At 46.0% G+C, this 144,179-nt stretch overlaps 1 protein-coding gene across 1 annotated transcript; it reads right to left on the bottom strand.

Annotated features, from left to right (window-relative positions):
- Positions 1-57,035: 57,035 nt before the first annotated feature.
- uimc1 (ubiquitin interaction motif containing 1) lies at positions 57,036-135,345 on the bottom strand. Its single transcript, XM_063054884.1, has 7 exons — positions 134,722-135,345; positions 126,423-126,475; positions 108,311-108,399; positions 97,335-97,411; positions 90,086-90,257; positions 67,856-67,931; positions 57,036-57,192 (listed from the first exon to the last, which is right to left on the bottom strand). The coding sequence occupies exons 1-7, from the start codon at positions 135,343-135,345 to the stop codon at positions 57,189-57,191; spliced, it is 1,095 nt and encodes a 364-aa protein (XP_062910954.1). The 3' UTR covers positions 57,036-57,188.
- Positions 135,346-144,179: the final 8,834 nt, after the last annotated feature.

Here is a 144,179-nt window from a genome sequence, read left to right as displayed (position 1 = left end):
CGCCTACCTCTCCGATCACTCTCCCTCTCTCTCACTGGCATTGCCCACATCGCCTACCTCTCCGATCACTCTCCCTCTCTCTCACTGGCATTGCCCACATTGCCTACCTCTCCGATCACTCTCCCTCTCTCTCACTGGCATTGCTCACATCGCCTACCTCTCCGATCACTCTCCCTCTCACTGGCATTGCCCACATCGCCTACCTCTCCGATCACTCTCCCTCTCTCTCACTGGCATTGCTCACATCGCCTACCGCTCCGATCACTCTCCCTCTCTCTCACTGGCATTGCCCACATCGCCTACCTCTCCGATCACTCTCCCTCTCTCTCACTGGCATTGCCCACATCGCCTACCTCTCCGATCACTCTCCCTCTCTCACTGGCATTGCTCACATCGCCTACCTCTCCGATCACTCTCCCTCTCTCTCACTGGCATTGCCCACATCGCCTACCTCTCCGATCACTCTCCCTCTCTCTCACTGGCATTGCCCACATCGCCTACCTCTCCGATCACTCTCCCTCTCACTGGCATTGCCCACATCGCCTACCTCTCCGATCACTCTCCCTCTCTCTCACTGGCATTGCTCACATCGCCTACCTCTCCGATCACTCTCCCTCTCTCTCACTGGCATTGCCCACATCGCCTACCTCTCCGATCACTCTCCCTCTCTCTCACTGGCATTGCCCACATCGCCTACCTCTCCGATCACTCTCCCTCTCTCTCACTGGCATTGCCCACATCGCCTACCTCTCCGATCACTCTCCCTCTCTCTCACTGGCATTGCCCACATCGCCTACCTCTCCGATCACTCTCCCTCTCACTGGCATTGCCCACATCGCCTACCTCTCCGATCACTCTCCCTCTCTCTCACTGGCATTGCTCACATCGCCTACCTCTCCGATCACTCTCCCTCTCTCTCACTGGCATTGCCCACATCGCCTACCTCTCCGATCACTCTCCCTCTCTCTCACTGGCATTGCTCACATCGCCTACCTCTCCGATCACTCTCCCTCTCTCTCACTGGCATTGCCCACATCGCCTACCTCTCCGATCACTCTCCCTCTCTCTTGCTCTATCTCTCTCCCTCTCTGGCTCAGGCTCTCTCTCTCTCTCTCTCTCTCTCTCTCTCTCTCTCTCACTGGCATTGCCCACATCGCCTTCCTATCCTATCTCTCTCTCTCTCTCTCTCTCTCTGTGACTCTCTCTTTCTTGCTCACTTTAGCTCTCTGTCTCTCTTGCTCTCCTTCTCCCTCTCTCTCCCTCTCCTGCTCCCTTTCTTCCTGACTCCCACTATCCCCTCTCTGCCTCTCTCCCAGGCATTTCCCACATTACCTACCCCTCCTATCTCTCCCACTCTCTCGCCTCACTCTCTCTGGCGCACTGTATCCCTCGGCTATATCCAGCGGCTGCTGGAAAAAGCCGATCTTACCTTAAGTTCGGCGATTGAGCTGGCCGACATGCTGGAGGCCACTCTGCATAACTCTGAGGCTCTCCAGGCACGCGATCCCCCGATGGCCTCGTGGGCGCCGCAGACCCTGCAACCCGCCGGCGAATCGACCTCGGCTACCGCCAGTCGTGAGTCCTCGAAGTGCTACTTCTGCGGACTGGAGAAGCACCCCCGGAAACGCTGCCCAGTCCAAGAAGCTACCTGCTCCAGCTGCGGAAAGAAGAGCCACTTCGCCAAGGTCTGTAAGTCAAAACCGCGAGCAGGATCGAGCAGCGCCGTGTGCGAGACGTGGGGGTCGCCATCTTGCCTGCCGCCATCTTCCCTGCACGCCGCCACCACGTGCGAGACATGGGGCCTGCCATCTTCCCTGCACGCCGCCACCACGTGCGAGACATGGGGCCCGCCATCTTCCCTGCATGCTGCCATCACGTGCGAGACATGGGGGCGGCCATCTTGGTCGGCGCCACCTCCCACCACCTATGACCAACGGGTGCTCACGGGGCACCCCACCGTGCCAGACCAAGACAGCGACCCCCACCCTGGCTTCCGTGACCCTCAACCAAAGCGCTCCCCACCAGCTTGCAAAGGCAATGATGGATATCCTGGTGGAGAGGCGCAGGACAAGCTGCCTGTTTGACACGGGCAGCACGGAGAGTTTTATCCACCCGGCCACGGTGCAGCATTGTGGACTCATGATACGGCCAGTAAGTCAGAGGGTCACCATGGCCTCCGGGTCACATACAACAGACATCTGGGGGGGTTGTGTAGCGACACTAGTGGTGCAGGGCACAGAATATCGAGACTTTACATTACTGGTCTTGCCTCAACTGTGTGACCCTGTGCTATTGGGGTTGGACTTTCAGAGCCACCTGAAAAGCGTGACAATGAAGTATGATGGGCCCCTCCCACCAACTACTGTCATAAATCCCCAGTTTTGTAGGGGTATGTTGCATACCCGACTACTGACCACACACACACACCGACCCGCACATCCCACCCAACACCATGCCAACAGCCACACTATGGACACCACTTGTGGCGTATCCACCCTCAAGATCCCTCCCCCACCGCTGTTCACCAACCTGACCCCCGACTGTAAACCTGTGGCAACTAAAAGCAGGAGGTACAGCGCGGGGGACAGAGCCTTCATTAAGTCGGAGGTGCAGCGGCTGCTTAGGGAGGGGGTCATTGAGTCAAGCACAAGTCCTTGGAGGGCGCAGGTGGTCGTTGTTTGGAACAGGGAGAAGAATAGGATGGTCGTGGACTATAGCCAGACCATCAATAGGTTCACACAGCTCGACGTGTACTCTGTACCCCGCATCGCGGATATGGTCAATCAGCTAGCACAGTACGAGGTGTACTCGACCATAGACCTAAAATCCGCTTACCATCAGCTCCCCATCCGCCGGGAGGACTGCCCTTACACTGCCTTCGAGGCGGACGGCAGGCTTTATCAATTCCTGCGCGTCCCCTTTGGTGTCACGAATGGTGTATCTGTCTTCCAGAGGGCGATGGACCGGATGGTGGACCAGTGCCAACTGAAGGCCACGTTCCCATATCTGGATAACATCACCATCAGCAGTCACAACCCGCAGGATCACGACAACAACCTCCAAAAATTTCTCCAAGCTGCCAAAGCTTTCAACCTCACCTATAACAAGGACAAGTGTGTATTCGGGACCACCCGACTTCCTATCCTCGGGTGTGTCGTGGAGAATGGAGTCATTGGCCCTGACCCTGACCGTATGCACCCCCTGTTGGAACTCCCTCTTCCCAACACCCTCAGAGCCCTCAAAAGGTGCCTGGGCTTCTTTTCATATTACGCCCAATGGGTCTCTAACTACGCAGACAAGGCCCACCCCCTGGTCAAGTCCACCACATTCCCCCTCTCAGCCGAGGCCTGCGTGGCCTTCAGCTGCATAAAAGGGGACATTGCCAAAGCAACAATGCATGCAGTGGACGAGGCCGTTCCCTTCCAAGTAGAGAGTGACGCCTCCGACTTCGTGCTGGCTGCTACCCTCAACCAGGCAGGAAGACCAGTGGCGTTCTTCTCCCGTACCCTTCAAGGCCCTGAAATTCGGCACTCTGCGGTAGAGAAAGAGGCCCAGGCCATAGTGGAAGCTATTAGGCACTGGAGGCACTATCTTGCTGGCAAAAGGTTCACCCTGCTAACTGACCAGTGCTCAGTCGCATTCATGTTTAATAATCAGCAGCGGAGCAAAATCAAAAATGATAAAATTCTGAGGTGGAGAATCGAACTCTCCATCTACAACTATGACAACATGTACAGGCCTGGGAAGCTCAACAAGCCCTCTGATGCCCTATCCTGGGGAACGTGCGCCAGCGCACAGATCGACCGGCTATACGCCCTACGTGTAGACCTTTGCCACCCGGGAGTCACCTGGCTTTTTCACTTCGTGAAAGCCCGGAACCTACCTTACTCCCTTGAGGAGATCAGGATGATGACTAGGGACTGCCAAGTCTGCGCAGAGTGCAAACCACACTTCTACCGACCCAAAAAGGCACAACTCATCAAGGCCACCCGCCCCTTTGAGCGACTGAGTGTTGATTTTAAGGGCCCCCTTCCCTCCACCAACCACAATGTGTATTTTCTTAACGTTACCGACGAGGACTCGCGGTTCCCCTTCACCATCCTCTGCCCCGATACCACGACCACGTCAGTCATAAAAGCCCTGCGCAAGCTCTTCACTCTGTTCGGATACCCATGCTATATCCACAGTGACAGAGGGTCCTAGTTTATGAGTGACGAGCTGCGCCAATATCTACTGGCTAGGGGAATTGCAACTAGTAGGACTATGAGCTATAATCCCCGGGGGAATGGACAGGTAGAGAAGGAGAATGGCACTGTGTGGAAAGCCACACTCTTAGCCCTCAGGTCAAAGGGACTGTCGGTCTCCCTCTGGCAGGAGGTCCTTCCCGAGGCACTCCACTCCATCCGCTCCTTGTTATGCACGGCGACCAATGCCACCCCTCATGAGCGGCTCTTTTCTTTTCCCAGAAAGTCGACCAATGGAACCACCCTACCGACCTGTCTGACGTTCCCGGGGCAGTGCTGCTCCGGAAACATGTGAGGAGCAATAAATACACCCCGATGGTCGAGAGGGTTCACTTACTTCATGTGAACCCTCAGTATGCCTATGTGGTTTTACCTGATGGGTGGGAGGACACGGTCTCCATCCGCGACCTGGCGCCCGCAGGAGCTCCGGGCCCCTACCCTGAACACTCCGTGGTGACTATTGACCCCGTACCCACCGATGTATGTACCTACGAGACACCGTGCACCCCAAACCCTATACAGACACCACACGACACTCCCATACCGGGTGTGACGCACACGCATGAGGGATTAACAACGCCTAACGTGCTGGCACCTGAAGTCAGGCCAGAGCCAGCACAACCGCCATCGCCGGTGCAATCACCGCCGGTGCTACGTAGATCACAGCGACGGACTCGACCGCCTGATAGACTTAACCTGTAAATATACTTCTTGTAAATATTGTCAGTCACTTCACTCCGCGGGGCTCTTTTTAAATAAAAGGTGGGGTGAATGTGGTAAACCATGTATATATGTTGTAACTCGGTTACCTGTCTGGACACACCCCTCTGCTGACTGGCCCTGTGGCTCCTCCCACAGAGTCCTGTATAAAGGTGTTCGCCTTGCCCCTCCCCCTCAGTCCGGGGGCAGACACTCACTGTGGAGGTCGTATTGTACAGTGAATAAAAGCCTTTCAGTATTTTACCTAACCTCAGTCTTTTGGAGTAATTGAAGGAGCTTCACTCTCTCTCGCCTCACTCTCTCTCGCTCTCACCCACTCTCCTTCTCACCCTCACTGTCTCTCTCTCCCCGTCTCTCACTTGGGCTCAGTCTTCTCCCCAACATTGCCAACCTCCCCCCACTCTCTCTGCCTCACTTTCCCCGCTCTCTTACTCTCTACTACTCTTTCCCGCTGTCTCTCCCGCTCTTGCGCTCTCTCTCTCACTCTCTCTCCCCTACCCTCTTTATATCTCTGCCTCACTCTCTTCCGCTCTCTCTCGCTCACTCCTGCTCTTTCCTGCTGTGTCTCCCACTCTCGTGTTCTCTCTCTCTTCCTCACTCTCTCTCACTCCCTCTCACTCCCACCCTCACTCTCTCTCTAGCATTGCCCACATTGCCTACTTCTCTATCTCTCTCACTCTCTCGTGTTCTCTCTCGTGATCTCTCTCGCTCTCTCTCTCTGGCTCACCCTGTCTCCCTCCTTCTCTCACTCCCTCTCTCTAACCCATCCTCCCCCTCTCTCTTCCTCTCAACCACCACCCCTCTCTCTCTGTGGTGCACTCTCTCTCTCTCTTTCTCTCTCTCTCTCTCTCTCTCCCCTCCTCTCAGCCTGTCTCTCCTGCACTCTCAAGCTCTCTCACTGTCTCGTTCCCTCTCACTCTGGCTCATGATCTCTCTCTGCCTTTCGCCCCTTCTCCCTCTCCTCCTCTCCCCCACTCCCTCAATCCCTTTCTTCCCACATTCCTCTCTTGCACTCTCTCGCTTACTCTCTGTCTCTCTATTTCTCATTCCTCCCTCTCCCCTTCTCTCCTTCTCAACTCTCTTTCTGTCTCTCTATCTTGAGCTCACTATCTCCCTAGCATTGCCCACCTCCGTCTCTCTCTGCCTCAATCTTTCTTCATCTTTCTCTCGTTCTCTCCTGCTCTCCCTCGCTGCCTCTCACTGCCTCGCTCTCTCTCTCCCTGGCATTACCCATACTCACTCTCTCTCTTGCTCGCTCTCTCTCGTTCTCTCTCTCCCTTTCTCTCACTGTCTCTCTCTCCCTGGCATTGCCCACATTGCCCATGTCTCTTTTTATCTCTCTCCCGCTCTCCCTCTCTCCCCTCTCGACTTTCCCCCTCTCCCCCTCCCCCAATTCTCCCACACCCCACTCCCCTACTCCCCACACCCCCTCTCCCCCCATCCCCTCTACCCCACTCCCCCACATTCCTCTCTTGCACTCTCTCGCTCTCTCCCTCTCCCCTCCTCTCAACTCTATCTCTCCCCCACTCTTCCTCTCTCGCTCCCTCTCACTCTGGCTCTCTCTTTCTCTCTCTCTCACCCTCTCCCTCCCTTCCCCTCTCTTCCCCTTCCCTCTCCCCACTCCCACACCCCCGCTACCCTCTCCTCCCTCTCCCCCTCCCCCACTCTTTTTCTCCCACGTTGCTGTCTTACTCTCTCCCACATTCCTCTCTTGCACTCTCTCCCTCTCTCTCCATTTCTCTCTCCCTCCCTCTCTCCCTCTCAACTCTCCCTCCTCCCCTTCTCCACTTTCCCCCCTCCCCAATTCTCCCACACACCCCTCCCCCACTTCCCCTCACCCCTCATCCCCTCTCCCGCCCCCACATTCCTGTCACACTTTCTTGCTCTCTCCCTCTCCCTCTGTCTGTCCCTCACTCTCCCTCTCTGTCTGTCCCTCACTCTCCCTCTCTTTCCCTCCATCTCTTTCTCCCTCCTCCTCTCCCTCACTCCCTCTCAACTCTCTCTGTCTCTCTATCTTGAGCTCACTACCTACCTAGCATTGCCCACCTCTCTCTCTCTGCCTCAATCGAGAACATGAGCCAGAGTAAGAGGGAACGAGACAGTGAGAGAGCTTGAGAGTGCAGGAGAGACAGGCTGAGAGAAGGGGAGAGAGAGAGAGAGAGAGAGAAAGAGAGAGAGAAGGAGGGACAGAGAGAGGGAGGGAGAGAGTGAGAAAGAGCGAGATAGTGCAAGAGAGGAATGTAGGTCATAGTGAGTGTGTGAGGGAGTGGGGGGAGGGGGAGTGGGGGAAAGTGGAGAAGGGGAGAAAGGGGGAGAGAGATGTGAGCCAGAGTGAGAGAGAGAGAGAAAGAGGGAAAGAGAGAGCAAAAGAAGGAGCAAGAGAGAGCAAGAGAAAGAGCGAGAGAGAGCGTGAGTGACCGGGAGAGAGTGCAAGAGCGAGAATGAGCGGGACAAACAGGAGAGAGCAGGAGAGAGGGTGAAAAAGGGACAGAGGGGACAGAGAGGGGAGAGAGAGGGTGAGAGAGCAAGAAAGAGAGAGCGAGTGGGAGAAATGCGATGAGGTGGAGGATAAATACGTGGCTGAGGGATTGGAGCAGGAGGCAGGGATTCAAGTTTTTGGATCATTGGGACCTCTTTTGGCGCAGGCGTGACCTGTACAAAAAGGACGGGTTACACTTGAATCCTAGGGGGACCAATATCCTGGCAGGGAGATTAGCGAGGGCTACTGAGGTGACTTTAAACTAGAATGGTTGGGGGGTGGGAATCAAATTAAAGAGGCTAGGCGAGAGGAGGTTAGTTCACAACAGGGGGATGGGAACCAGTGCAGAGAGACAGAGGGGTGTAAAGTGAGGGTGTAAAGTGGAAGACTTCAATCTACATGTAGATTGGGTGAACCAAATTGGTAAAGGTGCTGAGGAAGAGGATTTCTTGGAATGTCTACGGGATGGTTTTTTGAACCAACATGTCGAGGAACCAACTAGAGAGCAGGCTATTCTAGACTGGGTTTTGAGCAATGAGGAAGGGTTAATTAGCAATCTTGTCGTGAGAGGCCCCTTGGGTAAGAGTGACCATAATATGGTGGAATTCTTCATTAAGCTGGAGAGTGACATAGTTAATTCAGAAACAAAGGTTCTGAACTTAAAGAGGGGTAACTTTGAAGGTATGAGACATGAATTAGCTAAGATAGACTGGCAAATGACACTTAAAGGATTGACGGTGGATATGCAACGGCAAGCATTTAAAGGTTGCATGGATGAACTACAACAATTGTTCATCCCAGTTTGGCAAAAGAATAAATCAAGGAAGGTAGTGCACCCGTGGCTGACAAGAGAAATTAGGGATAGTATCAATTCCAAAGAAGAAGCATACAAATTAGCCAGAAAAAGTGCCTCACCTGAGGACTGGGAGAAATTCAGAGTTCAGCAGAGGAGGACAAAGGGCTTAATTAGGAAGGGGAAAAAAGATTATGAGAGAAAACTGGCAGGGAACATAAAAACTGACTGTAAAAGCTTTTATAGATATATAAAAAGGAAAAGACTGGTAAAGACAAATGTAGGTCCCCTACAGACAGAAACAGGTGAATTGATTATGGGGAGCAAGGACATGGCAGACCAATTGAATAATTACTTTGGTTCTGTCTTCACTAAGGAGGACATAAATAATCTTCCAGAAATAGTAGGGGACAGAGGGTCCAGTGAGATGGAGGAACTGAGTGAAATACATGTTAGTAGGGCAGTGGTGTTAGGTAAATTGAGGGGATTAAAGGCAGATAAATCCTTGGGGCCAGATGGTCTGCATCCCAGAGTGCTTAAGGAAGTAGCCCAAGAAATAGTGGATGCATTAGTGATAATTTGTCAAAACTTGTTAGATTCCGGACTAGTTCCTAAGGATTGGAGGGTGGCTAATGTAACCCCACTTTTTAAAAAAGGAGGGAGAGAGAAACCGGGGTATTATAGACCGGTTAGCCTAACGTCGGTGGTGGGGAAACTGCTGGAGTCAGTTATCAAAGATGTGATAACAGCACACTTGGAAAGCGGTGAAATCATTGGACAAAGTCAGCATGGATTTGTGAAAGGAAAATCATGTCTGACGAATCTCATAGAATTTTTTGAGGATGTAACTAGTAGAGTGGATAGGGGAGAACCAGTGGATGTGGTATATTTGGATTTTCAAAAGGCTTTTGACAAGGTCCCACACAGGAGATTAGTGTGCAAACTTAAAGCACACGGTATTGGGGGTAAGGTATTGGTGTGGATAGAGAATTGGTTAGCAGACAGGAAGCAAAGAGTGGGAATAAATAGGACCTTTTCAGAATGGCAGGCAGTGACTAGTGGGGTACCCCAAGGCTCAGTGCTGGGACCCCAGTTGTTTATAATATATATATATATGACTTGGATGAGGGAATTAAATGCAGCATCTCCAAGTTTGCGGATGACACAAAGCTGGGCGGCAGTGTTAGCTGTGAGGAGGATGCTGAGAGGATGCAGGGTGACTTGGATAGGTTGGGTGAGTGGGCAAATTCATGGCAGATGCAATTTAATGTGGATAAACGTGAAGTTATCCACTTTGGTGGCAAAAATAGGAAAACAGATTATTATCTGAATGGTGGCCGATTAGGAAAAGGGGAGGTGCAATGAGACCTGGGTGTCATTATACACCAGTCATTGAAAGTGGGCATGCAGGTACAGCAGGCGGTGAAAAAGGCGAATGGTATGCTGGCATTTATAGCGAGAGGATTCGAGTACAAGAGCAGGGAGGTACTACTGCAGTTGTACAAGGCCTTGGTGAGACCACACCTGGAGTATTGTGTGCAGTTTTGGTCCCCTAATCTGAGGAAAGACATCCTTGCCATAGAGGGAGTACAAAGAAGGTTCACCAGATTGATTCCTGGGATAGCAGGACTTTCATATGAAGAAAGACTGGATGAACTAGGCTTATACTCATTGGAATTTAGAAGATTGAGGGGGGATCTGATTGAAACGTATAAAATCCTAAAGGGATTGGATAGGCTAGATGCAGGAAGACTGTTCCCGATGTTGGGGAAGTCCAGAACGAGGGGTCACAGTTTGAGGATAAAGGGGAAGCCTTTTAGGACTGAGATTAGGAAAAACTTCTTCACACAGAGAGTGGTGAATCTGTGGAATTCTCTGCCACAGGAAACAGTTGAGGCCAGTTCATTGGCTATATTTAAGAGGGAGTTAGATATGGCCCTTGTGGCTACGGGGATCAGTGGGTATGGAGGGAAGGCTGGTGCAGGGTTCTGAGTTGGATGATCAGCCATGATCATAATAAATGGCGGTGCAGGCTCGAAGGGCCGAATGCCTACTCCTGCACCTATTTTCTATCTTTCTATGTTTCAATCTTTCTTCCTCTTTCTCTCACTCTTCTCCACTGTCTCTCGCGCTTTCTCTCTCTCCCTCCCTGGCATTGCCCACATTGCCTAATTCTACTTTTACCTGTCTCTCTCTCGGTCTCTCTCCCCCTCCCTCTCTCTATCCCATCACCCTCTCTCCTTCTCTCTCCCTGGCATTGCCCACATTACCTACCTCACTTTTTATCTGTCTCTCTCATTCACTCTCTCTCTCTCTCTCAATCTCTCCCTTGCTCTACCTCTCACTCTCTCTCTCCCTCACTCTCTCTTTCCCATCCTCCCTCTCTCCCTCTCTCTCTGTCTGTCTATCTCTCTCTCTCTCACGAGGATTGCCCACCTCTCTCTATCTCTGGTTCATTCTCTCCCCAGAATTGCCCACCCCTCCCCCGCCGCCTAACTCTCTCCTTCTCTCCCACTGTCCCGCTTTCTATCTCTCTGACATTGCCCACATTGACTAGCTCTCTTTTTATCTGTCTCTCTCTCTTGACCTCTCTCTCTTGCTCTCTCTTGCTCCTTCTCTCATTCTCTTTCTCCCTCTCTCTCCCTCTCTACCCTGCACTCTCTCCTGTTCTGTCTCCTCTCTCTCCCTCACTTCATCTCTTCCTCTCTCCGTGGTATTGCCCACATTGCCAACGTCCTTTTTCTCTCTGTTTCTCACCCTCTCTCTGTCCCATCCTTCCTCTCTCCCTCCCAATCTCTCTCTGGCTCTCTCTTTCTCCCAAGGATTGATCAGCTCTCTCCCTCTCGCTCTCTCTACCCTACTCTCTCCTCCGCTCTCTCCCACTCTCTCACCCTATCTCTCTGGCATTGCCCAGATTGCCTACCTCTTTGTCTCTCTCTTCCTCTTTCTGTCTCTCGCTTGCTCTCTCACTTTCATCCTCTCGCCCTCTCTCTCCATCTCTCTCCCCCTCCCGCCCTCTGTCCCTCTCTCTCTCTCTCTCCCTCTTTCTCCTGCTGACTCACGCTCTCTCGCTCTCGTTCTCTCACTCGCACTGCCTGTCGCTCTCTCTCTTCCCCTCTCCCCCACTCCCAAACTCCCTCAAACCCTCACTTTCTCTCTCCCACATTGCCTCCCTCTTTTTCTCTCTCGCTCTCCCTCTCCCCTCCCTCTTCCCCGGGGCATCACTGCTCAATACAAGAGGACATGGCTTTAAGGTAAGGGGTGGGAAGTTCAAGGGGGATATTAGAGGAAGGGTTTTTTACTCAGAGAGTGGTTGGTCCGTGGAATGCACTGCCTGAGTCAGTGGTGGAGGCAGATACACTAGTGAAGTTTAAGAGACTGCTAGACAGGTGTATGGAGGAATATAAGGTGGGGGGTTATATGCGAGGCAGGGTTTGAGGGTCAGCACAACATTGTGGGCCGGTTGTCCCACTCTCTCGCTTTCTCCTGCTCTCTCTCACCCTCTCCATTGCTCTCTCTCACCCTCCTTCCCTCACTCTCTCACTCTGGTTCATGCTGTCTCTCACTCCCCATCTCCCCCTCTCCCCCAAGCCCATAATCCCTCTCTCCCACATTCCTCTCTCATTCTCTCTATCCCTCCCTCTCTCTCTCTCTCTCCCTGGCATTGCCCACATTGCCTACCTCTGTTTATCTGTCTCTCTCTTGCTGTTTCTGTCTTGCTCTCTCTTTCCTTCTCTCTCCCTCCCTCGCTCTATCACATCCTCCCTCCTCTCTCTCTTTCATCCCCCCCTCTCTTTGGTTTAATCTCTCTCCCAACTGCCCACCTCTCTCTCTCTCTGCTCACTCTCTCTCCCTCTCTATGGTTCACTCGTGTTCTCTCTCTCTCTCACTATCTCTCTAGCTCTCTCTCGCCCACAGTGTCTCTCTCTCTCCCTGACATTGCCCACATTGCCCACCTCTCTTTTTAACTGTCTCTCTCTTGCTCTCTCTCGCTCTCACTCTTGTTCTCTCTCCCCCTCCCTCTATTCCATTCTCCCTCTCTCCCTCTCCTTCACTCCCCCTCTCCCTCACTCCCACATTCCTCTCTTGCACTCCCTCGCTCTCCCTCCCTCTCTATCTCTGGCTCACTCTCTCCCTAGCATTGCCCACCTCTCTCTATCTCCACCTCTCAGTCTCTCTCTCGCTGTTCCCCGCTCTTTCCCACTGTCCCTTGCTCTCTCCCGCTCTCTCTCTCACTCTCCCTGGCTCTCATTCATTTTCTCTCTCTCTCGATCTCATTCTTGCTCCCTCGCTCTCAGCCTCTCTTTATCTCCTCTCTCTCTCGCTCACTGTCTCACTCTCGCCCTCTCTCTCTCTCTCTCACAGTCTGCCCCTCTCTCCCCCTCACCCCCTCATCATCTTCCCCTCACTCCTTCTCTCCCTCTCAGTGCCCACATTGCTTACCTCTCTTCTGCTCTCTCTCCCTCTCTCTCTGATGCACCTTCAATTATTCCAAAAGACTGAAGTAGGGTAAATACTGAAAGGCTTTTATTCTCAGTAAAATGTGACCTCCATGCTGAGTGTCTGCCCCTGGTCTGAGGGAGAGGGGCAAGGCGAAACACCTTTATACAGGACTCTGTGGGAGGAGCCACAGGGGCAGTCAGCAGCGGGGCGTGTCCAGACAGCTCACCCAGTTACAACATATATATATATATATATATATATGATTTACCACACTCCCTCCTTTCCGCTCTCTATCCTTCTCTCTCTCCCTCTCAAATTTCTCTCACACTCGCTCTGGTGCACTCTCTCTGGCTCACACTCTCTTCCTAGCATTGCCCACTTCTCTCTCTCCCCCCCCTCATTCTCTCTCTCTCTCGCTCTCTCCCACTTTCCTGCTCTCCCTCTCCACCGCTCTCTCCCGCTTCTCTTGCTCTCTCCTGCTCTCCCTCTCACTCCCTATCTCAACCTCCCTCTCTCTCCCCCTCCCCCCACTCTCTCTCTCCCTCTCTCTCACACTCTCCCGCTCTCCACCTGATCTCTCGACCTCTCCCTCCCTCTCTCCCAGTCTCTCCCACTCTCTCTCCAGCTCTCTCCCACTCAATCACGCCCTCTCTCTCTCTCTCTCTCACTCTCTCTGGCATTGCCCACATTGCCTACCTCTGTATCTCTCTCCCTCTCTCTCGCTCTCTTTCTTGCTCTCACCCACTCTCCCTCTATCGCTCTCCCCTCTCTCTCCCTCCCTCTGCCCTCCCGCTGACTCTCGTTCTGTCTCGCTCTCTCTCTCTCGCACTGTCTCTCTCACTCTCCCTCGATCTCTTCCTCACTCTCTCGCCCTCTCTCTGTTTCTCTCACTCTCCCTCGATCTCTTCCTCACTCTCTCGCCCTCTGTCTCTCTCATACTCTTCCCCTCCCCATCTTCCCCTCCCTCACAACCTCCCTCTCTCTCTCCATGTCATTGCCAACATTGCTTACCTCTCTTTCTCTCCCTCTCTTTCTGTCACTCGCTCTCTCTCCTTAGCATTGCCCATATCTCTCTGTCTCTGCCTCACTTTCTCTCCCTTTCTCACTCTCTCCCTCTTTCCCACTCTCTCGCTGTCTCCTGCTCTCTCTCTCGCTCTCTCTCTGGCTCTCACCCTTCATCTCTCTCTCTCCCCCCTCTTTCACTTTCTCTCCCTCTTGCTCTTTCCCAGTCTCTCGCTATCTTCTGCTCACTCGCTCCCTCCCACGCTCTCTCTCACTCTCTCTCCCTGACAGTGCCCACATTATCTACTGCTCTTTTTATCTCTCTCTCTCTCTCACTTGCCATCTTTCTCGCTCCCTTGCTCTCACTCTCTCTCTTTCACTCTGCATCACACTGTTTCTCTCTCTCTCTGGCTCACACTGTCTCTCTGGCACTCTACCCCTCTCTCACCCTCTCCGCCGTCATCCTCCCCATCTTCCCCTTACTCACTCTCTCCCTCACTCCCTCTCTCCCTGGCATTTCCCACATTGCCTACCTCTCTCTCACTCTCTCCCTCCCTCTCCCTCTCTCCTCTGAACGATATTCTCCTTTTCTCCCACACTCTCTCTGGCATTGCCCACATTGCCTACTTCTCTTTCTATCTCTCTGTCTCTCGTGATCTCTCTCACTCTCTCTCTCTGGCTGTCTATCTCACTCTACCTCTCTCTCTTTCCCAAGGATTGACCAGCTCTCTCTCTGCCTCAATCTCCGTCCCTCTCTCTCCCGCTCTCACTCGCTCTCTCTCCCCCGCTCTCCCTCTGCTCTCTCTTTCTCTTGCTCTCTATCGATCTCTCTCTGCTCTCTCTCTCTCCCGCTCTCTTCCCCGCTCTCTCCTGTCCTCATTCCCTCTCTCTCTTGCTCTCTCTGGCATTGCCTACCTCTGTACCCCTCTCTCTCTCTTCTCTCTCTCTGTCTCACACCCCCTCTCTCGCCCCTCTCTCCCCGGTCTCTCCTGCTCTCTTCCCCACTCGCTCTCCCGCTCTCTCCCTCTCTCACTCCCTCTCTCGCTCTCTGGCATTGCCCACATTGCCTACCTCTGTATCTCTTTCCCTCTCCCTCTTGCACCCCTCTGTCTCTCGCTCTCTTTCTCATTCTAACCCTCTATCGCTCTCCCCCTCTCCCTCTCTCTCCCGCTGTCTCACAATGACTCTCGTTCTGTCTCGCTCTCTCACTCTCTCTCAATCTCTTCCTCACTCTCTCACTCACTGTCTCGCTCTCACGCTCACACGCGTGCTCTCTCTCTGGCTCCCTCTCTGCCTCACATACTCTCCCCCTCACCCCATGTCCCTCTCCGCATCTTTCCCTCACTACGTCTCTCCTGCTCTCCCTCACTCTCTCCGTGTCATTGCCAACATTGCTTACCTCTCTTTCTCTGCCTCTCTCTCTCTCCCTCTCAACTCTCTCTCTTTCTGGCTCACTCTCTCTCCCTAGCATTGCCCATCTCTTTCTCTTTCTCCCTGTCTCTACCTCACTTTCTCTCCCTCTCTCCCTCTTTCCTGCTCTCTCGTTGTCTCCCGCTCTCCCACTCTCTCCTGCTCTCTCTCGCTCTCACTCGTTCTCACTCTCGCACCCTCCCTACACCTCTCTCATCCTCTCTCACTCTCCCCCACTCTCCCTTCATCTCTTTCTACCCCTCTTTCACTTTCTCTGCCTCACTCTCTCGCTCTCACTTGCTCTCTCCTGCTGTCTCTCACTCTCTCCCCCTGTCATCCTCCCCATCTTCCCCTTACTCACTCTCTCCCTCACTCCTTCTCTCCCTGGCATTTCCCACATTGCCTACCTCTCTTTCTCTCCCTCTCTCTCTCTCGCTCCTCCCTCTTTCTCTCATTCTCCCTCCCTCTCCTTCTCTCCTCTGAATGACTTTCTCCTTCTCTCCCACACTCTGTCCCGCTGTCCATCTCCCGCTCACTCTCTATCGCTCTCCCTCTGCTCTCTCTCTCTCTCGCCCTCATTCTGTCTCTCTCTCCTGGTCTCTCCCACTCTCTCCCGTCCTCACTCCCTCACACTCTCTCTCTCTCTCTCTCTCTCTCTCTCACTCTCTCTGCCATTATCCACATTGCCTACCTCTGTATCTCTCTCCTTCTCTCCCTGTCTCTCACTCCCCCTCTCTCCCACTCGCTCTCACCCACTCTCCCCCTTTCTCCTTCCCTCTCCCGCTGCCTCATGCTTTCCCTGGCTCTCGCTCTGTCTCTCTCTCTGTCTGTCTGTCTGTCTCTCTCTCTCTCACTGCCTCACTCTCTCTCTCACTGCCTCATTCTCTCTAGCCCTCTTCCTGTGGCTCATGTGCTCTCTCTCTCTGGCTCTCTCTCACACTCTCCCCCTCACCATCTTCCCCTCGCTCCCTCCTTCCCTCTCAGTGCCCACATTGCTTACCTCTCTTCGCTCTCTCCCTCTCTAACCTGCCCTCTTTCTCTCCTTTCTGCTCTCTATCCTTCTTTCTCTCCCTCTCTCCTTCACAACTTTCTCTCTCACTCACTCTGGCACACTTTCTCTCTCTGGCTCACTCTCTCTTCCTAGCATTGCCTACCTCTCTTTCCCCCTTTCTCTCTCGCTCTCTCCAGCTCTCTTGCTCCCTTTCTCTCCCTACCTCTCTCTCTTCTTCTCTCTCTCTCTCTCTCTCTCCCTCTCAACTCTCTCTCTGGCTCAATCTTTCTCCCTAGCATTGCCCATCTCTCTCGGCCTCACTCTCTTTCCCACTCTCTCGCTGTCTCCCACTCTACACCACTCTATCCCTCACTCTCACTCCCTCTCTACACCTCTCTCGCCATCTCAAGCCTTCTCCCGCTCTCTATCTCCCACTTGCTCTCTATCGCTCTCCCTCTGCTCTCTCTCGCTCGCTCTCTCGTTCTCTCTTGCTCTTTATCTCAGTCTCTTGCTCTCTCTTACTCTGGCTCACGCTCTGTCTCTCCCCCGCTCTCTCACTCTCTCTGGCATTGCCCACATTGCCTACCTCTGTATCTCACTCTGTCTCTCTGTCTCTCACTCCCCCTCTCTCTCTCTCACTGTCCCTCTATCGTTCTCCCCCTCTCTCCCGCTCACACTCTCTCTCTCTCTCGATCTCATCCTCATTCTCTACCTCTCCCTAACTCTTCTCTCGCTCTCTCTCGCTCACTGTCTTGCTCTCACTCACCCTCTCTCTCTGGCTCACTCTCACACTCTCCCCCTCACCCCCGTCTCCCTCATCATCTTTCCCTCACTCCCTCCGTCAGTGCCCACATTGCTTACCTCTCTTCCTCTCTCTCCCACTTTCTCTCTCAGTTCCGCTCTCTATCCTTCTCTGTCTCTTCCTAGCATTGCCCACCTCTCTCTCTCTCTGGCTCACGCGCTCTCTCTCTCACTCTCTCCCTCTCTCCACCTCTCCTCCTCTCCACTCCCACTCTCCCTCACTCCCTCTTTTCCACATTGCCTACCTCTCTTTCTCTTTCTCGCCCTCTCCCACCCTCTCTCTCCCTTCCCTCTCTCTCTCCATGTCTCCCTCTCTCACCCTCTCAACTCTCTCTCTCTACCTCACTCTCTCTCCCTCTTTCCTGCTCTCTCACTGTTTCCCGCTCTCCACCTCTCTCACTCTCCCTCGTTCTCACTCTCTCACCCTCTCTACACCTCTCTCATCCTCTCTCACCTTCTCTCGCACTCTCCCGTTATCTCTCTCTCTCTGGCACACACTCACTCTCTCTCTCTCTCCCTTCATCTCTCTCTCCTTCTCTGCCTCACTCTCTCTCCCTCTCTCTCTTGCTCTTTCCCACTGTCTCTTGCTGTCTTCCACTCACTCGCTCCCTCCCACGCTCTCTCTCCCTGACAGTGCCCACATCGTCTACCGCCCTTTTTATCTATATCTCTCTCTCGCTCTCTCTCACTCGCCATCTTTCTTGCTCCCTTGCTCTCACTCTCTCTCTTCTGCTCTGGCTCACGCTCTCTCTCTCTCGCACTCTACCCATCTCTCACCCTCTCCCTCTGTCATCTTCCCCTTACTCACTCTCTCTCTCATTCCCTCTCTCCCTGGCACTTCCCACATTGCCTACCTCTCTTTCTCTCTCTCTCTCTCGCTCTCTCCTGCCCTTTCCTTTGCTCCTCCTTCGCTCGTTCTCCCTCCCTCTCCCTCTCTCCTCTGAATAACATTCTCCTTCTGTTCCACTGTCTCACTCTCTCTCTCTGGCATTGCCCACATTACCTACTTCTCTTTCGATCTCTCTCTCTCGCTGACTATCTCGCTCTCTCTCATGATCTCTCTCACTCCCACTCTCTCTCTGGCTCACTCTATCTCCTTCTATCTCTATCCCACCCTCCCTCCCTCTATCTCCCTCTAGGTGAGTGGGCAAATTCATGGCAGTTGCAATTTAATGTGGATAAATGTGAAGTTATCCACTTTGGTGGCAAAAATAGGAAAACAGATTATTATCTGAATGTGGCCGATTAGGAAAAGGGGAGGTGCAACGAGACCTGGGTGTCATTATACACCAGTCATTGAAAGTGGGCATGCAGGTACAGCAGGCGGTGAAAAAGGCGAATGGTATGCTGGCATTTATAGCGAGAGGATTCGAGTACAGGAGCAGGGAGGTACTACTGCAGTTGTACAAGGCCTTGGTGAGACCACACCTGGAGTATTGTGTGCAGTTTTGGTCCCCTAATCTGAGGAAAGACATCTTTGCCATAGAGGGAGTACAAAGAAGGTTCACCAGATTGATTCCTGGGGTGGCAGGACTTTCATATGAAGAAAGACTGGATGAACTAGGCTTGTACTCGTTGGAATTTAGAAGATTGAGGGGGGATCTGATTGAAACGTATAAAATCCTAAAGGGATTGGACAGGCTAGATGCAGGAAGATTGCTCCCGATGTTGGGGAAGTCCAGAATGAGGGGTCACAGTTTGAGGATAAAGGGGAAGCCTTTTAGGACCGAGATGAGGAAAAACTTCTTCACACAGAGAGTGGTGAATCTGTGGAATTCTCTGCCACAGGAAACAGTTGAGGCCAGTTCATTGGCTATATTTAAGAGGGAGTTAGATATGGCCCTTGTGGCTATGGGGATCAGGGGGTATGGAGGGAAGGCTGGTGCAGGGTTCTGAGTTGGATGATCAGCCATGATCATAATAAATGGCGGTGCAGGCTCGAAGGGCCGAATGGCCTACTCCTGCACCTATTTTCTATGTTTCTATCCCACCCTCCCTCTCTCCCTCTCAATACCCCCTCTCTCTTTCCCAAAGATTGACCACTCTCTCTCTGCCTCACTCTATCCCTCACTCTCCTGTTCTCACTGGCTCTCTCCCGTTCTCTCTCCTGATCTCTCTCCTGCTTGCTCTCTCGCTCTCCCTCTTCTCTCTCTCTCACTCTCTATTGCTCTCCTTCTGCTCGCTCTCTCTTGCTCTTTCTTTCTCTCTCACTCTGTCTCTCTCTCCTCTCTCTCCCACTCTCTCCCGTCCTCACTCCCTCACTCTCTCTGGCATTGCCACATTGCCTACCTCTGTATTTCTCTCCCTCTCTCTCTCACTCTCTTTCTCATTCTCATCCACTCTCCCTCTATCACTCTCCCCTCTTTCTCCCCCTCTCTGCCTCTCTCCCGCTGTCTCACACTGACTCTCATTCTCGTTCTGTCTCTCTCTCTCTCAATCACTTCCTTACTCTCTCGCTCTTTCTCTCACTGTCTGGCTCACACGCTCTCTCTCTCTGGCTCACGCTCCCCCTCTCTCCCCCTCACCCCATGTTTCCCTCTCCATCTTCCCCTCACTCCGTCTCTCCCGCTCTCCCTCACTCTCTCCCAATCTCTCTCCGTGTCATTGCCAACATTGCTTACCTCTCTTTTTCTCTCTCCCCCCTCTCTCTCTCTCTCTCTCCCAACTCTCTCTCTCTCTCTGGCTCACTTTCTCTCTCCCTAGAATTGCCCATCTCTCTCTCTCTGTCTCTACCTCACTCTCTCTCCCTCTTTCCTGTGCTCTCCCCCGCTCGCTCTCCAGCTGTCTAATTGAATCAACCTGATCAAAAAACTTTTCAGTTAAAAAATAGGAATATTTTGAAATACATATAAAAATTTTCGTATTTTAACTCTATGAATTCGGCCAGCTAATGAAGGTGTAAGTGGATTCCATCTACAAAATAATTGCTTCATAAAATCCACTAAGGGAACCAAATTAGCTCTATAAAGGTCTCTATAATTTTTAGTGATGATAATACCTAAATATTTAAAAGAGTCTGTAACTTCAAAAGGAATGTCATCATATATAGAAGCAGAACCATTTGGAGGAAATAATTCACTTTTATAAAGGTTTAGGTTATATCCCAAAAACTTTCCAAATTCATTTAATAATTTCAATAAACTAGGAATGGATTCTTCAGGATTCGAAACATAAACTAAGAGATCATCAGCATAAAGGGAGATCTTATGAATAGTCCCATTTATTGAAATTCCTTGAATACCTTTAGCTTCACGAAGTGCAATAGCCAAAGGTTCCAACACCAATTTAAATAACAGGGGACTTAACGGACATCCTTGTCTCGTACCCCGCGAAAGTCGAAAAAAGGAGATCTGCAGTTATTAGTAATAACAGCAGCAATACGGCTTTTATATATCATTCTAATCCACCTATTAAAACCAGTACCAAAGTTGAATTTCTGTAAAACGTTAAATAAGTATTTCCATTCAACTCTATCAAATGCCTTTTCAGCATCAAGAGAAACAACACATTGGGGAGTCTTAGAAAGGGATGAGTATATAACATTTAACAGTCTCCGAGTATTAGAAAATGAACAACGGCCTTTTATAAAACCTGTCTGGTCCTGAGAAATAATTCTCCAGTTGATTAGCCATTATTTTTGAAAGAATTTTAGCATCCACATTTAATAATGAAATAGGTCTATATGAAGTGCAGTCTTTATCTTTCTTATGAATTAAAGAAATAGAAGCTTCATAAAATCTGGGAGGTAACTCTGCTAACAAAAAAGAATCTTTAAACGTTTGCAACATGTTTGGAGAAAGCAATTTTTCAATTTTTTATAAAATCCTACAGAAGAGGCTTTACCAGATTGCATTGAAAGAATAGCTTTCTGAATTGTTTTTTCAGTAATGGCAGTATCAAGAGTTTGTTGATCTTCAGCTGATATTCTAGGAAAATCAATCTTTTGTAAAAAGGCATCCATTTTAGAATGATCAGCTGGAAACTGAGATTTATAAAGTTCACTGTAAAAGTCTTGAAAGATTTTATTAATATCTTCATAATTACATGCTAAACTACCGGCTCCCTTACGAATTTTTAAAATTTGTCTTCTAGCTCTAGCTGCCTTTAACTGGGATGCTAATAGCTTATTATTTTTATCTCCAAACACATAAAATTGACTTTTCAATTTAAGCAAATTTCTTTCAATAGGATAAGTTAATAATAAATTATATTGTGATTGAAGTTCAACCCTTTGTTTAAATAAATCAATGTTAGGAGAGACTGCATAACTATTATCCAAGTATTAATTTGTTTTGAAATTTTACCTAACTCTATTTTTGTCTGTTTCTTAAGTTTAGCCAAATAGGAGATTATCTGACCTCGCAAATATGCTTTAAATGTATCCCATATAATCAATTTCGACACATCTCCCATATTGTTAAAAAGAAAAAAATCTTTTATCTGAGTCTCAATAAATTTGACAAAGTCTGAACTTTGTAATAAATTTTCTGGAAAACGCCAAGGCAAGTTTGCAATACCGACATCATTCAATTCAAAAGTTAAGCTTAAAGGCGGATGATCCGAAACAACGATAGCATCATATTCACATTTCTGGACTTTGGACAAAAATCGGAAATCAGCTATAAAATAATCAATTCTCGAATATTTTTTATGAACATGTGAATAAAAGGAATAATCTCTATCATTAGGATGTAGATTTCTCCAGATTTCTATCTCTCTCTCTGTCTCTCGCTCCCCCTCTCTCTCACTCCCTCTCCCGCTGTCACACGCTTTCCCTGGCTCTCGCTCTGTCTGTCTTTCTCTCACTCTCTACCTCCCTTTAACTCTTCTCTCGCTCACTGTCTCGCTCTCTCTCGCCCTGGCTCACGCGCTCGCTCTCTCTCTCTCTGGTTCACTCCCTCTCGCACTCTCCCCCTCACCATCTTTCCCTCACTCCCTCCCTCCCTCTCTCCCTGTCAGTGCCCACATTGCTTACCTCTCTTCCTCTTTTTCTTTCCACTCTCTGTCCTTCTCCCTCTCCCTCACAACTTTCTCTCTCACTCACTCCGGCGCACTCTCTCTTCCTAGCGTTGCCCACCTCTCTCTCTCTCTCTCCCGCTTTCCTGCTCTCTCCCTCTCTACAGCTTTCTTGCTCCTTATCTCAACCTTCCTCTCTCTCTCTCTGGCTCACTCTTTCTCCCTCTCTCTCACTATCTCTAGCTCTCTCCCTCTCTTTCCCACTCTCTCGCTGTCTCCCGCTCTCCACCACTCTCTCCCTCGCTCACACTCTCACCCTCTCAAGCCTTCTCCCACTCTTCATCTTCCACCCGCTCTCCATCTGCTCTCTCTCTCGCTCTTTATCTCAGTCTCTCGCTCTCTCTCACTCTGGCTCACGCTCTGCCTCTCTCCCCCCTCTCCCTGTCTCTCGCTCTCACCCGCTCTCACTCTATCATTCTCCCCCTCTATCTCCCTGTCTCTTGATCTCTTCCGCTGTCTCACGCTCTCTCTCGCTCTCATCCTTGCTCTGGCTCACTCTCTCACTCTCCCCCACACCCTGTCCCCCTCATCATTCTTCCCCTCTCTCCCTCACTCCCTCCCGCTCTCTCCCTGTCAGTGCCCACATTGCTTACCTCTCTTCCTCTCTCTCTCATTTCCACTCTCCATCCTTCTCTCTCCCTCTCAACTTTCTCTTTCTCTCTTTTCCTAGCATTGCCCACCTCTCTCTCCCCCTCAATCTCTCTCTCTCTCTGGCTCATGCGCTATCTCTCTCACCTTCTCTCCCTCTCTCCACCTCTCCACTCCCACTCTCCCTTTCTCCCTCACACATTGCCTACCTCTCTTTCTCTCTCTCCCACCCTCTCTCCCTTCCCTCTATCTTCTCTCTCTCTCAATCTCCCTCTCAACTCTCTCTCCCTAGCATTACCCATCTCTCAGTCACTCTGTCTCTCTCCCCCTCCCTTTCCTGCTGTCTCTTTCTCTCTTCCGTTCTCTTGCTGTCTCCCGCTATCCCGCTCTCTTGCACGCGCTGTCTCACTCTCCCGCTTTCCTGCTCTCTCCCTCTTTACTGCTTGCTCTCTCTCTCGCTCCCTATCTCAACCCCCTCTCTCTCTCTCCCTCCCTCTCCCTCCCAACTCTCTCTCTCTCACTATCTCTCGGTGTCTCCCTCTTTCCCGCTCTCCATCACTCTCTCCCTTGCTGTCCCTCACCCTCCCTCGTCCTCTCTCACTCTCTCAAGCTCTCTCCCGCTCCATCCCTCGCTATTTCTCTGGCTCTCTCTCTCTCTTTCTGGCTCACTTTCTCCCTAGCATTTCTCACCTCACTCTCTCTCTCTGCCACACTCTCTGTCCCTCTCTCTCTCTCGCTGTTTCCCACTGCCTCTCGCTCCCTCCCACGCTCTCTCTCTCCCTTGCAGTGTCCACATTGCCCACCTCTCTCACTCCCCCTCACCCTCTCACTCTGTCCCGCTCTCACTCCCTCTCTCGCTCTCTCTGGCATTGCCCACATAGACTACCTCTGTATCCCTCCCTCTCTCTCTTGCTCTCACACTCTCTCTGCCCTCTCTCCATCTCTCTCTCGCGCTCGTTCTGTCTGTCTCTTGCTCTCTCCCCCTCACCCCATCACCCTCACCATCTTCCCCTCACTCCCACCCTCCCTCTCTCCGTCAGTGCCCAGATTGCTTACCTCTCTTCCTCTCTCACTCCCTCTCTCCTGCCCTTTCCTTTCCGCTCTCTATCCTTCTCTCTCTCTCAAATTTCTCTCACACTCACACTGGTGCACTCTCTCGCTCTCTGGCTTACTCTCTCTTCCTAGCATTGCTCACTTCTCTCTCTCCCCCTCATTCTCTCCCTCTCTCTAGCTCTGTCCCGCACTCTCCCACCCTCTTGCTCTCGCGCCATCACTCGCGCTTTCTCTTGCTGTCTCCGTCTGTCTCTCTCTGCCTCATGCGCTCTCTATGTCTCCATCGCTCTCTCTCCACCTCTCCTCTCCCTTCCCTCTCTCCCTTTCTCCCTCACTTCATCTCTCCCTCTTTCCCCACATTGCCCGCATTGCCTACCTGTCTTTCTCTCTCCCACCCTCTCTCTCCTACTCTCTCATCACTCCCTCTCTCTCCCTCTCAACTCTTTCTCCCTAGCATTGCCCACCTTACTGTCTGCCTCATTCTTTCTCCATCTCTCTCGCTCTTTCCCGCTGTCTCTCATCCTCTCTCGCTCCCTCTCTCTCCCAGGCAGTGCCCACATTGCCTACCGCACTTTTTCTCTCTCTCTCGCCCTCTCTCGCGCTCTGGCTCACTCTCTCTACCCCTCTCTCACCCTCTTCCACGTCCTCCTCCCCATCTTCCCCTCAGTCACTCTCTCCCACTCTCCCTGGCATTTCCCACATTCCCTACCTCTCTCTCGCTCTCTCTCACTTGCTCATTCTCCTTCCCTCCCTCTCTCCTCTGAATGACTTTCTTCCTCTCTCCCGCTGTCTCTCTCTCTTTCTCTGGCATTGCCCACACTGCCTCCTTCTCTTTCTCTCTCTCGCTGTTTATCTCATGATCTCTCTCGCTCACTCACTTGCTCTTTATCTCCCTCTCTCGCTTTCTTTCTCTCGATCACTCTCTCTCTCTCCCATATCTCTCTCCCCTCTCTCCTGCTCGCTTTCTCCCCTTCTCTACCCTCCCCTCTCTCCCCCACTCTCTCACTCCCTCGCTCCCACATTGCTCTCTCTCTCTCCCTCTCTCACCCTCCCTCTTTCCCTCTCAACTCTCTTTCTCTCTCTCTCTGTCTCTCTATCTCTGGCTCATTCTCTCTTCGTAGCATTGCCCACCTCTCTCCCTCACTGCGCCACTCTCTCACTGCCGCTCTTTCCTGTCTCTTGCTCGCTCTTTCCCTCTCGCGCTCTCTCTCTCCTCTGCACGTTTTTCTCCCTCTCTCCCACTGTCTTCTGCTCTCGCTTGCTGTTCTCTTGCTCTCCCTGGCATTGCTCTCATTGCCTACTTCTCTTTCTATCTCTCTCTCACGTTCTGTATTTTGCTCGCTCTCTCACCCTCTCTCTCCCCCTCCCTCTCTCTATCCTACTCTCCCTCTCTCTTCCTCTCCTTCTCAACTTCTCTCTCTCTCTCCCTGCCTCCTGGCTCACTCTCCCTGCCATGGATTGCCCACCTCTCACCCTCTGTCATGCACTCTCACTCTCTCTCCCTCTTGCGCTCTATCGCTCTCTCAGTCTCTCTCATTCGCTCCCTCTCCTTCACTCTCCTCTCTCCCTCCCATCTGTCCTTCTTTCTCCCGCTCTCTCTCGGTCTCACTCTCTCATGCTCTCTCCCTTGCTTGCTCTCTCGATCTCTTTCACACTCTCCCCCTCAGCCCCATCCCCCTCATCACCTTCCCCTCACTCCCTCCCTCCCTCTCTCTCTCTCTCCTTTCTGCTCCCTATCCTTCTCTCTCTCTCCCTGGCTCACTCTCTCTTTCTAGCATTGTTCAACTCACTCTATCTCCCCCTCACATTCTCTCTCTCTCATTCTGTCCCGCACTCTCCCGCTCTTTCAATCTCTCGCCCCTCACTCGCTCTACCTCTCCCTCTCTTTCTCTCTCTGGCTCATGCACTCTCTATCTCTCTCGCTCTCTCTCCACCTCTCCCCTCCCACTCACCCTTTCTTCCTCACTCCCTCTCCTACCCTTTCTCGCTCTCTCTCGCTTTCTCCCTCCCTTCCCCACTGTCTCTTGCTCTCTCCCACTCTGGCTGTCTCCCGCTATCCCGCTCTCTCTCTCTCCTGCTCTCTGCCTCGCTCTTTCTCTTTCGCCCACTCCCACTTTCCTGCTGTCTCCCTCTTTATCGCTGTCCCGCTTCTCTCGCTCTCTATTTCGACCTCCTCTCTCTCCCCCTCTCAACTGACTCTCTCTCTCTCTCTCATTCTGCCTCACTCTCTCTCCCGCTCTCCATCTTCCGCTCGCTCTCTATCGCTCTTCCTCTGCTCTGTCTCTCTCCCGGTCTCTTCCCCGCTCTTTCTCCAGCTCTCTCACTCCCTCTCTCGCTCTCCCTGACATTGCCCACATTGCTTACCTCTGTATCTCTCTCGCTCTCTCTCTCACTCCCCCTCTCCCTCTCTTGCTCTCACCCATCCTCCTCTATCGCTCTCCCTTCTCTGTCTCCCTCCCTCTCTCACTCTGTCTCACGCTCTCTCTTGCTCTCATTCTCTCTCTCACTCTCTCGATCTCATCCTCGCTCTCTACCTCTATCTAACTCTTCTCTCCCTCTCTCTCATTCATTGTCTCGCTCTCTCTAGCCCTCTTGCTCTGGCTCACGCGCTCTTTCTCTGTCTCTCTCTCGCACTCTCCCCGTCTCTCCCCCACACCCTGTGCCCCTCATCATCTTCCCCTCTTTCCCTCACTCCCTCCCTCCGTCAGTGCCCACATTGCTTCCCTCTCTTCCTCTCTCTCTCTCCCACCATCTCTCTCTCCCTCACAACTTTCTCACTCACTCTGGTGCACTTTCTGTCTCTGGCTCACTCTCTCTTCCTAGCATTGCCTACCTCTCTCTCTCCCTCTCTCACACTCTCTCTTGCTCTCCCCTGTTCTCGCTCTCTCTCGCTCTTCCCCCCACCCCTCGCTCTCTGGCTCATGCGCTATCTATCCCGATTTCTCTCCCTTTCTCCACCTCTCCCCTCCCACACTCCCTTTCTCCCTCACTCCCTCTTTCCCACATTGCCTACCTCTTTCTCTCTCTCCCACCCTCTCTCCCTCTCTCAACTCTCTTTGCCTAGCAATACCCACCTCTCAGTAACTCTCTCTCGCGCTCTCTCCCTCCCTCCCTTTCCCGCTGTCTCTTGCTCTCTCCCATTTACTCGCTGTCTCCCGCTATCCCACTCTCTCTCTCGCTCTTTCTCTCTCCCTCTATACCGCTCTCTCTCACTCCCTATCTCAACCTCCCTCCCCTCCCCCTCTCTCTCCCTCGCATTGCCTATCTCTATCTCTGTCTCCTGCTCTCTCTCTCGCTCTTCCTCTCTCCCTCTATACCGCTCTTTCTCACTCCCCATCTCAACCTCCCTCCCTCTCTCTCCTCTCTCTCTCACTCGCATTGCCCATCTCTCTTTCTGTCTCACTCTCTCTCTCCCGCTCTCCCTCGCTCTCACTCTCTCTACAGCTCTCTCACCCTCTCCCGCTCCTTCCCTCGCTCTCTCTCACTCTGTGGCTCTCTCTCTCCCCCCTGCTTCATCTGGCTCACTCTTTCTCCCTAGCATTGCTCACCTCACTTTCTCTCTCTGCCTCACTCTCTGTCCCTCTCACTCTTTCCCACTGCCTCTCGCTCTGTCCCACGCTCTCTCTCTCTCTCTCCCTGGCAGTGCCCACATTGCACATCTCTCTCTCCCCCCCTCACTCTCTCGCTATGTCCTGCACTCTCCCACTCTCACTCCCTCTCTCGCTCTCTCAAGCATTGCCCACATCGCCTACCTCTGTATCTCTCTCCCTCTCTCGCTCTCACCCTCCCTCCCTCTTTCTCCCGATATCTCCTGTTGTCTCACGCTCTCTCTCACTCTCGTTGTCTGTCTCTCTCTTACTCTCATCCTCTCTCGCACTCTCCCCCTCACCCCGTCACCCTCCCACTCTCCCTCACTCCCACCCTCCCTGTCAGTGCCCACATTGCTTACCTCTCTTCCTCTCTCTCTCCCGCCCTTTCCCTCCTTTCCGCTCTCTATCTTCTCTCTCTCACACTCTGGTGCACTCTCTCTCTCTCTCTCTCTGGCTCACTCTCTCTCTCTAGTTCTGTCCCACACTCTCCTGCTCTCGCCCCCTCACTCACTGCCTCTTGCTCTTTCTCTCGCCTTCCCTCTACCTCTCTCAATCTCTCTGTCTCTGGCTGATGCGCTCTCTATCTCTCTTGCTCTCTCTCCACCTCTCCTCCTCTCCCTGCCCTCTCTCCCTCTTTCCCACATTGCCTGCATTGCCTACCTCTCTTTCTCTCTCTCCCTCCCTCTCCCACCCTCTCTTCCCTCCCTTTTTCTATCTCTCCCTAGCATTGCCCACCTCTCTGTCTCTCTCTCCCTCTCTTTCTCACTCTCTCCCTCTCTTTCCCGCTGTCTCTCGCTCTCTCACTGTCTCCCACTATCCCGCTCTCTTGGTCGCCCATTCTCTCCTGCTCTCTCCTTCGTTTCCCTCTCTTATCCTCACTTGCTCCCTCTCGCCCTCTCCAGCTCTCACTCACTGTCTCCCGCTATCTCCCACTCTCTATCGCTCTCTCCCTTGCTCTTTCTCTCTCTCTCTCCCTGTCTCTTTCTCTGGCTCACTCTCTCTCCCTAGAATTGTCCACCTTACTCTCCCTCTCTGCCTCACTCTTTCCCTCTCTCTCTCTCTCTCTCTCCCTGGCAGTGCCCACGTTGCCTACCGCTCCTTTTATCTATCTCTCTCTCTGGCTCACGTGCTCTCTCTCTCTCGCATTCTACCCCTCTCTCACCCTCTCCTCCTCCCCATCTTCCCCTCACTCCCTCTCTCCCTGGCATTTCCCACATCGCATACCTCTCTCTCTCTCTCGCTCGTTCTCCCTCCCTCCTCTGAACGACTTTCTCCCTCTCTCCCGCTGTCTCTCGTTCACTCACTTGCTCTTTATCTCTGTCTCTCACTTTCTTTCTCTTGCTCTCTCTCCCTCTCCCATATCTCTCTCCCCTCTGTCCCTCTTTCTCGCTTTCTCTTGCTCTCGATCTCTCTCCCCTCTCCCCCACTCCATCGCTCCCACATTGCTCTCTTGCTCCCTCCCTCACTCTCTCCACCCTCACCCTCCCTCTCAACTCAATCTCTCTCTTTCTCTGTCTCTCTCTCTGGTTCATTCTCTCTCACTCTCTCCCTGCTGCTCTTTCCCGTCTCTTGCTCTCTCCTGCTCTCTGTCTCGCTCTCTCTCTCCCCGGCATTGCCCCTATCGCCTACGCCCCTTTTTATCTGTCTCTCCCTCGCTCTTTCCTTCTCTCTGCCCCCTCTCTCTTTCGCTCACTGTCGCGTTCCCTCTAGCTCCCTCCCTCTCTCCTCTGCACGTCTTTCTCCCGCTGTCTCTTGCTGTTCTCTCGCACTCTCTCTGGCATTGCCCTCATTACCTATTTTTCTTTCTATCTCTCTCTCTCGTTCTGTATTTCACTCGCTCTCTCACCCTCTCTCTCTGGCTCACTCTCTCTCCCTCCCTCTCACCTCTCTTTCTTTCTCCCCCCACCGGCTCACTCTCCCATGGATTGCCCACCTCTCTCCCTCTGTCACACACTTTCTCACCCTCTCTCTCCCCGCTCCCTCTCCCTCCCACTCTCTTCATCTCTATCTCACTCTATCGCTCTTTCTTTTGCTCTCTCGTTCTCTCTCATTTGTTCCCTCTCCCTCACTCTCTCTCTCCTGTCTGTCCATCTTTCTCCCCTTTCTCTCTCTCGCTCTCTCTCCTGCTCTCTTGCTCTTTTTCTCTCTCTCAATCTTGCTCACCCTCTCTCCTCCTCTCTGTCCCTCTCCCCTCTATCCCTGTCAGCATCTCCCCCTCCCCCCCTGTCTCTCTGCCTCACTCTCTGCCGCTTTTTCCCGCGTCTGTCACTCTCTCACGCTCTCTCTCTCTGACTCCTTCTGTCGCTCTCTCCCTTTCTCTCACTGTTTCGCTCTCTCTCTCCCTGCCATTGCCCACATTACCTACCTCTGTTTTTATCCGTCTCACTCTCGCTCTCTCTCCCCTCTCACTCTCCCACTCCCCATCTCAACTCACCCGTCCCCCTCTCCCACACTACCCCTCCCTCCTGTCCTGCTTTCCCTCTATCCCTCTCTACCTCACTCCTTCTCTTCCACTTAGCCAACCTCCCTTTCTCTCTCATTCTCTCCCTTTCAACTCTCTCTCTCTCGTCTCCCTCTCCCTGGTATTTCCCACCTCTCTCCCTCTGTGTCTCTCTGCCTCACTCTCTCCCACTGTCTGTTGCGCTCTCACACTCCCTTGCTGTCTCTCTAGCTCCTTCTGTCTCGCTCGCTCTCTCTCTCTCCCTGGCAATGTCCGCATTGCCTACCTGCCTTTTTATCTGTCTCTATCGCGCTTTCTCTGCCTCTCTCTCGCTCTCTCCTTCGCTCTTTCTTGCACTCTCTATCTGTCCCCTCTCTTTCTCTGGCTCATACTCTCTCGCTCTCTCTCTCTCCCTTGCTGTCTCTCGTTTTCTCTCATTTTCTCTCTCCCTCTCTCTCTCTCACTCTGGCTCACACTCTCTCTCTCCCCCCTCTTCCTTCTTTCCTACCTGTCCCCCACCCATCACTCATACCCTCACTCCCTTGCTCCCATATTGACCACATTGCTTAGCTCTATTTCTCTCTCTCCATCTCCCCGCTCACTCTCTCGCTCATTCTTTCACTCTCTTTCTCCCTCCCTCTCCCCTCTGTCCCTCTTTCTGCCTCTCTCCTGCTCTCTCTCTCTTTCGGTCTTCTCTCATTCTCTCTCTTACCCTGTCTCTGGCATTGCCCGCATTGACTACTACTCTTTCTCTCTCTCTCGCTCGCTCTCTCTCATCTCGCTCACCCTCTCTCTCTGGCTCACTCTCTTTCTCTCTGGCTCATTGCCTACTTCACTTTCTATCTCTCTTTTGTGCTCTCTCTTTTTCTCACGCTCTCCCCCCTCTTCTCCACTCCCCCTCTCTCTGTGACATTGCCCACATTGCCAACCCGTCTCTCCCTCTTCCTTCCATAACTCTCTCTATCCCACTTTCCCTCTCCCCACCCTCTCAACCCCTCTCTCTCTCGCTTACTGTCTCTCCCAAGGATTGCCACCTCTCTCTCCCGCTATCTCTCCCTCTCTCTCACTCACTCAGTCTTTCTCACTCTCTCGATCTCTCTCCCTCCCTCTCCCATCTCTCCCTCTTTCTCCCTCTCTCCCACTCTGTCTCAGTATCTGTCTTGCACACTCTCCCCTTCGCTAACCCTCTCACCCCTCTCCCCCACTCCATCACTCCCTCACCCCCTCGCTCCCATATTGCTCTCTTGCTCCTTTTCTCCCTCTCAACTCTCTCTCTCTCTCCCCCTCTGTCTCTCTATCTCAGGCTTATTCTCTCTCTGTAGCATTGACCACCTCTTTCTTCCTCTTTCTCTCACTCTCTCTCTCTGCTGCTCTTTCCCAGTCTCTCTCTCGCTCCCTAGCATTGCCCACATTGCCTACCTCCCTATTTATCTGGCTCTCTCTTGCTCTCTGTAGCTCTATCTCTTGCTCTTTATCTCCCTCTTGAGCTCTTTCTTTCACTCTCATGGTCTCTCTGATTCGCTCTCTCTCTCACGTCTGTCCCTCTTTCTTCCTCTCTCCCTTGCTCGCTCTCTCGCTCTTTCTCTCGAACTCTCTGCAACTCTCCTCCTCTGTTCCTCTTCTCCCTCCGCTTTATCCCTGTCCCCTCCCCCCTTTCTCCCAGATTGCCCACTTCTTTTTCTCTCCCTCCCTATCCCTCTAAACTCTCTCTCTGTCTCTCTCTCCCTCTAGCAATTCCCACCACTCTATCTCTCTGCCTTGCTCTCTCTTCCTGTCTCTCTCGCTCTCTCTCCCTTGCTCTTTTTCTCACTCCCTCTGTCGCTCTGTCTCTCTGTCTCCCTCTCACCGTTTGACCCTCTCTTTCTCCCTGGCATTGTCCACATTGCCTACCTCCTTTTTATCTGTCTCTCTCTCTCTTGTTCTCCCTCTCCCTCTCTCTGACTCTCTCTCCCTCTTGCTGTCTCCCTGGCAATGCCACAATTCCCTACCTTTGTTTTTATCTGTCTCTCTCTCATTCTCTCCTGCTCTCTCTCGCTGTTTCTCTGTCTCTTTCTCCCTCTTTCTCTCTCTCTTTCTCCCTCTCTCTCACTCACTCTGGCTCACTCTCCCCCTCTCCCACTCTCATCCTCGCTCCTGCTCTCCCCTGCCCCACCCTCACCCTTCTCCCTCTCCCTCATTGACTCTCTATAGCTCTCCCTCCCACCCTCTCGTCCCTGTCTCCTCTGTCCCTCTTTCTTCCACTCCACTGCTCTCTCCTCTCTCTCCCCCTCTCCCTAAGTCCCTCACTTCCTCTCTCCCACATGGCTATCTCGCTTTCTCTCTTGCTTCAACTCTCACTCTCCATCCATCTCTCCCTCCCCTGCCTCCCTCTCTCACGCCTTCTAATCTCTTTCTCTCTGTCTCTCCCTAGCGTTTCCCACCTCCCTGTGTCTCGCTGCCTTACTCTCTCTTCCTGTCTCTCTCACTCTTTCCTGTTCTTTCCCGCTGTCTCTTACTATCTGACACTCTCACTCTTTCTGTCGCCCTCTCTTTCACTGTCTCGCTCTCTCCCTGCATTGCCCACATTACCTACCTCTGTTTTTGTCTCCCTGTTGCTCTCTCTCTCCCCTTCGCTCTCTCTCAATTGGCTCACGCTCTCTCTCCCTCTCTCAACCCTCTATTCCACTCTCCCTCTCCCCCACTGCCCCACTCCCTCTCTCCCACATTGACCACTTTTCTCTCTCTCTCTCTCTCTCACACACACTGTTTCTCTCGCTCTCTCTCACTCTGGCTCACGCTTTCTTCCCCTCTCCCTCAGCCCCTCTCTCCCACATTGACCACATTGCACACCTTTCTCTCTATAGCTCTCTCGCTTTCTCTCTACCTCTCCCTCGCTCTGTCTCTTTCTCCCTCCCTCTCTCGTCTCTGTCTCCCCTGTCCCACTTCCTCCCTCCCCACCGCTCTCTCTTCCCTGTCCCCCACTCTCCCCATCTCCCTCAGTCTCTCCCACATTGCCCAGCTCTCCTCTCTCTCGCTTTCCCTCTCTCCCCCTCCATCTCTCTCCCTCTAAACTCTCTCTTTCCTCCCTAGCATTTCCCACCTCTCTGACTCACCCTCTTCTCTCGCTCTCTCCCATTCTTTCCCGCTGTCTCTCACTCTCACTCTCTCTCCCTATATTGTCCACATTGCCTACCTCTGTTTTTATCTGTCTCCCCCCGCTCTCACTCCCTCACTTGGCTCATGTTCTCTCTCTGCCCCTGCCTCCCTCACTCTCTGACTCATGCTATCTCTCTTGTTCACTCTCGCTCTCTCTCTCCCCCTTTCCCGCTCCCACTCACGACTTCCACTCGCCTCCTCTCTCTCTCTCTCTCTCTCGCCCACTAACTATGCCTCACACATTTTCTTCCCAGCTCAAGTTCTATCTCTTGCTTTCTCACTCACTCGACCTGACACTCTCTCTGGCTGCCTCTTGCTCTCTCTCTATCTATCTCTGCCTCTACCTCTATCTGGCTCACTCTTTCTCTCCCTCTCTGCCTCACACTCTCTCCCTGGTGCTTGTTCTCTCTCTCTTTGTATTTCTCTGCCTATCTCTCTCTCCCTCCCCCATCTCTGCCTCTCTTTCTCTGGCTCACTCTATCTCTCTTCTCTTCCCCCCTCTCTCTCTGCCTTTGGCTCTCTGTGCCTCTCTCTCTGGCACTCGCGCTCTCGCTCTCTCTCTCTGTGTCACACACTCTCTCAATCCGTCTACTCCCTGGCATCGTTCATTGCCTACCCTCCCCCCTTCTATCTCTCCCACTCACTCTCTCTCTCGATGTCCCTCTTGCTTTCCTTCTCGCGCTGCCTGCCTCTGTCTCTCTCTATCTGGCTCTATATCTCTGCCTCAGACTATCTCTATCTCTCACTCTAGATCTCCGTCGCTCTTTCTCTCTCTCCACCCTGGCATTGCCCACATTGCCTACTTCCCCTTCTATCTCTGTATCTTGCTTTCTCTCTCCCTCTCGATTTCATACTCTCTCTCTCTCTCTCCCTGCCTCACGCTATCTCTCACTTGCTCTCCCTCTTGCCCACTATCTACACCTCACACTTCTTCTCTCTGGCTCACGTTCTATCCCTCGCTCTCTCAACCTGACGCTCTCTCTAGCTGTCTGTCTCTCCCTGTCACTCATGCTCGCTCTCTCTCCCACTCTCCAGCTCCCTCTCTCTCTCTATCTGGCTCACTCTCTCACTCCCTGGTGCTTGTTCTTGCTTTCTCTCCCCCCCCCACCCTTTCTCTCTCTGTCTCTGGCTCACTCGCTCTCTCCCTCCCACCCCCCGACTCACTCTCTCTCTCTGTCTCTTTCCGGCTCTCACACACACACTCTCTCTCTCCTTCCTGGCATTGCATATATTGCCCACCTCTCCTACCTCTCTCTCTGGATCATGCTCTCTCCCACGCACTCGCTCTCTCTCTTGCTCAAAAACTCTCTGGCTCCCTCTTCATCTCTCTCGCTCACTCGCTCTCTCTCCCCTTCCCCCTCTCTCGTTCCTACTCACACCCACTCCCACTTCCCCCTCTCCGCCTCTCTCCCTGGCATTGCCCACATTGCCTGCCTCTCATCCTATCTCTCTTTCTCCCTCCCCCCCCCCCGCTGATGCTCTCTCCCTCTTTTGCTTTTGGTCTCCCTCTCGAGGCTCGCACTCACCCCCACTGCCACTTTTCCCCACTCTGCCTCTCTCCCTGGCATTGCCCACATAGGCTACCTCTTCTGTCTCTCTCTCTCTGGCCCACTATGTATGCCTCACACTTTCTCCCTCACTCTGACACTCTCTGTCAGTCACGCTCGTTCTCTCTCCGACTCTCTCTCACACTGTCACTCTTTCTCTCTCCCACTCTGCCTCACACTCTGTCTTTGTCTCCCTTTCCCACTCTCCTAAACATTGTCCACCTCCCTCTCTCTCTCTCTGGTGCACACTCTGCCTCTCCCTCTCTGGCTCACTCCCTCTCTATATATCTCTAGCTCATGTTCTCTCTCTCGCTCTCTTTCTTGCTTTCATCCTCTCTCTCTCGCTGTATTGTTCTCTCTCACTCTCTCTGGCTCACGCTTTCACGCTCACTCTCTCCCACTCTCTGGCCTACCTTTTCTTCTCTCTCTCTCGCTCTCTCTCACTGGCTCACTCTCTCTCCCTAGAATTACCCAACTTGCCCTCTCTCTCCTCTCTGCCTCACACTTTCTGTATCTCTCACTCTGGATCTCTTTATCTCTCTCTCTCTCTGGCTCACACTTCCTCTCACTCGCTGTCACTCTCTCTCTGGTGCACTCTGTTTCACTCTCTCCCTAGCATTGCCTACCCCCTCTCTTTCGTTCTCTCCCTCTCTCTCTGTCTCAGGCTCAATCTCTCTCTCTCGCTCCCTCTTCTCACTGGCATTGCTCACAATGTCTACCTCTTCTTCTTTTCTCTCTCTGGCTCAGTCTCTCTCCCCCACTCTCTCTCCATCTCTCACTCCAGATCCCCTCTGTCTCTCTCTTCCTGGCTCACACACATACTCTCGCTTTCTCTGGCTCACACACATACTCTCGCTTTCTCTGGCTCACACGCTCTCTCGCTCTCACACTCTCTGGATCACGCTCTTGTTCTGTCTCTCGCTCAAAAACTCTCTGACTCCTTCGGCTCACTCACTCTCTCTCTCCCCCCTCCCACTTCTACTCACTCCCACTCCCACATCCCTCTCTCCGCCTCTCTCCTTGGCATTGCCCACATTGCCTACCTCTCATCCTATCTCTCTCTCTGGCTCACTCTCTCCCTCCCTTTCTCTCTCTCTCTGGCTCACACACACACTCTCTCTCCCCCTCTCTTTATCTCTCCATCTCTGTCTCACCCTCTTCCCCTTCCTCTTTCTCCCTCTGGCATACTCTCGCCCTATCATTGCCTACCACTCTCTCCCTCTCTCTCATTGCCTCACGCTCTCTTATTTTCTCTCTCTGGCTCACTCTTTCGCTAGCATTGCCCAGTCTCTCTGCATCTTCCTCTGTGTCTCTCTATCTTGCTCTCTCTCTCTGACTCTCCCTCTCTCTAGTATTGTCCACTCTGTCTCTCTCTGTTTCTCACTCTCTCCCTCTCGCTCTCTCTCTCCCTTTCTCATTGGTATTGCCCACATTGCCTACCTCTCTTTCTATCTCTCTCTCGATCTCCCCCCTCCCAATCTCTCCCACTCTCAACATCTCTCCATCTCCCCTCACTCTCTCTGGCATTGCCAACATTGCCTACCTCACCTGCTCTCCTCCACTTTCACACCATCTCCGCCTCTCCTCTCCCCCTACCTACCTCCACCCTCCCACCATCCCCCTCTTCCCCTCACTCTCTCCCTGGCATTGCCTACCTCTCTCTCTCTTCCCTCATTCTCTCTCTCCCACTCTCCTTCACACCCTCTCCCACTTTCCTTGGCATTGCTCATATTGCCTACTCTCTGTCTCCCTCCCTCTCACTCTGCCTCATGCTGTCTCTCTAGCATTGCCCACTCACTCTGACTCTCTCTATCTCGCCCTCTCCAGCTCGCTCCCTCTGCCTCACTTCCTCTCCCTACCATTGCCCACTCTCTCTCTCCCTTTTTTCCCTGGTATTGCCCAAATTGCTTACCTCTCTCCCTCGCTCACTTTCTGTATCTCACCCTCTCCCTGTCTCCCACTCTCCCCGTCACTCTCACTCTCTCCTTGGCATTGCCAACATTGCCTACCACTCTGTTCTCTCTTTCCCTCTGCCCCTCTCTCTCCCCTCAGCCTCCCTCTCTCTATCTGGCGAACTATCCCTACCACTCTGCCTCTCTCTCTCTCTCTCTCTCCCTTTTTCCTTGGTATTGCCCACATTACCCCTCTGTCTGTCTCTCTCCCTAGCATTGCCCACTCTGTCTGTCTGTCTCTCTCTCTCCCTATCTCCCTGGTATTTGCCCACATTTCCTACCTCTGTATCTCTCTGTGGGGCACTCACTCCCTACCATTGCAACCGCTCTGCCTCTCCTTCTCTCACTCTGCCTCACGCTCTCTCATTCCCTAGTGCTCTCTCTCTCTCCCTCTCCCCCTAGCATTGGCAACACTCTCTCTCTCTGCCTCCCTGTCTCCAGCTCTCCCCCTTTCCCACACTCCATTTTGTGCTTCTCTCACTCTCTCCCTACCTCCCTGGCATTGCCCACATTGCCTACCTCTTCTTCTCTCTCTCTCTCTCTCTCACTCCACTCCCTCTCTCTGGCTCACTGTATCTCTGACTGTGCATCATGCAGTTTCTCCTTCTCTCTCGCTCTCGATCTCTCTGTGTCTCTCTCACTCTCTCCCTCAATCTCTCTTGCTCTCTCCCCCTCTCTCTGGGTTACTGTCTCACTCTCTCTCTCTGGCTCCCGCTCTCCCTAGCACTGCCCACCTTTCCCTCTCTCTCTCTCTCTCTCTCTCTGCCTGTCTTTCTCCTCTCTCTGCCAGAGAGGTTGAGAGAGATGGTGAGTGTGTGTGGGTGGGATGGAGAGGGAGAGGGGCAGGGGGGGAGGGAAAGAGATAGCAAGAGAGGTAGCAATGTTGGCAATGGCAGGGAGAGAGCGAGAGAGAGAGAGCAACAGAGAGATGCAGAGTAGCAATGCTAGGGAGAGAGAGTGAGTGAGCGGGAGAGAGAGCAAGGGATGTAGACAATGTTGGCAATACCAGGGAGGGAGGGAGAGAGAGAGAGAGAGAGGCAGAGAGCGAGAGAGGGGGAGGGGGAGGGAGGGAGAGAGAGAGAAAAAAATGAGGGCAATACCAAGGAGAATGGGAGAGAGAGGCAGAGATAGAGAGACAGAGTGGGCAATGCTAAGGAGAGAGAGAGAGCGCGAGGGAGAGAGCTGGAGAGAGAGCGAGATAGAGACAGACAGTGAGAGACAGAGAGAGAGTGTGACCAATGCTAGGGAGAGAGAGTGAGCTCGGGAAAAAGAATGAGAGAGTGTGAGGCAGAGTGAGAGAGAAGGACAGGCAGAGTGGCAGGCAATGGTAGGGAGAGAGTGCACCAGAGAGAGAGAGGGAGAGAGTGAGGGGGGAGGGGAGAGAGGGAGGGATTGTGAGGGGGAGAGAGAGAGATACAAAGAGAAGTAGGCAATATGGGCAATACCAGGGAGAAAGGGGAGAGAGAGAGAGAGGGGGGGGGGGAGACAGACAGAGTGGGAAAGCTAGGAAGGCAGAGTGAGCGAGAGAGAGAGAGAGAGAATGAATGAGGGTGATACCAAGGTGAAAGGGGAGGGGGAGAGGAGAGAGAGAGAGAGAGAATGAATGAGGGTGATACCAAGGTGAAAGGGGAGGGGGAGAGGAGAGAGAGAGGGAGAGAGAGAGAGAGAGAGAGGCAGAGTGGTAGGCAATTGTAGGGAGAGAATGCACCAAAGAGAGAGAGAAGAGGTTGAGAGGGAGAGATAGAGTGAGAGAGAGCAAGAGAGAGGCGATGTTGGCAATGCCAGGGAGAGAGGGGGAGGGGCAGAGGGGTGGAATGGGGAGTGGCAGTGGGGAGGGGAAGGAGGGGGAGAGCGAGATTGAGAGTGTGGGCCAGAGAGAGAGAGAGAGAGTGGAACAGAGAGAGAGAGAGAGAGGTAGCGAGAGAGAGAGCAAATGAGAGAGCAGAGGAGCGTGAGAGAGAGAGGGGAGAGTGAGAGAGGTAGGCAATGTGGGAAGTGAGGGAGAGAGGGACAGTGAGGTTGTGAGGGAGAGAGGGACAGTGAGGTTGTGAGGGAGAGAGAGAGAGGGAGAAGGAGAGGGAGAGAGAGAGAAAGGGGGAGTGAGAGGCAGAGATAAAGAGAGAGAGAGAGTGCACAATGTTAGGGAGAGAGACTGAGCCACAGAGAGAGGGGGTGGGGGAGAGAGCTGGACAGAGAGAGGGAGAGAGCGGAGAGAGAGAGTGTGAGTGTGAGTGACAGAGTGTGTGAGTGTGTCTGTGTGGGCAATGCTAGGAGAGAGTGAGCCAGAGGTAGGGAATGAGGGAGCGTGAGGCAGTGAGAGAGAGGGAGACGGTTAGTGGTAGGCGTAAGGAGAGAGTGTGCCAGAGAGAGAGACAGAGAGGTTGAGAAAACAGGAGGGAGAGAGAGGTAAGCAATGTGCGCAATGCCAGGGTGACAGGGAGAGATGGAAAGGTGGAGTGAGGGGGAAAGTTCTAGAGGGGCAGGGGGAAGAGGGAGAGAGGGGGAAGGTAGAGAGAGAGAGAGAGGGGAGAGAGAGAGAGCAAGATATAGAGAGGCAGAGAGAGAGAGAGAGAGTGGGCAATGCTAGGGAGAGCAATCCAGAGAGAGAATGAGAGAGCGTGAAGAAGAGTGAGAGAGAAGGAGAAAGAGTGGTAGGCAGTAGTAGGGAGAGTGTGTGCCAGAGAGAGAGAGAGGGGGAGCGAGGTTGAGAGGGGAGAGGGAGAGAGAGGGGGAGAGGGAGTGAGGGAGAGAGAGTGTGGGCTAGAGAGAGAGTGAGAAGGAGAGTACGAAAGGGAGAGAGCAAGGGAGAGCAGGAGAGAGAGAGAGAGGTAGGCAATTTGGGCAATTCCAGGGAGATAGGGAGAGAGGGAAAGTTTAGAGAGGCAGGGGGAGAGGTGGAGAGAGAGCAAGATAGAGAGAGACAGAAAGAGGCAGAGCGATGGAGTAGCAATGCTAGAGAAAAAGAATCAGAGCGTGAGAGAGAAGGAGAGGCAGAGTGGTAGGCAATGGTAGGGACAGAGTGTGCCAGGGAGAGACAGAGAGAGGTTCTGTGGGAGGGAGAGGGGGAGAGGGAGGGAGGGAGTGAGGGGGAGAGAGCAAGAGAGGTAGGCAATGCCAGGGAGAGAGGGAGTGAGGGTGGAGGGGGAGTGAGGTGGGGAGAGAGGCAGTGAGGCGTGTCGGCCAGAGACAGAGAGTGAGAAAGTGGGAGAGAAAGAGAGAACATGAGCGAGAGGGAGAGCGAGCGAGGGTGTGAGCAAGGGAGAGAGGGGGAGAGGGAGAAAGTCATCATCGTAGCTTGTCACACCAGACAGCCAGCCACTCTAGTGTTGTTTGGTTGATGTTGAGCAGGTCAGTGTCAGCTAAATCAGGTGAGAGTGGGCAGTTGTGCAGAATGTGTTCAATGTTCTGCACCCTTTCGCCACACTCACAGGATTCGCTGGTCTTTAAACCCCACTTCACCATATTGTCTCCTGTCCTACAAACTCCGCTCTCACTCTGTCAAGCAGTGCCCCGTCTTGCACTGTATTGCTTGGTGGGGTTCTGGCTTCTGTTTGTTGCCAGAGGTCAATCCTGTATGTTTGGGGGGATGTTCCGTGCAGTAGTTCCTCCTCTGTAGCAAAACTTTGGCACATGATGATGTAGTGGATGCCGTGGATCCAAGTTCTGTTTACCTTTTTCAATTTTTGTTGTAGTGTGACTTCGGATCTCTGGGGCAGCAATGCCTGCAAGTCTGTAAATGATGTTATTGGGTGTGGGACGCAGTTGCCCGTGATTATTCGGCAGGCTTCATTAAGCAACGGGTCTATTTTCTTCACATGGCTGATCTGCCCCACACAGTATCCTGCAGGTGCTTAGCAGAGTGCTAGAGCAGTTGATCTAAGTGTGTGAGCATTAGCTCCCCATTTTGTGCCTGCTAATTTTTTCAAGAGAAAGAGTGAGAGAGAGTGAGCAAGAGATACAAAGAGAGGTAAGCAATGTGGGCAATACCGGGGGAGGGGAGAGTGGGGGAGAGGGGAAGAGAGCGTGAGAGAAAGTGCAAGAGAGGGAGAGAGAGAGAGAGGGAGAGGGAGAGGGAGAATGTGAGCCAGAGAGAGAGAGAGAGAGGAAGAACATGAGCTAGAGGCAGCAAGAGAGAGAGCAAGAGAGAGCAGGAGAGAGAGAAAGAGAGACAGAGAGAGAGGGCGAGAGGGAGCAAGAGGGAGGGGAGGGAGAGACAGAGGGAGGGAGAGAGAGAGCTAGAGAGTGTTAGAGAGAGCGAGAGCAAGAGAGGGAGTGAGCAGGAGAGAGTGACGGAGTGAGAGAGAGCAAGAGGGGTGGGCAATTTGTGCAAGAGAGAGAAAAGTGGACAATGCAAGAGCGGGAAAGAGGAGAGAGTGAGAGAGAGAGAGAGATCGTGAGCCAGAGAGAGACCGTGGATGAGAGGGGGAGAGAGGGAGCGCGAGGGAGGGAGGGAGACAGAGCACGCGACGGAGTGGGCAATGCTAGGGAGAGAGAGTGAGCGAGAGAGAGCATGAGAAAGAAGAAGAGGCAGAGTGGTAGGCAATAGTAGGGAGAGAGTGCGCCAGAGAGTGGGAGAGAGGTTGAGAGGGAAGGAGGGAGAGGGAGAGGGCATGGGGGGAGTGGGGAGAGGGGGGAGGGAGATGGAGAAGTAGGAGGGGGAGAGAGGCAGTGAGTGAGAGAGCGAGACATTGGGGGAGAGAGTGAGAGGGAGAAAGTGCGAGGGTGTGAGCAAGGGAGAGAGGGGGAGAGCGTGAGAGAGAGAGAGAGAGAGAGAGAGAGAGAGAGAGAGAGAGAGAGAGAGAGCCAGAGAGAGAATCAGAGAGTCACAGACAGACTGAGAGGGACAGACACCAAGCCAGAGATAGGATGAGAGAGCATGAAGCACACAGCAAGAGTGAGAGTGAGATAGTGGGATCGTGAGATAGTCGCAGAGGGAGAGAGGGATAGTAGATAGATAGAGAGACAGGTAGGCAATGTGGGTGATGCGAGGGGAGAGGGAGAGATGGGGAGAGGGAAAGAGGGGGAGAGGGAGAGATGGGGAGAGGGAAAGATGGGGAGAGGGAAAGAGGGGGAGAGGGAGAGAGGGGGAAAGATGGGAGTGGGCATGGTGGACAGGAAAAGTGTGTGAGAGAGGTGAGAAGGCGAGGGGGGAGGGGGAGGGGGAGAGAGAAAGAGTGAGAGTGAGAGAGAGAGAGAGGGAGAGGGGGGTAGCGGAGAGTGAAAGCGTGTGAGAGAGAGAGAGAGCAGAGTGAGCTAGAGGCAGCAAGAGAGTGAGAGAGAGGGAGCAAGGAGTGAGACAGAGGGAGAGAGAGAGCAAGAGAGAATGAGAGAACGAGTGAGAGAGAGGAAGCAAGAGAGAGAGGGAGAGAGCAAGATGGAGTGAGAGAGAGCAAGGGAGGTAGGCTATTCGTGCGCGAGAAAGGTGGGCAATGCCAGACAGAGAGTGAGAGAGAGAGAGAGAGAGAGAGAGAGAGAGAGAGAGAGAGAGAGAGAGACAGACAGACAGTGTGAGCCAGAGAGACCGTGAATAGGAGAGGGGGGAGGGGGAGAGGGGGAGAGAGAGGGGAAGAGAGAGAGAGGGGGGAGAGACTGAATGTGTATCTTGTAGGCCTACATCTTTGCTGAATGTGGATTCTAAGACTTTTTCTAAAATATTGGCAATGAGATTGGAGAATGTATTACCTCAAATTATTTCTGCTGATCAGACTGGATTTATTAAAAATCGTTACTCTTCTTTTAATATTAGGAGATTAATGAATATTGTTTATACGCCTTCACCCAAAATTCCAGAATGTGTTATTTCATTGGATGCTGAGAAAGCTTTTGACATATCTATTTAACACCCTTGAGAAATTTAATTTTAGTTCGATATTTATATCTTGGATTAAACTGATATATCTCACCCTTTTGGCTTCGGTATTTACTAATAATCAAAGATCCCCTCTTTTTCAACTATTCTGTGGTACTAGGCAGGGCTGTCCTCTTAGTCCACTACTATTTGATATTGCTTTGGAACAGCTAGCTATTGCTATTCATGACTCCCCTAATATATTTGGCATTACCCGTGGAAATGAGACTCATAAATTATCACTATATGCAGATGATTTACTATTATATATTTCTAACCCAGGGCAATCTATTCCGGCAGTATTAACTTTGCTTGCTCAGTTTAGTAGTTTCTCTGGTTATAAATTGAACCTAAGTAAGAGTGAACTTTTTCCATTAAATATGCAGGATCCCATTTATAGAAATTCTCCATTTAGAGTGACTACTAACTATTTTACTTATCTAGGAGTTAAAATTACTAAGAGACATAAGGATCTATTCAATTTTAACCTTTTACCATTAATTAATCAGGTTAAAAAACTGATTACAGGTGTCCCCCACTTTTCGAACGTTCACTTTACAAAATCTCACTGTTACGAAAGACCTACATTAGTACCCTGTTTTCGCTTTCAGAAGGTGTTTTCACTGTTACGAAAAAAAAGCAGCGTGCAATAAAAGGCAGCGCGCGCCCCGAGCAGCCACTCTCCCCGGATTCGGAACTGCATTGCTTAAACACATGCCTGTGAGCAGTCATTTGCAAGATGAGTTCTATGGTATTGGAAAAGCCTAAAAGAGCTCGTAAGGGTGTTACACTTAGCGTAAAACTAGACATAATTAAGTGTTTCGATCGTGGTGAACGAAGGAAGGACAAAGTGAGTTTGGCTTGTGGAAGTTGACGAAGGTGATGTTGAAGAGGTTTTGGCATCCCATGACCAAGAACTGATAGATGAAGAGCTGATGCAATTGGAAGAAAAAAAGCATAACAATCGAAACCGAATGCAGTAGCGAACTGAATGTGAAGCAACTGCGTGAGATTTTCACTGCAATGATAAAGTATGACTTTAATTTTGAAAGGGTACGTAGGTTTAGGGAATATTTGCAAGATGGTTTGAGTCCTTACAAAGAACTGTGTGATAGAAAAATGCACGAGGCTCAGCAGTCAAGCAAGCCTTCCACATCAGCTACAGCAGACAACGAACCTCAACCTTCGACATCAAGGCGGGCAGAGATAGAAGATGACCTGCCTGCCCTAATGGAAACAGACAATGACGAGATGACACCCTAATGTCCCACCACCCCAACCCCCAGGCCACGGACAGATACCAGTTCGTGGAGAATGCAGTGGTAGCTGGGAGGCACACAGCACATCTTTAAGAAAAAAGCCGAAATAAACATGCTAATTAATTAGGTGCCGCCCAACACATAATTGTCGGCCCAGATCAGAGACGACGCAATCGGAAATCAGCACTGATCTGGGCTGACAATTACGTGCCGGGTGGCACCTAATTAATTAGCATGTTTGTTTTGGCTTTTTTCTTAAAGATGTGCTGTGTGCCTCCCGGCTACCGCTGCACCCCTGCATGCTTTGCAGATCGGCATCGGTTGGTGGCCTGGAGGGTCAATTCAGCCTAACACACCATCATTAGTGTGCTCGGCGCTGTCCTGATTCCGGTAAGTGATACTACACTGTACATACATTATTTCTACTTTATATCGGCTGTGTATTTTTACGTGTTATTCGGTATGATTTGGCAGCTTCATAGCTTAAAGGTTACTGGAGAGTGCTTGCGCCGGATTTTTGCCAACAGCGCTTGCGTGAGATTTTTGCTACGGAGAACAGTGCAGTAATGATTGTAGAAAAGTATTTCTACTTTATATAGGCTGTGTATTTATCATACCATTCCTGTTTTTACTATATGTTACTGTTATTGTAGGTTTTATGTGTTATTTGGCATGATTTGGTAGGTTATTTTTGGGTCTGCGAACGCTCACAAAATTTTCCCATAAAAGTAAATGGTAATTGCTTCTTCACTTTACAACATTTTGGCTTACGAACCGTTTCATAGTCATACTTTATTGATCCTGGGGGAAATTAGTTTTTGTTACAGTTGCACCATAAATAATTAAATAGTAATAAAACTATAAATAATTAAATAGTAATATGTAGATTACGCCAGGAAATAAGTCCAGGACCAGCCTATTGGTGCAGGGTGTCTGACCCTCCAAGGGAGGAGTTGTAAAGTTTGATGGCCACAGGCAGGAATGACTTCCTATGACGCTCTGTGTTGCATCTCGGTGAAATGACTCTCTGGCTGAATGTACTCCTGTGCCCAACCAGTACATTATGTAGTGGATGGGAGACATTGTCCAAGATGGCATGCAACTTGGACAACATCCTCTTTTCAGACACCACCGTGAGAGAGTCCAGTTCCATCCCAACAACATCACTGGCCTTACGAATGAGTTTGTTGATTCTGTTGGTGTCTGCTACCCTCAGCCTGCTGAGCCTATGAAGGTAGAGCCTTCATAGGAACGCTCTACCTTCGGATGGCAGGGGAAACCTGTACTAAGTGGTCCCCATTGTCTCTATCATTGATTGGCCGAATCAATGCTATTAAAATGATTATTTTACCTAAATTTTTATATTTATTTCAAACGATACCAATTTTTATTCCTAAATCCTTTTTTGATACGATTGATTCTAAAATTTCCTCTTATATGGCAAAATAAAAATCCCAGATTAAGTAAAAAATACAGAAATCCAAGAAAGAGGGTGGTTTGGCATTGCCTAACCTATGATTTTATTATTGGGCAATTAATATTTGATATTTAATATTTTGGACGCAAGATTGGAATATAACTCCAAGCCCATATTGAGTAAACCTTGAAGGCCACTCTGTACAGGAGTTTTCTTTAGCTTCCATTTTAAGAACTTCACTTCCTTGTGTACTATCTAAATTGAATAAACAAATGTTTAACCCTATAGTTAGACATACATTGTGAATATGGTTTCAATTTCGTAAATTTTTTGGCCTGAATGAATTTATGTTATCAAGTCCTATTGTATCTAATTTCTTTTTTCAACCCTCAGTAATGGACCAAGCCTTTTTGATATGGAAAACGAAAGGTATATGTTTTCATGATTTATTTCTAGATAACTGTTTTATGTCTTTTAAGCAGTTATCTAAGAAATTTGATTTGCCTCGATCCCATTTTTTTAGATACTTACAATTTTTTAAATACTACGTTGCCTACCTTTCGGACTTCAAATCCTACTGATATTATTGATAAAATTTTAGGTTTAAATCCTTTTCAGAAGGAATTAATAGCAATTATCTATGATATAATTATGAAACTACAGCCAGGTATATCTGATAAAATTAAAAATGAATGGGAAAGGGAACTTCAACTTTGTTTACCTATAGAGAAATGGGATAAAATTTTTCAATTAGTTAGTACTTCTATATGTGCTAAACATACATTAATGTAGTTTAAAGTAGTACATAGAGCCCATATGTCCAAAGATAAATTAGCCTGTTTTTATTCCCATATAAACCCTACTTGTGATAGATGTCACTCTGAGGTGGCTTCTTTAACTCATATGTTTTGGTCCTGTCCTCTTTTGGAAAAATATTGGAGAGATATTTTTGATATTATTTCAACAGTTCTATGTTTTGATTTAAAACCCCATCCCATTACGGCAATTTTTGGATTGCCAATGGTAGAACATAGATCTTTGTCTTCTTCAGCCTGTCAGATAATAGCATTTGTTACTTTAATGGCTAGAAGATCTATTTTGTTGAACTGGAAGGAACCCAATCCTCCTACTACATTCCAATGGTTTTCTCAAACTATATTAAGTTTAAATTTAGAAAAAATTAGAAGTGATATTTTTGATCCTTCGGTTAAATTTGAAGAAACTTGGAAACCTTTTATGCAACATTTTCATATGACGTAATTTGACCATTCCGAATTTTTTTTTAAACTTAAATTATATGAATAGAGGAGCGGAGTTGACGACATTACTGAACGTGTCTGGTTCAAGATATTGGTCTAGCCCTGTTTTGTTCTGTTCTTTTTGGGTTTTTTTTTTCTTTTTCTTTTGGGGGTTTTTCTTTGTTTATATTTTTTTTTCTTTTTATCTCTTTTTTTTCTTTATGACTAATTTCATCATGAATTTGGAAGTCTATTACAGGGGTCCCCCACCTTTTTCGCACTGCGGACCGGTTTAATATTGACAATATTCTTGCAGACCGGCTGACCGGGGGGGCGGGGGGGTAGGGTTGCCAATGGACAAGAGCAGCAGTCAAGTAAGTTGAGTTTACCCCGAAAAAGACTATAATGACCATGAAGCCTTGTGCGGGCACCAGTGTGCATGCGTAACCTGCCGATATTTATTCCTCCTTCTACAAATCGTTTTTGGCGATTCTGTTCGGGGGGCGGGGTTAATCACCACCGGAATATAGGTGATAAGTAGCTAATACCCTCAATTTCGTTTCTAAAAGGGTTTATCTAACGAATTTAATATTAAACACACAGCGCATATTTTCCACGCATGAATATAGTGATAAGTCAATTATCAGGGAAGGACAGAGGAGCTTCAAGTAAGTGTTGAATGAACTTCCAGTAGAAGAGACAGAAGCAGGTTCGATATTATCATTTAAAGAAAAATTGGATGGGTATATGGACAGGAAAGGAATGGAGGGTTATGGGCTGAGTGCAGGTCGGTGGGACTAGGTGAGAGTAGCGTTCGGCATAGACTAGAAGGGCAGAGATGGCCTGTTTCCATGCTGTAATTATTATATGGTTCCTGAGGATTGGAGGGTGGCTAATGTAACCCCACTTTTTAAAAAAGGAGGGAGAGAGAAACCGGGGAATTATAGGCCGGTTAGCCTAACGTCGGTGGTGGGGAAACTGCTGGAGTCAGTTATCAAGGATGTGATAACAGCACATTTGGAAAGCGGTGAAATGATCGGACAAAGTCAGCATGGATTTGTGAAAGGAAAATCATGTCTGACGAATCTCATAGAATTTTTTGAGGATGTAACTAGTAGAGTGGATAGGGGAGAACCAGTGGATGTGGTATATTTGGATTTTCAAAAGGCTTTTGACAAGGTCCCACATAGGAGATTAGTGTGCAAACTTGAATTGGTTAGCAGACAGGAAGCAAAGAGTGGGAATAAACGGGACCTTTTCAGAATGGCAGGCGGTGACTAGTGGGGTACCGCAAGGCTCAGTGCTGGGACCCCAGTTGTTTACAATATATATTAATGACTTGGATGAGGGAATTAAATGCAGCATCTCCAAGTTTGCGGATGACACGAAGCTGGGTGGCAGTGTTAGCAGTGAGGAGGATGCTAAGAGGATGCAGGGTGACTTGGATAGGTTGGGTGAGTGGGCAAACTCATGGCAGATGCAATTTAATGTGGATAAATGTGAAGTTATCCACTTTGGTGGCAAAAATAGGAAAACAGATTATTATCTGAATGGTGGCCGATTAGGAAAAGGGGAGGTGCAACGAGACCTGGGTGTCATTATACACCAGTCATTGAAAGTGGGCATGCAGGTACAGCAGGCGGTGAAAAAGGCGAACGGTATGCTGGCATTTATAGCGAGAGGATTCGAGTACAGGAGCAGGGAGGTACTACTGCAGTTGTACAAGGCCTTGGTGAGACCACACCTGGAGTATTGTGTGCAGTTTTGGTCCCCTAATCTGAGGAAAGACATCTTTGCCATAGAGGGAGTACAAAGAAGGTTCACCAGATTGATTCCTGGGATGGCAGGTCTTTCATATGAAGAAAGACTGGATGAACTGGGCTTGTACTCGTTGGAATTTAGAAGATTGAGGGGGGATCTGATTGAAACGTATAAGATCCTAAAGGGATTGGACAGGCTAGATGCAGGAAGATTGTTCCCGATGTTGGGGAGGTCTAGAACGAGGGGTCACAGTTTGAGGATAGAGGGGAAGCCTTTTAGGACCGAGGTTAGGAAAAACTTCTTCACACAGAGAGTGGTGAATCTGTGGAATTCTCTGCCACAGCAAACTGTTGAGGCCAGTTCATTAGCTATGTTTAAAAGGAAGTTAGATATGGCCCTTGTGGCTACAGGGGTCAGGGGGTATGGAGGGAAGGCTGGGTTCTGAGTTGGATGATCAGCCATGATCATAATAAATGGCGGTGCAGGCTCGAAGGGCCGAATGGCCTACTCCTGCACCTATTTTCTATGTTTCTATGTTTCTAAACACAGCACATATTTTCTCTCTATGAACATATAAAATCATTGCAACGCACCAATATCGCTGAATCAGTGGAAGCTCTGGACTTGTTTCTCTGCAACATGACAGTCCTATCGAGGGGTGATGGGAGACAGCGATACTGTACTCGAAGGGGGTTCCTCATGTCCAGTCTATTCCTCAATTTAGTTTTCGTTGCATTCAACGCAGAAAAATGTTGTAAATGAAAGCAACGTTTTCAGTGCTTTCGTGGCTATCTCAGGATATTTAGCCTTGACTTTGATCCAGAATGCCGGCAGAGATGTTATGTCAAACATACTTCTCAGCCGGCCGTCATTTGCAAGCTCGAGGAGTTGATCTTCTTCCTGCGCTGACATGGATGACGCGTGCATAATGACCTCACGTGCATTCAAGCTCAATACGGCAGTGCATGATAAGGAATGAGGAAGAGTGCAGCTGAGACAGTAAATGGGGGGGGGTGAAGAGAGAGGGGGGAGGGGGGAGAGAGCGGGGGAAGAGAGGGGTGGGGAGAGAGACAGAGACACGCCGAGAGACCTGATACTTGTGTTCCCAGCAGGGTGGACACCCGCAGCCCAGATGAATTTTTGATTGGGGTTTCAAATACTGTTAAAGCATTAAGTTACGATCATGGGGTGACAGTTTGACTAAACAGTGGGGAAAGACATAATGCTAGTTCAGACTAGCACTGATGTAACGGCAGTGGATCTGCCTGTTACCACTGGTGTCCTAGGAGAGCCCAGGCCATGGGATGTCCATACTTTCCGAAAAGCGAGAGAGCCGAATTGGAAGCTGAGGGTGAAGACTTTAAAGACAAGCTGCTCTTGTTTCTATGGAGCAAAGGGAAGGAGTGGTCTGATGTGGAAGGTCTAATGAGTCCTCCAGCTGGGGGTGGGGGTGGGGGGTGGAATTCTGACTTGGTATTGGCCTTTCTATTCCTGGTGGATAAATGGAAAAGTGCAGCAGCAGAGTGTCAAGGTTATTGTAGACTGAGAATGTTTTCGGCAGTGAAGCCCACCCGAGGGGGTGGAGGAATATGAGACCTGGGCAGAGCAGATATCTCAGATGCTGGATGTGTGGCAGTGCTCTGATAATGTGAAAAGACAGCAAATGGTAGAAAGCCTAAAAGGTCCGGCTGCTGAAATAGTGAGGTCCTTAAAGGCAGAGAACGCCTTAGCTACTTCCACGGGCTACATGCAAGCGATAGAAACATTTTCAACACAACCGCAAGTCCAATGGAGCTTACGACAGGGTTGAGGAGCATGCTTCAGGAGAAGGGAGAGAACGTTCCCTACATTTTTTTGGGTAGAGAGGCAGGTGTGTTGCTTGCAGCATGGAGGAGCCATCCAGCTGATTGAGGTGAATCAATTAGAGATGGGCCAAGCAGCAGAAGGCACACATTCACAGGACATGATTGCTTTCAGCCTCTGAATGTCTCATAAAACATCCCCCCTCCCTCGTTTGTTGACCTGATCAGAGAAGTAAGAGGGGAGGAAAATGCAATGGAGGAGTGGGAGACCTCCATCTGCAGGTTAGTCAGTATTAGCCTCTGTTGTTGAAGTGACCCCTGATATCCCACAAACGGGGGTGTTTGTGGCATATTTCAGAGCTGATATATCTGATGCGACTTTAGATCTGACTACTGGAGGACGAACTTTGCCTCAGCCAGCAGTAAACATGGGAATGAAAGAGAACCTCACAGTCCAATACACTGATATGTATTAATATTTGGGGGATTATGTTACTACCAAGTTGCCATGACATGAGTATTGAAAGTGGCAAGAAAGAAAATTAAGCAAATGACTAAGCACACTAAAATGATGAATTAAATGCATATAAATTAAGTGTTGAGTGACTCAGAATTTTGGAATAAGTTTTGGAATTGGGGATCAAATTTTCAAATACATCCATGGGTGAGAATGATACTGTTAAACTAATTTTATGTGCGTTGATAATTGTAGTGCTTATTATCTATCAACTGAGGTGGAAGGCTGAAGTTATGCAAAAATTAGAGGATGACACTTATATAAAACAAGTGATGATTGTCTATATAAAAAGTGTGTGAATTCAGTTAGTAAATATTACTTTTATCTCTGTTGTTTAAGTGCCGCACACATAGAGGCAGTTAACAGAGTGAGAGAGGGATAATGATCATAAGATAAATATCTTTAGATCAAGAGGAGAGCTATGTTGACCAGAAAGAACTACAATCTACAAATCAGTAAAGAGGAATGAGGAAAGGGTGGTAGAAACAGAAAATGGTCTTTGTTCTTGCCATGTGGTTGCAGGAATGAAGGTGGCCATTTTGTGAGACTGTCCTCGCAGCCACCATTTTGTGAGCTGATTCTTGCTCTGGGATAACTTAATCAGAACAGTTGAATGTGGACACAGGAGTTTCTGCCAATGATCTGCTGAACCAAGAGGCTGTCCTATATCTCCTTGCCAGTCCAAGAACAGCAAAAACAACCCAAACGCGCTCTCCTCCTCTCTAGCCTATAAAACTGCAGGATTGTGTTCCAATGTATAGCCTGCAATTACTTCTTGGATCACCGTGCATATTAGCGCCTGGACTCCAAATCCTTCCTGTGATTAAGATAATGGGATGGGGAGGAGGCAGAGGGGGTGAAATTCAAAGGGGCAACAATATTTGCAGCATTGATTGATAAGCAAAATTACTGTCACGGAAATAGAGAAGGCTGAGTTACTGACTCGGTCATTTGCTGCAATTCATAATCAAGGTAATCCAAGTGAAGAGGTTAAACATTGTAGGGATAAGGTTCCAAGTGCATAACCTGATGTGTTGGAAGCCAGCTGGCACCAAAATTCCATGTCATTCACTCCTCTGCCACTTAAACAACTCTTCACTCCCTCCTCCGTGCCCATTTCAAACCAGTTGACGGGGTCCCTTTCAGTTATCGCATCTGTTCCTTCCTATCTACCTCTTCCCAACCCTGGCAGTCCCTTCTTCTCACTCACCTCATAAGGCTGAAGATGGCCATAAAGCAAAACTTCTTTTAGCCTTGTGTCACATCTAATGAGAAACTGACACAGGTCAGTTAGATTATCTTGAGTCAATGAATTTGAAACATAAATTGATCTGATAAGGAAACAAATAAGACTGGAGGATTTTGAGATCACAGCGACAACTGCAGAGACCAACCATCGTAGATGTGGAGGAGCCTACATCACACATATGGTGATTACATAGGGAACACAAGGAACACCCAGCCAGTGTTGACTTCTTTTCCTGGATATTACCTTTTCTATTCTTTGTCTGCTTGTTATCTGAGATCTTGTTAGTAAATACAGATTCTCTCTGTGCCTAACTGATCATTATTATTGAATTAATCCTTATAACATCTAATAGAGGCAAGTATGCCATACATATTCTTGACCACACTGTCAATTTAATCTATTCAATATACGTATACTGTCACTGATTTACTTATTTATTTATTATTTATTTTATTTTGGTTTTTTTTCTATATTATGTATTGCATTGAACTGCTGCTGCTGAGTTAACAAATTTCACGACACATGCCGGTGATAATAAATCTGATTCTGATTTGTACAGCCACTTTTAGAGAGCTATGAACTTGCAGCCTGAGATTCCTCTACACAGAATGCTTTTAAGGGTCCTACCATTAACACTGTACTATTCCTTTACATATGGTTTCTATCTGCCATTTCCCTGCTGATATCAGGAACTGATTTATATCCTGCTGTATCCTTGGGCAATCTTCCACACATTCTACAAAACCACTAATCTCTGTGTCATCTGCAAATTTACTAACCCACCCATGCAAGTCTTTTATACGTATCACAAATAGCAGAGGTTCCAGTACAGATGATTGTGGAACACCACTAGTTATAAACCTCTGGCCAGAATACCCCCCAGTGACAACTACCCTTTCGCAAGGCAAGCCAATTCTGAATTTAATGGGCAAATATACTGTGGATCACATGTATTTTAGTCTTCTGGATGATCCTACCGGGAGGGACTCTGTCAAACGCCTTACTAAAATTCACATATACAACATCCATGGCTCCCTTCATTACTTCCTCAAAATAATCAAGTTAGTAAGATACGACTTGTCTCATACAGAGTCATGCTGAGTCCCTGATTAGATTGTTTCAGCAAATGCTCATAAATCCTACCCCTAAGAATCCTCTTCAATAGATTCCCTATTACTAACAATGAGACTCACCAGACTATAAATTCCAGGATTATCTCTATGTCTGTTCTTGAAAAAAGGAAAACATTAGCTACTCACCAGTCCTCCAGGACTTCATCTGTGTCTGGAGAGGACACAGAGATCCAAGACAAGTTCCCAGGAATTTCATCTCTTGACCCTCTTGGTCAGCAGTCCCCAACCACCAGGCCGCGGGGAGATGATATGATTTGGCGATATGAAACGATATCAGTCAGCTGCATCTTTCCTCATTCCCTGTCACGCACTGTTGAACTTGAACACATGCGAGGTCATTACGCACGCGTCATCCATGTCAGTGCAGGAAGAAGATCAACTCCTCGAGCCTGCAAATGACGGCGGGCTGAAAAGTATGTTTGACATAACATCTCTGCTGGCATTCTGGATCAAAGTTAAGGCTAAGTATCCTGAGACAGCCACGAAAGCAATGAAAATGTTGCTTCCATTTCCAACATCTCTACGAAGCAGGGTTTTCTGCAATGAATGCAACCAAAACTAAATCATAAGGAACCCCCTTCACTGTCTCCCATCACCCCCCGATGGGACCGTCTTGTTGCAGGGAAACAAGCCCAAGGGCTCCCACTGATTCAGCGATATTGATGTGTTGCAATGTATGTTCATACGAGAAAAACATGCGCTGTGTGTTTAATATCCTCATTGTTAGTAATAGGGAATCTATTGAAGAGGATTCTTAGGGGTAGGATTTATGAGCATTTGCTGAAACAATCTAATCAGGGACTCAGCATGACTCTGTATGAGACAAGTCATATCTTACTAACGATTATTTTGAGGAAGTAATGAAGGGAGCCATGGATGTTGTGTGTTACTTAAAATGTTATGATGCTATGACTTATAAATGACTTATAATTGACTTATCACTATATTCATGTGAGGAAAATATGCACTGTGTGTTTAATATAAAATTTGTTAGATAAACCCTTTTAGAAATGAAATTGAGTGTATTAGCCACTGATAAGTGATTTATAGTTGACTTATCACCTATAATCTGGTCGTGATTAATAACGCCCCCTCCCCCCCCCCCCCGGCCCACTAGGGTTGCCAACTGTCCCATATTAGCCAGGACATCCCGTATATTGAGCTAAATTGGTTTGTCCCACACTGGACCGCCTTTATCCTGTCTTTCCCCTGCTAAGGTAGAGCGTTCCTATGAAACCTTTAGTGCCAAAATGGCATAAAGCGAAAAAGCAATTACCATTAATTCATATGGGAAAATTTTTTGAGCGCTCCCAGACCCAAAAAATAACCTACCAAATAACACATAAAACCTAAAATAACAGTAACATATAGTAAAAGCAGGAATGATATGATAAATACACAGCCTATATAAAGTAGAAATAACATATATACAGAGTAGTTTCACTGAACAAAATTGCCAAAACCTATTTGTAGAAAAAAAATCGGCATGTACACGGATGCACACGCATGAGCACACAGGAGCCCGCGCAAGACTTCACAGTCATGGTAGTCTTTCTTGGGGTAAACACAGTGAGAAAGTTGGCAACCCTATCCCACCGCACCCCCCCCCCCCACTCCTACCAGTAGGTTGGCCAGTCCGCAAGAATATTTTCAATGTTAAACCAGTCCGCGGTGCAAAAAAGGTTGGGGACCCCTGCTCTCAGTAACCTGGTGTATCCCATCAGTCCATGAGGACTTAACCAGCTTTAGAGAACACCACCTCTTCCTTTACCTCAAAATACCTGAGCATAAATGCACACTCGCCACTTATTTCACTATCCTCTACATCCTTCTCTTTGGTGAATACCAACATAAGTACTCATTTAGGAACTTGCCCATGTCCTGCATCTCCTTTATTTACTTAATGATACAGTAGGCTTTCTCACCCTCTAAACCCTGTTGCCTCCACAACCTCGATTAACCCTAACCTAATCACAGGACAAGTTAGAATGACCAGTTAACTTACCCAGTACACCTGTCTATGGAGAAAACCAGAACACCCAGGGAAAATTCATGTATTGCATGGGGAAGGCGTACAGCGACTACTTACAGAATGGCGCCAGAATTGAGCTCTGAACACAGGAACACATTGAGTTGTAATCACTAATCGTCCGCTACCATGGTGCCTAAATAGTTCTTTGCTTGTTTTATATGCTGTCCATTCTTCTGACCTACAATCTGCATCACATTCTTCTAGCAAAAGCACGGATAAAAGTCCTATGGGAATGTATTCTGGGCAATTTCCTTAAATGTTTACATAGCAGATGGATTGATTTATCTATTCACTTCAGCAGTTCTCTCTCTTATTTCATTAATGACCTGATTAAAGATTGAAATACAAGCCTTGGTTCATTCTTTTCTTCTGCAAACCAAGCGCAAGGTTCTGGGATCACAGAAGAAAGTCTGGCGGGGCTGAGCAGATTAGCAACAAGAGATCAATTATAAACCAATCATTGTTCAGATTGCTGGACAGAAGTTCAAAGTTAATTTATTAAAGTACATACAAGTGTATGTCACTATATACTACCCCAAGATTAATTTTTTGTAGGCATTCACAGTAGAACAAAGAAATACATCAGAATCAGTGAAAATATACAAAGACTGACAGATCAAGTTGAAGAGTCCATCTGTGAAAATACAAGAATAACAATTAAAAGCAGTAAACAGATAATACTGAGAACATGGTTGCGGAATCTGTTAGGTGTTGAGGTGACTGAGGTTATCCACACTAGTTCAGGAGCCTGAGAGTTAAATGTTAATAACTGTTCCTGAACCTGTTGGTATGGGACCTAATACCTCCATCCCGATGGCAGCAGCGAGAAGAGAGCATGGCCTGGACGGAGGGTGTTTTTGACAATACGATTGGGCTTTCTCATGACATTGCCTCAATTGTGGGGAGGGCTTTTCCTCTGATAGACTCTGTAGCTACTACTTTTTGTAGGTTATTCCAATCTTGGGCAACAGGAGAGAGGGATAATGATGTTGATGACGACGACTCAGACCTGAGAGGCCAGAGTCATGCATTTTCATGCCTTACAAGGTGCAGTTCGAAAGGCTGTGCGGGGTGCTACTCCTCACAGACATTTCACAGTATTATTGGACGAGGCCGAGTTGCAAGCTCAACATCAACCTGGAGAGAGGGAACTTTCTTCTAACATTGATGTTACTGCATACGCCACAAGTTTACTGGGAACATTCTCTGTGTATCAAAGCAGGAAGTGATGCAGGAGTGTGGGTAACTGACTGTCCTAGCAGTTTGTGGATCTCAAGGTGCGGGGGGGGGGCGGGGTGGTGTGGGAAATGACATGATATAAGATTTTCCACATGTATCTCGACAATTGATCTGGGGCTGATTCCTCACAAAATTCAGCTTTGGCTGGAAATAGTGCAACGTACCTGCACTAAATGTGCCAGGTATCACAAGCACGGATTCAGCAGCATAGCAGATCCGTCAATTGCGCACCTGAATATGCACGTGTCAGCTAATTATTATTCCATCGTGATAGTATTTAACACCATTCTTTTCATCATAGCGCTCTTTGAGACTTGAACCCAGCACAGCAACGCTTTGCTGCCTGCTTACGTTCGGCCTTGCCTGGGAAATTGGACTGTCAAGTCAACTGACTTTGAAGACTAGCGGTATTCATTTTATATTTAGTTATTCCTTTCAGCTGCAGTGTAGGCTTCGTTTTCCATTTGAGAGTTTTAGTTAACGGCCCCGTTTGACCAAACATGTATTGTTTTCTTTTCCTTCTCTGTTCGCATTAAAGTCTGTGAACTATCGACCCGCTTCAGTGTCTCTTGCTCTGCACTTGGGCCATATCCGAACCTGGTGACAGCTAGATGTGACTGAGAGATGTTCAGTGGGAGGAGTTTGGAGAGGTCAGTAAGGCACAAAGGATCATTCACCCACTATACCGTAACAGGCAGAATGCTGTACACTGAATGGGGGCAGCAGTGTGAGCAGCCCTCTGTAGCTCAGCTCTTACTGCTCCCCACACCATCACTGCAGCTGGATTTACTGGCACAGACTTTGAGCTCATCCATTTATTAGCAAATCAAATGTCCACATCATAAGCCATCTGGGCTCCATATTTACTTAATTATCACATCTCTCAGTTTACAGCTCCAAGGAAAAGAATTCAATAAAGGACCTTACCTGTGAAAATGACAATGCTGTTGTCAGCAAGAGGAATATCCGCATTATAAGTTCCACAATCAGCTGAATACATGGCACAGCTGCACTGGAGGAATGCTGCATTGGTGCAGGCAAAGAACTGTGAAGTGCTGATGACAAACAGTCCTACAGCATGGGAATAGGCCCTTTTGCCCAGTTCCTGTATGCCATCTCAGATGCCCATCTAAAGTAGTCCCATTACCTCTATTTGGCCCTTATCCCTGCTGCAGAAGAGTATTAAAAGAGAAGACATCTCGTGCATGGAGCATAATGAGGGAGGATCACAGTGGTACTGCAAATGCATTGAGGAAGTGCATGGAGTTAACAGTGGAGCACGTCCTCATGCTCACACACACCAATTAATGGACAACAATTCTGTAAAAAGTGTACATAGCGATGAAATAATTGTTTTTAATGAGATTATTTACATCAGGTCCTGGGCACATGCTGTACATCCTGGGATGGTACCAGACCCGCAGATCACTGGATCAGAGTATTCCTGAGGCAGGGAGATCAACCATTCTTTTCACTCATCCAGCTCTTCTCATCTGGAAAGTGGACAGAGCATGCATTAAGATCAGGAGAGCTGAGAAGAAGCCAACCTTTCACTGACACTGACACACCCATCAGGCAGAGATCAGTGCAGCCGAGGGCAACCTGTCAAACACAACCTCTTCACGTGCAATCAGACATACACACGCACAGTCTCTCAATCTCCCTTGCACACATTCCCTCACCCGCTTTCAATCCTGCACGTTCCTTCTCTCCAAGCTCACTTTCTCTACCACCTCATGTGCTCCCTCTCAATCTCATGCTCACACACACGTGCACAAAATCACTCTTTCACACTTAAGCCCACAAACTCTCTCATACATACAAGATCCCACACTCATACACAAACAAGGTTTCAAACACACATAGCCTCACACAATTTTACTCACAAAGAACCTCACAATCTCACAAACACACACATTCTAACATACTGTTTTCTCTCTCCTTCACACACACACATACACTCTCACAAAAACAATCACAGGCATTCCACACGTGCCAGTGGAGCAGTAGGGAGGCTTTGGCTCAAGACATTCTGGTGAGAAGAGGCTGAGTAACTGGCCCAGTTGTTTGGAGTGAGAGCAGGAACTTTAAAAAGGCAAATCTCATTTATTGGCTAATTGGAGAGCAGTCATCAGCAAAAGCAAGTTAAGTACAGCAGCCCTTTGAAGCAGAAACTGAGAGACCGGGGAGTTGTGTCCTTGGTTTAAGAGGCTTTGGTAAAGGGGCACAGATCACAGGTTTTATCTTTGCTGTTCATCCTTAGGACTTGATTCAGTGTAGGCAGAATGGCATTTTGGGTAACAGAAGGCTCCTTCTGCAAGATGTGAGAAGGGAAATTCATGGTCTCCCTGATGACAACATCTATGGAAAGCGCACCAGCTGGAGCTCCTGACAGATTGGGTCAAGGTACCAGAGCTGGATTTGGATACACAAGAGCACCTAGGAAACTGAGAACCTCAAAGCTGAAGCTTTTACCGAGGTGGTCACACCTACTATACAAGCTTCAGCTAGATGAGTAACCCCCAGGGACAGGAAGGGAAGTAGGCAGTCAGGACCATGCCCTTCACTAACAGGTATACTCCCTTGGATACTATTGAGGGAGATTGTCTTTCAGGGCTAGCAGAGGGAGTCAGGTCTCTGACACTTCAAGTGGACTTTGAGGATCAGAAGGAAAATATGCAGTCAGACAGGGTGATTGTGATAAAAGACTCAATAATTACAGAACACACAGAAGATTCTGCGGCCATAGAAGAGACAACAGGATGATGTATGGCTTCCTGGGTGCCAGGGTCAAGGATATCTCAGAGTGGCTGCCGAAAATTGTTGAGGGGGATGATGAACACCCAGAGGTAGTTGCACATGTTGATACAAATGACATAAGTACAACAGGGGATGAGGCCCAGCAAAATTAGTATAAGGAGTTTATAAGAAGTTAAGAGGCAGGACCTTGAGGATAACTCCTGGTGCTACATGTTAGAAGGATAGGCCACATGAATATGTGACTGAGTTGCTGGTGATTCAGGTGGTTGCACTGATTTAGGTTCTTTAACCACTGAAATCTTTTCTGGAGTAGGGATGACCTATACAAGAGGGACAGATTGCAACTGAACCAGAGGCTAACCAATATCCTTGCAGGGAAATTAGTTAATTCAATACTGAAAGGGTTTAAACTAGATTGGCAGGGGAGTGGGACTTTGATGATACGATCATGGGATAAAGCAGTAGCCAATGAGAGCAAATCTAGTAATCAGGACAGCCAGGGCACAATAAAGGCAGGGAAAGTAATAATTAGCTAAACTGCATTTAGTTCAATTCTCAAGGTTCAAAAGGCAAGATAGGCAAACTCAGAGGATGGGCAACATACACAAGATGTTGGACGAACTTCGCAGGCCAGGTAGCATCTATGAAGGAAATGAAGGGAAAAGCCCTCCCCACCACTGGGCACACCTACAGGGAGTGCTGATGCAGGAAGACAACATCTATGACCAATGACCCCAACCATCCAAGACATAATCTCTTCTCACTGCTGTCATTCAGGAGGTGGTACAGGAGCCTCAGGATTCACACCACCAAGTTCAGGAACAGCTATTACTCCTCAACCATCGAGCTCTTGAATTAGGGAGTAACTTCATTCAACTTACACTGAACTCTTCCCACAACCTATGGATTCACTTTCAAGGACTCTTCATCTCATGTTCTCAATATTTATTGTTTATTTATTTATTTATTATTGTTGTTACTATTTTGTTTTTTTTTGTCTTTGTACAGACTGTTGTCTTTTCCATATTGGCTGTTTGTCCATCTTGTGAGGATTTTTACTGATTCTATTGTGTTTCTTCATATTTATAGTGAATTCCCACAAGAAAATGAATCTCAGGGTAGTATATGGTGACATATATGTTCGTTGATAATAAATTTACTTGGAACATTGAATAGTTGTTGTTTCAGGCTGAGATTCTCATCAAGATACCTTGCGTGCTTTGGTGCTGAGAACTGGGTTGTTATGTCCATAATAGAAACATAGGGCAGAACTGGCAGCTCAATATTGCAAGATACAGATGCTACAGGCAAAATAGAAGTACAGTATAGGTAACCATGGAGGGCGTATACCCTTTTTGATAAGGGAGGAAGTAACAGCAATAGCTGGAAACAACAATCAAAGTTCAAAATAAATTTATTATCAAAGTACATACATGTCACCATATACAACCCCGAGATTAATTTTCTTGCAAGCATACCCAATAAATCCATAATAGAATAATAACCACTATAGAATCAGAGAAAGAGAGCACAATCTTGGGCGTTCAACCAGTGTGCAAAAGAAAACAAACTGTGAAAATACAAAAAAGAAATAATAATAATAATTAGGCAATAAATATCAAGAACATGAGAAGTAGTGCCCTTGAAAGTGAGTCCAATCTTGAGGGATCACTAGCGAGGCCATATGGGTAAACATAGTGGAGAAACAAGAAGGGGAAGATCACTCCACTAGGTTGTATTATAGGTCCTCCCCCATCTGAAAGCCAACAGAAAATTGAGGAGCTAGTGTGCACAGAAATCGTAAGGATTGTATTTGTAGGTGATTTTAACTTCCCCTTGCTGACTGAACCATACAGTGTTAAGGGCCTGGAGAGGGCAGAATTTGTTAAGCATGTCCAGGAAAGCTTTCCTGAGTTGATATACAGCACGTATTACTGGTCCCCTTCATAGAGAATGAGCCATGGCAAGTAAGTGATGGTACGTCAGAAAGCACCTTGGCTCTAGTGACCATTAGTTTTAAGATAGCAATGGAAGAGGTTAGGACAGGCCCACGGGCTCCTAAACAAGAACAAATCAATTTTGGAGGAATTTAAAAGATTCCAATAGAGTTTAACTGGGTGAGGCCGTTTTGAAGGGAAAGGAATGTATGGCAAGTTGCGTTTAACCGTGTGACATCAGGTGTCCTGGAGCAGCATGTTTCTGTGTAGGTGAAGAGAAAAACCAGGCAAGTTTAGGGAAGGCAGCAACTAAACTTCATTAGGAATTTGAAGAGATTTGGTACGTCAACAAATACACTCAAAAACTTCTATAGATGCACTGTGGAGAACATACTGACAGGCTGCATCACTGTATGGTATGGGGGAGGTGCTACTGCACAGGACTGAAAGAAGCTGCTTTCGGTTGTAAATTTAGTCGGCTCCATCTTGGGTACTAGCCCACAAAGTACCCAGGACATCTTCAAGGAGCAGTGCCTCAGAAAGGCAGTGTCCATTACTAAGGACCTCCAGCACCCAGGGCATGCCCTTTTCTCACTGTTACCATCAGGTAGGAGCCAGGAGCCTGACGGCACACACTCAGCGATTCAGAAACAACTTGTACGCTTCCACTATCTGATTCCTAAATGGACATTGAACCCTTGAACACTACCTCACTTTACTAATATATATGCTTTCTGTTTTTTGCACGATTTTTAATCTATTCAATATAAGTATATTGTAAATGATTTACTTACTTTTCATTATTACTATTATTATTATTTTTCTTCTATATCACGTATTGCATTGAACTGATATTGCTAAGTTAACAAATTTCATGACACATGCCAGTGATTCTGATTCTGGAAGTTTGGATGACAAGAGATACTGAGGCTCTGGACAAGAAAAAGAAGGAAACACACATTGGGAGGCTGGGATTGAGCCCTAGATGACTATAAAAAGTTAAGCTTACTCTTAAGAGGGTTATCAGGATGGAAAAGAGAGGTTGTAAAATGGATCTGGCAGGTGAGATTAAAGAAAATCCCAGGAGGTTCTACAGAATCAAGAGCAAAAGGGCGGCTAAGGAGAAAGTAGGTCCCCTTAGAGATTAGTAGGGCTGCAAACATCTTGAGCAGCAGGAGATGGGTAGGGTTTTTTTTAATGCATGTTTTTCCTTGCTGTTTACTGAGAAGAAAATCATGGAAGAAAAACCTCTGGCTATCCACATGATCAATGCCTCTCATACATCTCTCATCCTCCGTCACTCCAAAGAGAAAAGGCTAAGTTCACTCAACCTATTCTCATCAATCCAGGCAACAGCCTTGTAAATCTCTTCTGCACTCTCTTTATATTGTCCACATCCTTCTTATAACAAAATCACCAGAACTAAACACAGTACTCCAAGTGGGGTCTAAGTAAGATCTTATATAGCTATAACATTACCTCATGGCTCTTGAAATCAGTCCCATGGTTGATGAAGGCCAACACACCATGCGCCTTCTTAACAACACTGTCAACCTTGAGGTGGGGCAAGTTAAACGGCAACTCCTTTGCTTGCATCTTCGGAAGCAGCTTTATTTCTATTTTTGGTAACTCTTTTTTCCCTTTTCAGGATGTGGGGGTTTCTTTTGAAGACCCTGACTTGGGAGTTACACTCTGACTTTGGTTCTTTGTGGGAATGGGTCCGCTCTCAGGGTCTCATGACTGGCCGCTTTTTGATATCCCAAGGATGAAGCTTGGAAGATGAACACACCTTCAGGATTCTGGGATTTCGTAGCTCTGGGGACATGCTGATTCTAGGCCGGTGCCCCTAACTGAAGCATTGTGGGAGAATATGGAACATCAGGAGCAGCAGGTTAGCTGCCAGGGGTTCTGGGTTTTTGGTGCCAACTCTCTGAAAAAGCGACGCAAGTCTTTTAGCATCGTAAATCAGCGAGTTGTTTATGTCTTCCCTCTTGCTGTGAAATGGGGACACTTCTTTTTCCCTTATTAGGGCGAAAGAGAGCCTGTGGTATGTTGAATTATCAGGTGAACAAGTAGTTTTTGGGGTACTGCAAGTCTGTGTCTTTATTAATGCTTTGCTGCACGCTTGAGTGCTCGGTGGAGGTGCTAATGCTTTTTGTTGGTGGGGTTGTGGGTGGTCGTTGCTTTACTGCTGCTTGTGTGTGGGGGGAGCTGGGAGGGGCTTTGGGGTTCTAATTTAAAAACTGTCATTCATTCTTTGAGGCACTCTCTATTTTCATGGATGTCTGCGAAGAAAAAGAAATTTATGATGTATATTGTATACATTTCTTTGACATTAGGTGCACCTATTGAACCTACTCAGCAGCTTTGATGTCCTATGCACACAGACCTCAAGATTTTGCTGATCCTCCATACTGCCAAGAGTCTTAGCATTAATATTACATTGTCTTCAAATTCACACTTATCTTCACCTGCCATTGCTTAGCCCACTTCTGCATCCTATCGATATCCTGCTGTAACTTCTGACAACCCTCCAAACTATCCACAACACCCCCAACTTTAGTGTTATCAGCAAACTTACTAACCCACCCTTCTACTTCCTTATCCAGGTCATTTATAAAAAATAACAAAGAGGAGGGGTCCCAGAACAGATCTCTGCAGAACGCCACTTGTCACCATTCTCCATGCAGAATACGAACCATCCATAACCACCCAATTCTGGATCCACAAAGCAAGGTCTCCTTGGATACCACGTCTCATTACTTTCTGAATGAGCCTCGCCTGGGAAGCCTTACCAAATGCCTTACTGAAATCCATACACACTACATCCATTGCTCTATCTTCATCAATGTGTTGCCCTTGTTGGAAAAAAAAATCACATGAAATCTCAGCTAGAGTTGTCAGAAGGCATGTGGGAGACTCTGAAGTCAGCCGGAAGAAGGTTCTATGGTCTGATGAAACCAAAATTCAGCTTTTTGGCCATCAGACTAAATGCTATGGTAAAATACACCACCTCTACTGTGAAGCTTGGTGATGGCTGCATCATGTTGTAGGGCTACTTCACTGCAGCAGGCCCTGGGAAGACTTGAAAAGGTAGAGGGCAAAATGAATGCAGAAAAATACAGGGAAATCCTGGAGGAAAGACTGATGCATTCTGCAAGAGAACTGTGGTGTGAGAAAAGATTTGTTTTCCAGCAAGATGGTGAGCCCAAGCATAAGGTCAAAGCTATACAGCAATGGCTTAAAAACAACAGAGTAAATATCCTGGAGTGGCCAAGTCAGAGTCCAGACCTCAATCCAATTCAGAATTTGTGGCTACTCTTGAAAAAGGCTGTTCACTCACGAATTCCATGCAATCTGGCAGAGCTTGAGCAGTTTTATAAAAAAGAATGGGAAAAAATTGCAGTGTCTAGATGAGCAAAGCTGATAAAGAACCATTTACACGGACTCAAGGCTATAATTGCTCCCAAAGGTGCACCTACTAAATAATGACTTGAAGGGGGTGAGTAATTATGCAATCAATTATTTAGTGTTTTATATTTGTAATTAATTTAGATCACTTTGTAGAGATACGTTTTCACTTTGGCACAAGACTTTTTCTGTTGATCAGTGTCAAAAAAAGCCAAATTAAATCCACTGCGAATACTTTTTATAGGCACCATATATTTGCCGAAGATACAACCATTGTTGAGTGGTGTCACAGCAACAAACTTGCACTCACTGTCAGTTAGACCAAAGAACTGATTGTGGACTTCAGAAAGAGTAAGACGAGGAAACACATACCAGTCCTCAAAGCAAAATCAGAAGTGAATAGAATGAGCAATTTGAAGTTCCTGGGTGTCAATGTCTCTGGGGACCTAACGTGGTCCCAACATATCGATGAAGCCATAAAGAAGGCAAGACAGTGGCTATATTTCATTAGGAGTTTGAGGAGATTTTGTATGTCACTAAAAATACTTGCAAATTTCTACAGATTCTAACTGGCTGAATCACCGTCTGGTATGGTGGTGGGGGGACGTGACTTCACAGGATCGAAGTAAGCTGCAGAGTTATAAAATTAGTCAGCTCCAACACGGGCACTAGCCTCTTGGTATCCAGGGCATCTTTAAGGAGCAATGCCTCAAAAAGGCAGCGTCTATCATTAAGGATCCCCCTCACCCAGGACATGCTCTCTTCTCATTGCTACCGTCAGGAAAGAGGTATAGAAGGCACACACTCACCAATTCAGGAAAAGCTTCTTCCCCTCTGCCATCTGATTTCTGAATGGACACTGAACCCATGATCACTAGCTCACTACGTTTTTTGCACAACCTATTTAACTACTGAATATATATACTTACTGTAATTAACTGTTTCTTCTCTCTATTATTATGTATTGCATTGTACTGCTACCGCAAAGTTAACAAATCTCATGATATATGCTAGTGATATTAAACTTGATTCTGATATATTCAATTTTATGACAGGTATTGAAAAGTTGAATAGTAACAATTCTTTTCCCCCTCAGGATGGGGGGGAGGGGAAACAGAAAATAGGATTTAGGGTGAGGGGGAAAGAATTTTAAACTATCTGAGGGTAACATTTTCACACAGAGGATGATGAGTATGAAGTATTTAGAAGTATTTGTTACATGAAGGGACAGCGTGACAGATACAGGCCAGTGTGGTTGGCATGGATTTGCTGAGTAAAGTGTCGATATATGCATATTGCCCTATGATTCTCTCATGCACTTGCATTCACAATTGTTCAAATATTCTTTCACAGGTGCATCCTCACAGACTATCCCACGCGTATGCAATTTCACACAGAGAATTACACATGTAATCTTAACTGGAAACAGGGGTGTGAAATCTTAATCTCACCAACATGCATCATGTACAATGTCAAACTCATATGTATAGTCGAGCACAATTATGCACACTCATGTCCTATTGGGCACTTGCACAATCACACTTGTTTGCTCACACTGGCACAAATGTGCATTTATTTCCTCATGCATACCCACACAAATGTGTACTTATTTGTTCATGCATGCCCACACAAATGTGCACTTGCTCATTCACATACTTGCACAAATGTGTATACACATGCAAAAACTTAGATGCACGTATACACACATTCACAGAAACATGGATGCATGTGCACACGCACAATACACGTGTGTACACATGCAAACGTGCACACGTGTGCATACATTCACACACACTCATATTCAAATGCATATTGCACACACACAAATTCACACAAACATAAACACTCACACCAATAGACACAACACACATTCTGATAAAGACCCACAAAAACACATAGGCACTAACACACAAATGCACCATGCAGGCATAGAGACACAGAAACATATCTATTGAGGGATGACCTCTTAGAACAGAAGGAAGGAGTAATTTTTTAGGCAGAGAGTAGTGAAATCTATGGAATGCTCTGCCACATACTACCATTGAGGGCAAGTCCATGGATATATTTAAAGCAGAAGTTGATAGATTCCTGATTGCTCAGGGCATCAAGAGATATGGTGAAAGGGCAGGAGTATAGGGTTGAATGGGATCCAGGATCAGCCATGATGGACTCGGTGGGCTGAATGGCCTAATTCTGCTCCTGTGTCTTATGGACGCACACTGAGCTACCAACAAACCTGCACCAATACGCGGACACAAAACTACATCCAGACATGCACACACTGAGGGGCCACGGAGGCGACATGCAGATACTACCCACACATGAATGGACAGTCAATGGGACAATGTGCACAATTACTCATACTGATGGCCGGCTGGTGGTGCAATGGCATCAGCGCCGGACTCTGGAGCGAAGGCTCCCGAGTTCGAATCCAAGTCGGGCCACCACCGAGCATGCTTTCCATCCATGCCGGATTGAGCGTTGAGCTCGCCACTCGGCCTCGTAAGTAAAAAAGGGTCGAGTCGGGAACGTTCATACCGTGACCCGGTTAATCCGAAAGGAGACCAATCCTGACACCACGCGCCAGCCAAGAATGGCTGACTGTCTGGTGCGACACGCTAAAAAAAAACTCATACTGATGAAGAGACATAGACAAAGACATGCTCAGTCCAAAACTCTCAGCCCCATTCAAACTGACATCCAGGTAGAGTTCCACTCATGTTTGGCACTTTGACACTCATACAATGCTACCGGAACTCACACATAAACAGAGCTAATGGGGTTCACACACAGTGCTCTGTGGTTTATACACACATAAATGTCTCTGTCAGACACTTGTACTGGACTTCTGAGATACATACATAGTCTTGAGTTCTAATTCACAGATAGCTTGCACGAAGGCTATCGCACATAGGCACATGTACTAAGGTTCTTACATAAATGCTCCAACACTCTCACACGTAGACATTTGTCCTGAGACATATATATATCATACATATTACAGCTCATTTGTACATACACTTGTCCTCTAACACAATTCATCTGAGTATTAAGAATGCCAAGGAGTTAGATGTCAGGGAACGCACAGGGGTTCCTAATTCTCAGAGCAAGATGAGACCTATCCCAGGTTGCTGCAGGAAGCAACGGAGGAGATAGTTGAGACCCTGGTGAAAATATCTGTATCTTCATTTGGCAAAGATAAGGTACAGACAAGAAGAACCGAGGTGCATGAGAACAGGTGTGTCAGTGCAAGGAGAGGCAGAGAGAGGGAGAGGGTGAAGGGGGTGGGTAGACAGGAGGTGTGCCTGAGTGTGTCTGAGGCCCACTATAGGTATGTCCATGTCAGAGCACCAGTACAGATCTGTGCCATGGCCCTGGCACAGGCATATCTGTGAGACAGAGTGAGGGAGAGTGGGAGAGAGAGAGTGAGATGCACGCAATGCCAGGGAGGGAGGGAGGGAACAGGGTGGATAGGGGAGGGGGAGGGACCAGTCGAGATGTATAAGGAATTGAACAGAATAGTTGACTAATAAAGACCAGCATTTCATATACCTTCCTTACCACCCTATGAACTTGAGTGACCACTTTCACCGTACAGAGTTAATAGCATAATAGGCTTGATGTACAGAGGGATCTTGATGTCCGAGTCCATATCTCCCTGAAAGTGACCAGACAATTAGGCATGTTGGTAAAGAAGGTGCATTGCCTGTAAGCCTTTGTTAATCAAGGCTTTCAGATCAATTCCATGTACACCTGTACTGGACCTTTTGACACATAGACATACCAGAACTGGAGCTCTCGCTTTCTCACATACAAAAAACACACAAACACACTCCTGTATTGGGATCCACATACGCACACACAGATGTGTCTGTCCTAGGGCCCTGACACAGACAGACACACCAGTACTGGGCCTCTCAGTTAAAAACACACACACATCCCCTGTACTGGGTTCTGAGGCATGCTTTCTGAAGAGTTGCTCCCATTTTCATGACACACATGATTATAACAGCATCTTCCTCAATTCATTGCGTATTCCAGTACTTACAGTCTCAGAGTGGTATAGTTGGATCCATCTGTGCCATTCTGTTTCGCCACTCTGCGTGTGTGACTGCGTGTCTGCACTGTTGAAAATAGGAAGCACATGTTATGTCAGGGTGAGTAACAGAAGGTTCACTGGTTTATGACCACAAAATTAGTTATGGGGCTATCAGAAAACTATTTGCAAGGATATCAAGTCCACAGTGTACCGCTCTAGGAATCGATTGGAGTACTGCTCAGATGCAACAGAAGTGTTCCCGTACAGGTCCGGTGAGGAGCTTCATAAAACCTCGTCTCTATAAAAGAGAGGTACCGCCCGCCAAGTTGCATCGGAGTAGTCCGATTCAGGGTAGTAAGGCTTTGGCTCAACAGGGCATTGGCAAGAACAAGCAGAGGCAAGATAAATAGTAAGTTCATTCCTTAATTCTTATTTCTTTTTTTCTGAATTAATTCGAGAGATACGGGGGTATGTCAGCAGAGCCAGTGTTCTGCTCTGTGCGTCAGATGTGGGATTTCCTGGAGACTACTAGCCTCCCTAATGGCCACATCTGCACTATGTGCATCAAGATGCAGCTCTTTATAAACAACGTTAGGGAACTGGAACTGCCCCTCGAGGACTTTTGGCTTGTTAGAGAAAGTGAAGCACTGACAGGACAGGAGCTACAGGGAGGTAGTCACCCCCAAGCTACAGGAGACAGATAAATGAGTGACTGTCACAGGAGAGGGAAGGGAGAACATCAAATAGTGGAAAGCACCCCTGTGACCCTCCCTCTCAACAAAAAGTACTCCATTCTGAGTACAGCTGGGGGGACAACCAACTTGGGGGAAGCAACAGTGGCCGTGCCTCTGGCACTGAGTCTGGCCCTATAGCTCAAAAGGACGAGAAACTGAAGAGGGTGGCAGTGGTAATAGGGGCTCTGTAGTTTGGGGGCAGATAGGTGATTCTATGGATGCTAAAAGGAAACACAGATGGCAGTTTGCCTCCCAGGGCCCAAAGTTTGCCATGTTTCTGAACATGTTCACGATATCCTGAAAAGGGAGGGTGAGCAGAAAGAAGTTCTGGTACATACTGGTACCAATGCCATAGGTAGAAAAAGAAGGATGTTCTGAATACAGAATACAGGGAGTTAGGAAGGAAGCTGAGAAGCAGGACCTCAAGGGTAGTAATCTCAGGATTGCTGCCTGTGCCATATGACAGTGAGGGTAGGAATAGAATGAGGTGGCAGATAAATATGTGGCTGAGGTGCAGGGGGCAGGGAATCAGATTTCTGGGGCAGATGTGACCTGAACAAAGTACATGGGTTGCACTTGAATCCGAAGAGGGACCAATATCCTTGTAGGCAGGTTTGCTACAGCTGTAAAGGGCAGAGGAATGGGAACCTGTATGATAGAACTGAGAATGAGCCAGCAAGTAGATTATATAATATGAATGTAAGGAAGGACAAGCCAGTGATCGAGTACAACTGCACACAGAGAAAAGAGTTAAGTTGTACCACAGAGGCAAAATTAATAAGGGCAAAGAATGCAGGACTGAAGATGCTGTATTTAAATGCATGTATCATTCAGAATAGGTCGGACGAATGTGTTGCAATTAGAGATTGGTTGGTATGACTGTGGGCACCACTGAGTCATGGCTGAAAGAATGTCATAGTGAGGGTTTAACATCAAAGGATATACTTTGCATCAAAAGGACAGGCAAGAAGGCAAAGGCGATAGTGTAGCTCTATTGGTAAGAGATGGAGTTACATCTTTAAAAAAAGATGACATAGGGTCAGAGAATGTCGGATCTTTGTGGGTGGAGTTAAGAAACTGCAAGGGTTAAAAAAAAGCATTATAGCAAATCATATATAGGCCTCCAAATAGTAGCCAAGATGAGGGGTTGAGATTGCAAAGGGAACTGGAAAGGGTATGTTATAAGGGTAATGTCACAATTGCAAGGGGATTGGAAAATCAGTTTGGTGTCGGATTGCAAGACAGAAAATTTGTTGAATGCCTATATGACTTTTTAGAGCAGTTTGTGCTTGAGACTACCAGGGGAAAGGCTATTTTAGATTGGGTGTTGTTTTATTTTATTTGTCAGCTTAAGGTAAAGAAACCCTTAGGAGGCAGTGATCATAACATAATTGAATTCATACTGCAATTTCAGAGGGAGAAGCGTAACTCATACGTATCAGTATCACAATGAAATAAGGGGAATTACAGAGGCATGAGGGAGGAGCTTGCCCAGGGAGGATTGCAGGGGATACTGACAGGGATAATGGCAGAACAGAGGTAGCTGAAGTTTCTGGGCACAGTTCACAAGGTGCAGTACAGCTATGTCCCACAGAAAAAGTTGTTCTCAAACTCAAGGGGTAGGCAACCGTGGCTGACAAGGGAAATTAAGGACTGCATAAAAGCAAAGGAAAAGGGTATATAAGCTAGCAAAAGTGAGTGGGAAGTTGGATGATTGGGAAGCTTTTAAATCCAACAAAAGGCAACTAAAAAAGCAATAAGAAGGGAAAACATGAAATATGAGGGCAAACTAGCGGATAATATAAAGCAGGATACTAAAAGTTTTTCAGTTACATAAAGAAGGGATATTGAGAGTTGACACTGGACCACGGGAAAAGATGCTGATGAGGTTGGAGTGGGGAAAAGGAAATGGCAGATGAACCTAATAAGTACTTTGCTTCAGTCGTTTCTCACGAAAAAGTGCTAAACAAATTGAAAGGTCTCAAGATGGATAAGTCACCTGCAGCAAATGGACTACATCCCAGAGTCCTGAACAAGGTTGCTGAAGAGATAACGGATGCATTGGTCATGGTCTTTCAAGAATCACTTGATTCTGGCATGGTCCTGAAGGACTGGAAAATTGCAAATGTCACTTCACTCTTTAAGAAGGGAGGAAGACAGAAGAGAAGAAATTATTGGTCAGTTAGCCTAACCTCAGTGGTAGGGAAAGTGTTGGAGGCTATTACTAAGGATGAGGTTTCGGAGCACCTGAAAACTAATAAATCAAAGTCAGCATGGTTTCTGTAAAGGGAAATCTTGCCTGTCAAATCTGTTAAGAGTTCTTCAGGGAAGTAACAAGCAGGGTGGACAAAGGAGAGGCAGTGGATGTAATTTGCATAGCTTTTCAGAAGGAATTTGATAGGGTGCCTCACATGAGGCTACCAAACAAGATAAAATTTTATGGTGTTACAGGAAAGATACTGGCATGTATCGAGAAATGGCTGACAGGCAGGAGGCAGTGAGTGGGAATAAAGGGGTCCTTTTCTGGTTGGCTGCCAGTGGCTAGCGGTGTTCCTCTGGGCCAGAATTGGGACTACTACTGATATTGTTTGTCAATGATTTAGAGAGTAGTACTGGTGGCTTTGTGGCAAAGTTTGAGGATGATATGAAGACAGATGGAAGTGTAGGTAGTGCTGAGGAAGCAATGCGATTGTAGCAGGACTTAGACAAATTGGAAGAATAGGCAAAAAAGTGGTAGATGGAAATGTATGACAATGCATTTTGGTAAAAGGAACAATAGTACAGACTATTATCTAGTTGGGGAGAAAATTCAAACATCAGAGGTGCAAAGGGACTTAGGAGTCCTTGTGCAAGACTCCCAGAAGTTTCATTCAAAGGTTGAGTCTGTGCTAAAGGCAAATGCAATGTTGGTATTTATTTCAAGGGGATTAGAATATAAAAACAAGGAGATAAGGCTGAAGCTTTATAAGACAGTCGTCATGCCGCACTTAGGAGTATTGTCAACAGTTTTGGGCCCCTTATTTCAGAAAGGATATATTGTCCTTGGAGAGAGTCCAGAGGAGGTTCATGAGCTATGATTCCGGGAAAGAAAGGGTTAACATACGAGGCGCTTTTGGCAGCTTTGGGCCAGTATTCATTGGAATTTAAAAGAATGTGTGGGCATCTCATTAAAACCTACTGTATGTTGAAAAGGCTGGATAAGGTGAATGAGAAAAGAGAATGTTTCCTCTGGTGGGGGTATCAAGAACTAGAGGGCACAGCATCAAAATTGAGGGGTGACCTTTTTAGAACCGAAGTAAGGAAGAATTTTTTTTAGCCAGAGTGATGAATCTGTGGCATGCTCTGCCACAGACTGTGGTGGAGACCAAGTCTGTAGTATATTCAAAGGGGAAGTTGATAGATTTCTGATTGGTTGCAGGATCAAACGATATGGTGAGAGGGTAGGTGTATGAGATTGAATGGGATCCGGGATCGGCCATAATGAATTGGCAGAGCTGACTCAATGGGCTGAGTGGCCTAATTCTGCTCCTGTGTCTTGTGGTCTTACGGAATCTACCTCAAGTGCATTCCTTTAACTTATTCTCAAACTTATTCCCTTATTCCCTTTTCCACCTGAATTTACTCAATCATGAAACTTCAAATACTTCAGAATTATTGACTTTCTTTAGAAGCATCCTTCTAAGATGATGGTCTGTCAAATGTCCACTTCCTTTTCATGGTTCCAGCAATTACTCCCTGCAACTGTAAAGATACAAGGTCTTGGTGAGATGGCACCCACACTTCTTACCTAGGGATTGGCAGCGATTGCCATGACGGTTCACAAGCCCAATTTCAAGGATACTGATGATCCCTTTATACTGTACAACATACTGTGGGGCTGCTGAGCTAATGCAGGAATGTCTACACCCAGCAATCAATGTCTGGGATCATCTGTCCAAGGATACGATGGAGCCTTATTAAAAGTAGCAGCACTACGAGGTTTGAGGTAAAGGAACAGAGAGAAAACTGAGGAAAGTAGAGCTGAAGTAAAGATGGAAGTATTTCCACTGAACGGCACTTCAAGCAATTGCCCTGCACCTGCTGTCTATGTTCAGAGCAACACTCACAACACACTGGAGGAACTCAGCAGGTTGGGCAGCATCAGTGGAAAAGACCGATCCATGTTTCGGGCCAGAACCCTTCTTCCTGACGAAGGGGTCCAGCCCGAAACGTCAATCGATCTTTTCCACTGATGCTGCCCGACCTGCTGAGTTCCTCCAGCGTGTTGTGAGTGTTGCTTTGACCCCAGCATCTGCAGATTATTTTGTGTTTATGTTCAGAATTTTCTGCTCTGTTATTTATCTACTGAGGAGCCAATTGGTGAAGTTGGAACAATGCCTTCTTTTGTCAACCAAGCAATTCCACAACTGGGGCATCAGTTCTAGCTCTGAAGTCTTGCTGCATCTGGTCATGAATGTTGGTGGACAACTAAAGAGAAAAGGGCTTGAGGGCAGTCCTGTCATTAATATTGGGTATGTCTGGCATAAGTGCAAAGCAATCAGATGTAAAAACAGATGATTCCCCCACAGCTTCTTCAACATCCTCAGCACCAGAGAACTGTTCTTTAATTTTGATTTCTTCCCTTGATTTCCACAAAGTCCAAAGGTGATCTTAATCAGGTCCTGGCCATTTATTCATCTTAATATGCTTTAAGCAACAAACCTGCTCAAATAAGTCACCACATTTAGAAGCATCTGTGGGAGGAAGGGAACTGTCAATGTTTTGGGTTGAAACTTTGTATCATGACCAAGACAATAAGACATAGGAGCAGAAATAAGCCATCTAGCCCATCCAGTCTGCTCTGCCATTCAATCATGGCTGGTCCTTTTTTCCCCTCCTCAGCCCTACACCCCGGCCTTCTCCCTGTAACCTTTGATACAGTGTCCAGTCAAGAACCTATCAAGCTCTGCCTTAAATACACCCAACGACCTGGCCTCCTGGAATCAACCTTGTGAACCTCCCCTGGCCCTGATCCAGTGTCAGCACATCTTTTCTTAGATAAGGAGGCAAAAAACTGTTCACAGTACCCAAGGTGAGGCCTCACCAGTGCCTTATAAAGCCTCAGCATCACATCCCTCCTCTTACATTCTAGACCTCTTAAAATAAATGCTAATATTGCATTTGCCTTCCTCACCACTGACTCAACCTGCAAGTTAATCTTTCGGGTGTTCTGCACGAATCCCTTTGCATCTCAGGTTTTTGGAATTTTCTCCCCATTTAGAAAATAGTCTTCTAATACAATTCATAGAATTAGGGATCCAAGAACAAAAATGATTTAAAAAATAAGCTAAGTGAAATTCAAGCAGCTTTTGAGCAGCACACATCAAAGTTGCTGGTGAACACAGCAGGCCAGGCAGCATCTCTAGGAAGAGGCACAGTCGACGTTTTGGGCCGAGACCTTTCGTCAGGACTTCGCCTGGCCTGCTGTGTTCACCAGCAACTTCGATGTGTGTTGCTTGAATTTCCAGCATCTGCAGAATTCCTCGTGTTTGCGTTCAAGAAGCTTTTGAAGTGTTTTACAAAACTCTATATTCTAAAGTTCCAGGGGGAAGCACAACCCAAATTGACACCTTCCTGAATTCTCTAGAGTTACCCATTTTAAACGAAGAACAAAACAGAACAATGACTGCTGACATAACTGAAGCTGAACTAAAAGCTGCAATTAGTAGGCAATTAGTAACCCTAATTAAGCAAGTCACCAGGATCAGATGGGTATACGGCAGAGTGGTGCAAAGAATTTAAAAGAGTTAATTCCTGTCTTACTCCCCACACTGAACTGGGCTCTGAAAAAGGCACAAATTTCACCCAGCTGGAAGGAAGTGATAATCTCAGCTATACCGAAAGAAGGCAAGGATAAAATGGAGTATGGATCATTTAGACCATTATCCGTTCTTAATGTGGATTATAGATTATTTACCACCATCATGGTTAAACGATTAGAAGAGTTTCTACCCATACTAATACATAAGGATCAGACAGGTTTTATACAATGCCAAACAAAGGACAATATACGAAGGACACTTCACATTATGGATCATATACAAAAAAATAAAATCGAAGCAATAGTGATAAGCGTGGATGCTGAAAAGGCATTTGATTCGGTTCATTGGAATTTTCTTTACAGAGTCTTACATAGATTTAGTTTCCATGACACAATTATTAAAACTATACTGGCATTATATGACAACCCTACTGCTAGGATTAAAATCAATGGATATTTATCAAATAGTTTTACCCTAGAAAGGGGCAGGAGACAGGGTTGTGTATGGTCACCGCTACACTTCACATTATATCTAGAACCATTAGCTCAATACATCAGACAAAATGAAGGTATCAGGGGAATTATTATTAAAGGGATAGAGAATAAATTGGCCTGTTATGCGGATGACATTTTGATCTATCTAGGGCAACCAACATACTCTTTACCTAAATTGATGCAATCCTTTGAACAATATGATCAGTTATCAGGATACAAGATCAACATAGATAAAACCCAATTACTTTCATATAACTATAGCCCACCAAGAGAAATTGAAAGTAGATATCCCTGGGCATGGCAAACAGAGTCTTTCAAATATTTGGGCATCATTATGCCAAAAGATTTGGCAAAATTATTAGAATGCAATTATCAGCCTATACATAAAAAAATTAAGGAAGATATAACAAGATGGAACTTAATTCCTTTTTTAGTCTCAGTTCAAGGATTGAACCTATTAAAATGAATATATTGCCCAGTCTATTATATCTCTTTTAGACCCTACTAATACAGCTGAATCAAAATCAATTTAATGAATGGAAAAAAATATTATGACAAGGTAAAAGGCCTAGAGTTCATCTCAAAACTTTGCAATTAGCCAAGGAAAAGTGGGGATGGGGCCTACCTTCTCAGAGATTATTTTGCAGCACAGTTGAGAGCCGTGATATGTTGGTGCGACCCATCATATGACGCTCAATAGAAAAACATTGAGGAGGGGATACTTCCATCCCCATACAGGCAATTTTGGCTGATAACAACCTACTAAGGTACATAAATTCTATTGATAATCCATGGGTGAAATGGACTGTTAAAATATGGAAAACTATTATAAATGAATATAAACTAGAGGGAGATATTGCAATTCTTAAATGGTGTGCATATGACTCAGATTTTACGCCGAATAAACTGGATGCTAATTTAAGGACTGGACAGCTAAAGGAATAACAGTTCTTTGCAATATAATGAAAGGAGGAACACTGTTCAGTTTTGAAATGCTTAAAGAGAAACACTTATTAGAAAAATAAGACTTTTATCAGTATTTACAGATGCGACAGTATGTTAATAGGATGGTTAAAAATGTAACCAAGGCAAGTACACGTTTGATAGAGCTATTTAGAAAAGCATATAATTGAGATAATGGTAGTGGAATCATTTCAAGCGTTTATAAGAGTTTGTCAAATCTTAAAACACATTCGATTTCATACATTAAAACAAAATGGGAGAAGGAAGGTGGGATAATAATATCTGAGGAAGAATGGACAATAATATGGAGGTATCAATGGAAGTGTACCAGTTCACAGAAATGGAGGGAGTTCGGATGGAAAAACTTGATAAGATATTTTATTGCCACCTCTCAGAAATCCCATTATGATAGTAACCTCCCTGTTTGCTGGAGAAATTCTGGAAATCAAAATGGAAGCCATTATCATATTTTTCGAGAATACCTCGTTATCAAAGACTGTTGGAGTGGGATACACAATACCCTACAAGACATCTTTAAATGTGAAATACCCTTAGAAACTAAGACCATATGTTTTGGGTATATACCTCAAGAATGGTTGAAAAGGGATAAATATTTAACGAATATATTGCTGGTGGCTGGTAAAAAGACTCTTACCAGGAAATGGTTATCACAGGACAGTCCAACTTTAAATGCATGTTTGGAAATTACAATGGACATTTACAAAATGGAGAAGTGAATCCCTTCACTCTGGTTCCCACCCCACTGTCAAATTAGCTTAAACCCTCCCCAACAGTTCTAACAAACCTGTCTTCAAGAATATTGGCCCCTCTCAGGTTCAGTGCAACCCGTCACTTTTGTACAGGTCATACCTCCCATGGAAGAGATCTCAATGATCCAAGAACCTGAATCCCTGCCTCCTGCACCAGCTTCTCAGTCATGCATTAATCTTCCAAATCATCCTGTTTCTACCCTCACTGGTGCATAGCACAGGCAGCAATCCAGAAATTACTACCCTGGAGGCCCTGCTTCTCAAGTTTCTGCCTAGCTTTCTAAATTCTCTTTTCGGGACTCTTTTGCTTTTCTTTCCTATGTCATGGTACCAATATTTTCCAAGACATCTGGCTGCTCTCCCTCCCTGTCCAACATGCTGTGGACGTGATCCGAGACATCCCTGACCCTGGCACCTGGGAAGCAACATACCATTTGTGTGTCCCGTTCACTTCCACAGAATCTTCTGTCTGTTCCCCTGAGTATTGAGCATCCTATTATTACCACTCCCCTCTTCTCCCTCTTTCCCTTCTGCACCATGGACCCATGTTCAGTGCCAGTAACCTGGTCTCTGTGGCATTCCCCACAACAGTATCCAAAATGGTATACTTATTATTGAGGGGAATGGCCACAGAGATGCTCTGCCCTAACTGCCTATTCACATTTCTATTTCTCCTGACAGTCACCCAACTACTCGTCTCCTGCAACTTATTGGTGACTACTTCCCTGCAACTCTGATCGATTATCTCCTCATTCTCCCATAGAAGCCAAAGGTCATCCAGCTGCTGCTCCAGATCCCTGATACGGTCAACAAGGAGCTGCAGCTGGATGCACTTCACACAGATGTAGTTCCTTGGGAGACTCTGGGTCTCCCAGGACTCCAACATCCGACATGAACACTGAAACACTGACAATTCTCATCCTCTCACATATGTGCTTGACCAGATGTGTTCCTCCAGCGGGTTGCTTCTTGCTCCAGATCCCAGCATTTGCAATCTCCTGTGTTTGAATGTGTCTTAAGGCTGACAATGCATCCTCTGAAGCAATTCGTATGGGATCCAAGATACTAAGAACGTCGGCACCCACAGACACACACTGCAACTGTCTACACATGCAGTCCATACCCAGACACCTAGACACACAAGAGTTTCTGCAAATGTAGAAATCTTTAGCAACAAGTGGTATCCATCCCATTTCAAGTCTCTACAGTGTAAACAGGGCCGCACCAGGAGCAACAGATAATATAATGATCCTGACAGAATCACAGCCTCTGAAAGATGGCGAGGGAGGTTCTGTAGGGGAAGATGTAGCATTTGACACAGTTGCAGGGTTAAGTGTGAGGAGGGAAATCTGTGGGGAGAGACAAATGGACAAGCAAGTCCTGGAGAGAGTGAACACTGTAGAAAGTGAAGTGGTAGGAGGGGGACGGCGGGAAAAATGGTAAGATCCTGTTGGAGCTAGTGGAAGTTGCACAGAATGATGTGTTGGATATGAGGCAAGTGGGCAAGGGCAGACGTGTGGGAAATGGAGGAGATGCAGGTGAGGGCAAAGGTTCAAAGGTTCATTTTTTTGTCAAAGTATGCATGTACAATACAACTCTGATATTTGTCTTCTCTAGATTACCATGGAATACAGAAAAACCATGGCGTTGTTGGAAAGCAAAGCCATCACTAACCCCCCACCTTGTCATGAAAAAAAAGAAACAAAACTCACAAACCCCAAAACCCCTACTCTCTCCCTTGCAGAAAAAAACTAACAGATCATCCACACGCCCCAAACCCCAAATCCTCAACCCCCTCCCTCATAAAAAACAGCAACAATAACATTAAATCCCCAACCCCCTCGCAGAAAAGAACAGTGACAATAGCATCAATACCAACACCCCCTTTCTCACACACAAAAACCTTACAGATTTGTGCACACAGAAAATAACTAACATGAGACCCCAAATCTCCAACTTCTCTCTTGCATAAAAAGTATCGTATCTCTCACCTACCAATCAGCAACAAGAAAGAAAACATCGAAGGCTGAAAAAACCAATATAAAGTACAGCCCAATAGTCACAAAACTTTCAGAATATTGAAAACATCCTTCCATCAGCTTTCGAGGAGCGCTGCCACATAGAACCATAGAACACTACAGCACAGAAAACAGGCCATTCGGCCCTTCTATTCTATGCCAAAACATTATTCCGCTAGTCCCATTGACCTGCATCCAGTCCATAACCCTCCAGACCTCTCCCATCCATGTACCTATCCAATTTATTCTTAAAACTTAAGAGTGAGCCCACATTTACCACGTCAGATGGCAGCTCGTTTCACACTCCCACCAATCTCTGAGTGAAGAAGTTCCCCTTAAACCTTTCCCCGTTCACCTTAAAGCCATGTCCTCTCATATTTATCTCTCCTAATCTAAGTGGAAAGAGCCTATTCACATTTACTCTGTCTATACCCCTCACAATTTTGTAAACCCCTATCAAATCTCCCCTCATTCTTCTAGGTTCCAAGGAATAAAGTCCTAACCTGTTCAATCTTTCCCTGTAACTCAACTCCTGAAGACCCGGCAACATCCTAGTAAATCTTCTCAGCTCTCTTTCAATCTTACTGATATCCTTCCTATAGTTAGGTGACCAGAACTGTACACAATACTTCAAATTTGGCCTCACCATTGTCTTATACAACCACCCCATAACATCCCAACTCCTATACTCAATACTTTGATTTAAGAATGCCAGGATTCCAAAAGCCTTCTTTACCACCCTGTCTACCTGTGACGCCACTTTCAGGGAATTATGTATCTGAACTCCCAGATCTCTTTCTTCCTCCGCACTCCTCAGTGCCCTACCATTTACTGTGTAAGTTCTACCTCGATTTGTCCTTCCAAAATGCAACACCTCACACTTGTCTGCATTAAATTCCATCTGCCACTTTCTGGCCCACCCCTCCAGTTGGTTCAGATCCCTCTGCAAGCTTTGAAAGCCTTCCTCGCTGTCCACAACGCCTCCACAATGACATGTCCGCAACGACATGAACTAAGTCCTTCCGTGAAGAGCAACTGCACACCGGGTCCAAACGCTAATGCCATCGACCCCATGGCTTCCATTGAGAGCGACTGCTGACCTCCTCTGCATTCACCTCGATGCTTCAATCTTCCTCACCACTTCAAGATGGAGTTGTTCCAAGAGGCAGCTTGAGATCGTTGTCCACTTCAGGACCCTGCCTGTGGTCTTCTCCACAAGGCAGCTTGTGCTCTCGGTTCTCTCCAGGCACAGCAGAGAGCAAGATTATTCAATTGAATTCCAAACTGCACTTCACAGGCTCTAACCATTTCCGTTACACAATCAAAACAAAAAGAACAAGCAGAAGACATGGAGAAAGTGAAATAATTGAAGAGATTGACTATCTAGAAGAGGTCACCCAAGCAATCGTTGTTCGCTTGCACCATCTTGACTGGCAGCATCGATAGTGCTGGAGAGGAAACTCAGTTTTTGAACGAGGACATCTTAGTTGTTCTGGCATAGACAACCTTATCCTGAGAACAGATTGAGCGATGCAGAGGAACTGAGAGAAGGTAATAACATTTTTGCAAATGCCAGGTGGGAAGCCAAGACAAATGTGAAAGTCAGTGGGTGTTGGTAGATGTAGACAGAGATGGAGACTGAGATCAAGAGAGGAGAGAGGGATGTCAGAAATGGGCCTGGACTGTTTACACACACACACCAGGACAGCTCTCCCTGCAGACATACAGGGGACAACCACCTGGGACCATCTGCAGCCACAGACACCTGACTGGCTACATCCAACCAGGGCCATTCACAACCAAAGACACACTGAGACTGTTCATGCCTAAAGAGGCCTGGAGTGTCAAAACCCACAGACTTACCAGGACTATCCACACCAGGATAATATCCACAGGAACAGTAGGACCATCCACACCCACAGAAACACCACAAACACAAAAGGTTAGCCTACATGCATTACCATCTATATCCACAGATAGACCAGGATAGGACAACTCCACAGACACATCGGAAATGTTTACACCCACAGATACTCTGGGCAGTCCACACCCAAAGAACCAAAGTGACTACATCGACCTACACACTTGGAGAGTCCACACTCAGATACACACTTGGGACTGTCCACATGCACAGACACAATGAGTCTCTAGAATCATAGACAGAAAGGAACTATTTAGCACATAGCCACAACAGGACTATGCAGACCCACACAGACACAGGGACTGACATACTCACAAGGACCCACATACTCACCAGGACTGTCTACACCTATTGACAACAGATTGCATATAGTAGTGCAAGGAAGTTTGTGAATCCTGTAGAATTTTCTCTATTTCTGCATAAATATGACCTAAAATGTGATCAGATATTCACGCACTAAAACAAAAGAAGACTCAATTAAATAAATAATATCCACAGTGATGAAATGCTTTGAGAGGTTGGTTATAACTAGACTGAACTCCTGCCTCAGCAAGGACCTGGACCCATTGCAATTTGCTTATTGTCACAATAGGTCAACGGCAGATGCAAACTCCATGGCTCTTCACACGGCTTTAGACCACCTAGACAACACAAACACCTACGTCGGGATGCTGTTCATCGACTATAGCTCAGCATTTAATACCATCATTCCCACAATCCTGATTGAGAAGTTGTACCTCACTCTGTAATTGGATCCTCGACTTCCTCACCAGAAGGCCACAGTCTGTGTGGACTGGTGATAACATATCTTCTTCGCTGACGATCAACACTGGCGCACCTCAGGTGTGTGTGCTTAGCCCACTGCTCTACTCTCTGTATACACATGACTGTGTGGCTAGGCATAGCTCAAATATCATCTATAAATTTGCTGACGATACAACCATTGTTGGTAGAATCTCAGGTGGTGACAAGAGGGTGTACAGGAGTGAGATATGCCAACTAGTGGAGTGGTGCCGCAGCAACAACCTGGCACTCAACGTCAGTAAGACGAAAGAGCTGATTGTGGACTTCAGGAAGGGTAAGATGAAGGAACACATACCAATCCTCATAGAGGGATCAGAAGTGGAGAGAGTGAGCAACTTCAAGTTCCTGAGTGTCAAGATCTCTGAGGATCTAACCTGGTCCCAATACATTGATGTAGTCATAAAGAAGGCAAGACAGTGGCTATACTTTATCAGGAGTTCGAAGCGATTTGACATGTCAACAAATACAGTCAAAAACTTCGATAGTTGTACAGTGGAGAGCATTCTGATAGGCTGCATCACTGTTTGGTACAGAGGGGCTACTGCACAGGACCGAAAGAAGCTGCAGTAGGTTGTAAATCTAGTCAGCTCCATCTTGGGCATTAGCCGACAAAGTACCCAGGACATCTTCAGGGAGCGGTGTCTCAGAGAGGCAGCATCCAATATTAAGGACCTCCAGCACCCAGGGCATGACCTTTTCTCACTGTTACCATCAGGTAGGAGGCACAGAAGCCTGAAGGCACACACTCAGCGATTTAGGAACAGCTTCTTCCTCTCTGCCATCCAATTTCTAAATGGACTTTGAAGCTTTGGACACTACCTCACTTTTTTGATATACAGTGTTTCTGTTTTTGCACATTTTAAAATAATCTATTTAAAGGAAGGAGGAGAAGATGGCAGCGCGACACACAAATAGGATGCTGTGCACAATCCTGATTTGATGGAGACGGACGTGAGAAGCACGGAGGAACATCTGGAGAAAACTTCTGAAATGCCCGGTTCGCTGCCGCTGCTACTGTGCGATCGAGAATCTCCGGAGACAAGGCCCCAAATCCTCGGCTTTGCCTGTTGCTGGTGGCCAGGGCTGGGGTTAAAGCACTCGACAGAGATGGTGCTTGGTGTCGGAGGACTGGTCGAAGGCTCTAAGTTTTTGGATAGACTGAGAGTCGGACTGTGGTCGGGTGCTTCCAGGATGCTGTATCGGCAAGTTTACATCGCTGGAAGCTCATGGAAGGGAGAGCTTTCTTCCTTCTACCGTCTGCGTGAGATGTTGGGACTCGAGAGACTTTGAGACTATTTTTTACCGTGCCCATGGTCTGTTCTTCTATCAAATTATGGTATTGCTTGCACTGTTGTAACGATATGTTATAATTATGTGGTTTTTGTCAGTTTTTCAGTCTCGGTTTGTCTTGTGTTTCTGTGATATCACACCGGAGGAACATTGTATCATTTCTTAATGCATGCATTACTAAATGACAGTAAAAGAGGACTGCGTGTCCTCATAATCTAAAAATCTAATCTAATATACGTAATTGATTTACTTGTTTATTTATTATTATGCTTTATTTTATTATTATTTTTTTCTTGCTCTGCTAGATTATGTATTGCATTGAACTGCTGCTGCCAAGTTAACAAAATTCACATTACTTGCCAGTGATAATAAACCTGATTCTGGTAAAACCATTATACTTGTTCATTTATTTATTGAGAAAAATGGTCCAATACTAGATGTATATGTTGGAAAATAAAAACAAGTGTGGGCATGTAGACAAGTGGTTAAGGCATTTGACTAGCGATCTGAAGGTCGTGAGTTTGAGCCCCAGCCGAGGCAGCATGTTGTGTCCTTGAGCAAGGCACTTAACCACACAGTGCTCTGCGACGACACCGGTGCCAAGCTCTATGGGTCCTAATGCCTTTCCCTTGGACAACATCGGTGTCGTGGAGAGGGGCGACTTCCAGCATGGGCAACTGCTGGTCTTCCATACAACCTTACCCAGGCCTGCGCCCTGGAGAGTGAAGACTTTCCAAGCACAGATCCATGGTCTCGCAAGATTAACGGATGCCTTTAATGTTGGAAAAAGTATGTGAACCTTTCCTCTCAGTAACTGGTGTGACACCATCCCCCCCCCCACCGTACAGCAATAACTTCAACCAAACACTTCCGACAACTATTCATCAGTCCTGCACATTGGCTTGGAGAATTTTAAGCCATTCATCCTTACAAAACTTCTTCAACTCTGGGATGTTGGTGGGCTTCCTTGCATGAACTGCTTGCTTTAGGTCCTGCCATAACATTTCTATAGGATTAAGGTCAGAACTTTGTCTCAGCCATTCTAAAACACAAACTTTCTTCTTTTTAAGCCACACTCTTGCATTCCGGATCATTACCTTGTTGCATTATCCAACTTCTATTAAGCTTCAGGTGATGGACTGCCACCCTAACATTCTCCTGTAAAATGTCTTGATACAATTTTGAATTCATTGTTCCCTCAATGATTGCAAGCTGCAGAGGCCCTGAGGCAGCAAAGCAGCCCAAATCCATGATGCTCCTTCCTCCATGCTTCACAGTTGGGATGAGGTTTTGGTGCTGATGTGTAATGCCTTCTTTCCTCCAAACATAGCAATGTGATTTCTGCCAGAGAGTTTAACTTTTGTCTCATCTATCCACAGATCATTGTCCCAGAAGCGTTGTAGAACATCCAGGTGGTCTTTTGAAAACTTGAGATGTGCAGCAATGTTTTTTTTGAGAGCAGTGGTTTCCTCCGTGGTGTCCTTCCATGAACACTATTCATGTTCAGTTTTTTTCTTATAGTGAACACATGGACAGAGACTTTAACAGAGATTCCTTCAGGTTTTTTGGTGTTGCCCTTGGATTCCTTTTCACCTCCTTCAGCAACACACATGGTGTTCTTTGTGTGATCTTTGCAGGATGCCCACTCTGGGGAAAGTAGCATTAGTACCGAGTTTCCTCCATTTGTACACAATTTCTTTTACTGTGGACTGATGAACACTCAGGTCTTTGGAAATGCTTTTGTAGTCCTTTCCAGCTTCATGCATCTCTACAATTCTTCTTCTAAGATCCATTGTAAGTCGTTTTGATCAAGGCACGGTGCACATAAACAGATCTTTCTGGAGAAGAGCAGGCTCTGTCAGTAATCTGACTTTGTGCGTCTTTTTTATAGGGCAGGCCACCTCGAAAATCTATACCTCCAATCTTATATCACTGATCGGAACATCTAACTCCAAATGACTTTTGCAGAAGGCATTACTCCAGAGGTTCACATACTTTTTCCAACAAATACATGTAATATTACATAATTTTTCTTCATAAATAAACAAATATAACCTCTTTTGTGTTATTTATTTACTTGTATTCTCTTTATCCATTTTTAGCACTTATGAGAAGATCTGATCACACTTCAGGTTCACGTATGCAGTATTTTATAATATATATATACACACACACACACACACACACACACACGTATACATATACATACATTATATACATACATACATATATATACATATACATACATACATACACACACTGAACACTGAGGCTGTCTACAAGAAGGGTCAGAGCCGTCTCTATTTCCTGAGGAGACTGAGGTCCTTTAGCATCTGCCGGACGATGCTGAGGATGTTCTACGAGTCAGTGGTGGCCAGTGCTATCATGTTTGCTGTTGTGTGCTGGGGCAGCAGACACCAACAGAATCAACAAACTCATTCGTAAGGCCAGTGATGTTGTGGGGATGGAACTGGACTCTCTGACGGTGGTGTCTGAAAAGAGGATGCTGTCCAAGCTGCATGCCATCTTGGACAATGTCTCCCATCCACTACATAATGCAGCGGTCCCCAACCACCGGGCCGCAAAGCATGCGCTACCGGGCTGCGAGGAAACAATGATTTGGCGATATGAGTCAGCTGCACCTTTCCTCGTTCCGTCACGCCCACTGTTGAGCTTGAACGCACGCGAGGTCATTACCCGCACAACATCTACTTCAGCGCGGGAAGGAGATCAACTCCTCGAGCTTGCAAATGACGGCAGGCTGAAAAGTATGTTTGACATAACATCTCTGCCGGCATTCTGGATCAAAGTCAAGGCTAAATATCCTGAGATAGCCACGAAAGCACTAAAAACGTTGCTTCCATTTCCAACATATCTCTGCAATGAATGCAACGAAAACTAAACTGCGGAATAGACTGGATATAAGGAACCCCGTTCGAGTATCACTGTCTCCCATTACCCCTCGATGGGACGGTGTTGTTGCAGAGAAACAAGCCCAGGGCTCCCACTGATTCAGCGATACTGGTGTTGTAATGATTTTATATGTTCATGCTGTGTGTTTAATATCCAAACGTTATTTAAAATGTTATGATACTATTGACTTATATAACTATATCACCATATAACAATTACATCACGGAAACAGGCGATCTCTGCCCTTCTAGTCCGTGCCGAACGCTACTCTCACCTAATCCCACCGATCTGCACTCAGCCCATAACCCTCCATTCCTTTCCTCTCCATATACCTATCCAATTTTTCTTTAAGTGATAATATCGAACCTGCCTCTACCACTTATACTGGAAGTTCTTTCAACACGTACTTCAAGCTCCCCTGTCCTCCCCTGATAAGTGACTTATCGCTATATTCATGCAAGGAAAATATGCGCTGTGTGTTTAATATTAAATTCGTCAGATAAACCCTTTTAGAAACGGAAGTGAGTGTATTAGCCACTTATCACCTATATTCCGGTCGTGATTAATACCCCCCCACCCCCCGAACAGAATCGGCAAAAGTGATTTGTAGAAAAAAATCGGCACATACACGAATGCACAAGTCACGCATGCGCACTTGTGCCCGCACAAGGCTTCATGGTCATTGTAGTCTTTCTGGGTAAACCCAACGTATTTGACTGCTACTCTTGTCCGTTGGCAACCCTACCCATGCCCCCCCGCTGCCACCGGTCGGCCGGTCCGCAAAAATATTGTCAATATGAAACTGGTCCGCAGTGCAAAAGAGGTTGGGGACCCTGACATAATGTACTGGTTGGGCACAGGAGTACATTCAGCCAGAGACTCATTCCACTGAGATGCAACATAGAGCGTCATAGGAAGTCATTCCTGCCTGTGGCCATCAAACTTTACAACTCCTCCGTTGGAGGGTCAGACACCATGAGCCAATAGGCTAGTCCTGGACTTATTTCCTGGCATAATTTACATATTATTATTTAACTATTTATGGTGCAACTGTAACGAAAACCAATTTCCCCCGGGATCAATAAAGTATGACTATGACTATATATATATGTATAGAACATAGAATAGTACAGCACAGTAGAAGCCCTTCGGCCCACAATGTTGTGCCGACCCTTAAACCCTACCTCCCATATAACTCCCCAACTTAAATTCCTCCATATACCTGTCTGGCAGTCTCTTAAATTTCACCAGTGTATCTGCCTCCACCACTGACTCAGGCAGTGCATTCCACGCACGAACCACTCTCTGAGTAAAAAGCCTTCCTCCAATATCCCCCTTGAACTTCCCACCCCTTGCCTTAAAGCCATGTCCTCTTGTACTGAGCAGTGGTGCCCTGGGGAAGAGGCGCTAGCTGTCCACTCTATCTATTCCTCTTAATATCTTGCATACCTCTACCATGTCTCCTCTCATCCTCCTTCTCTCCAAAGAGTAAAGCCCTAGTTCCCTTAATCTCTGATCATAATGCATACTTTCTAAACCAGGCAGCATCCTGGTAAATCTCCTCTGTACCCTTTCCAATGCTTCCACGTCCTTCCTATAGTGAGGTGACCAGAACTGGACACAGTACTCCAAGTGTGGCCTGACCAGAGTTTTACAGAGTTGCATCATTACCCCACGACTCTTTAACTCTATCCCTCGACTTATGAAAGCTAACACCCCATAAGCTTTCTCAACTATCCTATCTACCTGTGAGGCAACTTTCAGGGATCTGTGGACATGTACCCTGAGATCCCTCTGCTCCTCCACACTACCAAGTATCCTGCCATTTACTTTGTACTCCGCCTTGAAGTTTGTCCTTCCAAAGTGTACCACCTCACACTTCTCCAGGCTGAACTCCATCTGCCACTTCTCAGCCCACCTCTGCATCCTATGAATGTCTCTCTGCAATCTTCGACAATCCTCTACACTATCTACAATACCACTAACCTTTGTGTCGTCTGCAAACTTGCCAATCCACCTTTCTACCCTGACATCCAGGTCGTTAATAAAAATCACGAAAAGCATAGGTCCCAGAACCAATCCTTGTGGGACACCACTAGTCACAACCCTCCAATCTGAATGTACTCCCTCCACCACAACCCTCTGCTTTCTGCAGGTGAGCCAATTCTGAATCCACCTGGCCAATCTTCCCTGGATCACATGCCTTCTGACTTTCTGAATAAGCCTACCGTGTGAAACCCTGTCAAATGCCTTACTAAAATCCATGTAAATCACATCCACCGCACTACCTTCATCTATATACCTGGTCACCTCCTCAAAGAACTCTATCAGGCTTGTTGAACTCTATCTGCCCTTCACAAAGCCATGCTGACTGTCCCTAAGCAGACCATGATTCTCTAAATGCCCACAGATTCTATCTCTAAGAACCTTTTCCAACAGCTTTCCCACCACAGACGTAAGGCTCACTGGTCTATAATTACCCGGACTATCCCTACTACCTTTTATGAATAAGAGGACAACATTTGCCTCCCTCCAATCCTCCAGTACCATTCCTGTGGACAACGAGGACATGAAGATCCTAGCCAGAGGCTCAGCAATCTCTTCCCTCGCCTCGTGGAGCAGCCTGGGAAATATTCCGTCAGGCCCTGGGGACGGAGAAGTATTCATTGAGGACCTCGCTCACTTCCACAGCCTCCAGGCACATCTTCCCACCTTTATCTCTAATTGGTCCTACCTTCACTCCTGTCATCATTTTGTTCTTCACATAATTCAAGAATGCCTTGGGGTTTTCCTTTACCCTACTCGCCAAGGGCTTCTCATGCCCCCTTCTTGCTCTCCTCAGCCCCTTAAGTTCCTTTCTTGCTACCCTATATTCCTCAATATACTCATCTGATCCTTGCTTCCTAGACCTCATGTATGCTGCCTTCGTCCACCTGACTAGATTTTCCACCTCACTTGTCACCCATAGTTCCTTCACCCTACCATTCTTTATCTTCCTCACCGGGACAAATTTTTCCCTAACATCCAGCAAGAGATCCCCAAACATCGACCACGTGTCCATAGTACATTTCCCTGCAAAAACATCATCGCAATTCACACCCACAAGTTCTAGCCTTATAGCCTCATAATTTGCCCTTCCCCAATTAAAAATTTTCCTGTCCTCTCTGATTTTATCCTTTTCCGTGATAATGTTAAAGGCCAGGGAGCGGTGGTCACTGTCCCCCAGATGCTCACCCACTGAGAGATTAGTGACCTGACCCAGTTCGTTACCTAATACAAGATCTAGTATGGCATTCCCCCTGCTCGGCCTGTCAACATATTGTGACAGGAATCCATCTTGGACACACAACAAACTCTGCCCCGTCTAAACCATTGGAACTAATCAGGTGCCAATCAATATTAGGGAAATTAAAGTCACCCATGATAACAACCCTGTTATTTTTGCACCTTTCCAAAAACTGCCTCCCAATCTGCTCCTCTGTATCTCTGCTGCTACCAGGGGGCCTATAGAATACTCCCAATAGAGTAACCGCTCCCTTCCTGTTCCTGACTTCTACCCATACTGACTCAAAAGAGGATCCTGCTACATTACGCACCCTTTCTGTAGCTATAATAGTATCCTTGACCAGTAATGCCACCCCTCCTCCCCTTCCCCCCCCCATCCCTTTTAAAGCACTGAAATCCAGGAATATTGAGAATCCATTCCTGTCCTGGTGCCAGCCAAGTATGCAGAATGTATGCGGATTATCGGCACCCAATTGCCCACAATTGAGAACATCTACCATAAACGCTGCCTGGGCAGGGCGAAAAGCATTATCAAGGATGCATCTCACCCTAACCATGGACTTTTTACTCTCCTCCCATCCGGTAGGCGCTACAGGAGCCTCTGGTCCTGCACCAGCAGGCACAGGAAGAGCTTCTGCCCTGAGGCTGTGATCCTGCTGAACCTCACATCACAGCGCTAAGCAGTACTGCACCCATATTGTACTGTCTCAGTACTTTTATATTTGTGTATTGTAGCACTTTTTATTCGCAGTTATATTGTAAATAACACTGTTCTTTGCATTTCTGGTTAGATGCTAACTGCATTTCATTGGCTTTGTATCTGTACGGCACATTGACAATAAAGTTGAATCTAATCTAATCTAAAATAGAGAAAATTTTACAGGGTTCATAAACTTTCTAGCAGCACTTTCTTTGCCTTCTCTGCTGCACTAGTTTCAAGATGTTCCTCTAATCTTGTGAACCTTCCCGCAGCTTCCGTTCCCTTGGCATTTGGAAATATTGGTAGACATGTACCTTGCAGCCCTCTACACCAACAAGGACTGTCTATGACCAGTCAGCGTGACTGTTCATATTGACAAACACCAGGCAGTCTTCACTGACAGATACTGGTAAGGTCTCCATCCACCAACACTGGACTGCACAGGTTTTTTCTGCCTAGTTTCAGGATTTATAATATATTCCTCTGGTCTTTGATCTTCTCCAGTTTCCATCCTTTTAGCTTCCACTAATATTAGGAGATGCATACCTTGCAGCTGAGATCCCCCATCGCTGGTATCATCACAGTCTGCAGCATGCACCTCGATCTTCTCTGATGGGAATTTGTGACTGCAGATCGGACACTCCACATAAGATTTCTTTGATGGTGTGGGTTGAAACTCTTCAGCTTCATCTTCGATCAAAACCACATCTTCAGGCTCCTGTAATGGGGGGCAGAGTAAGAAAGCATCATGGAGAAAAGCAATAGCGAGAGAAAGAAGCAATAGCAAAGAGCCTAACTAATGTACTTGTGAACCCTGAGACATTTCAGACCATATGACCATAAGATATAGAAGCAGATTTATTTATTTAAGATACAATGTGGAGTAGGCCCTTCTGGCCTTTCAAGCCACGCTGCTCAGCAATCACCTATGCTTTAGCCAAACATCCAGTACTTTTTTGGACTGTGGAAGGAAACCGGACCACCGGACAAAACCCACGCAACCACAGGGAGAACATACAAACTCTGATGGTATGGGAAATGAACCTTGGTCTCCTGTATTGCTAACCACTACACTACCATGCCTCCATTTAGCCCATCAAGTCTCCTCTACCGTGGCTGATCGGATTCTCTCTCAGCCCTAATCTACTGCCATCTCCCCATAACTCTTCATGCCCTTACTAATCAAGAACCTATCAATCTCTGACTTAAATATACCTAACAGCTGTCTGTGGCAATGAATTCTACATATTCACCACTCTCTGGCTAAAGAAATTCCTCCTCATCGCCATTCTAAATGGACATCCCCCTATTTCCCCCGGTCTTCCGACTCCCCCACCATAGAATACATCCTTTCCACATCCACTCTATGAAGGCCTTTCAACATTCGATAGGCTTCAATGAGATCCTCCCTCATTCTTATGAATTCAGTGAGTATACACACAGAGCCATCAAGAGCTCCTCATATTTTTCATGAATCTCTTTTGAACCTTCTCCAACATCAGCACATCCTTTCTTAGATAAGGGCCCAAAACTGCTCACAATACTCCTGGTGAGGCCTCACCAATGATTTATAAAGCCTCAACATTACACCCTTAATTTTCTATTCTAGTCCTCTTGAAATGAATGCCAACATTGCATTTGCCTTCCCCAACCTCAACTCAACCTCCAAATTTATCTTTAGGGAATCCTGGAGGAGGACATCCAAGTCCCTTTGCACCTCAGATTGTTGAATTTTCTCTCCACTTAGAAAACATTCTACGCTTTTACTTCTTCCAGCAAAGTGCATGACCATATACTTCCCGACACTGTATTCCATCTGTCACTCCTTTGTCCGTTCTCCTAATCTGTCTAAGTCCTTCTGTAGCCTCTCTGCTTCCTCAATACCACCTGTCCCTACACCCATCTTCATATTGTCCACAAACATGGTCACGAAGTCATCAATTCTGTCACCCAAATCAAAACATAAAAAGAATCGGTCCCAACACAGACCTCAGTAGTTATCTGTTGTCATCCTTGCCAGTGTCCCCTTCCAATCAACTTTGGTCAGCTCCTCTCTCATGCCTCTGTAATTCCCTTTACCCCACTGTAATACTGATAACCTGACTTTAGCTTCTCCTTGTCCAATTGCAGGTATATTCTATCATATTATGATCACTTTTCCAAAGGGTTCCTTTACCTTAAGCTCTCTAATCAATTCTGGTTCATCGCACAACACCCAGTCTAGAATAGCTGATCCCCAAATGGGCTCAACCATGAACTGCTCTAAAATACCATCTCAGAGGCCCCTCTTGGGATCCAGCACCAACCTAATTTTGCCAATCTATCTGCTTATCGAAATCCCCTATGACCATAACGTTGCCCTTTTGACACGTATTTTTCCTTGAAACTCACCAGTCTACAGTTTCTAGAATAATCCCTGGTTCCCTTCTTGAATAATGGAAGATTAATTACTCACCAGTCCTCTAGGACCTTGCCTATGGCTAGAGAGGACATGAAGATATTGGTCAAGGCCCCAGCAAACTCATCTCTTGCTTTTCTCAATAACCTGAAATATATCCCATCAGGCTCTGGGGATTTATCGATTTTAAGGAACCCAACAGTACCTTCTACCTGAAGTGCACCAGCATATCAATATGCTCAGTTACGATCTCCCTTTCCTCCACGTCTTTCAGGTAAATACTGATGTAACATACCTCATTAAAGCTCTCACCCACATCCTCTACATCCAATCAAATGTTCCTTCCTTTATCATTAAGTGGTCTTATCCTCTCCCTAGTAATCCTTTTGCTCTTAAAGTATGGATAGAATGCCTTGAGATTCTCCTTAATCCCACTTGCCAATGACTTTGCTAAGGATTTTTCTAACTTCCAGTATAAGATGGCACTGGTGAAGAACAGCGACAACTTGCTGGTAGCAAACAAAACTATTAACTCTTCATTCATCACACTTCTTCTTGGAAACAATCACTGTAATCAATAGCCTATAACTTCCCTTTCGGAGTTCAAATTTTGAACTGCTTCTATGATCTTGTATTTTTGCACAGTGAAGTGAAGTCTTGAAGGTGCAGGATGATTGTGGTGTGGCAGGTATAAGCCAAATCAAGTGGGGCCTGGGCACAAGGAAAGGGAACAACATAAATTGAATTGACTTTATTTCTTACATCCTTCACATACATGAGGAGTAAAAATCTTTATGTTATGTCTCCGTCTGAATGTGCAATGTGCAATTTATAATAAATGGTATGTACAACAGGACAGTCAATAGAGCATAGAAATACAATTGTTTTAGTGTGAATTAATCAGTCTGATGGTCTGGTGGAAGAAGCTGTCCCAGAGCCTGTTGGTTCTGGCTTTAATGTTGCGGTACTGTTTCCTGGATGATAGCAGTTGGAACAGTTTGTGGTTGGGGTGACTTGGGTCCGTAATGATCCTTTGGGCCCTTTTTATGCACCTGTCTCTGTAAATATCCTGAATAGTGGGAAGTTCATATCTACGGATATACTAGGCTGTCCGCACCACTCTTTGCAGAGTCCTGTGATTGAGGGAAGTACAGTTCCCATATCAGGCAGTGATGCAGCCAGTCAGGATGCTCTCAATTGTGCTCCTGTAGAAAGACCTTAGCATTTGGGGATTAATGCCAAACTTCTTCAACCATCTGAGGTGAAAGAGGCGCTGTTGTACTTTTTCCACCACACAGCTGTTTGTCCGATTTAAGGACTGGGCCAGACTGGAAAGGTTTCGTATGGGCTGAATTGCAGCAGCAGAGCCGGGCCTGAAAACATATCGAAGCAGCAGTGCCCAAGCCCAAGAGTGAGGAATGACCCAAGGTTTGACCAACTTGAGTGTTGACCCAGATTCAAAAGTCAGGGTGTTAGGACCACAGGAGAGGGACCGGCTGGTGTTCAGCTCACTGCTCCACAAGGTTTACACACCTCTGCACTGAACTGAACCTGTGGCCAGCAACCAACAAGCTTCTGTGTCGGCTGCAGTGATGACTATTCGTGGCTGTGGACTCACTTTTGTGAACTTCAGTTCTGGATATTATTTGCTTACATTTATTGGTTGCACAATTTGTTTATTTTTCTGCACAGTCTGTCTTTTTTAAAATTGTTCTATTTGGTTTCTTTTCTTTCTGGTGTCTATAAGGAGCCAAATCTCAAAGCCATATATAGTATACATACTTTAATAATAAATATATTTCATGGCCCCTCCTGGCTTTCCTAATTCCTTTCGAGTTTTTTACTTGTTTCTTTATAATCTTCAAGGATTTGTTTAATTCTAGCTTCTTAAGATTTACATGATTTTCTTTTTCCTGCTTGACTAAATTCATTTCTCTTACCTTGTCATCCTTCTGACTGGAAAATACCTACCTTGTACTCTGTGCAGTTTGTCCTTAACACCCTCAACAGGTCACATGTGGACATACCAATAAACAGCTGTTCCCAATCAACTCTTCTACTTCCTGCCTGATGAACCCTAATCTGCCTTGCTTCAATTTAATACCTTCCTGCAAGGTCTATACTTATCCTTATTTACAGCTATCTTAAAGCTTAAGGAGTTGTGGTCACTGTCCCCTAACTGCTCATCCACTGAAAGGTCAATCACTTGGCCAGGCTCATTACCCAACACCAGATCTAGTACAGCCCCTCCTCTTGTTGACCTATTTACACATTGATTTAAGAAACCCTCCTGGATGCATGCAGTAAATTCTGTCCCATCTAAAGCTCTTGCACTATGAATAAGCAACACACACAAAATGCTGGAGGAACTCAGCAGGCCAGGCAGCATCTATGGAAAGAAGTAAAGTCGACATTTCAGACCAAAACCCTTCGACAGAACTGAAGAAAAAGTTTTAGTAGATTTATAAGGTGGTGGGAAAGGAGAGAGAACCAACAGCTGATAGGTGAAACCTGGAGGGGGAGGAATGAAGTAAAGAGATGGGAAGTTGACTGCTGAGATGAGGTGAGACAATAGACAATAGGTGCAGGAGCAGGCCATTCCGCCCTTCGAGCCAGCACCACCATTCACTGTGATCATAGCTGATCATCCACAATCAGTATCCAGTTCTTGCCTTATCCCCATAACCTTTGATTTCACTATCTTTAAGAGCTCTATCCATCTCTTTCTTGAAAGCATCCAGAGACTTGGCCTCCACAGCCTCCTGGGGCAGAGCATTCTATATATCCACCACTCTCTGGGTGAAAAAGTTTTTCCTCAACTCCGTTCTAAATTGCCTACCCCTTATTCTTAAACTGTGGCCTCTGGTTCTGGACTCACCCATCAGCAGGAACATGCTTCCTGCCTCCAGCGTGTCTAATCCCTTAAAAATCTTATATGTTTCAATAAGATCTCCTCTCAGCCTTCTAAATTCCAGAGTATACAAGCCCAGTCGCTCCAATCTTTCGACATATGACAGTCCCGCCATCCCGGGAATTAACCTTGTGAACCTACGCTGCACTCCCTCAATAGCAAGAATGTCCTTCCTCAAATTTGGAGACCAAAACTGCACACAGTACTCCAGGTGTGGTCTCACCAGGGTCCTGTACAGCTACAGAAGGACCTCTTTGCTCTTATACTCAATTCCCCTTGGTATTAAGGCCAGCATGGCATTAGCTTTCTTCACTGCCTGCTGTACTTGCATGCTTGCTTTCAGTGACTGATGTACAAGAACATCTAGATCTTGTTGTGCTTCCTCTTTTCCCAACTTGACTCCATTTAGATAATAATCTGCCTTCCCGTTCTTACCACCAAAGTGGATAACCTCAGTTATCCACATTAAACTGCATCTGCCATACATCTGCCCACTCACCCAGTCTGTCCAAGTCACCCTGCAATCTCATAACATTCTCCTCACATTTCACACTGCCACCCAGCTTTGTGTCATTGGCAAATTTGCTAATGTTACTTTTAATTCCCTCATCTAAATCATTAATATATATTGTAAACAGCTGCGGTCCCAGCACTGAACCCTGCGGTACCCCACTGGTCACCGCCTGCCATTCCGAAAGGGACCAGTTAATCGCTACTCTTTGCTTTCTGTCAGCCAGCCAATTTTCAATCCATGTCAGTACTCTACCCCCAATACCATGTGCCCTAATTTTGCCCACTAATCTCCTATGTGGGACTTTATCAAAGGCTTTCTGAAAGTCCAGGTACACCACATCCACTGGCTCTCCCTTGTCCATTTTCATAGTTACATCCTTAAAAAATTCCAGAAGATTAGTCAAGCACGATTTCCCCTGCAATGTTAGAGGATAAGAACACAGAATGTTTGTCCAGCTGGTTGGCAGCCCGACCCTGTTAAGGTTCGAGTCATAATGAGGCACAGCAATGATTCTACTGTGGGGCTAGGGGATGAGGATGTCTAGCTGGATAATGAAAATGAGGGACAGAGGGTAGTGTATACCTTTGGTTTAATCCTCAAAATGATCGAGCGCTCCTTTATGATCATGCATTCCCACGCCCGCCATGGGGGCATCGGCCTATGGCTTCTTCCTCTCATGAGGGAGAGGAGGAGGCAGCTCAGGAATGAGTAGGGGATGGTACACTGGGCACCCTCGAGACAACCAAAAAAATCAGAGAATGCTCCGGTAAAGAATTAGCAAGCTTAAGGGTTAGGTACAGACAAAAGTCTGAGGAGTGTTTGGCCACGTAGTTATTGAGGATATAGGATGAGAGGGGTACTGGAGTCTTCCTATCAAACAGACGGATGGGTAATTTAGAGAACCTACTGCCCCAATACGCAATCAATAACGCCCTGAGAAAGCTGCTTGCTTTCCCTGAGAAGGACGCATCACTGTGGGTTCAAGTAACAGCAGCAGGTAAACTTAGGTATCCCATTCTTACTGAATGAAATTTAAAACCACATGTGGAATAGAGTCCAGTAGAGAGGGGAACTAGAATTCTACGCCAGTGGACTCTTATCACAGAATTAAACAGTGATAGTGCTAATTGCCAGAGAATGTGTAATTAACTTCTGGAATGATAGGACTTGTGGTTATCGCAGCTTCTCCAATAAAAGAAATATCCCTGTCTTTAATAGCACCAGCCGTTGGTCATCCTATAAGTACAGTGATTCAATTATTACAAGATTTAGAGTATGTAGAAAAGGATGCACATAGCCAGGTATGGAAATTGGATCAGCAGTTGGGGAGTGGGTGATTCCGCATGTCCCATAACAAAACGTTTTTAGTGATGCTCAAAGCTGGGGTCCCAGAGGAGCATGTAAATGGAGTTCCCAATCCCACTCAGAGCGTTGAAGGAGCTGTCTGCAGAAGTGGTGCATGTGAGCTCGATTTCAATGTTTAAGAGAAGTTTGGACACATACATGAATGGTAGGGGTATGGAGAGCTCTGGTCCCAGCGCAGGTGGGTGGGAGTAGGCACAGACTAGAGGCACGGGCTGAAGGCCCTGTATTGTTACTGTGCTGTACCTTTCTATGACTCTATGACCAAGAAAACCTGAGTAAAGGATTTTCACATAGGGGGTGGTACATGTGAGGAATGAGCAGACAGAGGATGTGGAAGAGGCAGGCGTAATTACAATATTTGAAAGATATTTGGACAGGTACATGGCTAAGAAATTCTAAGATGGGACTAGCTCAGGCATGCACGAATCACACCGAAGGACCTTTCTCCATGCTGTATAACTCTATGATACTGTATATGGGTGCTCATCTTCCGCTGGGGGCCTCCTACATGATGTGATCTCATTGAAAGCAAGGCTGAAGCTGGAGAAGCACAGCTGAAAAGATAAGATAGCAAAGTACTACTGACAAGTCCTCTTGCCAAACTCACCTGTATTGAATCACTAACAGATCCCCGAGGAGTTTCACTCACTGTATACATTTCTTCAGATGAGCTTTGCTGTGTTTCTGCAGTAAAAATAAATACTTCTGTCACTTTTTCAGAGTCTTCATTACTTACCCCAAGATAACACACCAAGTCACACTGCAGCAATAGAAATAACACAAGAAGTGCTCAATACGTTCACCCAGTAATGCCTTGGGATTTTTCACATGCCCTTCCTTTTGCACTACCCCATTCCATTCATCCCAGGCAGGGACCATGGAAAATGTGTTATTTTCAAGACTGAGATCATAAACTCAATAAAAAGCCAAATGGAAAATACAGGTTTCCCCCGCCATCCAAAGGTAGAGCGTTCCTATGAAACGGTTCATAAGCTGGAATGTCATAAAGCGAAGCAGCAATTACCATTTATTTATATGGGAAAATTTTGTGAGCGTTCGCAGACCCAAAAATAACCTACCAAATCATGCCAAATAACACATAAAACCTAAAATAACAGTAACATATAGTAAAAGCACGAATGATATGATAAATACACAGCCTATATAAAGTAGAAATACTTTTCCACAATCATTGCTGCACTGTTCTCTGTAGCGAAAATCTCATGCAAACACTCTCAGCAGAAACACGGCGCAAGCGCTCTTGGCAAAACACTCTCTCCAATAACCTTTAAGCTATGAAGCTGCCAAATCATACCAAATAACACATAAAAATACACAGCCTATATAAAGTAGAAATAATGTATGTACAGTGTAGTATCACTTACAGGAATCGGAAAGACAGCGCAGAGCACACTGATGATGGTGTGTTAGGCTGAGTCGTCACAGGCTGGGGTGGTGCAGTGGCCCCCACCCTCCAGGCCGCCGACCGAAATATTGCCGCGAAGCATGCAGCGGTAGCCGGCAGCCACACAGCACATCTTTAAGAAAAAAGCCGAAATAAACAAGCTAATTAATTAGGTGCCGCCCGACACGTAATTGTCGGGCCAGATCAGAGGCAATTGCCAATTGCGTCGCCTCTGATCTGGGCCGACAATTACGTATCAGGCGGCACCTAATTAATTAGTACATTTATTTCGGCCTTTTTCTTAAAGATGTGCCGGATGCGTCCCGGCTATCGCTGCATTCTCCGCGAATCGGTATCTGTCCGCAGCCTGCGGGTTTGGGTGGTGGGACACTAGGGTGTCATCTCATCATTGTCTGTTTCCATTAGGGCAGGCAGCTCATCTCCTATGACTGCCTGCCTCGATGTCGAAGGTCGAGGTTCGTCGTCTGCTGTGGCTGATTTGGAAGGCTTGCTTGACTGCTGAGCATCGCCCAATTTTCTATCATACAGTTCTTTGTAAGCACTCAAACCATCCTGCAAATTTCCCCTAAACCTACGTACCCTTTCAAAATTAAAGTCGTACTTTATCATTGCAGCGCAAATCTCACGCAGTTGCTTCACGTTCAGTTCGCTACTGCATTCGGTTTCGATTGTTATCCCTTCCTTTTTCAATTGCATCAGCTCTTCATCTATCAGTTCTTGGTCATGGGATGCCAAAACCTCTTCAACATCATGCTTATCAGCTTCCACAAGCCAAACTCACTTTGTCCTTACTTCGTTCACCATGATCAAAACGCTTAATTATGTCTAGTTTTACGCTAAGTGTAACACCCTTACGAGTTCTTTTAGGCTTTTCTGATACCTTAGAACTCATCTCGCTCATGGCTGCTCACAGGCTTGTGTTTAAGCAATGCCGCCAAGAATGCTGCTCCGAATCCGGGGGACAGCGGCTGCTCGGGGCACGTGCTGCCTTTCTCATAATAGTGAAAACACCTTCTGTTAGTGAAAACAGGTACTAATGTAGGTCTTTCGTAACAGTGAGGTTTTGTAAAGTGAACGTTCAAAAAGCGGGGGACACCTGTATTACTACAGCTCAGGTCACATGAAAACAGTGGAAAAGGGAATGGTGTAATCTTTTAGTTCAATTGGCTCTTGACAAAACCTAAGCTTTGATGAAAAAAAATTCCTCAAATTATGAAGAAAGGTTATCAGGAGTCACTGAAGCCAGGTTAATGGTGTGAAAGGGTCAAGTGGTCCAGGATGCTGCTCTACTGCAGTCCCACAGACAGGTGAATTCAAATGTGTTTTCAATCCACTAATCTAATACCTAGGTTTATTATCACTGGCATGTCGTGAAATTTGTTAACTTAGCAGCAGCAGTTCAATGCAATACATAATATAGAAGAAGAAAAAAAAATAATAATAAGTAAATAAATTACAGCATACGTATATTGAATAAAGTAAAAATAGTGCAAAAACAGAAATAATACATATTATAAAAGTGAGGTAGTGTTCACTGGTTCAATGTCCATTTAGGAATCGGATGGCAGAGGGGCAGAAGCTGTTCCTGAATCGTTGAGTGTGTGCCTTCAGGCTTCTGTATCTCCTACCTGATGGTAACAGTGAGAAAAGGGCATGCCCTGGGTGCTGGAGGCCCTTAATAATGAATGCTGGCTTTCTGAGACACTGCTCCTTGAAGATATCTTGGATATTTTGTAGGCTAGTACCCAAGATAAAGCCGACTAAATTTACAACCTTCTGCAGCTTCTTTCAGGCCTGTGCAGTAGCCCCTCCGTACCAGACAATGATGCAGCCTGTCAGAATGCTCTCCACAGTACATCTATAGAACTTTTTGAGTGTTTTTGTTGACGTACCAAATCTCTTCAAATTCCTAATGAAGTACAGTCACTGTCTTCCCTTCTTCATATCTGCATCGATATGTTGGGACCAGTTTATGTCCTCAGAGATCTTGACACCCAGGAACTTGAAACTGCTCACTCTCTCCACTTCTGATCCCTCTATGAGGATTGGTGCGTGCTCCTTTGTCTTACCCTTCCTGAAGCCAACAATCAGCACTTTCGTCTTACTGACGTTGAGTGCAAGGTTGTCGCTGAGACACCATTCCCCGAGTTGGCATATCTCACTCCTGTTCTCCCTTTCGTCTCCATCTGAGATTCTACAAACAATGGTCAGCAAATTTATAGATGGTATTTGAGTTATGCCTAGCCATACAGTCATGGATATAGAGAGAGGAGAGCAGTGGTCACCCCTGACATACACCAGTGTTGATCGTCAGTGAGGAGATATGATCACCAATCAGCACAGATTGTGGTCTTTTGGTTAGGAAGTCGAGGATCCAATTGTATTGGGAGGAACAGAGGCCCAGGTTCTGTAACTTATCAATCAGGATTGTGGGAATGATAGCGATAAATGCTGAGCTATAGTCGATGAACAGCATCCTGACGTAAGCGTTGTATTGGCCAAGTGGTCTAAGGCCGTCTGAAAAGCCTTTGAGATTGCGTCTGCCATTGACCTATTGCGACAACAGGCAAATTGCAGTGGGTCCAGGTCCTTGCTGAGGCGTGAGCTCAGTCTAGTAATTACCAGCGTCTCAAAGCCTTTCATCACTGTAGATGTGAGTGCTACTGGGCGATAATCACTGAGGCAGCTCACACCATTCTTTTTCGGCACTGGTATAATTGTTGCCTTTTTGAAGTAAGTGGCAACTTCAACCCATAGCAGTGAGAGGTTGAAACTGTCCTTGAATAGCCCCACTAGTTGGTTGGCACAAATTTTCAGAGCCTTGACAGATTCAAAGCAGTCCTGTAAGTGCTCCTGTGCTTCCCTTGTCCATATCTTCTTAATCCTCACTACTGCAGCTGCAGTCTTCAGTCTCTGCTATACTCAGGCAGTAGAAGTACAGCCAGGTAATCAGACTTCCCGAAGAGAAAGTGTGGAATAGCATAGTAGGCATTCTTGATTGTAGTGTAACAATAGTCTAGTGTGTTGCTTCCTCTAGCTTTGCCAGTGATCTGTTGACGGTATTGTTTAGTGATTTTTTTTCAGACTGGCCTGGTTAAGATCCCCCAAAACGATCATAAGGCATTAAGGTGTGCTGTTTTGTGCATGTTGATCCCATTGCTCAGATCATCTAAAGCCTGATTGACATTGGCCTGAGGTGGATTGTATACTGCTACCAAGATGATCACAGAAATCTCCCATGGTAGGTAAAATGGATGGTAATGAAAATAATTGATATAAAGGTATTCCAGACATCCCACCTTGCAAAAACTCATTTCAGGGAGGTAGAACCATCAATTTGCAGGAGACTCCCGGGAGGGGTGGGATGTCTGCAATAGAGTAGCTCCTTAGCAGGCAGCCAGCTAGTTTAAATAACGTTAGCTATGCTAATGAACAAATGACACCTGTTAAGCTTACCTCAACATGTCTTGTACAGTCTTAACCCACCATGGGCAATAGAAAAGTCACTGTTGCAAACAGTGCAGCGAACAACACTGTCATTATTTTGACCCCTATTAGGCAGGGGTACACTTTAGTGTGGTCTGGGGTGACGTACGTTTTATATTTTCTTTTTTTGGAACACTCTGCCACTCGGACTTTTTTTTAGAACTCTCTCGCTCTTGCTCTCTCTCGTGCACACGCGCACTCCCTCGCTCATGGTCGCTCTCACTTGCGCTCTCTCGTGCTTGCTTTCTCGCTCTTGCTCTCGCTCTCTCTCGCGCGCGCTTGCTTTCTCGTTCTTGCTCTCACTCTCCCTCTCGTGGTCGCTTTCACTCGCGCTTGCTTTCTTGCTCTCGCTCTCACACTCGCGCTTGCTTTCTTGCTCTTGCGCTCGCTCTCTCACTCTTTCTCGTGCATTCTCTCATGCTCGCTCTCAAAAAAAAATCAATTTCCAGGACATTGCGGGCATCAGGGAGCCACTATTAGTATGCGGGAGACTCCCGGAACTTCTGGGAGAGGTGGGATGTCTGGTATTCCCACAGCAGTAAGGGCAAATGTGTTCCAGGATTCTTATCTATGGTAATGAAAGCAGGTCAGAAATTATTAACATCAACATCCAACTTGGCAAATAACTTTGCTTCAAGGTGGTTGAGGTTGTGAATTTAAGTGGAGGTCCTGGCAAGTTGCTGCAGAGAACTTTGTGGCTGGTACACACTACGCACTTGCCTAACCACTAAGTGCCGTGCCCAATAATCAAAACTGAGACAACACCACTGAGCAACAGCACTTACTGTAGCAGCATAGTAAACAGAGAAACCAGTAGGCCATCGGCACTTTGAGCCTACTCCATTAGTTTACCTGAGTATGGTTGACCATCCAAATTCACTGACCTGTTTCACTTTTCTCCATCCAAATTACTTCATCCATTAAGATTATATCTAGCTCCTTCCTGAATATATTTAATTATTCTTATTTAATTTATTTAATGCTATAAAGTCTACAGGTTCACCACTCTGGATGAAGAAAACTGTTCTGATCTCAGTCTGAAGTGGATTTCCTTCCAATGTCATCATCCCTGTTTCTGGATTTCCTCACCATCAGGAAAAGTCTAGTTTGTTTAGTCCCTTCCAGATTTTATAAGTTTCAATGAGAAGAATGCTTTCTCGTTCTTCATAACTCTAGTCCTGTTCTCCTAATTCTCAAAACTCAATATTCAAAAGTTCAAGGTAAACATTATCAAGGTACATATATGTCACCATATACCACCCCGATTCATTTTCTTACAGGCATTCACAGTAAATAGAAAGAAACACAATAGAATCAATGAAAAACTGCATACAAGAGACATGGACTAACAATCAAAGAAAGAGAAAAAACATAATAATAATAATAATAATAATAATAATAAATAAGCAATAAATATTGAGAACACGAATTTTCAACTCTTTAAAAGTGAGTCCATAGGTTGTGGAATCAGTTCAGCATTGAAGTGATTAAAATGATCTTTTCTGGTTCAAGAGCCTGTTAGCATGGTGAACCTTTACTGAACTCTCTTCACAGCAAAGTTAGACACCAAATGACCAAATGTGATGCCTAGCTTCTCCATGAATTGTCACCTTGTCGCGGCAGAGAAGCTTGTATGGTCTTGAGAGCCCGAGAGCAATGCCGTCTGGAGCTATGCTCCTGGTAGGGTCACCCATGGCGGTAAGGTCGAGGGTGAGATCCCTGACAAAGAACAATCTAACCAAGACCTCAGCGGTGGAACAGGCGGACGAAGTTACTTCGAACTCAACGGCTGTGAAGGCAGATGAAGGCTGCAACAAATCCATCAGCTCCAGTCATCGTGGTTTCCATTCCATTGGAATCAGTTGGTTGATTTGTGAAGTATCGTGTGCTTCTTGGAGTGCAACATCAAGTACATGTTAAACAAATACACGCACAGGCATCTTCGCTCTGTGGGCCACTTCTTCAAGTCTTTCGGCAATCGGGAGAGGGCGACAGGAGCAGGCAATGTGATGGCTGGAAGCTGCTAGTCAAGAACCTGCACGAAAGTGGTGAATACTTGATTCAGTCGCTCAACTTTTGGACAGAAGCAGGAAAGTTGTTCGGCAGCAGTATTCACGTCTGAGCAGCCCTATTTAGGATCCATTCTGCTCACCCTGAACTGGGAAGGGGGTAGAAAAGGTGCCCTAAAAATAGTCTGCTTCACCTCATCCTGTCTGGAAAGCTGCATCCAGAGGGATTACCATCATGCGGTCGAAAAACATCGAGAAGTGAAACTATGAAATTTGGAACCTGGAATATACGAACTCTGATGGATAACCCAAACTCAGACCGACCAGACAGGTGAACTGCCTGTGTTGCCCGGGAACTCCAACTTTGACGTTGTTGCTCTGAGTGAGACCCGCAGAGCTGAAGAAGGGCAACTAAAGGAAGAGCAAGGTCAATACACCTTTTTTCTGGAAAGGACTTGATCCTGAACAACCGAGGATCCATGGAGTAAGTTTTGCCATCCGAAACAGCCTACTTCAGAAGCTGACAGAGCAACCACTGGGAATCAACGAACGTCTCATGACTCTGCGAATCCAACTTGTCAAGAACTAACACGCCACCATCATCAGCGCCTATGCTCCAACTCTGGACAATGAAGATGAAGTAAAGATGAACTTCTACGCCCAACTTGACCACGTCCTTTCCTCTGTTCCCAACAACGACAAGATCATTCTCTTAGGAGACTTACAATGCCAGAGTCAGGAACGATCATAGGCTCTGGACTGGAATAATAAGCAAGGAAGGAATTGGCAAGGTCAACGCCAATGGAACACTCCTCCTCACCAAATGTGCTGAACACAACATGGTGATTACAAACACCCTATTTCGCCAGAAAAACAGGGACAAAGTCTCCTGGCAGCATCCACGCTCCAAACACCGGCACCTCATCGACTACATCATCGTACGATCTCAGGGCCAACAAGATGTACTGATAACAAGGGCTGTTACTGGTGCCGACGAGTGCTGGACTCATCTCGTCCACCATGAGAATGAAGATTCGGCCCGAAAGGAAACACCAAAATCAGAACACTATTGAAATTTAATGTTGACATCCTTCATGACATCAGCCATGTACAGAAGTTCCAACAAAATCTTCAAGAACAACTGCCTCAACAAATCCCACCATCTGTAAAAGAACACTGGAATCAATTGAAGAATGCTATCATCACCTCCTGCAAAGAAACAATTGGGTTCAAGACGAAAAAACATCAGGATTGGTTCGACGATAACGACAAACTACTCCAACAACTCATCGACGAAAAGAGAAAAGCTTTCATCACCTTACAAAATGACCAACAATCGGCTACCAAAAGGAAACGCTATCAGGAATGCAAGGCCGCAGTCCAGAAGAGTACTCGAAACCTGAAAAACCAATGATGGAGGAAGAAAGCTCAAGAAATCCAACAACTAGCAGACCCCAACAACACTCGAGGCTTTTTCAACGCAACTAAAGCTATTTTTGGCCCATCCACTCAAGGTCAAGCCCCTCTCAAAAGCAAAGATGGTTCAACCATCCTGAAGAGCAATGCTGACATCAATTCTAGATGGAGGGAGCACTTTGAAGATCTTCTAAATCAAACCGTCTCATTTGACAGGAATGTGATTAACAACATTCCAAAACAGCCCGTTGACGACTCCCTAAGCAAAATACAGGTCCACAATCCTTTATCCGAAATCCTTGGGGCCAGATGCATTTCGGAATTCAGAATTATTCGGATTTCAGAGACGCACCCCCCCCCCCCACCGGATACCAAAAAACATGTATGCTCAAGTCCCTTATTTAACATGTCTCAATGCGGAGGATTTTAGGACCCAGCAGTACACCAAACCTACACACATCCTCCCGTATACTTTAAATCATCTCCAGATTACTTATAATACCTAATACAATGTAAATGCTATGTAAATAATTGTTATACTGCATTGTTTAGGAAATAATGACAAGAAGAAATTTTATTTCCAACAAAATCAATAAAACATAAAAATATACAGCTTCAAACAAACAGAATCAAACACATGGTAAATGACTTATTGGAATAAATGTGGAACATCACTGTCAATATAAAACTTCAGTAACTTGTCTTTCTGTTTATTTAAATCATATACAGTGGTAGTTCCGAACACTATTTTCTTCAGTTGGACGCCACACAGACACACCATGATCAAGCTTCTGCAATAACTCCACTTTCTGCGTTATTGATAGAGAAGATTCCTTCTCTTTTTCTTATTGTTACCCATAGAGGTCTCTGCAGCTCTTTTTGACATTTTCACAGTGAAATTCAACACAAAGTCAACAAAGTCAACAGTGAACACAAAATATCAGTGAACAGCAAATGCACATGTAACCAGTACAGGTGCTGAGTCACAACTGATGTCTGGCGGCCTCTGCTAGTGCTACCACATCACACCCGAGTGACGTCAGCTGTTGGCGAAAAAAACTTCGGTTTTTGGAGCTTTTCGGATTTTAGAATTTCAGATCAAGGAACGTGCACCTGTACCAACACTTGAAGAAGTCAAGGAAGCCATCAAAATCTTGAAAAACAACGAGGCTGCTGGACTCGATGGAATACCAGCCGAGGTCTACAAAATTGGAGGTGACCCGCTTCATTATCAACTGCATCAACTTCTCATCAAGATCTCGATAAATGAAGACGTACCAGCAGATTTTAGACACTCAGAAATTGTTACCATCTACAAAAGGAAAGGCGAATTCCATCAGCAACAGCAGGAAAGATCCTCACTCGCATCAGGAACAACTGGCTCAAGCTTTTAGCTGAAAAGATCCTACCGGAGACACAAGCCAGTTTTAGACCATCACATGGAGCAATCAACATGATCTTCACAATGCAACAACTACAAGAAAAATGTCAAGAACAGCTTCAACCTTTGTACATGGCATTCATCGACCTCACCAAAGCCTTTGACTCAGTATCAAGAGAACTCCTATGGGCTGTCCTATCCACCTATGGATGCCCTGAAAAGTACATTCGAATTCTGAGACTCCTCCACGATGGCATGCTTGCCACAGTCATGGTCAGCAACAGTAACTGTAAGCCTTTTCAAGTTCGATCAGGAGTAAAACATGGATGCGTGATTGCCCCAACTTTGTTCACCATCTTCATTGTGATAATCATCCACATTATCAAGGACGACCTACCCCCAGGAATCGAAATTGTCTACAGAACAGATGGCAGACTTTTCAATCTTGCCCGTCTCAAGTCCAAAACGAAGACATCCATGAGTTCCCTCATCAAGTTCCAATACGCAGATGACAACAGTGTTGCAGCTCTTTCAGAAAACCACCTACAACAGATTCTGACTGCCTTCAACTGTGCATACACGAAACTTGGACCTACCATCAATTCCAAGACTCAGATCATCTATCAACCATCACCAACTGAGACAAATCGGATAGAACCATCAATTCAACTTGGCAAAACAACCCTGGAAAACGTGGACCACTTTCCGTATCTTGGAAGTCACCTCTCCTCCAATGTCGAGCTTAATGACGAGAACCAACATCATCTTAAATGCACTGGAACAGCTTTTGGACATCTCCGAACAAGAGTCTTTCAATATCGTGACATCCGAACAGACATCAAAATGTTAGTGTACAAAGCAGTGGTAATCCCAAAGCTCCTGTATGCATCAGAAACCTGGACAACATACCGACAACATCTGAAGGCAGTTGAAAAGTTCCATCAACGCTGTCTTCGAAATATCTTATATATCAGCTGGGAAGATAGAAGAACCAACGTCAGTGTGCTAAATGAAGCAAAAACAACAAGCATTGAAGAACCAACAAGAACCAACTAACATGGAGCGGTCATGTTGTCCGGATGAGAGACGAATGTCTGCCAAAACAAATCTTCTACTCCCAGCTTAAAGAAGGCAAACGTAAAAGAGGCGGACAACAGAAGAGATTCAAAGACGTTTTAAAAGCCAACATGAAGAAATGTAACATCGCCATCAACAATTGGGAAACCAATGCCAAGGACAGGAAACTCTGGCAAGCTTTCATCCGAGAAGGAACAGCAACTTTCGAAGCCAACAGATGTGCAGAATTAGAAGAAAAGAGAAGAGAATGGAAAGAGAGGCAGCAACAACCAAAGCCCGATCTGCCATCTGGAACTACCTGTCCTGAATGCGGAAGAACTTTCAAAGCCAAGATTGGGCTCATAAGCCACTTGAAAGCCCGTAAGTAGATCAACAGAACGAAGACCATCATCCTCGACCTCGAGGGACAGCCACAACGACGATGATGCCTAGCATGACCTGCCTACTGAACAGCCTGTTCCTATCGCTACACTGGTGAATGGAGAATAACTGACCAAACTGCTTTATGTGAACAGCACAAGCCTGGACAATTTTCCACACATTGTAACTACACAGAAACAGCTCGACAGAAGTGGGCTACTTTTGTGGTCAATGTTAGGTAGACTTGATGCTGGTGGCGACCTGCTCTTTTGCACTCCTCTCAACACCAGCAAGAAAGATAAGGTAAAAACTGAGGGAGTTGTTACTGTTTCTACATAGCTGAAAACAGTCAGCTCCCAAGGAACTGACTATTCAGACAGCTAACCTTCACATCAACAAGATATAGCCCACAAAGCAATTATACCTACCTGTGCCAATGAACAGCACAGCCGCCTCTGGGTGAACATGTGGACTTGCACAAGAACTAGTGCCTCTGCTGCCCTCAGCCTCATCTTCACTGTAGCAAATGAAAAGAAGTGTTAGCAAAAGTGCACAACCAGCCTTCCCTCAAAGAGACCCAAGGTGCAGCTCACCCACACAATAGTGCCTGCTCTTCATTAACAGCAGGCCCCCACACCTCCAGATATGCCCTGTCCATTCGTTCTCAAAATCTAAATAAGGCTTCTCCATTGGTCAGTTCCTCAGGATCAAGGATATTCTGCTCTGTTGAGTGGGTTCTGAGATGCTGCTGAAGCTAGTACTGGAATCAGAGATGGTGCTGTGTGTGTGCGTGTGTGTGCGAGAGTGTGTATGTGTGTGGGTGATGGTGTATATGCAGAGTGCATGAAGCAGGGGTGCTTGTGAAAGGGTGTATATGAGGGTTTGTGTGGGGGAAGGTATGTGAAAAGGGTGGATATGAAGGGGCTGCTGTGAGGTAGAGAGTATGTGTGTCATGCAACTCTTGCTGTGAACATCTATAGTGTTCAGCAGTAATGCACAATAATAACCCTAAGCATCGACATGGATCACTGCTGTTGGCCTGAACCTGAATCCATTAGACATCGACGCAGAATTAGGCCATTCAGCCCATCAAATCTGCTCTGCCGTTCTATCATGGCTGATCCCAGATCCCACTCAATCCTACACCTGCCTTCACACCATATCCTTTGATACCCTGACTGAACAGGAAACTACCAACAGACATGGCCTCTACCACAGTGTGTGGCAATGTATTCTACACATTCACCATTCTCTGACTAAAAATTTTTTCCAAACCTAAAAGGTCACTTTTTAGTTTTGAGGCTGTGACCTCTAGTTCTGGAAAGCCCCACCACAGGGAAAATCTCCACATCTACCCTATATAGTCCTTTCAACATTCTGTAGGTTTCAATGCCATCCGCCTGCATTCTTCTAGATTCCACTGAGTACAGGCCCAAAGCTGCCAAACCCACCTCATATGTTAACCCCTTCATTCTTGAATTATCCCTGTGAACCCCCTCTGGATTCTCTCCAATGACAACACATCCATTCTGAGATATGGGGCTCAAATCTGTTGACAATTCTTCAAGTGTGGCCTGATTCATGTCTTATAAAGCCTCAGCATTATCTCCTTGCCTTTATACTCTGTTTCCCTTGATATAAATGCCAACATAGGATTTGCCTTCTTTACCAGACTCAACTGGTAAATTAACCTTCTGAAAGTCTTGCACAGACTCCCAAGTTCCTCTGAACCTTCTCCCCATTTAGGCAAGAGTCTGCACTATTGTTCCTTTGACCATGATGCATTATCATACATTTCCCAACACTGTTCCACCTGCCACTTTTTTGCCCATTCTTCTAATTTGTTTAAGTCCTGCTGCAACCGTATTGCTTCCTCAGCACTGCCTACCCCTCTACCCATCTCGTATCATCCACAAACTTTGTCACAAAGCCATCAATTCCATTATCTAAATCATTGACAATGTAAAAAGTAACGTTCCCAATACTGCTCCCTGAGGAACATCCCTAATCACTGGCAGCCAACCAGAAATGGTCCCTTTTATTCCCACTTGCTGCCTGTAAGCCACTCCTCTACCCATGCCAGAATGTTTCCTATAACTCCATAGGAGTCTATCTTGTTAAGTTGCCTCTTGTGTGGCACTTTATCAAATACCTTCTGAAAATCCAAGTAAATGACATCCACTACCTCTCCCTTGTCCACCCTGCTTATTACTTCCTCGAAGAATTCTAACAGATTTGTCAGGCAAGATTTCCCTTCACAGAAACCATGCTGACCTTGACTTAATTTATTATTAGTCTCCAAGTACCTCGAAACCTCATCTTTAATAACAGACTCCCAACAATTTCCCAACCACTGAGGTTAGGCTAACTGGCCTACAAATTTATTTCGTTTGCCTTCCTTCCTTCTTAGAGTGGAGTGACATTTGCAATCTTCCGGTCCTCCGGGACCATGTCAGAATCAAGTGATTCCGAAAGATCATGAACAATGCATCCGTTATCTCTTCAGCAACCTCTCTCAGGAATCTGGGAGGTCGTCCATCTGGCTCAGGACCACCTTAAGAGTTTGCCTAGTACTTTTTCCTTTGTAATACAGGTCGACTTTCACTAATCCGACTACCTGTAATCCGGTTCCTTTGATAATCCGGCACCAATTATGCTTAATGTGATCCTTCTGTAATTCAGCATTTTCACTAATCCAGCACTTCTCAGGTCCCAATGGTGCCGGATTAGTGAAGGTTAGCTGTTGCTTAATGTGATCCTTCTGTAATTCGGCATTTTCACTAATCCGGCACTCCTCAGGTCCCAATGGTGCCAGATTAGTGAAGGTCAACCTGTAGTAATGGCACTCACTCCTGCTTCCTGACAGTCACGCACCTCTAGCACACTGCTAGTGTCTTCTACAGTGAAGACTGATGCGAAGTACCCATTAAGTTTATCAGCCATTTCTTTGTCCCTCATTATTACCTCACCAGCATCATTTCCAGTGGTCCAGTATCAATTCTCACCTCCATTTTACTCTTAAAATAAATGAAAAAAACTTTTAGTATCCTGCTTTATATTATTGGCTAGTCTAACCACATATTTGTTCTTTTCCTTTCTTATAGCTTTTTATTTAAGTTGGCTTTTGTTGGATTTTAAAAGCTTCTCAATCATCCAACTTCCCACTTACTTTTGCTACTTTATATGGCTTTTCCTTGGCTTTTATGTAGTCCTTAACTTCCCTTGTCAGCCACGCTTGCCTACCCCTGCCGCTTGAGAACCACTTCTTCTGTGGGACATACCTATTCTGCGTCTTGTGAACTATTGCCAGAAAAATTCAACCATCTCTGCTCTGTCATCATCCCCACCAGTATTGTCCTTCAATCCACCTGGGCAAGCTCCTCTCTCGTGCCTCTGTAATCCCTTTTATTCCATTGCAATACTGATACCTGCGACTTACGCTTCTCCCGCTCAAGTTGCATCCGAACAGGTACTTGCTCCCTTCACCCATATAGGGATATGCCCTCCATGAACTTTTGATATCCAATTTTTAAAAAGCCTACCACTTGTCAGAAGTCCCTCGACCTGCAAACATTCTCATGCAAAGGAGATCTATAAGCTCCTACCTAACGTCTTTAAATGAACTTGGCCCAAATTTAAGATCTCAGATTGTGGACCTGTCCTACTATTTTTTAAACCAACAGAATTGTGGTCAATGGGACAGCGCGCTGATGGATTTTGGTATTTATATCCAGGGTTCCTTGAGAAGTATTTACGAAGGAAACTGGCATGGAGTCTATGGAAATAAGGCAAACAAGTAGTGAGGTCATGGAACCTATACAGATTGGACAGGAGGAGGTGCTTGCTATCTTGCGGCAAATCAGAGTAGATAAATCCCCAGGACCTGACAGGGTATTCCCTTGGACCTTGAAGGAGACTCGTGTTGAAATTGCAGGGGCCCTGGCAGATATATTTAAAATGTCAGTATCTACGGGTGAGGTGCCGGAGAATTGGAGGATAGCTCATGTTGTTCCGTTGTTTAAAAAAGGATCTAAACGTAATCCGGGAAATTATAGGCTGGTAAATTTGACTTCGGTAATAGGTAAATTATTGGAAGAGTATGAAGAGATAGGACCTACAAGTATTTGGATAGACAGGGACTTATTAGAGAGAGTCAACATGGTTTTCTGCGTGGTAGGTCATGTGTAACCAATCTATTAGAGTTTTCAAGGCGGTTACCAGGAAAGTGGATGAAGGCAGTGGATGTTGTCTACATGGACTTCAGTAAGGCCTTTGACAAGGTCTCACATGGGAGGTTAGTTAGGAAGATTTATTCGCTAGGTATACATGGAGGGGTAGAAAATTGGATTAGATATTGGCTCAATGGAAGAAGCCAGAGATTGGTAGTGGAGGATTGCTTCTCTGAGTGGAGGCCTGTGAATAGTGGTGTGCCACAGGGATCAGTGCTGGGTCCATTGTTATTTGTCATCTATATCAATGATCTGGATGATAATGTGGTAAATTGGATCAGCAAATTTGCTGCTGATACAAAGATTGGAGATGTAGTGGACAGTGCGGAAGGTTTTTAAAGCTTGCAGAGGGATTTGGACCAGCTGGAAAAGTGGGCTGAAAAATGGCAGATGGAGTTTAATACAGACAAGTGTGACGTATTGCACTTTGGAAGGACAAACCAAGGTGGAACATACAAGGGAAATGGTAGGGCACTGAGGAGTGCAGTAGAACAGAGGGATCTGGGAATACAGATACAAAATTCCCTAAAAGTGGAGTCACAGGTAGATAGGGACGTAAAGCAAGCTTTAGGTACATTGGCCTTTATAAATCAAAGTATTGAGTATAAGAGTTGGAACGTTATGGTATGGTTTTATAAGGAATTGGTGAGGCCAAATTTGGAGTATTGCTTGCAGCTTTGGTCACCAAATTACAGGAAGGATACTAATAAGGTTACAGAGAAAGGTTGAATAGGTTAGAACTTTATTCCCTGGAGTGTAGAAGAATGAGGGGAGATTTGATAGAGGTATATAAAACTATGATGGGTACAGTTAGAGTGAAGGTAAGCAGGCTTTTTCCACTGAGGCTAGGGGAGAAAAAAAAACAGACGTGCGTTAAGGGTAAAGGGGGAAAAGTTTAAAGGGAACATTGTGAGGGGGGGCTTATTCACACAGAGAGTGGTGGGAGTGTGGAATGAGCTGTCAGATGAAGTGGTAAATGTGGGCTCACTTTTAACATTTAAAAAAAACTTGGATAGATACATGGATGAGAGGTGTACGGAGGGATATGATCCAGGTGCAGGTCAGTGGGACTAGGCAGAAAAATTATTCGGCACAGCCAAAAAGGGCCAAAAGGCCTGCTTCTGTGCTGTAATGTTCGATGGTTCTATGGTTCTAAGTCAGGAATGAGGCGTAAACCTTGTTCCTTCATAATCGTTTTATAGAGGACCCATAGGACAAAGAGAAGAGAAACAGAACAGTGACAAAGGGTCTTACAACTTGAACAACAGAGGGTCTCAAGATTGTGCCTTAGCACAAAACGACTACTTTTATACCATAGCGATAAGAAAAATTCCACTCTAGTCTATAGATAATAATCCAATTCAAAAATATTTATTCAATACTGAGCAACACACATAAAAATTGCTGGTGAACGCAGCAGGTCAGGCAGCATCTCTAGGAAGAGGTACAGTCTACGTTTCAGGCCGAGACCCTTCGTCAGGACTAACTGAAAGAAGAGCTAGTAAGAGACTTGAAAATGAGAAGGGGAGAGGGAGATCCAAAATGATAGGAGAAGACAGGAGGGGGAGGGATGGAGCTAAGAGCTGGAAAGTTGACTGGCAAAAGGGATATGAGAGGATCATGGCCTAGGGAGAAAGAAAGGGGGAGGGGGGAAGCCCAGAGGATGGGTAAGGAGTATAGTGAGAGGAACTGAGGGAGAAGAAGGAGGGAGAAAAAAAATTAATAATAATAATAAATAAATAACAGATGGGGTACAAAGGGGAGGTGGGGCATTAATGGAAGTTAGAGAAGTCAATGTTCATGCCATCAGTTTGGAGGCTACCCAGACGGAATATAAGGTGTTGTTCCTCCAACCTGAGCGTGGCTTCATCTTGACAGTAGAGGAGGCCGTGGATAGACATATCAGAATGGGAATGGGACGTGGAATTAAAATGTGTGGCCACTGGGAGATCCTGCTTTCTCTGGCGGATAGAGCGTAGGTGTTCAACGAAATGGTCTCCCAGCCTGCGTCGGGTCTCACCGATATATACAAGGCTGCATCGGGAGCACCGGACGCAGTATATCACCCCAGCCGACTCACAGGTGAAGTGTCGCCTCACCTGGAAGGACGGTCTGGGGCCCTGAATGTTGGTGAGGGAGGAAGTGTAAGGGCATGTGTAGCACTTGTTCCGCTTACAAGGATAAATGCCAGGAGGGAGATGGGTGGTAAGGGATGGGGGGGGGAACGAATGGACAAGGGAGTGATCCCTGCGGAAAGCTGGGAGGGGGTGGGTGGGAGGGAAAGATGTGCTCGGCGGTGGGATCCTGTTGGAGGTGGCTGAAATTACGGAGAGTTATATGTTGGACCCGGAGGCTGGTGGGGTGGTAGGTGAGGACAAGGGGAACCCTGTTCCTAGTAGGTTGGCGGGAGGATGGGGTGAGAGCAGATGTGCATCAAATGGGAGAGATGCGTTTGAGAGCAGAGTTGATGGTGGAGGAAGGGAAGCCCCTTTATTTAATAAAGGAGGACATCTCCTTCGTCCTGGAATGAAAAGCCTCATCCTGAGGGCAGATGTGGCAGAGATGGAGGCGTTGCGAGAAGGGGATGGCATTTTTGCAAGGGACAGGGTGAGAAGAGGAATAGTCCAGGTAGCTGTGAGAGTCCGTAGGCTTATAGAAGACATCAGTAGATAAGCTGTCTCCAGAGATAGAGACAGAAAGATCAAGAAAGGGGAGGGAGGTGTCAGAAATGGATCAGGTAAACTTGAGGGCAGGGTGAAAGTTGGAGGCAAAGTTAATGAAGTCAACGAGCTCAGCATGCATGCAGGAAGCAGCGCCAATGCAGTCGTCGATGTAGCAAAGGAAAAGTGGGGGACAGATACCAGTACAGGCTTGGAACATGGATTGTTCCACAAAGCCAACAAAAAGGCAGGCACAGCTGGGACCCATATGGGTGCCCATGGCTACACCTTTAGTTTGGAGGAAGTGGGAGGAGCCAAAGGAGAAAATATTAAGAGTAAGGACTAATTCTGCTAGACGGAGCAGAGTGGTGGTAGAGGGGAACTGGTTAGGTCTGGAATCTAAAAAGAAGCGGAGAGCTTTGAGACCTTCCTGGTGGGGCATGGAAGTATATAGGGACTTGCGTATTCAATACTGATGTAAGTCAACAAATGAGAAAATAAAGCCACTTACTGAAAGACAAAGACGCTTTAGAATTAAACCTTGTACATCCACTAGAGGCTTACTAAACTTATGTACATAAAGGCTACTTAAAATACACGCAGATAATTAATTGTTGACCTGCAAAGAAAATGATAATTAAAATTAAACAGTTGGATCCGACAATTCCACCTTCCCCGCCACCCCAACCCCCGATTCTAAATTGCACATTTAGAATCATTACATCTGAAAATTCAAGGCAGAGAAACTTGAGGTATTATATTACATATAAAATAATCAAAAAAGAACTACTTCTTTTATGAAATATCAAAGGATACATTCTTCAAAGTATTCATAAGATTATGTCAAAGCTAAGCAGATTAGTGAACACATACGAGTTTGAACTATTCTATTAATGATCATCTTTAAACAAGTAAAATAATGTAAATTATGATAAGGCATGTTAGTATGAATGATATGACTGGTAATATTGAGCAACCCAAGCTTCTGAGACTTAATCAATCCAATGAAAGCAGTCCCATCCATCAGATTGATATATTTTAGTTGCTTCTTTACAAATACGATCAGCCAAATCAGTTATATCTTCAGATTCATCAGGAATGTACTGTAGGTACAAAACTTTGCCTATAATTGCACATGTTCTCCCCTTAACTGTTCTGAGGAGATCTAATGCCATATGATTTTGAAGAACCATTTTAAGCATGGTGGCCATTTCTGTTGATACTCTTCCCAAGGCTTCAGCAATGTCATTGCTTACTCTTTCTAAGGCTGCAGCAACATTATTAATCTCTTATACTCCTTGCAACACCATAAAAGTGAAATAAAATGCATGAAAAATGATCTCCTTCTGAATTGTCACATTTACTCCTAGACTCAAGAGAGAAGGGTAAGGTGTGTGCATGTCTCATGGTAGACAAAACATACTTTAAATAACAAGATCCTAACCAATTATGTAGAAGAAAGGTGTAGGCTCGATTTCTGTAGATAAAGTACATATTGTTCCATGAACTTAGACCATTTCTTATTACTTGACAGGAGCCTCGTTGATTTTTGATCAATAATACAAGTACACATTATGAGCCATCTCAACTAGCATGTTATGAGTAGGGAAAATTGGCAAAAGTCTAACAGCACAAATAATATCAGAATAATCTTCATAATGTCCAGTAGTTGTCAACTTGCTTGTAGTCATCTGGCTGGTTCGTGTTTGCTCACTGTAGCCCAGCAGTGTAGGGATTGTGACACACATTAACCACAGCACTTACTGTCTTCGTTGGATACCACTTTAGCTCACTTGCAGTGGCCGGCATGTATCCATTTATTTTTACCTTCTACTTTCACCATTGAGTTGATAATTAACAGTATTTGATCTAGCCATCCAGCTCCTTGTGGTTCATTATACGGATTTTCAATCAGGACCTACTCACCAGGAATCAGGATATATCCTCCTCCTTTTGGGTTTTCCAAAGTGGCAGAAATCTGTTGAGAAGCAGACTGGATAGCATGGGTTAATTTCACAAAATAGTTAACTAAACTGGCTGCCACAATGTATATATCAGCCTCTTGAGTTTGAGGGTCCCAGAAGTGAAGTTGGACGTCTTGTAACCACCTTGAATGGACTTAGCTTAGTTGTTGTATTTGGGGTTGCCCTGATACAAAAAAAGACCATAAGAAGAGCTGTAACATTTAATTGTGTCAGCTTTTCTGCTGCACCATGATGTTTTCTGGCATGTCATGTATTTTGCCAATGCTTGTCAAGCTTGTGCCCTGAATTTTGGATTCCACCACCATTGGGAGAATCTGTCAGTCATCTGTTATACTCCAATGTGTCCCAAAGGATCCATTTGCTGTGCTAGATAAGGAACCAGCAAAGTTGGGGCTACCAGTCCATGGTTTTTGCCTCATCTCCATACTCCATCATAGTTTAACTTCCCACGATTCTCCATCCAGGACCATCTTTCCTGTCTGGAGCACTAAACTGCATCTCTTGGATATCCTGTTTGTTCATCTGTGATATAGTGTTCAACTTTGTAATTCCATTTGTCAGGTTTACTGTATATGTTGTTGACACTTCTTTTATTTCTTCCCATTCTGCCTTTTTAACAATTTCATCCGCGAATGCATTTCTAAGGCTTTCCATTGCGGTCACTTCAGAGTAACTTTTACATTTGAATACAACAACTTCTGAAGACAGTTGTATGACATCCATAAGTTCTTGCACTAGTTCGCAATTCTTGCTTGGGTTCCTACAACCATAAGAAATCCTCTTTGTTTCCATAAATTTCCAAAATCATGAACAATTCCAGAAAGCCTATCAAGGATCAGTATAGATATTAGCTGATCTTCCTTCTGCAGGTTTCAATCAAAGCTTTTAGTTCTGCCTGGTGCACATAGTTATCTGGAGCCATGCTTTCTAATGCCAGCAATTCAGTGTCAGAAACAGCCGCTCAGTCTCCTCTCTCAGTCACTGAAGAGCCATCAATATATAGACTTAGATCTTTGGCAGAGTAATAACCAACAGGATACTGTCAGTCAGCAAATTGTTGAATTAAAACCACCATCATTTTGCACTGACATACAGGATAACTGATTTACCTGCATCAGGCATTCTCAGTGCAGGTGCAGTACATAATGTACCTTTAAAGTTTGAAACACTTCCAGTTGTTCTTCATTGAAAGTCGATGCAACAGGAATGGGGCCCTAGAGCGAGGAATGACCTAATGTTTGGAAGATGTAAACAGCCCGATATTTGGACAATTTAAATGCCAGGTCAGATGGATTGAAAAGGCAGGGTGCAAGGATCAGAGGCGAGGGTCAGGCCAGTTCTGCTTGCTACTCTGCAACATTTACTCCACTCTTTGCTGCACGGTGTCTCAAGCTGTGGGCCTGCTCTGGGCTTCGTGTCTGCGAGTCCACAATGTTTATTCTGCTGTGTTGAACAGAGGCTGAGGCTGTGGGCTTATTGACACTTTGTGTCTGAGGACTGGATTCCCTTTTGTTCTGAATGCTATTTGTTTACTTCTATTGTTTGCACGATTTTTTTCCCCTCTCTTTGCACATTGGGAGTTTATTGGCCTTTTTTTTAAAAATGGGTTTGTTTGCATTTCTTGTTTTGTGGCTGCCTGTAAGGAGACAAATCTCAAAGTTGTACAATGTGTACATGAAGTTCCTCCCCACGCCTTCAGACGTACTGAGTCCTACGGACTCTCACAGCTATCTGGACTATTCCTCTTCTCACCCTGTCTCTTGCAAAAATGCCATCCCCTTCTCGCAATTCCTCCGTCTCCGCCGCATCTGCTCTCAGGATGAAGCTTTTCATTCCAGGATGAAGGAGATGTCCTTTTTTAATGAAAGGGGCTTCCCTTCCTCCACCATCAACTCTGCTGTCAAACGCACCTCTCCCATTTCACGCCCATCTGCTCCCACCCCATCCACCCGCCACCCCACTAGGAATAGAGTTCCCCTTGTCCTCACCTACCACCCCACCAGCCTCCGGGTTCCACATATAATTCTCCCTAACTTCCGCCAGCTCCAACAGGATCCCACCACTAAGCACATCTTTCCCTCCCTCCCTCTCTCTGCTTTCTGCAGGGATCGCTCCCTACACAACTCCCTTGTCCATTCGTCCCCCCATCCCTTCCCAGTTGTAAGCGGAACAAGTACTACATATGCCCTTACACTTCCTCCCTCACTACATTTCAGGGCCGCAGACAGTCCTTCCAGGTGAGGCGACACTTCACCTGTGAGTCGGCTGGGGTGATATACTGCGTCCGGTGCTCCTGATGCGGCCTTGTATATATTGGCGAGACCCGACGCAGACTGGGAGACCATTTCGTTGAACACCTACGCTCTGTACGCCAGAGAAAGCAGGATCTCCCAGTGGCCACACATTTTAATTCCACATCCCATTCCCATTCTGATATATCTATCCACGGCCTCCTCTACTGTCAAGATGAAGCCACACTCAGGTTGGAGGAACAACACCTTATATTCCGTCTGGGTAGCCTCCAACCTGATGGCATGAACATTGACTTCTCTAACTTCCATTAATGCCCCACCTCCCCCTCGTACCCCATCCGTTATTTATTTATTATTATATATGTATTCTTTTTCTCTCTCTCCTTTTTCTCCCTCTGTCCCTCTCACTATACCTCCTGCCCATCCTCTGGGCTTCCCCCCTCCCCCTTTCTTTCTCCCTAGGCCTCCTGTCCCATGATCCTCTCAAATCCCTTTTGCCAATCAATTGTCCAGCTCTTGGCTCCATCCCTCCCCCTCCTGTCCTCTCCTATAATTTTGGATCTCCCCCTCCCCCTCCCACTTTCAAATCTCTTTCTAGTTCTTCTTTCAGTTAGTCCTGACGAAGGGTCTCAGCCCGAAATGTCGACTGTACCTCTTCCTAGAGATGCTGCCTGGCCTGCTGCATTCACCAGCAACTTTTATGTGTGTTGCTTGAAATTCCAGCATCTGCAGATTTCCTCGTGTTTGAGTGATAACCTTGCTGTTTCTTTAGCACTTGTCTGATTTACAAAGCCGAGTTGCTAGCTTGACGATCAACGCAGCATGGGTGGAATTCAAGCAAGCAGCCAACGATTCAAACCAGGGACCTCTGGCTCTGAAGTCCAGGTACAGATGCCACTGCACCACCGGCACAGACAACGTATACATACTTTGATAATAAATGTACTTTGGACTTTGAAAGTCACAGTGTTGTCTGAGCACTTACTGTCCTTTAGCAGATTGTTGAGTGGTTGAGCAATAATTGATGGATCTGCCACTAGCTTGTCAATACATTGATTAATAATGATTTTATCTTCTGTCCTGTGTGTCTTCCTTCCGTGGTCTTTATTAGACACATAGAAAACTTACAGCACAATACAGGCCCTTCGGCCCACAATGTTGTGTACTTAATTTAGAAATTACCCAGGTTACCCATAGCCCTCTGTTTTTCTAAGCTCCATGTACCTATCCAGGAGTCCCTTAAAAGACCCTATCGTATCCACCTCCACCACCGTTGCTGGCGGCCTATTCCACATACTCACCACTCTCTGAATAAAAAACTTACCCGACATCTCCTCTGTACCTATGGAGCAAACTGTGACCTAACTGTCAATCTTACAGTTTCATCACGATCATTCTCTGCAGAGTCTGTGTCATGTCCATCCAGTAATTCCTCAGAGTTCAGATGGTCTGTCCAAAGACTGTCCAATTCTCTGGAGGCTGGAATGCGGCGCTGTATAGGGAAACTATTCAATGTGAACTGTAATTCCTTAGGCGGAGCTTCAAAAGTAGGTGTCACTGCCAGCAGTGTCAATAGCAGCATCATTTGAAGTGTCATTTGCACGAACCCCCCCAAAGTCACAGCTGCGTTTTCTTACGTAAACACAAGGAATTCTGCAGATGCTGGAAATTCAAGCCACACACATCATTGCTGGTGAACGCAGCAGGCCAGGCAGCATCTCTAGGAAGAAGTACAGTCGACGTTTCGGGCTGACGAAGGGTATCGGCCCGAAATGACGATGGTACCTCTTCCTAGAGATGCTGCCTGGCCTGCTGCGTTCACCAGCAAATTTGATGTGTGTGGCTGTGTTTTCTTACGTTGTTTCTAAGCTCCGAACAATGCATGTCAATTGAATTACTGTTGTTCCTCTATTCATTCAGTTAATGCAAAGATTTGTTCTTCAGACTTTTTACTGTCACCATCATTCTGTTTTCATTGTTTATCACAAGTTTTGTTAATTAGTAAAAGACTTTACTTATCCTGTTAACTCTTTCAATCACTCACACGTATGATCAAACTGACCATGCAAGTCTTACTTCTAAATCAGCAGCAGACATTCTCTAGATTTTAACATATTCCTTCTAATTCTTAATAAACTTAGCATTGCTGGTATTTTTAATCTGGACCTTTTTTCTTTTTATCAAAATGAAATGTTTTACTCAGGTATGAGTTCTTAGTAAATGACATTATTTTGGCCATTGTTTCAATTCAATCTTAATTCAGAAGTTCTTTTATCACTTTGACTGAGATCTCAAAATATTAATAGATTGTAACGATATAGCAAATAGATTACACCAGAAACCAAATAGATTCCAACCGAATACCGTACTGGGACGGCACAGTAGCGGTGTGGTTAGTTCAATGCTTTACAATATCAGCGACCTGGGTTCAAATCCTGCTGCTGCCTGTAAGGAGTTTCTATGTTCTCCCCATGACTGCGTGTGTTTCCTCCAGGTGCTCCAGTTTCCTCCCAAATTCCAAAGACGTACCGGTTGGTAGGCTAATTGGACATTGTATACTGTCCCATGATTAAGCTAGGATTAAACTGGTGCAAATGGAATATTGGCCTTCATTGCTAGAGGAATTGAATTTAAGAGCAGGGGAGTTATGCTGCAACTATACAGGGTACTGGCAAGCCCAGACCTGGAGTACTACATGCAGTTCTGGTCTCCTTAGCTGAAGGCTATACTGGCTTTGGAGGCAGTGCAGAGGGGGTTCACTGGGTTGATTCTAGAGATTTCTTCGGCAGTTGAACGGGGCACAACCGTGCAAGCGCATGTAAGTTGGACAGTGAGGCAGCCGGAGTGTTTAAAAGCGAGAAGATTGTGAAGGTCAGTGATTTCTTTGGCAGCTGAATGGGGCATGACTGCGCAAGCGCGTGTAATAGACAATAGACAATAGATGCAGGAGTAAGCCATTCGGCCCTTCGAACCAGCACCGCCATTGTGATCATGGCTGATCATCCACAATCAGTATCCAGTTCCTGCCTTATCCCCATAACCCTCGATTCCGCTATCTTTAAGAGCTCTATGCATCTCTTTCTTGAAAACATCCAGGAACTTGGCCTCCACTGCCTTCTGGGGCAGAGCATTCCACATATCCACCACTCTCTGGGTGAAAAAGTTTTTCCTCAACTCCGTTCTAAATGGCCTACCCCTAATTCTTAAACTGTGGCCTCTGGTTCTGGACTCACCCATCAGCGGGAACATGCTTCCTGCCTCTCCAGCTTGTCCAATCCCTTAATAATCTTTGATGTTTCAATCAGATCCCCTCTCATCCTTCTAAATTCCAGTGTATACAAGCCCAGTCGCTCCAATCTTTCAACATATGACAGTTCCGCCATCCCGGGAATTAACCTTGTGAACATACGCTGCACTCCCTCAATAGCAAGACTGTCCTTCCTCAAATTTGGTGACCAAAACTGCACACAATACTCCAGGTGTGGTCTCACCAGGGCCCTGTACAGCTGCAGAAGGACCTCTTTGCTCCTATACTCAATTCCCCTTGTTATGAAGGCCAGCATGCCATTAGCTTTCTTCACTGCCTGTTGTACCTGCATGCTTGCTTTCAGTGACTGATGTAGAAGAACACCTAGATTTCATTGTACTTCCCCTTTTCCTAACTTGACTCCATTTAGATGATAATCTCCCTTCCTGTTCCTACCACCAAAGTGGATAACCTCACATCTATTCACATTAAACTGCATCTGCCATGCATCCACCCACTCACCCAGCCTGTCCAAGTCACCCTGCATTCTCATAACATCCTCCTCACATTTCACACTGCCACCCAGCTTTGTGTCATCTGCAAATTTGCTTATGTTACTTCATGCCTAGCACCCACACGTTTTGAACCTCGACAGCCTCACCTATTCATTGTTTATAGTAATCGTTTACCAGAATATCTTATAGAAAAAGTTTTATTAAGAAAGTACTTAGTTGCATTTCTTGCTTTGAAAACCACGAGTAAGTTGATTCTTGCCTCAGCAGTGCCATCTTAAACAGGAAGTGTGTGTTTGCACAAAACATGTATGCACATACATTCTCTCGTGGAACATACACGCACAGACTCTCGCTTCTGAAGCACACACACACACCTGTGGAGTACACAAAAGCACACATATGCCTGTGGATCATATACACACACCTGTGTGTACCCAACAAATTGCTCAGCTTGTATACATTCAAACACATCTGCCTATTGTAAACTCATTGCTTCTCTCTGCACTTCGTCAGGACCTGACGAAGGGTCCCGGCCTGAAACGTGGACTGTACCTCTTCCTAGAGATGCTGCCTGGTCTGCTGTGTTCACCAGTAACCTTGATGTGTGTTGCTTGAATTTCCAGCATCTGCAGAATTCCTCGTGTAAGCATTTTTGCATCTACTTTAGCTACAGTGAGGTCCCAGAGGACTAAAGAAAAGCCACCTTTGAAAAAAGCTAAAAAGCAAGTAATGACAAAACCTGTGGTAGGGAAATTTTTGAAGAAGATTTTTAAAGAAAGAATCTACAAAAGCATGGAATTATTAGGGATAGACAAGTGTGGCTTTGTGTGGGTCAGGTCACATCTTACAATTTGATTGAAATTTTGTAGGTGTCTGAGATGATTGATGAGGTTAGAATGGCGATGTTGTCTACATGGACCAGCAAAGCTTTCAAGAAGGTAGACTGATCCATAAGATTAAGTATCATGGAATTCATGGAGAATTAGTAGTTTGGATTGATTTCACTGGAGCTTCAGAGACTAGGAGAAATCATGGTAGAAGTTCACAAAATTATAAGAGGCATTGATAGGATACATAGTTATTTTCCCAGGATGGAAATATCAAATACTAGAGGGCAAAGCTTTAAGCTAAGAGGGAGGAAGTTTAAACAAGATTTATGAGGCAAGTTTTAGGTCACTGTGATGTGCTGTCAGGGGCTGTGATGGAACAAGAGAGAAAAGTAATGTTTAAGAAGCATTTAAAGACATCAATAAGCATTGAATGGAGGGATAAAGACGATGTGCAGGCATGTTGTTCAATTTAAATTGGCATCAAATTGACAGATGTTGTGGATCAAAGGGCCTGTTGTACTATATCATGTTCAATGCCATCATTCTGTGCGTACACACACAGACACACACATACACATATCTGCCACTGCAATCTGACTGCACAACCTACTATAACCATATAACAATTACAGCACGAAAACAGGCCATCCCGGCCCTTCTAGTCCATGCCGAGCTCTTACTCTCACCTAGTCCCATCGACCTGCACACAGCCCATAACCCTCCATTCCTTTTCTGTCCATATAGCTATCCAATTTAGCTTTAAATGACAACATCGAACCTGCCTCAACCACTTCTGCTGGAAGCTCGTTCCACACAGCTACCAGTCTCTGAGTAACGAAGTTCCCCCTCATGTTACCCCTAAACTTTTGCCCTTTAACTCTCAACTCATGTCCTCTTGTTTGAATCTCCCCCATTCTCAATGGAAAAAGCCTATCCACGTTAACTCTATCTATCCCCCAATTAATTTTAAATACCTCTATCAAGTCCCCCCTCAACCTTCTACGTCCAAAGAATAAAGACCCAACTTGCTCAAACTTTCTCTGTAACTTAGGTGATGAAACCCAGGTAACATTCTAGTAAATCTTCTCTGTACTCTATTTTGTTGACATCGTTCCTTTAATTCGATGACCAAAACTGTACACAATACTCCAAATTTGGCCTCACTAATGCCTTGTACAATTTCACATTACATCCCAACTCCTATTCTCAATGCTCTGATTTATAAAGGCCAGCATACCAAAAGCTTTCTTCACCACCCTATCCACATGAGATTCCACCTTCAGAGAACGATGCACCATTATTCCTGGATCCCTCTGTTCTACTGCATTCTTCAATGCCCTACCATTTACATTGTATGTCCTATTTTGATTAGTCCTACCAAAATGTAGCACCTCACATTTTTCAGCATTAAACTCGATCTGCCATCTTTCAGCCCACTCTTCCAACTGGCCTAAATCTCTCTGCAAGCTTTGAAATCCTACTTCATTATCCACAACTACTTACTAATCCAATTTACCACCCCATCATCCAGATCATTAATGTATATGACAAATAACATTGGACCCAGTACAGATCCCTGAGGCACACCACTAGTCACCAGCCTCCAATCTGACAAACAGTTATCCACCACCACTCTCTGGCGTCTCCCATTCAGCCACTGCTGAATCCATTTTACGACTTCAATATTAATACCTAACGATTGAACCTTCCTAACCAACCTTCAATGTGGGACCTTGTCAAAGGCCTTATTGAAGTCCATATAGACAACATCCACCGCTTTATCCTCGTCAACTTTCCTAGTAACCTCTTCAAAAAATTCAATAAGATTTATCAAACATGAGCTTCCACGCACAAATCCATGTTGAATGTTCCTAATCAGACCCTGTCTATCCAGATAATTATATATACCATCTCTAAGAGTACTTTCCATCAACTTACCCACCACTGACATCAAACTCACAGACCGATAATTGCCAGGTTTACTCTTAGAACCCTTTTTAAACAATGGAACAACATGAGCAATACGTCAATCCTCCGGCCCCATCCCCGTTTCTAAGAAATATTTCAAATGTCATCTCAGAGCCCGTTATTTCCACAACTAACTTCCCTCAAGGTCCTAGAGAATATCCTGTCAGGACCCGGAGACTTATCCACCTTTATATTCCTTAAAAGCGCCAGTACTTCTTCTTCTTTAATCATCATAGTTTCCATAACTTCCCCACCTGTTTCCCTTATCTTACACAATTCAATATCCTTCTCCTTTGTGAATACCGAAGAAAAGAAATTGTTCAGAATCTCCCCCATCTCTTCTGGCTCCGCACATAGCTGTCCACTCTGATTCTCTAAGGGACCAATTTTATCCCTCAATATTCTTTTGCTATTATTATAACGGTAGAAACCCTTGGGATTTATTTTCACCTTACTTGCCAAAGCAACCTCATATTTTCTTTTAGCTTTTCTAATTTCTTTCTTAAGATTCTTTTTACATTCTTTATATTCCTCAGCACCTCATTTATTCCATGCTGCCTATATTTATTGCAGATATCTTTTTCTGAACCAAGTTTCCAATATCCCTTGAAAACCATGGCTCTCTCAAACTTTTAACCTTTCCTTTCAACCTAACAGGCCATTCACAGCCATCCCACATAATCCCACCAATAATTATCAGACTATTATTCCATACAATGCACAGCAGACAATCACAGAAGTCCTGGCCAATGGAGTGGTTTGAATTGGGTCCCATGGAACATCCATAGTTTTATTAACTATGCATAATGATCCACAGAGCTAATCCCTGTAATTAAGTAGTTTTCTCCTTGTACCTGTTCTGTCCTCCTCCGTCCTCTGGGATTTCTTCAGCACAAACATTTGAAGTCTGAAAATGAAAATAAAGAAACCCAATGCAGAAAGAGTATATGTGGTGGTAAAGAATGCTCCAACAGAATGGCTGAAGAGGACTCTTTTTGAACACCCAAATTCTCACACTGTCTCTATTCTTTCTGTCAGACAAGTCCTTGCCCCCATCACCACAAGTCTCATCTCCTTTTGTGACCGACCCAACATCTCATCTCTACCCCTCTATCTCCCTTCCCTCAACTCGTTGTCTTCCTACTCAGGACCAGTTCATACACTGTCCTTTGTAAGTGTTTATCCTTCTCCCTGCTCCTAGTTCCACCTTCTGATCTCCCTTCCATCTCCTCAGAATGTACAGAAGATGAAAAATCCTGTTACATTTGTATTAAAAAGTAGGTAGGTGAAGTAAGGAAGACATGCTGCAGCTATAACAACTTTTATTCAGAGCACACTTAATGTGTTGTATGCAGTTCTAGTTGCACCTTTACAGGAAAGATGTGAAGACGAGTGAGCATGCAGAAGTTTACCAGGATGCTACCTAGATGAGAGTATGAGCCTCAAGGAAAAAATTGGATTGTGATTGTCCTTCCTACAGCATGGAGGCTGAAGGAAGATCTGACAAGGATTTTTAAAATTATGAGAATGGGGTACACAGACTGAATTTTTTTTACCTGGGGTAGAAGATATGCTTTTAAAGTTGACAGTTAGGGGGACAGATAAACAATTCCATGAACGTGAAAAGGAAACAGGGAAGGTAGTTTGCCTCCCATCTTCCAGAGTCCACGATGTTTCTGAACGTGCCCACAATATCCTGAAAAAGGAGGGTGAGCAGCCAGCAGCTGTGGTACATATTGGTACCAACAATATAGGTAGATAAAGGGTGGAGGTCCCGAAATCAGAATACAGGGAGTTAGGAAGAAAGCTGAGAAGCAGGACCTCAAGGGCAGTATTCTTGGGATTGGTGCCTGTGCCACATGACAGTGATGATAGGAATAGAATGAGGTGGCAGATAAAGCAGGTTTACAAGCAGATAATGTAAAATGAATGTAAGGAAAGACAAGTCCGTAGAGTACAACTGCAAACAGAGCAAAGTGTTAAATTTTACCACAGAGGCAAAATTCAAAAGGGCGAAGAATGCAGGACTGAAGGTGCTGTATATAAATGGACATAGCATTCAGAATAAGGTGGTCGAACTCATGGCGCAATTAGAGATTGGCCATTATGACATTGTGGGCATCACTGAGTCATGGCTGAAAGAAAGTCATAGTTGAAAGTCAAAGTATGTACTTTGTATCTAAAGAACAGGCAGGAAGGCATAGGCAGTGGTGTGGCTCTATTGGTAAAAGATAGAATTACATCTTCAAAACGAGGTGACATTGGGTCAGAGAGTATCAAATCTTCGTGGGTGGAGTTAAGAAACTGCAAAGGTAAAAATCCATTATGGGAATCATATATAGACCTCCAAATGGTAGCCAAGATGTGGGGTTGAGATTTCAGAGAGCTGGAAAGGGCATGTAATAAGGGTAATGTCACAATTGTAATGGGGGACTTTAATATGCAAGGGGATTGGGAAAGTCAGGTTGGTGTCACATCGTAAGAGAGGGAATTTGTTGAATGCCTACAAGATGGCTTTTTAGAGCAGCTTGTGCTCGAGCCTATTGGGGAAAAGGAAATCATAGATTGGGTGTTGTGTAATAACCCAGATTTCATTAGTCAGCCAAATGTGAAAGAACCCTTAGGAGACAGTAATCATAATATGATTGAATTCATACTGCAATTTGAGAGGGAGAAGCACAAGTTACATGTATCAGTATCACAATGGAATAAAGGGAATTACAGAAGCACGAGAGAAGAGCTTGCCCAGTTGGATTGGAGGGGATAACGACAGGGATGACTGCAGAACAGAGGTAGCTGAATTTTCTGGGAATAGTCACAAGGCGCAGGATAGATATGTCCCATTGAAGTTCTCAAATGGCAGGAGTAGATAACCATGGCTGATGAGGGAAGTTCTGGATTGCTGCCTCTGCCTCATGCCAGTGATGGTAGAAACAGAATGATTTGACAGATTAATGTGTGGTTCAGAAGCCGGTGCAGGGGGCAGGGTTTCAGATTCTTGGATCATTCGTGTTGTGTATGTGGCCTGGTTACACAACAATGCTATTAATAAAAACGCTGGAGACCGGAGCTAGGTTTCATGGTTCTTTACTGGCAGAATCCGAATTCGTCACACACGTACAGATCAATACGCGTCTAATAGTGCATTCAACGATTTGTTACTAAAACATAAAGTAATCCCTTATTATACTGTAGGCCAGTGGTCCCCAATCAATTGATCAGGCCGACATTTACGTGCCAGGCGGCATCTAATTAATTAACTTGTTTATTTCGGCTTTTTTCTTAAAGATGTGCTGGGTGTGTTCCGGTTACCGCTGCACCCCTGCATTCTTCGCAGCAATGTATCGGTCCGCGGCCTGGAGGTTGGGGACCACTGCTGTAGGTTATACGGCATTGGTCCCCAACCACCAGGCCACAAAGCATGTGCTACCAGGCCACGAGGAAATGATATGAGTCAGCTGCATCTTTCCTCATTCCCTGTCACGCACTGTTGAACTTGAACATAGGGTTGCCAACTGTCCTGTATTTGCCGGCACATCCCGTATATTGGGGTAAATTGGTTTGTCCCATACAGGACCGCCCTTGTCCTGTATTCCCCCGCTAAGGCAGAGCGTTCCTATGAAACCTTTTGTGCTGAAATGGCGTAAAGCAAAGAAGCAATTACCATTAATTTATATGGGAAAAATTTTTGAGCGTTCCCAGACCCAAAAAATTACCTACCAAATCATACCAAATAACACATAAAACCGAAAATAACACTAACATATAGTAAAAACAGGAATGATATGATAAATACACAGCCTATATAAGGTAGAAATAATGTATGTACAGTGTAGTCTGAAAGATTAAGCCAAAACCGATTTGTGGAAAAAATCGGCATATACGTGCATGCGCACACAGGTGCCCGTATTTGACTGTTACTTTTGTCCCTTATTTGGGAGTGAGAAAGTTGGCAACCCTAACTGTAAAAGACATGTTGAGGTGAGTTTAACCCTACTTGAACACCCATCCCCCCCCCCCCAGTTGGCCGGTCCACAAGAATATTGTCAATATTAAACCAGTCCGCGGTGCAAAAAAGGTTGGGGGACCCCTGCTATATGGTACAATTGAGATCTCTTCTGGGGAAGGTATGACCTGTTCAAAAGTGACGGGTTGCACCTGAACCTCAGTGAAACTAATATTCGTGCCGGCAGGTTTGTTAGAGCTGTTGGGGAGAATTTAAACTAATTTGGCAGGGGGTTGGGAACCAGAGTGAAGGGTCTCAGGATAGGATGGATCGTAAAACAGCAAAGATAGCGTGCAGTCAGACCGTCAAGAAGAGCAGGCGGATGATAGGACATAATTGCAACCAGCAGGCTGAGTATCAGTGCATTAGGGATGCAGAATCAAAAAGGGTAGCAAATACAGTACTGTTATATTTCAGTGCACAGAGTATAAAAAATAAGGTGGATGATCTTGTTCCACCATTACATATTGTCAGGTATGATATTGTGGTCGTCACTGAATTGTGGCTGAAGATGGCTGTACTTGGGAACTGAATGTCCAAGGTTGTATCGGAGGGATAGGAAGGTAGGCAGAGGGGGTGGTGTGGCTCTGCTGGTAAAGAATGGCATCAAATCAGTAGAAAGATGTGACGTAGGATCGGAAGATGATGAATCCTTGCGGGTTGAGTTAAGAAACTGCAACAGTAAAAGGGCCCTGTTGGCAGGTATATACAGGCCTCCCAACAGTGGCTGGGATGTGGACAACAGATTACAACAAGAAGTAGAAAATGTGTGTCAAAAGGGCAATGTTATGGTAGTCATGGGAGATTTCAACATGCAGATCGATTGGGAAAATCAGGTTGGAAGTGGATCTCGAGTTCATTGAATGTGTACCAGATGGCTTTTTTGAGCAGTTTGTCGTTGAGCCCACTGGGGGATCAGCTATACTGGATTGGGTGTTATGTAATGAACCGGAGGTGATTAGAGAGCTTGAGGTAAAAGAACCCTTGGGAGACAGAGGTCATAATATGATTGAGTTCAACTTGAAATTTGATAGGAAGAAAGTAATGTTTGATGTAGCAATATTTCAGAGGAAAAATTACAGTGGTATGACAGAGGAGTTGGCCAAATTAAATTGGAAGGAGATGCTGGCAGTGATGACAACAGCAGCAATGGCAAGGGTTTCTGGGAAAAATAAGTAAGGTGCACGATAGATGTATTTGAAAAACGAAGAAATACTCAAACAGCGAGATGGTACAACTGTGCCTGACAAGGGAAGTCAAAGCAAAAGAAAGCGCATACAACGAAGGAAAAATTAGAGGGAAGACAGAGGATTGGGAAGCTTTTAAAACCCTACAGAGAGCAACTAAAAGAATCATTACCAGGGAAAAGATGAAATATGAAAGCAAGCCAGCAAACAATATCAAAGGCTGGACAGTAAAGGCTTTTTCATGAATGTAAAAAATAAAAGAGAAATCAGAGTGGATATAGGACCACTAGAAAATGGGGCCAGAGAAATAAAATGCCAAGGAGATGGCAGATGAACTAAATGAATATTTTGCATCAGTCTTCACGGTGGAAGACACGAGCAGTGTGCCAAATGTTGAAGGGTGTGAGGGAAGTGAAATGAATGCAGTTACAAGAGAGAAGGCACTCAAAAAGCTGAAAGACCTAAGGGTACATAAGTCACCCAGACCAAATGAACTGCACCTTAAGGGTTCTGAAAGATGTAGCAGTAGAGATTGTCTTTCAAAAATTATTTTGTAATGATCTTTCATTACATGGTGCCAGAGGACTGGAAATTTTTAAATGTCACTCCACTCTTTAAGAAGAGGAAGGCAGCAGAAAGGAAATTGTAGCCCCAGGAACTGCTGGAGAACAGAAGGATCTAGGAGTATGCTTTCTTTGAAAGTGGCATCCCAGGTAGATAAGTTGGTAAAAAATGGTTTCAATGCCTTCAGTCAGGGCATTGACTATAAAAATTAGGATGTTATGCTGCTGTTGTACAAGACACACATGAAGCCACATTTGGAATATTGTGTTCAGTTTTGGTCATTGTGCTATGCTGAAGATGCTAATAAGCTAGAAAGAGTGCAGAAGAGATTCACAAAGAAATTGCTGGGACTTGTGGGACTTTTATTACTTGAGCACAGGGGAATTATGGTGATCTTCTAGAGGTATACAAAATCAAAAGGGGTGAATGCACAGTCTTTTTTTAAACCCAGGATTAGGGAATCATGAACTAGAGCTGGAGGGAAGAGATTTAATAGGAACCCTTTCTCACAAAGAATGGTCAGTCTATATAACGGATTGCCAGAGGAAGTGGTTGAGGCTGGTAGGTCGACATTTGAAAGGTTATTGGACAGTTACATGAATAAGAAAGATTCTGGACCAAATCAAAACACGAGGAAACCTGCAGATGCTGGAAATTCAAGCAACACACACAAAATGCTGGTGGAACACAGCAGACCAGGCAGCATCTATAGGAACAAGTACAGTCGACATTTCCGGCCGAGACCCTTTGTCAGGACTAACTGAAAGAAGCAATAGTAAGAGATTTGAAAGTGGGAGGGGGAGGGGCGATCCGAAATGATGGAGAAGACAGGAGGGGGAGGGATGGAGCTAAGAGCTGGAAAGTTGATTGGTGAGAAGATACAAGGCTGGAGAAGGGAGAGGATCATGGGATGGGAGGCCTAGGGAGAAAGAAAAGGGGAGGGGAGCATCAGACGAAGATATAGTGAGAGGGACAGAGGGAGAAAAAAAGAGAGAGAAAGAAAGGGGAAAAAATAAAGAATAATAAGTAAATAAGGGATGTGGTAAGAAGGGGAGGAGGGGCATTAACAGAGTTAGAGAAGTCAATGTTCATGCCATCAGGTTGGAGGCTACCCAGAAGGAATATAAGGTGGTGTACCTCCAGCCTGAGTGTGGCTTCATCTTGACAGTAGAGGAGGCCATGGATGGACATATCAGAATGAGAATGGGGCACGGAATTGAAATGTGTGACCATGTATGTATGGATTCGGAGCAGCATTCTAACCGGCATTGCTTAAACACATGCCTGTGAGCAGCCGTTAGCAAGATGAGTTCTAAGGTATCGGAAAAGCCTGGAAGAGCTCGTAAGGGTGTTACACTTAGCGTAAAACTAGACATAATTAAGCATTTCAATTGTGGTGAACAAAGTAAGGACAAAGTGAGTTTGGCTTGTGAAAGTTGACGAAGATGATGTTAAAGAAGTTTTGGTATCCCATGACCAAGAACTGATAGATGAAGAGCTGATGCAATTAGAAGAGGAAAAGATAACAATCAAAACCGAATGCAGTAGCAAACAGACCGAAAGTGAAGTCATCCAGGAACTGAATGTGAAGCAACTGCATGAGATTTTCGCTGCAATGATCAACTATGACTTTAATTTTGAAAGGGTATGTCGGTTTAGGGCATATTTGCAGGATGGCTTGAGTGCTTACAAAGAACTGTATGATCTAAAAATGCCCGAGGCTAAGCAGTCAAGCAAGCCTTCCATATCAGCCACAGCAGACGACGAACCTCGACCTTCGATATTGAGGCAGACAGTCATAGGAGAAGATGACCTGCCTGCCCTGATGGAAACAGACACCCCAGAGTCCCACCACCCCAACCCCTGGGCCGCGGACAGATACCGATCAGCGAAGAATGCAGTGATAGCCAGGACGCACCCAGCACATCTTTAAGAAAAAAGCCAAAATAAACAAGCTAATTAATTAGGTGCCGCCCAGCATGTAAATGCGGCCCAGATCAGAGGCGATTGCTGATTGCGTTGCCTCTGATTTACATGCCGGGCGGCACTTAATTAATTAGCTTATTTGTTTCGGCTTTTTTCTTAAAGATGTGCTTGGTGCGTTCCGGCCACCGCTGTACCCCTGCATGCTTCGCGGATCGGTATCGGTCGGCGGCCTGGAGGTTGGGGTCCACTGCACCACCGCAACCTCCGACGACTCAGCCTAACACACCATCAACAGTGCGCTCGGCGCTGTCCCAATTCCGGTAAGTGATACTACACTGTACATACATTATTTCTACTTTATATAGGCTGTGTATTTTTATGTTACTTGGTATGATTTGGCAGCTTCATAGCTTAAAGGTTACTGGAGAACGCTTGCACTGTGTTTCTGCCAAGAGTGTTTGCGTGAGATTTTCGCTACAGAGAACAGTGCAGCAATGATTGTGGAAAAGTATTTCTACTTTATATAGGCTGTGTATTCATCATATCATTCCTGCTTTTACTGTATGTTAAGGTTATTTTAGGTTTTATGTGTTAATAGACAATAGATAATAGGTGCAAGAATAGGCCATTCGGCCCTTCGAACCAGCACCGCCATTCACTGTGATCATGGCTGATCATCCACAATCAGTCAACACACATCAAAGTTGCTGGTGAATGCAGCAGGCCAGGCAGCATCTCTAGAAAGAGGTACAGTCGACGTTTCAGGCAGAGACCCTTTGTCAGGTTGTTGTTGTTTGTGTTTTTAAATCCACTATCAGTATCCAGTTCCTGCTTTATCCCCATAACCTTTGATTCCACTATCTTTAAGAGTTCTATCCATCTCTTTCTTGAAAGCATCCAGAGACTTGGCCTCCACAGCCTTCTGGGGCACAGCATGTTATTTGGCATGATTTGGTAGGTTATTTTTGTGTCTGCGAACGCTCAGAAATTTTTCTCATATAAATTAATGGTAATTGCTTCTTCGCTTTACAACATTCTGGCTTACGAACCGTTTCATAGGAACGCTCTACCTTCGGATGGCGGGGGAAACCTGTATCCTTTTTGCCAATCAACTTTCCAGCTCTTGGCTCCATCCCTCCCTGTCTTCTATCATTTCGGATCTCCCCCTCCCCTTTTCAGATCTCTTACTATCTCTTCTTCCAGTTAGTCCCGACGAAGGGTCCCGGCCTGAAACGTCGACTGTACCTCTTCCTAGAGATGCTGCCTGGCCTGCTGCGTTCACCAGCATTTTGTGTGTGTTGCCTGGACCGAATGAAAATAGCTTATAGGGCAACTTGGTGGGCTGTATTCAAGTTGGCACGATTTCTATGGTCAGCATTCTCCCTTCCCTAACCCTTCAGCACTGGGGATCCTGACTACGGATAAGCGCTACCCCTCGTGTGCTGGTACCCCACACCCTCACTCAATTACCTGCGGCTGATTATTGGTCGCGTCCAGCCGGTCACTCTCCCGGCTCAACTCCGCCGCGTTTGTTGTAGCCGATCTATCTGCCTGCCAGTTCCTTCTAGCCGGCTCCCCTCCCTGCTGGGGTTCGGGCTGCGGCAACACCGGCGGCCCGAACTGGGCCTTCCGTAGGAAGCGGCTCTGCGCCAACTTCAAACAACGCTCATAGGCCTGGAGCTGGCACATGATGACGCCGGTGTACTGGTCGGGCTGCAGGCCGGTCGGGCAGAAGGGGATGCCCCAGAAGTAGTGAACCAGTCCATCCTGGCGGTCCGGAGATGAGGGCGGCCCGGCCCCAGTCACCACGCGCCGTGCCCCCAGTCTCTGGGCCTCAAGCTTCGGTCTCAGGCAGCTCCTCTGCCCCGGTTCCCCAGTAGGCGCGAGCCGCCTCTTGGATGGGGAACCCATCACTGGAGTTGGCGCGGCAACGCGGAACGCGCACGAGCACGTTACGCAGCACGAGCACGAGTGTGATCGACGCGCTGGGAAGTGTCGGTCGCTCACGGTCAGATGGTGAGGGTGTCTATAGTCGTAATGAGTAACAGTTTTTGTAGCTGAGGTTTTAAACAAAATATAGAGCTGCTGCCTCATAGTTTCAGCGGCTCAGGCTTAACGTGACCTCCAAGGCTGTGTGTGGAGTTTACTGGTTCTCCGTGCTACTGGGTGGTTTCTCTGGATACTCCAGTTTTCTCCCATATATAGGATAATGCGAGAGAGAAAAGGCTCCAGGGAAATAAGCGGAGGAATGGTAATGGGCCGAATGTACTTCCTATACAATAAAGAGCGACGAAAAGGTAGAGGAGGTGAGTTCTGGGGAGAGGAACTTAGAAAGTACGAATAGTCCGTGAGCCAGTAGGGTTGGTCGGTACCATCTGAGGGGAATAACGCTCATAGTGATTTTTGGCAAGGTATACATTTCCAGAGTTAGAAAAAACGTGATAGCGTTGCACCAGTGGTAGCTTTTTAACTTCAAATTAGTAATCACTTTTTGTATATATTCCATATTAACATTAGTACAGCAGAAAATATTATCCCCCCCCCCCGGTAAAAAAACCTCATTTGGAGAGATTTCTGGAGTTTTATCAATGTCATGATATTTTCCATATTGTTGTATCAAATCAAAACAATCTTAAGCTTTTGTCATAGCATATAGAATTACAGTACAATAATTCAAATGTGGGGTTCCACACGACCATAACATAGGACCCATTTGGTTGTAAAATGAATATATTTAATCAAAGACTGCTTTCCATACTTTGTTTTCCATACTTTCATAACCTATTAATAATAAATAATTTTCCACATCTTCATCTGAACTGCCCACACTCTCTGAGGTGGATGCCTGGTTCTCACAGTCTGCCAGTCTACACCTGTCAGTACTCCTGAGGCCATTTGCAACACAGATACATCTTGGGAGTGGAGTGAATATTTTTTCGGACAGTTACAGGCCAGAAGATCCAAGACGGCATCAGGTGCTGGCTGGCCTTGCATCCAGTGCATCACCAACTATTCAGCTTCCTCTTCTCTCTCCATCTTCCATCCTCTGCCAACAGGGCTTGACACTTGTGGGTCCTTCTCCAAACATCTTCTCCATATACCAGCCTGGTAGTTGGCTGGCTGTGCATGTTTTGTTAAGCAGTCCTTGCATGGTGAGAGTTGACAACTTTCGATTTCACCTTTTTTGGCACGGAAAAGGTGATACCTGAGCTCGTTGACCTTGGTGGTCGCTGCTTCTGGGGCATACAGAAGACATGTAAATATCTCCAGTTTGTCCATCAGTTCTGGGACGAGGTCCCATTCCTGACCCAACTCTAAGAATGTGTCCTGAGTTTCCCTGTTGCTGGTCAGAAGTTTTAGGGCACTTGTCTTCCCTTTGCCTGCAAAAGCGTTTACAGTGTCACATCCTGTATATGTGTGCAACCCGATGACAAACCTCTATGTCAACAGTGGCAGCAACCTTCCTGATGTCTACAAGCCTTGTACGGGTTCCAGTGCCACACTTCTGGAACGATGGGGCCTCAATCTTGTCACAAAATGCTAAAGACATAATAAAGACATCTGTGTCTTCTGAGCAGATCACTACAGATTGGTATCCCTCTTGTGGCATGGAAAACATGGAGAGGTAGGTGGCCATCTGCTTCTTCTTGTTGACACTGAAGAGCTGACACCTCCTCTCTGTCTTGAGATGTGATTCTGTAACATTTGTCATTCACAGTTGCATACAGAATCTTCTCCTGTAGCTTTGCTCTGTACTCTGCCTTCCTCCATTCATGGACTATGAAGCTAATGAGACTATTTTTGTTACTGACTTTGGTCAGGAAGCTCCTCCACTGCCTCACCATCTGTATGCCTGTGACACCTTGTAACTCATGACCAGTCTCATCACCCCGTAGAAATCTTTCACTTTTCTTGATAGAGTTCCCCTTGTATTTGTCGAACACAACATCTATTTCACCGTTTTTGGCACAGAAAAGGTGATACCTGAGCTCATTGACTTTGGTGGTCGATGCTTTTGGGGCATCACAATAACAAATAAAAATTTTCCCCAATCAGAAACCATGGATGAACAGAGAGGTCTGCTTCCTGCTCAAAGCCAGAGATTCAGCCTTCAGGTCTGGAGACCAGGGGGCTTACAACTCAGCCAGGGCCAACCTGAGGAGGGGATTCTCTCAGGCTAAACACACATTCGAGGGAACAAGGAGGTCACCCTCAAAACGGATCTCCCACCTGGTGAACTGCCTCTCTCACTTTCCACCTCCGATGTTTACGCCACCCTGAGCAGAGTGAATGTACGGAAGGCAGCTGGTCTGGATGGAATACCTGGCCGTGTTCTCAGAGTCTGTGCAGGGTAGTTGGCTGGGGTCTTTACAGACATTTTTAATCTGTCCGAGGGCCAGGCAGTTGCCCCACAAGCTTCAAGATCGCCACCATCGTGCCAGTACCGAAGCATTCCACTGCCATGGGCCTGAATGACTTCCGCCCAGTTTCACTCACCCCCATCACTGCAAGGTGCTTTGAGAGACTGGTTCTATCACATCTGAAATCCTGTCTGCCCACTACCCTGGACCCCCATCAATTTGCCTATCGCACCAACAGGTCTACAGAGGATGCCATCTCCACGGCACTTCACTCTGCCCTGATCCACCTGGACAGCCCCAACTCTTACGTCAGAATGCTGTTCATTGACTTTAGTTCGGCATTCAATACTGTGATCCCCTCCAAGCTGATCGCCAAACTTCGCCAGCTTGGTATCAGCTCATCCCTCTGCAATTGGACCTTGGACTTTCTGACTAACAGACCCTAATCTGTTAAGTTAGACAACCTCTCCTTCTCCATTCTCACCCTGAATACTGACGTGCCTCAAGGCTGTGTGCTGAGCCCTCTTCTGTACTCCCTTTTCACCTATGACTGCGTTCCTGTACATGGTTCTAACTCCATAATCAAGTTCGCAGATGACACCACAGTGGTTGGCCTGATCAGAGGGGATGAAGAGACAGCCTACAGGGACGAGATCCAGCACCTGGCCGCGTGGTGCGCCGACAACAACCTGGCCCTTAACACCCAGATGACCAAGGAGATCATTGTGGACTTTAGGCATGCTAGGAGCCACACTCATGTCCCATTCTACATCAACAGAGCCGTAGTGGAGCGTGTTTTTTTTTCCTTGGTGTCCACATTTCCGATTATCTCACCTGGTCCTTGAACTCCTCCATCCTGATCAAAAAGGCACAACAGCGCCTTTATTTCCTGCGGAGCATCAAGGAAGCTCACCTCTGTCCCAGGATACTGATGGACTTTTACCACTGTACCATTGAGAGCATACTCACCAACTGCATCTCAGTGTGGTATGGCAATTGTCCCATATTGGACCGCAAAACACTCTAGCGGGTGGTGAAAACTGCCCAGTGGATTATCGGCACCCAATTGCCCACCATTGAGAACATCTACCATAAACACTGCCTGGGCAGGGCAAAAAGCATTATCAAGGATGCATCTCACCCTAACCATGGACCTTTTGCTCTCCTCCCATCTTGTAGGCGCTACAGGAGCCTCCGCTCCTGCACCAGCAGGCACAGGAAGAGCTTCTTCCCTGAGGCTGTGACTCTGCTGAACCTCACATCACAGCACTAAGCAGAATTGCACCCATATTGTACTGTCTCAGTACTTTTATATTTGTGTGCTGTAGCACTTATTATTCACAGTTATTTTGTAAATACAAACGTAATAGTATTCTTTTGCACTTCTGGTTAAATGCTAATTGCATTTCATTGGCTTTGTATCTGTACTCGGCACAATGACAATAAAGTTGAATCTAACCTAATCTATTCTACTACTGTGACTGCCTTCCCTCAGAGCCATACCCAGAACTGTTGAGGCAACATCTTGAAAGTAACTTGATCACCTTTCACTCTTTGGACGAAGTTCATTCCATCAACCACTGCAGCAGAGTTTCCTGGGAGTTGCTCTTCTATTGCTACATTTTTCTGCAAGGTTGTGACTAAAGTAACTTTATTTGTCTTTCTCAGCAGTTCTTCTGGTGTGGACAGGGCCCAGGGCAATGATCCAAAGGGATGAGAAAGGATATCCTTCATACGTAGACTGCACCCTTGTGCCATCACTATGATGCGTCCAAACAAAGACCTGTCTGCTTTCAAGATGATTGTCCTCCCATTTGATATCACTTCTCTCTTCTCAGATATATCACTGAATGTTTTCAGCTTGTTGGTTTTCATTGGGTCATGGAATTTCTTTGCTGGTGGGTCTTCCTCTAGTCTCTCATCCTTGAAGGTTGCATAGTATTGCTCACCAATCTCATATGCCTTCATCAGGTCGGAGACAATGTCCTTGGGGGCTGCCTTTGCTGTAGAGATGCTAATGAGGTCCTGCTTCTCTGCAAATGGGTTGACCCATTCATGTACGAGGCTAACCACTGCTGAAACTGCTTCCTCATCTTTCTGGATTCTTGGCCGCTGTAGCTCCGCATGACAAAGCTCTGATTTGTTACCTTGCACCATCTCCCTTCACGGTCCCAGGAATGCCCTACGGTGCTCAGCTGTTATGTAGTAATGCTTGATAGCTCCAGCATTCAGGCTGAAACGTGATGTGCCTCCAGGAGTCTGTGTGTCTTTGTTCACTGTGGCTTCAATAGCCTGGTCCACAGGGATCTGCCCAAAGGAGCTGTTACTTGACAGCTCCTCTGAGAATTGGCCTGCCGTGAAGGCCTCATACACAGAAGGATTCTTCTCTGGGAAGTTCATCATCTGAGCAAAGTAAGGGGACAGGTACCTGACATGATTCATCTCATCATAGGCAAAGCACCATGGGATCATGGTTCTTACAGCATGGAGGTGCAACTCCCAGTTCCCCTCACAGAAAGCTACCACCTACCTAGGGGTATATACCTTGCCAAAAATTACTATAAGAATTATTCCCCCCAGATGGTACCGGTGGCCCAAATTTGGGGTCCTAGCTGATGGACGAGAAGTGCAGGCTCGTAAGATGGATAACAAGATTTGAAATATGGAAGAGACAGGAACACAAAACACAGACCTAAGACTATACTGCCCGTCCGACGCAAAGCAAAAAGAAAAACTGGTTAAAAAGACCAAATCAAACACTCTTTCTGCAACTAGATATAACACTTCTAATAAAACATTTGAAATAATTGCACTAATAAATAGGTATAGGCTAATAATGATTACAATGACTCCAAAGTAACCAAAATTTGAAATTAACTTGTCCATGAAGTTTACCTTTCGAAATAAGTCAGCAAATTGAAAGTGAGTACATGGCATTTAAAGTGCGATAGAGAAAATGGAAAGGTGATGGACAGAGACTGGTAATCGACAGGTTTCGTTTAGGTTGAGTGGCTGTGATCAGTTGAAAGCCATAGCTGTTCATATTCTACATAAGATAGCTTATCATACAGGGCTAAGCAGCTGTGTAGGAGGTACTTTCAAGATGATTTAAGGGAAATATTGGCAGTTTAAGCAAAAGGCAAGAAAATAGAAGATTAAACTATAATATATATACTTTATATATGCAAGGCCCTCTAGTTTAAAAAGGTGAATATTTTTTAAATGATGAGAGAAGGAAAGGTATTTATGTTCCCAGGGACCTGGGTCTCCCAATACAAGATTAACTAAAAACTAACAAGAAGTTTCAGTAAGCCACTGAAATGACAAATGACAGCCTTCAATGCAGAAGGATTTGAATGCAACAATGCTATAACTACATTGAGCCCTGTAAATATTTGGAGAATTGAGCAAGTCTGGTTTCCCATCTGAGACAGGATAAAATTGCAACAGAGTGTATGTACAGGTTCATTAAGACTGATCCCTGGAGTGGTGAGTTTGTCATCCGAGCAGAGATGAAGCAGGATGGAAGAATAAGAGGGGGCCTTGCTGAAATGTGCAAAGCTATTCCAGAGTTCCTTGATGCAGGGATGGTGTCAACATTGAGAAGGATGGTGATTCAGAGCTCTGGTGAGAAGAAATGTGTTCAGCCAGAGGGTGGTGAATTTTTTTTTGACTTCTCTGCACGATGGGCTCCAGAGGTGTCATACTTTATTGATCCCGAGGGAAATTGATTTTCGTTACAGTTGCCCCAAGAATAGAGTATAAATGTAGCAATATAAAACCCATAAATAATTAAATAGTAATATGTAAATTATGCTAGGAAATAAGTCCAGGACCAGCCTATTGGCTCAGGGTGTCTGACCCTCCAAGGGAGGAGTTGTAAAATTTGATGGCCACAGGCAGGAATGACCTCCTATGACACTCAGTGTTGCATCTCGGTGGAATGAGTCTCTGGCTGAATGTACTCCTGTGGTCACTAAATAATTCAAGACAGGGGCAGGAGGGAAACAAAACGTGTAGGACCCTGCAGGGAAGTGGTAAACATGGTAGAACAATCCAGAGTGGTAGAATGATGAATTGCACATACATATGTGGGTGCAGAATCAGTGAGAAGGTAAATGGGAACACAGAATGGTAATATCTAGATCAAAATCAATGGAACACCAAACGCAAATAAATATTTTGACCCATTATTGGCTTTAAATATTTAGAAAAATATACATAGAACTTAGAATCTTACAGCACAGGTACAGGCCCTGCAGCTCACAATATCCACGTCAAAGGTGATACCAACTTCAAATACAACTAAACCGTTCTGCCTGTACACAATCCATATTCCTCCATTGCCTATCTAGCAACTTACTAAACACCACTGTTGTATTATCTGTTTCCATTACTCCCCCTTGTAGCCAATTCTAGACACCTGCTGATCCCTTGAGTTTTAAAAAAAACTTTCCCCTCTCATTTTAAGTACATGTCCTCTAGTATTTGACATTTTGACCCTAGGAAAAAAGAATCTGACTGTTCAGCCTATCTCTCCCACTCATAATTTCAGAAACTTTTATCATGTCTACCCACAACCTTGACACTCCAGAGACAACAACCCCTTTGTCCAACCTCTCTTTATAGCTTATACCCTCTACTTCATGCAGCATCCTGATAAAACTTCTTTGATGGAGTCGGACGTGAAAGTACAGAGGAACATCTGGAGAAATTTCTGAAACGCCAGTTCGCTGCTGTTGTTACTGCGCGATCGGGAATCTTCCGGAGGGAACGCCTCAAAGAGCCCAGTTTTGCCTGCTGTTAGTGACCGAGATTGAGGTTGAATCATTCGGAAAGAGATGGCGCTCAGTACTCGGTGTCGGAGAGCTGATCGGAGGCTCGAAGTTTTCTTCCTTCTCCCATCTGCGTGAGATGTGGGACATTTGACAGACTTTGAACTTTTTACTGTGCTCATAGACTTCTTCATCAAGTTATGGTATTGTTGCACTGTTGTAACTATATGTTATAATTATGTGGTTTTGTTAGTTTTTGCAGCCTTGGTCTGTCCTGTGTTTTGTGATATCACACCGGAGGAAATATTGTATCATTTCTTGATGCATGCATTACTAAATGACAATAAAAGAGGACTGCGTGTCTTCAGAATCTAAACCTCTTTTAAACCCTCACCTTAGCCTCTATGTCCTTTGCAATGGGTCAGCGTGACTTCTATGAACAATGAAGATAATCATGCTATCCGCCTTCTTTACCACCCTATCTACTCGTGTGGTTACTTTGTGGTTGATTTGAAATTGACCCTCAAGATCTCTCTGTACATGAGCCCAGTAAAGGGTCCTGTCATTTACATTTGACCTCCTAAAGTGCCTCACCTCACACTTGCCTTGATTAAACTGTCATTTCTCTGGCCATATCTGTAACTGACCTACATTCTGCTATATCCTTTGATAGCACTCTACGTTGTCCGCAACTCTGCCAATCTTTGTGGCATCTTTAAACTTGCTAACGCACCCATCTAAATTCATAAAATATTGAATAATACAATGCAGTACAGTATCAGGCTATTTGGGCCACAATAATTTGCTGAGCTATTAAACTAGATATTGAACACCTACTTGAACTAATCTTTCTGATAAATAATGTCTGTTTTTCTTCATTGTCTATATATTCAATGTGATAACTAAGAATCTCTTCAAAGCCTCTGTCGTATTAGCCTCTACTACCGACCCTGGCAGTGCACTCCAGACACGCATCACTCTCTTTTACACACCATCAATTTTCATATCATCTGAAAATTTACTAACCCAGCCTTCCACATTTTCATCCAAGTTATTTATATTACAAACAGCAGAGGTCTCAGGATAGATCCTTGCCAAACACTAGTAGCCATGGTCATCCAGCCATCAACCACTACCCTGTCTTCGATGAACAAGCCAACTCAACATTCAGTGTTCAAGTCACTGTGGACCCCATGTATCTTAAACTTCTGGATAAGCCCACCATGAGGTACCATTGCAAATGTCTTACTAAAATCCATATAGACAATGCCTACAGCTGTATCTTCGTCAATCACTCTTGTCACCTACTCCAAAACCTCAATCCAGTTAGGAAGATGTACCCTGTCCTGCACAAAGTTACGGTGACTGTTTCTAATTAAGCCCTGGTTTTCCAAATGATTGTCACTAAAAATCCTCTCCAGTAACCAATGTGAGACTTACCAATCTATAATTTCTCACCTGTGGCTTATAACATGAAAATCTCGGTCAATTTATTATCAAAGTACATACATATATCTATCTTCTCTTAAGATTTATTTTCTTACAGGCATTTACAGAAAAAAAGATTTAAAAAAATACAATGAAAACCCATATATAAACAGAACTTACAGACAACCAATGTACAAATTAAAAAATATAGATTCTGGAACATGAATTGTGAAGAGTCCTTGAAAGTGAGGGTACGTCCACACTACGCCGGATAATTTTGAAAACGAAGCTTTTTCTCTTCGTTATGCCCTCCCGTCTACACTGACCCGGCGTTTTCAGCCCCCGAAAACGGAGATTTTCGAAA

The sequence above is a fragment of the Mobula hypostoma genome, chromosome 7, assembly GCF_963921235.1.
Source record: "Mobula hypostoma chromosome 7, sMobHyp1.1, whole genome shotgun sequence".
NCBI lineage: Eukaryota > Metazoa > Chordata > Chondrichthyes > Myliobatiformes > Myliobatidae > Mobula > Mobula hypostoma.
The sequence above is the reverse complement of the archived record's forward strand: the minus strand, read 5'-3'. Positions and strand labels throughout refer to the sequence as shown.

Coding starts and splice junctions, on each gene's coding strand:
- uimc1 (XM_063054884.1), bottom strand. CDS start 135,345: ATGAGGCAGCAGCTCTATATTTTGTTTAAAACCTCAGCTACAAAAACT. Junction 97,412..108,310: donor TGTGCTGTTCATTGGCACAG/GTAGGTATAATT, acceptor TTTTTACTGCAG/AAACACAGCAAAGCTCATCT. Junction 90,258..97,334: donor CTGTTAGTGATTCAATACAG/GTGAGTTTGGCA, acceptor CCCCCATTACAG/GAGCCTGAAGATGTGGTTTT.